Source organism: Anas acuta, chromosome 1 (genome assembly GCF_963932015.1).
Source record: "Anas acuta chromosome 1, bAnaAcu1.1, whole genome shotgun sequence".
Lineage (NCBI taxonomy): Eukaryota > Metazoa > Chordata > Aves > Anseriformes > Anatidae > Anas > Anas acuta.
In genome coordinates this window covers 65,677,969-65,784,465 of record NC_088979.1, presented here as the reverse complement: position 1 = coordinate 65,784,465, position 106,497 = coordinate 65,677,969, and the positions used below count along the sequence as shown (strand labels likewise).

General features: G+C 38.4%; 2 protein-coding genes across 10 annotated transcripts; both read left to right on the top strand.

Annotated features, from left to right (window-relative positions):
* The first annotated feature begins 2,630 nt into the window (after positions 1-2,630).
* Positions 2,631-48,863, top strand: IL18R1 (interleukin 18 receptor 1). 9 transcript variants are annotated; one of them, XM_068679988.1, is made up of 23 exons: positions 2,631-3,607; positions 3,751-4,099; positions 4,712-4,878; positions 6,395-6,521; positions 7,509-7,579; positions 8,625-8,862; positions 15,553-15,730; positions 17,020-17,173; positions 17,739-17,801; positions 20,049-20,205; positions 20,382-20,515; positions 21,973-22,134; positions 23,430-23,588; positions 35,588-35,719; positions 36,912-37,179; positions 37,304-37,478; positions 38,811-38,985; positions 40,556-40,624; positions 40,883-41,003; positions 41,301-41,455; positions 42,313-42,450; positions 47,323-47,493; positions 48,121-48,806. In XM_068679988.1, the coding sequence occupies exons 5-23, from the start codon at positions 7,531-7,533 to the stop codon at positions 48,495-48,497; spliced, it is 3,075 nt and encodes a 1,024-aa protein (XP_068536089.1). In that variant the 5' UTR covers positions 2,631-3,607; positions 3,751-4,099; positions 4,712-4,878; positions 6,395-6,521; positions 7,509-7,530; the 3' UTR covers positions 48,498-48,806. The 9 variants fall into 9 exon arrangements, with proteins under 9 accessions (XP_068536089.1, XP_068536099.1, XP_068536082.1 ...); XM_068679998.1 differs by having other exon boundaries at positions 2,631-4,099; positions 6,395-6,504; positions 48,121-48,807; XM_068679981.1 differs by having other exon boundaries at positions 2,631-4,099.
* Positions 48,864-49,065: 202 nt separating this feature from the next.
* On the top strand, positions 49,066-91,489 carry SLC9A4 (solute carrier family 9 member A4). The gene is given in 13 exon segments (XM_068680060.1): positions 49,066-51,212; positions 54,372-54,835; positions 60,718-60,977; positions 63,598-63,815; positions 67,629-67,831; positions 68,529-68,615; positions 70,182-70,252; positions 73,052-73,213; positions 77,867-77,963; positions 80,119-80,250; positions 80,875-80,962; positions 84,926-85,062; positions 85,065-91,489. Coding segments are annotated over 13 exon segments (2,352 nt in total). The 5' UTR covers positions 49,066-50,947; the 3' UTR covers positions 85,233-91,489.
* Positions 91,490-106,497: the final 15,008 nt, after the last annotated feature.

Below are 106,497 nucleotides of genomic sequence, written 5' to 3'. Positions count from 1 at the left end.
TAAGTCATGTATAAAGGCAGGAAAGCCTGTTGGTTTTCACTATGAAGATTTTTCACAGGAATTTCTGATCAAGACAAAATATGTACTTTCAATACTATTACGAGATGATTTTTAATAGAGATTTTGTAGTAGGCATTTATGAGAAAGAAAGGATAATAACCAGGTATCTATCTTGGAAACAATTTCTGGGGTGAATTTTGAACTTGGAAAAGAGTTGTGGAGGAGAAAGTATGATGAGCAAATGCAAAGGGGACTACAAATATTATTCTGAAATTATTCTGATTATTCTGAAATACGGGGATATCTCATTGACTTCTCTTCAGTTGTTGACTTCAGACCTGTGGTTAGGATGGTGAAAAACAAACCCACTAAATGGATCTTGTGGTGGCAATCTTTTTGCATCAAACCTCATGCCCAACAAAGGACAAAAAAATAAAAAGAAAAAAAATGCCAAGAATGCTTGAGAACTCTTAATGTGATTTATCAATAGTGAACAGTATAGCCTTGACAGAAAGAAAAGGGGTAAATTCTGAGAGTGGCAAAGACCTTTTACCAAGCCTAGGAGTGAATATGTGACTGCAGTAATGATAGAGAAATGCAGAAGTCGTTGATTACCTTTATAGTCTTTGGTGATTAGTACAGAAATTGGAGATACACACTCAACATCTGTTTATAACTATTTTCACATTTGTAATGTGAAAGAGGCAGTACAAAAAGACTGGTGGTATATTTTTACAGCATAAGTAGCTTAATAAAGATTTAAATTTTCGAAAACATGAATGGAAAATTGGCATTTTTTATTTCATATTGTGTTGGATACACACACATTACACCAGGCTACCTGCTTTAATGGAATAGCTAAAGAGAATTCTGCCCTGTGTCAAAATCTCTCATTTCACTGTAAAAATCTTATAAAAGATTCAGTTTAAATGCTTAAAACTTAAACTACACAGAACAAAAATAATTTTTGTAGCATAATTAGAACTTCCACCTAGATATTTAATACTTTTTAACTTCTCTTCTGTGCTCCCCTATTTTTGGTGCCATTGAAAAAATGGATAAGGGTATCATTTTGCTTTCTTGTAGTAGAGAAGAGGCAGCGTGCCATCTAGTGGATGAACACGTATCAAAAGATTGTGGCCAACTAGAAATAAGTCAATTTAAGAATGCCATTAGAAATATTCACAGTGAAAATTTCAGAACCTGCATACTGCTATAATTTCCTGACAACCATACCTGTGAAGAGCATCTCAGAATCTGGCACAAAATCCAGTGCTGAATTTCTTATAATATACTGTGAAGAAACAAAAGTGTCTTTATGGCATATAACTGCTTTCTGGATACTTCATATTTGACAAGTGCATGGTGTATTGCTGGCAACAAGGAAATACTGAAGAGTCAGGAATGAGCAGTGACTTTGTGAACGTCTTGATGAACTTGCTGAAGCTCCTGGTTTGACTTCCATGGTATGAAAACTAGTTCCTGCTAATATGAAGTAAGATGATTGTGTAGTTACCAAGCACTGACACAAGTTACTCAGGGAGGTTGTGGTGTCTCTCTTCTTGGAGATATTCTGTCCTGGGCAACCTGCTCTAGATGCCCATGCCTGAGCAATGTAGTTGGACCAGGTTGTAATCCCAAGGTTCATCAAGTCCAACTCCTGGCTCCACACAGGACCACCACCACCACCCCAAAAAATAGTAATAATGAGGTGTCCGAGAGCATTGTCCAGCCCTGGTGACCTCCAGAGGTCCCTTACAAACTGAATTACTATGTGATGGTATGATATGGAGGAAAGTTTGCAAAATGTGCAACCTGAATATTCCAGTGCTTCTGAAAATCTTATGAGGGTCCTACAGACATGGTATCAGTTGGGAACCTGCTTTTTTGACATCAGGTACAGATAATGCTGAAAAATGATTGAACATAACATCAGCTAAGAATTAATGTGGCTGGTATGCAGATATATCAGAGGTAGATTTAGAAAGACTAGATAGACTCAAAGAACACTCAGACTGTGATGACAAGAGCTGGATGTCGCTGTTTATGATGGAAACTGTTTCTCAGTTCAGGTTTTCGTTTAGCACCTCTGAGTTATGTATGGTGGATGGAAAAGTAAGATATGAAAAATTGTGAGAAGTAACTGGTCTTCCACAGCTGATTGGTCAGGTAGTCCTAGGTTCAGAGAAAAAAATAAAATAAAATCTGTTTTCAGTATTAGTGTGTTTCCATTTTCATCATGGCACTTTCATCATGAGCAGGGTGACACACTGAGCAGCAGTTGTTTTCATTATTGAGTTACATCCCTATTACAAGGCTATTACTTCTCCATTAAAACTTGTATTATTCTGAGCTAAAAATTGTAAACTTGATTCCATCTGTGTACATTCATACATCTCAGAGAGGGCTATGACATTAGTTAAAAGGACTAATTGAACATGGTGCTTTCTGCCATACAGCTGAAAGTTCAGAAACTGAAGAGCATTTTAAAAGGACATAAAAGCAAAAGAATATGAGAACAACTCATGGAAAATATTGCTGTGAAAGAGTGAATAAAACAGAATAGCTGTTTCCAAACTGTCACTATCAAGGCTTAGTTCATCAAAGTAAGTAAGTGATGATATTTGGCTGTACAGTTTATTTGGTGTCTGCTAAGTTGCTTTCGGACTCATGTAAAATCACTGTCATCTTTAAAATATATGCACTATATATCTAAGTTTTAGAATCAACCACATAAGAACAATAAACTCTGTGAAGCACCTTGTACACATTTTAAAAGTAGTTACACTGGTTCAGATTCTCAGCGAACTTTCCTGAAGTTGCACTGATTTACATTAGCAAACAGTCTGATTGTGTTTATATGCATATTGTTTAAATCTGTGGTGAGGGAAACAAATGAGGTGAGGTAGTGAAACTCTCCGGGGTTTATTTGCTTCATCTCAGCAGCAAAATGTGAAAACTGCCGGCTCTGTGGAATCCCTACTTTTTTATTGTAGTTCGCTCGTTTCACCTCCAAAGTGACATCTCCTGCTGTTACTGGGAAATTCTGTCCTGGGTGAAAAAGGAAAAAAAATAGAAAGAAAAAAAAAAGGAAAAAAAAAAAGGGGAAAAAAAAAATGTGGCTGTCACCAGACAAGTTTCTGAAGCCAAACCATTACTACAGAATGGCTTCAGTTGAAAGGAGCCTTAAGAACCATCCAGTTCCAATACCCTTGGAAATAAAAGAAATTCTGAGGGGATGAAAACTTTGCTGCTGCTATCAAAACAACTTAATTTACAAGTGTAATGAGTCATTGCGCAGTAAATATCAAATAAATCTGTGTGAAGTAAGCAGTGTCAAACATTCATTTACAGTGGAAAAGCACTTAAACGGGAAACGCTGCTGTCAGAAATCCTTCATAGAAACATAGTTCCAGCAGACCAACATATGGTTTAAAACTGGCCAGCTGGTGGCACAAGGGTTTCTTTAGAGGTAACTACCCACACCCCTTTCACAATAATGGCATTATAAAATGTTCTGTGTCTTGAAACCTTGCATCACTCTACCCCAAAAGCGGATGCTGGCACAGAAAAGACAGCAGTGAAATCAGGAGAATCAGATCTACGTGTCAGTAAATCTTTTATAGAATTGTGTGTTTTGCATTTTCTCTTTTGCTGCAGGTCATAATTTGTGAGGTTTGCTTTCTTTTTTTTTTTTTTTTTTTTTTCTTCCCCCCCCCCCCCTTTTTTTTTTTTTAATAATCTTTGCAGGGTATCAGCTTTTCAGCATCCATCCTCAATACAGCCAGCGAGAGGGGATGGAATTCGTAGCAGAAACAAAAAGATAAAAGCTGCCTTTTTTAGCTTAATATGTGTTTAGCTTACGTCCCTAAAGCTCCATGCTACTTCCATCACGCTTCTTGGAAAGGCATCCCGCCGCCAGCGTTCAGCAGAAGAGCAGAGGAAGCGGTGTTTCGATTACAAATACCAAAGCCATCACTTTCTTGTGCCCTATCCTCCCACGAAGGTCGTGAGAGGGAAGAACACCCCACTGCTGCCTGCCCCTTCCAACCCCTCCGGCGCGGTGCTGAGCGGTGCTGAGCGGCTCCAGCAGAGCCAGGTAATGTCCGGGGGCGGCGACGGGAGGGCAGGGGAAGGGCGGTGGGGTTTGGGGGGCGAGGGCCGGGAGGGGCAGCCCCTGCTCCCCCCACCCCACGCACCTCGGAGGAGCCTCTGGCCGCATCACTGCGCAGGGATGTGCGCGCTGGTGGGCTCCAGCATCATCCCGCCGTCGTCCCCAGCACTGCTTGTCACCCGTAAGGCCCCCTCGGTTTTCCTCCCCCTTCCCCCCACGGGACCTTGAAGTGCTTCTTCCTTATAATAACTCAGTATAATTTAGCCCTGGAAATGGCTTATTAGGTTATGCAGCCCCTCACTGGTACTACAAGGTCTCCCCCCTCCCCAGGCTGCCCTGGCCCTTTCCTTCACCCCTGGGTAGCTTTGGGGTAGGTGTTAGGAAGAGAAAAAATATATATAAATAAATTAATAAAAAGATTCCCAAACCATTTATATGTCAACCCTCAAATGCCTCATTTAGAAAAGTTAATATTCATCTTTTGCTATACTTTTCCAATCAGTACTTGTAAAAGTAAATTTCTCACTTCTACCTTTTCCATTTTCCTCCGTGCAGTCACCAGTTCAAAGTGATAAATTCTGCTCTTGCTTTTTCAAGAGGTTTTTCAGACTGAGCTGTCTTTGCATTGACTCACTTACTGAGAGTGATCGCTCTCCGTTTCTGTGATGAATGAAGGTTCAGAAGATTCATGAGTACAAGTTGTGACTGTCTGCAGTTTGGAAGATTACCTCTGCATCCACTTTCAACTTGGCAAAACCTGCATGGTAAGTAAACACTTATGTTGTTTGAAATGTAGGCAAATTTTCATTTTAAAAAATAACTAGAAATCCCGGCAGAAAAGTGCTTAGACCTACTAAGGTTAAGACAACTGTTTGCTAGATCTTTTTTGCTTTTCTGCATGAATGTTATTTGACTTGTGGCATATTTGAAGTCATACTTGAAAAAGACTTAAGTTGACAAGAAGCCATCCTTAAAGATGTAAGACTAGTGGCTTCCTCACTTGACCCCAAAATGTTTGTTCAAACAGTCTGAGGTTCAGAAGAATCTGATTTTTTTTTTTTTTTTTTTTTTTTTTTTTTTTTTTTTTAAGGAAGCCACAACCCTTTGGGTAGAAATTAAGGTTTCCAAAAGTGTTGATCAAAATGAGTGATTTTACCAAACTGAAAATCATTTAAGTGTATCAGCACCCTTTCATTCAGAACTCCTCTGATAATTCTAGGAAAATGAGGAATTTCCTAACAAAGTTAATGATCATTAAACACACTCAGTTGTCTACTTTGTGAGATATCATTAATGCAGTTTGTAGAATTTAAAATATTTGGTTTGTTTTAAGATTTTTTTTGGATTCACAATGGCACAATGATTTTTAGAAAACACTTTTAATTATTAAAAATTCAACTGTAGCTTTAAGCATGTACGAAATTTGAAAAACACGCTTAAAGCTATTGTCACTTTAGACAACTAATAGACAACTCTTATTTTATTTCTGTCTTTGAAACTCTCATTCGCTGCTATTGCCTTAGCATTTTGTCCATTGAATATTTTTGTATTCCTTCAGAGACAGAGAATCTTTGCCTTTTAAATTATCTCTCCATTTCTTTTTGAATATAAAAGATCTTATTCAAATCCTTGAAGAATATTTTTATAATAGTTGAATTTCACCAAAAACTATACATTTTTGTTTGTTTGTTTGTTTTTTCCCCTCCTGGTATTTCATTAAAGAATACTGCAAACCATATTACTCAAATGTAAATACTGCTAGCCTGGAGTAGAACAATTTCAAACAAATTGATCGAGTTCAATAGCAGTGTGAGAGTAAGACTAAGGCTGTGTGTTTTGGTTGTTTATTTGTACCCAGCAATCTCAAACATGGCTATCATTAAGTAGCTTGCATAAGACTTTGTTCTTTAATCCCTATTCAAAGAATCAAGGGCTTTGCTCTGCATTCACTGAAATACCCATATTGTGCTGATGTGACGTGCCAACAAGGAATGGGATTTAGAATTAACATCTGATGATATGTGATTTTATCCTTATGTAGCGGATCGTAGTTTCATGGTCTGTAGCAGTTGTACTTCTTCTGGATGTGCTAGGGTGAAAAATGAAAAATAAATTCAAGAAATGAAAACAGAGAATGTGTAGAAGGGAACTGAAACCAGGTCTGAGGAGTTTACTGTATGGTCCCTTAAAGTTGCTTCTTTAGCTGCTTTCTAAACTGGGGTCTGTCTACCAGTCAGTCTGAAAAAGGGGATGTGAAACAGTTCTTTCATCTTCTTACAGTGATTTATGGGATGGTGGCATACTTGTAATGAATTGGAGAGAATAAGAGAGGGAGAGGAGCTACACATCTTGCTGTCATTCTGGAATATAAAATAATAAATAAATCTCAGGCAGGTGTCTTACAACAGTAAGTATGTCTTCTCAAATTGCAAGTTTTATGTAGTAAAACCAAAGAAAGGGAATGCTAAAAGAGATTACTTTGGACAGCTCTCTGTGAAATATCTCTTTTAAGTATGTGTCCTATCTGTATATTCATGTTCAGATGTAAGGTCTTGGCTGAGCTCAGGTTATCATGCATCTAAGCTGTCTGTCTTGTTAGCAAAATTGAGGCACAGTTTTAGGATTGGCTTTGCACTTGGTTGTTAACCTGCTCTTCAGAGGAATCTCAGAAGAGATACTCCACACTGGTTTTATTTAGTAAAGTTTCACGTTTGTCTTTGAAAGAACAATTGAAAATGGGTTTCTTTATCTTCCCCCCTCCCCCCCAGATGGAAACATGAGCACTCTCAACTGGTACTTATCTGTTCTGTAGGTGAAAACGTGTGGCAAAATTGTAGACCTTGTTGTTTTCCAACAGGATAAAATTAGACAACAAGATGTCTGATCCATCCACATTCTGCTGTTCTCATGAAGTGTAAGGGAAGATTCTATTAGCTGTGTTTCTTTAAGGTCCAATCCTGCAAAGGTTATACTGTTTGTGGAGAAGAAAAAGCACTGTCCTGCTCACTGATAGGTGTTCACTGGCTTGTGATCTAGATGCTTCTATATGATTGTCAATTTACTCAGGAGTACAAAGGGCCTCTAGTGAACAAGAAAATGGAGGGAGAAGACCATGCATTGCTTTCTGAATTTGGAATAAAACTTGCCAAAGAAAATATAGATATGTTGCCTGGCACATAAAAACACCTGGTACAATAAAAATGAGTAACTTCCCAGTTGGAAAGCCTTCTTCAGTAACAGGCATTAGTAACACTGCTCTCAGTGCTGAGAGTGGTCTATTTCATTGCACTTGTGATGATCTGTGGATCTGTTTTTCTTAGGCTTTCAGAACCAAGAAGAAATCACCTTTTTTTAAATAATTTTATTTATTTATTTATTTATTTATTTTCTGTAGAAGTGAGAATTAACTCAAGAAAATGACTCTGCTGATATTTTTAGTAATGTTTATCACTGAATCTGCCACGGGTAAGTATAAATCCTCATTTCAACCATAGAACCTTTAAAATATTTGCCAAATATATGACAGCTTCTTGACAGTTGCTCAGAGTGGTGAAACTTTCATACTTCTCTAAGAATAAAATATTTAAGGTTTTCCAATTGCAGACCAATTTCTAGACTTGGAAAATTTGGTCCAAAGTAACAAAATTATTAAATAAATAGAACTGAGTTGCTATGTGGAAACACCTGATTATGTTGTATGGGAGCATGGCAATATGGAGAGCCACAACAAGAAAAATAGTGATCATGATTCTTTTTGTGACATTCAGAAGTGTAGTCAGAATGGTTGATAAAGCAAGAGAATCTCTAGGACAAAGAGACTGAAGGCTTATTTTGTTCTTGAATATTTGCACTAGACCATGTTTCCTTTTCTGTATTTTGTATGACTTCCACGTGTAAAAGTACATTTAGAAAAAATTATTAAAAAAGCAGACTTTGAGGCTAAATTTTTCACATACAACCTTGTTCCAAGGGAAATTTTCTAAAAATATATGAAGTTTTTAAGAAATCTTATCATGTAACAATTTCGTTTTAATTAAGAAGAAAATATACATGTTAATTCATAGGATCTCTGCTTTTATGGCAGTTTATCTTTTCTGAGGATTAGCCACCTTTATCAAGTCAATACATTTTCCTTCCCCCTTCCATTTGTGACAGCTGCTTTTTTATAAAGTTCTACAGACTGTGCTCATTGGATTTGTACACTTATGGACCCACATGAAAGAATCTTAGGGAAATGTCTATTTTTTATATTTCTATGCCTTCTAATTTTGCTTGGGTAAGGTAGAATGAAAACTTGGACAAGTGAGTTCTTAGACTGAAATAGATTTTGCTGGAACAAATAAATACTGACAAACTACTCTGTTAAAAGAAAGTCCTAAAGTGTAAAAGAACTGCTACACAGCAAGTCACTTTAAAGTCAGGATAATAGCATTTTCTGAAAGAGTATTGAGCCTTTTTTTCCTTCTTTTTTTTTTTTTTTTTTTTTTTTCTTCTTCTTTTCTTTCTGAAGAGAAGCTGTGTCCCCTTCGCACCTCCATTGATGTACTAGAAGGGGAATACTTTTTCCTTTGTTTTCCTGAGTCGATGCTACGTCCTGAGACAGAAGGATACACAATAAACTGGTACAAAGAAAATGCTGGAAGGCAGAAGCTGATACAGAAAACACAGAGAATTATTTCCCAAATGAATTTTCTGGAGTTTTGGCCAGCTGAACTCAATGACTCTGGGAATTACTCTGTCACTCACAGGTGGGTACACAGGAAGTGGATGAACAACATCCTGCCCTTAAAGTTGTCTATAAAGATGGTCTTGGTCTTTGTCTTGTTTATGGCATTTATATAAAGGAAGTTCAGCGAACTACATTAATTATGGTGTCACTTTCCACATCGTTTCACAATAACCACCCAGACAGACATATTTCTACAGGCTGATACAGCCTTTTAAAGGTTCTGTAAACTTTTGATAAAACAGGTAGCATTTCTGCTGTTTCATGGCTGATTCTCTAAGCACAATGAGAAATAGGCAACCCTTCTGTCAATGGCCAACTAGAAGGAAGCTTTTGCTTGTCCTCTCAACCAGACCTGTTCTTCCTTACTTCGTTGAGTGGTACTTACTCAGTGAGGCCTGCCAAGTAAATCAAATGTAGTAAGGTAATGATGACATAGCTGAATTTGGTTTCTTTGCACAGCCTGGCATGCTTGGAGCTATTCAAAGAACAAATGAAATCACTGCATCTGAATTCTTACCATCATAGAATTCTTACCATCACGAGGCAGAAGCGGAAATAAGAGTGAGCTTCAACTGATGGTCGTATTCCTCGTTTGATCATGAGGAATGACAGAAGGACTAAATTAAATGTTTGTTGTATTAAGTTTTTATGACTAACTTGCACAACAACTGCAATTCAGGATTTACATTTGAAGTAACAATTCATTTTAAACAAATTATTTTTCATGTATTGTTTTGCGCTGTTCTTGAGGTAATATTTTTAAGGTTCTTGCCTGGTTCGTAAAGGTTATTGGCTCTTATAGGGCTTCATATACTGTAAAATGCTATCCATACTTCTCCAACAACATTGCATACACTATTTTGATAGTATATAGTTTTAAGTTAGGCTTCAATTGCTGATCTGTTAACTAGTTAATGTTCAAGTTAGAAGCTGAAAACCTCATGTTATATTTTTCCATGTATCATTATTGTTGTATTGATTTTACTTTAAAAAGAAATGAGTCACCGTATTTGAAAAGTTGAATGCTATAAAAGAAAAGCCTACAGGTAGAACAAAGACACACATGAATATTTCTTTTGGTTATATGTGATTTCTTATTAATGGCAGGTCAGTCTTTCTCCAATTAGTAAATAATGCTTGAGAAAAAAATTCCTAATGTATGTTGAATGTGATATTAACAGAATTGGCCTTAGGGGTGATGACTGTGGTAGTATGGCCACTTTGTTCTGCAAAGTAGTACAGATTTAGCATATTATTGGGTACAGATATCTGTCTAAATTAGCAGAAGTGAAGCCAGTTGCCTAGCTGTGGTACTTCAGGGTTAGACAATACCTGATATAGGCTTGTGGGTTGTCATGGACCTATACTTTTCATATCAAGTCTGAACTTGACTTTAAAGCTTTATTGCTTTATTGATGGCCTTGAGCAGTCATCCATATAGTGACTTCACTAAATATGGTGATAAAAAGTTATTAAATTTAAAAACTCACTCTACTGCCAGCATCTAAATAACAGGATAAAATGCATGCTCTGGCATGGAGCAAGGAACATATCTGAATCACCTGCAAAAGGAGGTTGCCATAACAAGTCTTAAAAAAGGCACAACAGAGGAAAGTTGTGATAACCCTTAATTCACAATACTTGTGGTTTTGTGATTTTTTTGAGAATTTGGAATAATGGTAGTAAATATACAGTAAATTACAAGGACTATGTAAAACTAATATGATAAAAATATAAACTCAATATTGAGGGAAAAAGTCTTTTATTTAGAAGAAAGAGATGAGGGAAAAAGACCCCAAGTAAAATTATTAGGATAAAGTTTCTTAAAATGATTAGTTGTTAGAAAACACAAAAATGTCTGATCCTTTGTGAAATGTTTTGATTTGTTGATTTGTCAAAGCAAGAAACAGAAGAAAAAGTTTTTGATTTTATCAAAGTATTCATATGCAATTAAGAGTTTTGATTTTCAGTTATGAAACTCTATTTTCATTTTCTTAGATGCTACATTATGATACTATCTTATAAAAATGTGTTTTGAAAAAAGGGACTTTTATTAAGATAAAAGTTTCTGAAATAAAATATTTCAACCAGCATGAAACAATATTTATTTATTTATTTATTTAGAATATCTTTCTGTTAGACATATATGGATATCTTTTTTTTTTTTTTTTTTAATTTTTTCTTAGGATCAGAATGCAGAATGAAGGTCATTGAAATAATACCCATAAGTGTTTTTTTGTTTGTTTTTTGCTTTTCTTGGGATTTTCATGGGATCTTGGGATTATTTTATCTGATGATTCCCACTGTTGGCAAACATATTAAAGGTGTTACATTTCAGAAAATATAGAAGATTATTTTCAAAATCAGTTTACTGCAGTGAAGGAGGACTTTTATTAGTCTCTATGGAGAGGAAAATATTGTGGACTAATGAATTGGTTTAAGACTTACTAAGACTGACAGAATGGAGTTTGTGTTGTCTCAGAGCATTTATAATAGCCTTTTGTTTTAAAGTAGACATTCTAAGATAGTTTTGTTTATATATTTTATTTTAAAGTATTTAATTTATATATGATAATTTGTAAACAATATAGGAAAATATTTTTTTTAGCTGCTTAGGCAGTTTTAGTGAACAAAGTGTCAATCCAATTTACTGCAGATTTTCGGGAAGTGTATGACAACATAGCACTGACAGATTTTGCAAACTATTTTTTCCTGCTGTGTTGCAACTGACAATGTGCAACAAGAAAGAGGTGAAAATGATGTAACAGTGTATAGTGTATTATTCACTTATTTTTATTTTTGACTTAAAGAAGAGTGAGATTTTTTCCAGTTAAAGTGTTTTGCTGAAACATAGCATATATAGCCAAAGATGCATATGTTGATGTGTTTTCACATTTCTTAGTAGAGTAGTGTTCAGCCATTATTTCAGAATTAATAGACTTCACTTGAAAGCCTGAGTGTGCATGTTCATCAAAAAAATCTTTAAAATGAAGGATTTCATATGTATTTGGTGTGGGAGTGGTAAGAAGAAAATCTGTGTCACACATATTTGTATTTCTAATTTATGTGGGTTTTCATAACTTATATCCTGTGGTTGTCCAAAAAAAAAAAAAAAAAAAAAGAACACAAACCAAAACAACCAACCAAAAAAAAAAAAAACACCAAAAAACAGGTCATCTTGCTGCTCTATATTTGTGAGCTTGAAAATCTTGCTGCTCTGTATTTATGAACTTGAAATAGAGAGAACAATAATATTGTGCACTGGAAGGCTGATTGTCACTTTCTTGATGTAGATAGAAATACAGCACTGGGTTTGTGCAGTGAAATAACTAAAGGATTACAGAATTGGATATGTATGCAGTCTTTATGGCAAACTCAGATTATATTCTCTAAGGGCTTTCACTTCCTTGCATTCTCTCTTGGGTCAATCTATTTTTTGTTGTTCCTTCTTGGTGGGTTTTATGAGTGAAGTTGAAAGGCTGTTAAGCCAGCAGCCAGTTTTATAGCCCCAAGAGTATCACTAAAGAATTGCAGCAAGTGAAGACCGAGACAGGAATATAACAGCTCAGACACTAGCAGTTTAAGCAATACATTTTTTTTTTTTTTGGTGGTGTAGAAAATAATGCGTATTGCAGACAAATAGAAATTATATAAGCCAAATTAATCTCAGTTTTGCATAGGTATGTTTTTGTCACCTTCCAGAGTGTTGGTCCTTGCCAGAGTTTGTCTTCTCAGCTAGAATATCATGATCCACTTTGGCTGAAATCCTCATTTTTTTGAAGAGATTTCCCTAAAATAATGATGGAAAAAATCCTCTATGGAGTGATGGTGCTGAAGGGAGCATGTGGTTTTATTGATCATTTTCTTCCATTTGCTGAATCTAGGTACTAAACTTATATTTATTTTATGGCCAGATCCATAATTGCATCTCCAGCATTATTCAGATACAAGTGTAATGTCTAAAAGAGCACACAGACTTGGTGAAATTCATTGGAACTAATATTTATGACTACACCTTAGCTATTTACCTTAGGTGCCTTTATTGTCATGGAGAGAGAGAAGTCTCTCTGGGGCACAGATTATCTTGTCCTAAAAAACACTTGTGAAATAGGTCATGTAAACTGCACTCTGAGAGGTTACTGAGTGTTATCCCACTGCTGACTGTGGTGTGTAAGTCTGGTTTAAATGTGTAAATGTGATGTTGAAGAACAGATGAGAAGGACTCCACCTACTGCAAATACATCTCTGATGGAAATGTTCTGATAAGGTTTTTCCTGTTTATGACACTGCAGTTAACCGATTAAGAAACCAAACCCTGTTTAGATTTAGATAGTCAATTGCAACTATGAATAATGAATACTACGAGTAAGGAGAAAAATCTGCAGGCTGAAAAAGGACTGCAATGTGAAGAGGGTGAGCAAAGCAATTCTGTTTTGGGGAGTTGGTAAGGGAAAAAAAAAAAAAAGAAATCTCAAGCCAAATTCATCATATAAGTGATGTTGTAATGGTTCTTCTGACTCTTTTAACAGTAAAAGGTATATCACACTAGAAGGGTGTGAAAGCTGATACACTTGTCAGACTTGTTTCTCCATTTCAACCTCTTTGTCCCTTAGCCATTTTCAGTGAAATAGTTCTTTGCTTGTTTCAGTTCTCCTGGGAGCAATTCCTTTTTCTTTTCTTGGAGGCAGGAAGATTCAAACGTATTTATGAAGACATGTCTGACACCAGAAGGAAGTGTTCAGTGATTACTACTTTTGCTTTGTCAGATCCTGTTTGTTTAGTAAAAATGAGAGCTGAACTTTAGGCGTTAGTTGTAAAACCTCACCCATTAATTTACAGGCAGAAAAAAAACTTTCTCTTAAGCCCTAACTTTGCCAAAGTGAGTCTAACTTCACCAAATTTAAGCCCAAACTCCTTCAGGTTCTTTTCCCTTTGTAGCCATGTATTTGGACATATCCAGTAATGAAATAACTCACAGCTATAATCTGAGTCATTAGGGAAATTTGTGGATAGAATATATTAGATACCTGAATGATCACATTCAGCTTCTAGATAGTCAGAAGAGGCATTTTTGGAGCATACTCACCTGACTTTTTATAGATACGGGATGTGATGAACTTGCTCTAGAAGAAAGAGTTCATGGCTTTTCCATCAACATGGAGTAGTCATTAAACTGTAGACCTCTGATCAGTAGAGAATGAGAGAAAAAGAGATTAATTCCTTCCAACATGACTTCTTGGGCAGACATAGAATCATGCAACACTTTGGGTTGGAAGGGTTCTTAAAGATCTTCTAGTTCCCATACCCTGCCATAGGGATGCAGCCCACTAGATCAGGTTGCTCAGGGCCTCATCCAACCTGACCTTGAACACCTCAAGGGAAGGAGCATCCAAAGCTTCTCTGGGCAATCTGTCAGTGCCTCACCACCCTCTGAATGAAGAATTTCCTCCTAACATCTAATCTAAATATCCTCTTTTAGTTTAAAGCCATTCCCCCTCATCCTGTCATTGTCTGCCCAAGAAAGAAGTTGCCCTCCATCTTTTTTATAACCCACCTTTAAGCATTGAAAAGCCACAATGAGGTCACTCCTGAACCTTCTCTTCTTCAGGCTGAACATCCCCAGCTCTCTCAGCCTTTCTTCACAGGAGAGGTGCTTCAGCCCTCTGATCAACCTTGTGGCCCTCCTCTGGACCTGTTCCAATAGGTCCACATCCTTCTTGTGCTGGGGGCCCCATACCTGGATGCGGTACTCCAAGTAGAGCCTCACAAGGGCAGAGCAGAGGGGCACAATCACCTCCCTCACTCTGCTGGCCACTTCTCTGGTGATGCATCCCAGGACACAATTGGCCTTCTGGGCTGCAAGTGCACACTGCCAACTCACGTCGAGCTTTCTGTTCATCAGAACCTCCAAGTCTTTCTCTGCAGGGCTGCTCTCAATGCATTCTTCTCCCAGTTTGTACTCATATCTGGGATTGCCCCAAACCAGGTGCAGCACCTTGCACTTCAACTTGTTGAACCTCATTAGGTTCATGTGGGCCCAGTTCTGAGGCTTGTCCAGGTCCCTTTGGATGGCATCCCTTCCTTCTGTTGTATCAACTGCACCACTCATCTTAGTGTCAACTTTGAATCCAGAAGTATCATGCTTGAATCCAGAAGTGATTAACTAATTCATGAGAATTGCATAGTTTGGAAATATTTCCAAAATATTGGTAATTATCTACACAGCATCAAACAATGAAAAATGTGACTTTTTGAACAATAACACAGTAGCCTGTTTTATTTTTTATGTTTAAAATATATATGTGTATTTCTTAGTTACTGCTTTAAACCTTAGCATAAGAGATCAAACCTGCCAGATCACATGCTGATTTAAGCTACTAAAATTCTTTTGTTCTCATTTGTAACTATATCTCATGCCACAGATAGTTAAATTTTTATTCTGGCAGATATGGAATATATTGTCATATTTCATAGGTATAATTTTATTGTCAAGTGTTTTGTGATGATTTAGTTTGGATAACCTATTTCACTGTGAGAAATAATGCATTTGGAATTGGAAAAGCAGTGATGGGGAATGTAAATAATCAGTTCATTACTGATGCATTTTTTTTTACCTAACAGATGTATTAAATAACTTGTTTTTGTTTTGCTATGAGCTATATTCCTTTAAAAAGCTCCTAACACTGATTTCACAAATGTTTTTTCATAGCAATGGAAGACAAAATTTCACAATTCAGAAGTGGACCTTGAATGTGCTTGAAAGGAATAAAAGCAGCTGTTTCAACAAAAATCATTTGACAACCGAAATTCAAAATGCTGGAACAGGTCATTCACTGAAATGCAGTGATTTGTCTGTCAATGAAAATGACAGTGTAACATGGTACAAGGTAATCACTCAAATCATTGGCTGTAGATCAAAAACATCTGCAGGAAAAATTAATTATGAAGATTTTTAGAAACATCTACAAATCTTCTAACACTTTAATTTCTCGTGTTTTTGGTGAAAAAAGCCTTTAGACAGATACAGAGAAGAATTTTTCTATGTGCTTTAAGATTTGTTAGCAAAATGAACCTGAAATCAGAAATTACTGTTAGTTTGGAATGATAATAGATCTGATGTGCACATTTGTTGGCTGATTTAGCTACTTTGTTAATGTATGTAGTATTCTGACATTAAATTAAGTGCCAAGATATTTCTTTTACAGTTGGCATGTGCTTGTAAAGTAATTGAAAAACGTTTACATTTTGCCATTTCTGAACATTTTTTTCCAAAATGTAGCAGATCTAGTTCTGTTCAGTTTAGGCAAATCATTGGTCTTCTCTGGACCAGTCTTTGCCAGGGCATAGACAATAGCTGTATAAGCTTTTGTAACTGTTGAGTGTTGAGTGTTTTGTAACTGTTGCTCAGCCATTGGAACCCTGACTAGGTTTCTTCCACCCTGTCCCTACTCACCACCTTGAGCAGTGCTCCTTATTCCTCTCCATGTGTCCTGCTTGGAGTAACAGACACCATTCCTTCATGTACATGTTGAATCAATTTCAGGAAAGGATTTTGGTGTCTTAAGTGCTGGCATCTGTATTCTGCCTGACACAACCCTCCTTCTTTGTCCTTGAGAGGGCAGGACCATTGATGGATATGTTTTCCTCAGTAAAGGGGTGTGCCTTGGACTGACCTCGCTCATGGCTGACTATATCGATGCCTAATATTTTTATGACTAATGTTGTATGAGACAGGTGAAGCAGCCATCCTTAGAGTTAAATATCCTTGGGTTTTTGATTGGGTGAAATTTTTGAAAGCTTTCATATTACACTTGAAGCTGAGATAAAAGAGGGATGATAACACATCTTTTTGTACAAGAGCCTGGTAACAAACATATGTATCCAGGAAATGTTAATTCCCTGATTCCACCAGTGACCATTTCCGTTCTTAATCTAAGGTAATTCAGACCAGAACCATATTATAGTGCTCTCAACTTTTAATGGGTTGAATATTCAGAGATTGTGTTTAAATGACCCTGACTAAACACTGGGCCTCACCTCCTTTGTGTCAGGTAAATGGCGTTGGGAAAAGAAAAGAGTGATGGTGACGATTTATTTCAAAAATAAAGTTTGTCTTTTTTAAGGTTTTGAATATATCTTTGCTACAGAATAATATTTTCTGCATTTATTGATGTAGGACTGTAAGAACTATGAAAATGAAACAGAACGGGAACTGGATTTTAAAACCTTAACAGTTCAGCACTCTGGTATATATACCTGTAAAATTTTGATCAGTCATAATGGAAGGATATACCACAGCACAAGTACAATTAAGCTGGTAGTAGAAGAGGGTAAGAAAACTTTCTGAAAACTTTGAAGCATGCTTTTGGTTCTCCTTACAATGGAAAAAATTCCCTGCTAAACTTATTTGTTTATGGATATGGTTCATTATCCCCTAATTATAGTTATTTGATAAATAAATAAATATATAAAGGTGATCAGATCTGGAAATCTGATCTATTTTGCAGTAATTTAAAAATAAAAAACAGAAGTTTACGTTACATATTACCAGTTTGGAAAAATGTATTTAGTGCGTCTTCCTTGAAGTTGTAATTTTTTCAAAATTGTTTGCTGTAAGTCAGACAAACTTACTAAGAGTTTTGTGAGAAAGCCTTTCCAACCATTGCAAACTTTATATTGTACATGTATGCAAGTGAAAAAAAAAAATCAACAGGACAGACTGCTTTTTAAACTGCTTGGTAATGACAGGTCCAGATAACAGGTCAAGATATTTCTCCTTGAATCAAATGGAATCTATATGGTTTGTTTTAGAAATAATGCAAATGTCATTTTTACTGTGGTAGAATCTAAGAAAGCTGTTACTTCAATATCAGTAATTATTTTTTTTTTTTTTAGATGCACCAGAGGCTGTCACTTTGGAGATAGTTGGACGCGATGAAGAAATTGAAACAGAAATAGGTATTAGATTCGTTCAAGAACTAATTATTTTAGCTGCATCATATATAAGATTTTGTTCAGATCTCTTTATACTTGATTGTCTGGTTAAGTCTGATTAAACTAACTGTCTGTGCACCATTCTGGATCTGATCTATCTTCACATATGGTTATGTTTTGCTTAGTGGATTTCATGATTGATATACATTAAATTCACCCTTACAGAGGCCGAAGATTAGATTGTTGTTATGACCATCAAGAGAAAGTGACAGTGATGATAAACCACGACTTCCCTTTTTAGACAGCAAACCCCACAGAATGATGTGTGAAATATGCCTGGTTTGTCCAGTGAGCAACAATAAGTAATCTCTTTAATATTTGATGTAGTCAAAGGACAAGACATCATTCTGCAGAGAAATAAAAAACGTGAAGGATGACAGTCCTGGCAATGCAAGCATGCAGATCTGTTACTGTTTCAAAGAATTTGTCGTATTGTCAAAAGCCAAAAAATTGACTGTCCTCTTATCTGGGAAAAGGTTAGATAACATGGTCTGCAGGCTTCACACAGTGTTGGAAACTATCCAAGATCTTGACCACAAAGCATCCAAGAGGCTGTATGTAATTCTTAAGAATATAACTTCACCTGTATTTTTGCTCTCCTGTGTCTGAGGGATTCTCCAATTTGATTACTTAGTCTTCCACTGCACATTTCTGCAAACACATATTCACCACCTCTGTGGCTCATATGTGTATCTCATTTGCTCAGCTAAGACACCAGATGTTGGCTTACTTTCCACCCCACAAAGACCAGCTGGTAGGTCCTTTTTTCTAATGCCAACACCCCAATCCTATATCGCCTTATGTCTCCCAGTCTCCCAGAGCATTGTTCCTACACAGTTCTTATCACTTACTCTGCTCATCCAAACCCTTACATGGAAACGTGGTTCAGCATCAAATGATTATGAACCATAAGTCTTCTACATTTTATATGCTTTGATCAGATTTGTGATAAGATCATTGAACTACCTGATGGTGATCAGACAGATGGGATGGTGGAGAGAGAAGGGAATTTTGGACTTTCAAACCTTTCATGGTTTGGATGGTGCTCTATAGGATCTTCTTGGGGGGAAAAAAAAAAAAAGGTTTTGTAGCTGTTGTGCACAGTGAAAAGGCTAGAGTTGTAAGGTAGATGATAATATTCTTTTAGGTCTATGCTTCAATCTGTGCAAATGTGATTTGGATTTGTAAGGTCTGAATCTAAGGGTGCCACATTTTCATCTCGATCTAGCTTTAAAGATTCTTAAGCAGTTTCACTGGAAGCATCCACTCTGTTAAATCTTGAGAAGTCTGTTTATAATGTATGTTCTCAAAGTATTCCTGGACATGCTGACTTACTGGAAAGCATCTGTGCATAGTGTCCTGAACAAGAACTAGTGTGCGGCTTTTGCGGTTTACTGAAATGTGTTCTGGATGTGTTCCCTGGAAATGGTGCTGGCATAACTTAGAAATGGTGATGCAATGTTGTAGCTAACCTCAGGACAAGCTTTCCATGACAATGTTTAAATTCAAATGCCTTGCAGATCATCAGATTTCACACTCCACAGATCCAGACCTTTCCTTTTATTTTCCCATGTGCACTGTTGTCTTTTTACTCTTGCTCTTTCTTATAATTAACCAGAATCTAAGGCGTGTTTCCTTTACACTTCCAAATAGTGTTTTGGAGTGGTACAGAGTAGCTGACTGGATAAAAATATTATTTATGCATTCAGGACTATGCTGATTTCCAGGTGTGGTGCTGGGAAGAGAATTTCTCTGTGAGAGGTCAGCATGGGTGCTAGCAGGTTTTGTTACTTCTTACGTTGTAGTATACGGTTTAGCTATCATCATCAATCAGTTATAATTCCCCTTACTAGTTACTTATTTTACATGTCCCTGGGGCACTGGTGCCGGTGGTACTCTCCTGTTTTCTGCCTGCAGCACACAGTTTTGTTCTCTGAAGTCTGAAATGCTTTGGCCTATTTAAACTTTTCTGGCTGTCACAGTTAATCTGAGATAAAAGAGTGGATGACTCTCCCTCTACAGTGAAGTGCAACAGAGCCCTGTGCTTCGTTGCCAAAGCCACTGCCATCATGGCACACATATGAAAGGGGCTACTAAGCCCATAAGGAAACCTATCTGCTTGGGTATGAAGCCTGGAAAGCTGACATTTTATTGCACTGTGAACATGAATGTCACTTTTGACTACATCTTCTTATGTTATGCTTTGTGTAGGTAAAGAAGAGATACTCAATTGCACAGGTTTCTTGGGTTATGATATGCAAGAAGATGCCAGCCTCTACTGGTTGATTAATGAAACATTTCCAGAAAAATGCTCAGATATCCCCAAGAATGACCCTTCGATATGTGAAGAAGAACTCAAAAAATTACAGTAGGTTTCCAGAAAATACTGAACTTCTGATGTATGTGATCAATTCCTATATTTTGTGGACTGCAAACTCATTAAAATGTCTGAGGTTCTTCTACATACTTTTCCTCAAAATCTGCCTCTCAATTTATTGTAGATTTCTATACAGATAGTGTTGCTAACACCATTCCTCCTTGCAGTTTGGGAAACAAGTTTTATGTCACAAGGCTACTACGGATTAAAAAAGTAAGAGATGAGGACTTGCATCACAATTTCACCTGTAAGCTTCAAGCTGATGAAGCAACGAAAATAAAAATAGTGAAACTGAAGAAAGGTACAGTATTATCTATGAACCATACTTCTCATTTTTAATTACTAATCATGCCAGCTTCTCAACAGAGGAAGCAGGGTACTGATCCAGACATGGGTGTGTGCTGGTAAAGACCCTGGTTCTTCTGGGGTTTGATTTAACAAGCTCTTTGGGTGATTCCTTATGCTCTGAGATGGGGCAGTGGGGATTGCTTCTCCTTCTGCTATATCAGCCCTAACTGTGCGAGGGCTCCACAGTTAAACCGATGATGGTGTGGATAAAGATGGGGGAGGCTGAGCTAAGCTCTGTCTGACAGATCTCTTTGCAGCAGTTTGTTAGATTCCATGATAAAACATCCCCTGTCATCTCCAGCACATCACATTGATGGGATCATCAGGGTTGACTACGCAAACCTCAGTGCAACCCAGAGTCTGTTATTTGGGCCACTTTGCTTATTAAGCAGCTCTTTTTTTTTTTTTTTTTTTTTTTTTTCCTTTCTTTCATTCATGGAAAAGATAGTCTTTGATATTCCTGTTAATGTCTCACACATTCTGGTTGATAATTTCTCAGAAGGATACAGTCAGGGACTCTATCTTTCTAGCTTACGAAAGCTGAACTCTACTTTGAACTAAAACTTCACATCTGTAGTCCATACAGCTTGCAGATTCATGGCAAATGGGCATACTCTGCTTGTTTTCCATCTCTCTTAGACCTTTTCAAAGTTTATTGAGAAGAAATATTTAATTCTGTAAGTGTGAAAATAGACTAGTCGATCTTAAAAGATGTAGTATATAATAAAACAAATGAAATACAGACTACCATGAGCATGACATGATGTCTTCACAAAGGACTTCACAAAGATTTAATACTTAAAAACCTGTATTTGGAATTGAAAAGAGGAGGATAATAGAACAAACCAATTTAGAATAAAATAAAATAAAATAAAATAAAATAAAATAAAATAAAATAAAATAAAATAAAAAGTAAAATAAATCTTTTAAAAAGCCTGAAAGAGAATAGAGACAGAAGCAAAAGAAGATCTTGGGCAAAGAGATTAAATGTGTCATTAAGGGCTGTTATGAATGTGCTGAGAGAAGGGTAAAGAATAATACAAAATGATAGAGATCCTGAAGATAACTCATCATAAAAGTGGTTGACCCAGTATATTCCTCCGGTCTAGGATGCCGTACATCTTTGAGGACTTGTAGTCTCAGTACTGATTCCACATACATCTCATTTATGTATGTGCAGAATTTGTGCAGACATGCAAGATCTCCACTTTTTAGAGTAATCTGTGTTCTGTAGTTTTTCTCCATCTCAGGATGAATGGGATGCATGTGTACTTGAGATACTGGCAGGAGAAAATTCACACAAACATTTTAGTTTGGGTAATTTTAAGATGCCATGAAAATTTACTAAATTAATCTTGTCCTATAATACTATTTCTTAAGGCCTTAATTTCCTGGGATTCTCTTTTACAGAAAACGCCCGAGATCTGCCAGTGCACCTATTTACAACTGGAATGATTCTTGCTGTACTACTTCCATGTGTTTTAATAGCCATGATAGTTGTCTGTGTGATGTTCAGAGTAGACATAGTTCTACTTTACAGGAACATATGCAGAAGAGATGACACTGCTGGAGGTATGACTTAGCTAATGCTGACATTGAAAGAGAGTGCTGATTAAAAAATAGCTTCTGGTAAGCTCTAAAAAACAATCATCATAGAGGAAGGGGCAAAATAAGTCCAGGAGTTTTGTAAGTTGAAACAGCGAGGAATATGTGAAAGAGAACTTGATTGTCAAATTAGTGTGTTAAGCACCTTGGGGTAATAAAGCAGATGAACACAGTCAGGAAGTTGCCTCTGGAACAGACAGTGGAAGGGACATATTTGGCTGCTGATCCAGCATGCTTTATTGTGCAATGTTCTTCATCACAGAAGCTGAAGAATTGTTGGCAAAGATGTGGAAGTATATAGGTAATCTATCTGCAGGGAGGTTGTTGGCAAAGATGTGGAAGTATATAGGTAATCTATCTGCAGGGAGGATGAACACCCTGGAACTGACAGACTGTTTTTAGTTTCTGTTTTCAAATTTGTTTTCACATCACTGATGCTTTTCTGCTTGAGGTTAAAATGCTTCCTTGTCTGTAGAGGTCATTGCAGTGTTTATAGGTTTGTCACTAAATGCACTTAAAGAGAGTACACTGCCAGTGTTTTACCAAGCAACTTTGCTGGGACCTTGACTTAAGGAGCAAGCCTGACAATTACCTAACTCTGGGTATGATTTTCACTCTGTGACTGTGTTCCTGAGAATTGCATTTTGCTGTCTATATGTACCTAATTTTCTTAGACCTCCTCAGTCTATAAATCTGCTTGAATATACCTTGAATGAGCTGCAGTGGTTGGAGTTTTCTCAGTAATGGGTGAATGTCATTTATGCCTGCCAGGGTTATTTATTTTTCCATTCATGCTAGGGAAGAAGCATAGTTTATGATTCAAAACCATGTGTGCTATTGCATCAATCCAGACAGTTTTATTGCAAGTTTCAATTAAAGACTGTTTAATGTGGTAAGCCTGGTTTTTAAATTGGTCTTACTTGGATTTTATGTTTATAATTTACTGGCCAATATATGACCAGACACAGTATATTCTTATAACTCTAAGTGATTAAAATAATAAACTAGCTTATTTTTTCAGTACCAGTTCTACAGAACTACTTGGTAGCATTAGATAAAAGATAAAATCATCGTGAAAATGGGCAATAGGACTTGTATAACTTTTATCAAGTTGCAGACATGTTGAGCATACTAGTCTGTAATAAGGAAGACGTTTCTGGTGCTTTGATACTGAGACAATAATTTTGTAAGCCAGAATGGTGGATCAGATACTGTATTTCTAACAGTTGCCAACAAGACAAAAATTGGTGATTTCTTTCCAGATGGAAAAGAATATGATGCTTTTGTGTCTTATCTGAAAGACTGTGCTTCTACTAGTGAAGAAGAGAGAGAATTTGCTTTGAAGATATTACCGATGATACTAGAAGAAAATTTTGGGTACAAGTTATGTATATTTGAGAGAGATGTCTCTCCTGGAGGAGGTAAGTGTATCGAACATTCTTGTCATTAAATAGACATATCCTTTTCATGAACATGTAAAAGTCTGCAATGAGAAGGAAATCTGACAGAAGTTCTATGCATTGCAATGGTACATGTTCATTTTATCTAGGCTGTGTTTGCATGCTAAGGCAGCATAAACACATTTTATACTTTTTATATATTTTTATGAATTCATATATACATGTACACATACCTTTAATTACACAATCAAGATAAGGTGAAAAAGCAATCATGGAGAAAGTTAAAGTGAGAACACAGAGAATGTAATGTGCTTTATGGTAATAGCACTCTTGCTCTGCTTTTGCTGAGGGCAGGCATCTGTGTGTGAACTCATGCTTACTGCACTGAGCAGTTGATGGTTCTGTTACTCAGATCCTCAGATAACTTGCATGTTTGTCTGTATCTTCAGTCTGGCAGTTGATAGCATGTTGTGAATGCACTGGGAGCCATAGGGGTAAGAAAATATACATGAGAACATGGCATTTTGTTTCCCTATATTACTAATGGCCTTTTACAGGTGCTTAAAAATAATAATAAAAAAAAATACTAGGGGATTCCATTTAGTTTGAAGGCCTATTTGGAGAATTGGATTTTCTTGTTAAAAACAGAACAATAAGCTTAGTCACCCTCCTTCCTACGGCAGGATCTTCTCTTCATGTGTTCTTTCCTGACACATTCTTCTAACCTGAGAGAGATACCACAACTTTCCCAATCCCTTTTGAGTATTAAAAAAGGCTTTTCTAAGTGTTCAGTCTGATTCTTCCTTGCAGGAGTTCTAGCTTATTTCCTTTTCTCTGGTTTGATCCACTGTGAATATGGAAAACAGATTGTTTCCCTCTATTTACAGGAGCCATTGGTATATTGCAATACCCTTTCCAGCCTTCTTCTCCTCTCTGTTTTCTCTGTATTGTGTTACTGCAGTTTGCTTTCTCTGTCCCTACAAGGCACGTTTTCTAGACCTGTTGTCTCTGTAGATCTCATTGTCCCATGGTTGTGGGACAGAGTTGGAACTCATTCTGTCATCACATGATGGTCTTCTCAGCCTTGGATTACTGGCAATAGATTTGCGGATTCAGTGAAAAAAAGGAAGGAGTACATTGAGATTTACTGAATATTCAGGTGGCTGCTGGTGACTTTGTGTGGAATCTCTCTAACGGTATCCATTATGAAAGAACAAAGAGACATCTGGCTGGAAGAAGAATAAATTTTGCTGTCACCTTCAGTCTATGTGACTACTGACAGACAGCTGTCTCAGGTAGCTGGAGACTGTAGGTTTTTATCTGTCCCAGAGAACAAGCTTTGGTCCTGTGAGAATTCAATTTTCACAGACTCATGATCTGTAATGCATATTAATATCTTAAGGGCAGGATGTTTCCTTGCTGTCACTTTATAAGGGGAACATTTTTGGTACATGTGCAATTTTTAAAGGAAATCAATTCAATGCCTGTCCTTTCAATTTAGTTTAATAACACATTTATCTTTAATTTGCAGCTGTTGTTGATGATATCCACTCATTCATTGATAAAAGTCGAAGATTAATCATTGTACTGAGCCAAAACTACATTTCTGACACAGCCATATATGAACTTGAGAGTGGACTACATAAAGCTCTAGTTGAAAGGAAAACTAAGATCATATTAATTGAATATATGCCTATAAGTGACTACAATTTCTTGCCAGAATCCCTGTCTCTTTTACCATCAAAGAGGGTTGTGAAGTGGAAAAAGGATAAATCTCTTCCCGTGAATTCCAGGTTTTGGAAGAACCTTCGGTACCTGATGCCAGCGAAACCTACCAAGTCAAACACCAAAGGGCACTGTAACAATCTAGGTCTAGGCTCAGACGGGACTCAACCATGGATTGGGGGTTGTGACTGTAATGCAGTCATATAGCAATTATGGAGATGGAAGATGCTGCTGAAAATTGGTAGTTTTGCTAAATCCAAATAGAAAACACAAACTGTGCTTATTTTTGGGAGATAGTGTTCATAAGAGGCCAAGTCTGAGATATAAGAAGAGTATAAGAAACGTCACAGTGGCTAAGATGATGTTAATTCCAGTGCTAAATGATGTTCCAGAGACATTTTCCTCAGTAGTCTACACAAGGAGCTGAAATTTGATTCTGCAAAAGTCAACACCTGGCACCAAGAACAACAGAACACGTAACCTTTTGGTTTCACTTTTTCCTTCTTGTAGAATGATGTTAGTTATACTTGCATACTTCTTGAGACCCCTCAATGAATTTATCAGTATTTACAAAGTATTATGATTTAGATGGTTTCAGTTCTGTGTTTTGATATTTCCTAAGAACCCTGCTTGGGAGCTGACCCAAATGGCTCCTGCCCTAGGGAGCTTTGCATATAGGGTTTAGGCAACATTGAGCAGAAAAGTCAAGTGAAAATGAAGACAAGGAAGGATAAAAGGAATCAGACATTTACTCAGGCTAACTGCATTCACTCCTGAGTAGCATGTGGTGTAGACAAGCTACGTGGCAGTTATTTGGAGGAATGGTAAAGTCTGCCTTCATCCTCTAATTTAACTGAGAATACTGTAAATTGTCATTTTGGCAGAGAGAAGAGAGGAATGGGATAGAGCTAATAATACTTTGTCCATGGACACCAATATCTCCGTCATATCCGGAGGTATCTTCAGCTGATAGCTGCAGAGGATTTATGCAAAAAATGAGATCTTCAGTATACATACATCTGTTCCTAACCCTTTAGAACATTAATATCTAGCAATATTTTCAATAACAAATCTAGCAATGTCATTCAAAATCATGATCATACTCTGTTACTATTAGCTGCCTGGCAGAAGATTACAATCAGACGTATAAGTTTCTGGAAACAATGGAACTCTAGTTCCTCTAATGCCAATACAGAACAAGTATTGGAAAATTATTTTGGAAGAACATCAGTCACTTTGCTAGGAGACCATCAAGGCTCGTCCCACTCTCATAACTGTCTTTTATTCAACTAATGCTAATTCTGAGGAGATATATCTTTGATACTGACACTTAATTCATGCAGCTCTGTTATCTTCTTGGTGCTCTTGAGAATACAGTTGTAGTGATGGATGTTACAACTGTCTCGGGATTTATGAGAATGAAATACCTTTTTTTTTTTTTTTTCCTTTTCAAATATCCCCTAATCACATGAATGAGAAGGAATAGAGGAATAAGACACACATTTTTTGTGTCTTTCATAGCAGCTTCATGAGGTATCCCTATTTCTGTCATGCAACTAAAGAGCTGTCAAACTGTGGTACTTAGGCAAAAGTCTTCCTCCGGCTTAAGCTTTTACCAAAGAGGGTTTCTACTCTGTACATAAATGTGCTTTTATATTTCTAAATCTTTCTCAAAGTTCAGTTCTTTTCCACCAGTGTTTCCTGTTTTAACATTTAACGTTTCCTTTTTAACATTTTTCAGCAGGACTAATGATTGCCCCTACTTCAGAAATGCCATTGGTTTTACCATGCATTTCCATTCCTTGGCCATAAAACTAAAAGAAATGGTGGTAACCTTTCTGGTACTTAACCAATATGTTATAGTTGCTCCTCAGCCACATTGTTTTTCATACGTTGTCATCAACACATTGCCTAACAACCTAAATTGTCAAATGTGAATATGAAGAGTGCACAGAGTTTATTTAAAGCTTTGGACTGAGCCTGCCCTCTACGAGAATCAGCTATTATAAAGCAAGATTGGATTTTATGTGAACTCCCCACCTCAGCTTGGAGAGGTGATATAGCTAATCCTCACTGTCCATGCCTTGGTAAAAGGAGACAAAGGAAATTAAGTCTACGTTAATGCCAGATGTTGTTCTTAGTGCTCTTATACCCAGAATTAGTGACTTTAACCAGGGCTTGGAAATGCTTGCTTTCTGTTTGCCAATCTCTAGAGAAAAGAAGCTGCTAATGTGACTTATAGAATGTAGTTGTGCTGATTTGCTTAATCTTGTATATGTCAATTTACAAGTGACTTCACGTGATAGTTGGTTTGAAGTAACGGGTCATTTCAGTGATTTCTGTAGTATTTCTGTTACATTTTTTGCTCTTAATAAAACTTTATTTCCCCCTCCACACAACAGCGGCTTCTATTTTTGCTGCAGTTAGACAGCAGTAAGTGTCAAAAATTGTACCTCTAGTAAGAAAAATAATGCAAGAATCAAAAATATGATTAGACCTGCTCTCCATGAGCAAAAAATATCTCTTTTGTACAGTAAAAAAAAAAAATAAATTAAACCAAACCTAATCCAACCAAGTTTTTGGAATAATTAATTTCCTAAAGCAGGATGCAGTTGGGATCAGTAATGGGAGAGCTAGTGTAAGACAGCAGTCTTGAAGATTCTTGTCTTTCTTGTGCATACTACAACATGGTATTGACTATGAGAATATGATCTGTCTGTATTTTTTGTTTGACTATCATTCCTGTTTGACTATTGTTTATCAAACACAATTCAGGCAAGAAAAAAAGAAGGGGGGGAGGGGGGGAGTGTCAAGGAGGTTTTCTTGTCCATTGATAGTTTTAACATATATGTAGGGAAAAGTTGAGGCTATCATAATATAGTACCAGTATTATAGTGTAGCACTGTGTTAAGGGCCTAGAAATATAGAAGGTTTATAAATGTTAAGTTGTCCATGAGCCCTATCCTGCGTGGCTACCATCAGTGTCTGCACCAAGTCTGGAGGGACTCAAGTCTGCAGAGAAGGGAGGTCCCTCCAAATGGACACTACATCTAGTTTTATATCTGTAAGTTTTTTTTTTTTTTTTTTTTTTTTTTTTTTTTCTCTACAAACACTTCTGTTCCTCTATTGTCATCTGCATTCTTTACATACATGTGGTGAGAGGTAGAATATGTCACTCTGTATCCAAGCTTCAGGACAAATCCTATCTCTTCCACCTGTAAAGAAAGATTGTAAAGAAAGATTGTAAAGAAAGCAGGAGGTCTGCAGAAGGGCTGGAGTATATAGGGAACTGCAAGAGTCCTGGTAGAAGATTTGCTGGTTATGTTGCAGATATACTGAAGATGAGTGCAGAAGTAATTTGTCAATAGCACGTTTACCAAGCTAGAAACTAAACAGAAATTTTTCAGTCAGCTCAAAAATGAGGTGTCCTACATGGTAACACACTGTGGGCACGTGTCTATTACATGTGCAGGGCAAGGTTACTATATGCTGGACATGTCAGGGCCTAGAGGAAAGACGCAATTGATTTGTGCAGGAAGGTCCAGAATTTTACGTGTCATATCCAGAAGTTGATAGATTGATTCCTGGATTCATTAAAGGCCATAAAAAAAGGCAAGAAAGTAAAGATTGGCAGACATGAGTGTAGCCAGAGTACTCTAAAACTGTGCTTATATATTAAAGTCATACTCCTCAATCATGCTTTCTTGGAAAAAAAAAAAAAAAAAAAAAAATCTTAGAAATTACTTAGAAATGAGCTTGCATGGAAGAGGCAACTTTTAACTCATTAAATCTTATGTTAATTTAATACAATTTTTGAAACATTGCCTTTCTAGTGTTATGTTTGTGACATAGTTAAAACGTATTCATTCAGTGTTTTGAAACAGAAAATGTGATTGCATTTTTGGGAAATACTTTTCTGGTTTAGTAGCTATAATTAAACATGGTGCCTGAGTGAAATGGTATTTTCTAAGCTTTCTGCAACAGCCACAAGTTACATAAGATACAAAATTGAAAAAAGACTAGAATCTGTTCCAGTTTTGATCAACTTGTGACAGCTTCATGTGGTTCGATAATGCAAATTCCTGAACTTCAGTGACAGCAGCTGCAGATAGACCACAATAGTCTCATTTTTGAGTTTCACTAAATATATAATTATCTCATTACAGGGTTTTGTCTCTTAGATTGCATTATTTTATCTTCTGTCTGGCCTCTATTACTGGGATATAGCATGTATATCAGTGAGATACACAACAGTCCAGTGTAATATATTTATTATTACCTATCGAACACAAAAGTAATAAAGTTCAGTGCTTTGATGGCTTAAAGTGTTTATGGAAGACAATCAAATAAATTCACAGTTTATTGTTCTAATTGTTTTGACAACTTCCGTAGTTAAATCAGTTTCAGTCATTTGCTGGAGACCTTATTTCAATATGTGGTTACAAAACTGTTGACTATATGTATTGCAAGAAAATTGTAGCTGGTTGAGTTTTTTTGACTATGGTAAAGGAATGCTTTTCTGTAAGAGAATCCAAAACTGTTTGTAAAACAGTATGAATCTGACTTTTATTTAAACAACAACAAAAAACTACTGTGCAAATTTAAAAGTGACAGTGAGTTTAGAAAAATAATATGGTGGTGGTCATCTGTCTTGGGTTTATATTTCTTGGCTTCCAGTAAGTGGACTAGACTACCAAGAAAGTCAAGAAGGGATTGCTATTGAACTTGAAGTACTAGGCAATCTTTCCAAATTAACAATGATAAAGATTGTAAGAGTGAGAAGGTTTTGAAGGTCTGATTATGAGCAATTTCTTTGTTCTTTTTTCTGTTGGCAAGTGTTCTATTCAGTCATTAGTACCTCCATGTGACACTGGTATTATTACACTCTAATACTCAAGATAGACTGTACTGTAGTGCAGCAGATTTGTGCTAAGTAACAAGACCTTCTCTTATTTCCCAGGGGAGTAATAGGTGAATTACCTCACTGTTCCATAAGCCACACTTGACAACATGCCATTCCACTGACTGTATAAACTAGTACAAACCAGACAGAAGTTTGTGTTTAGATATTGTTTAACACCTCCTGTGATAGCAGAATCAACACCACCGACTCAGTGTAGAAAATAATTGGAGTGGAAATTTTCTTACCTACTCAGTGTTAACCATAGCTGGGGAGGGGAGGATGTATGTGTGAATGTGTTAAGCCAGAATAGTACCAGAAAACTAGAGACTTAATTCCTCCCACTAGTACAAGACTACATACTGAGATGGTACATTTCCCCTTCTGCTTCTTGGTTGACAAAATGCTTAAGCAAAAGTGAGATGGACAAGGTAGGACATGGACCTCCAACTTGAATTTCCACAGGGCTGGGAAGACATTCCTGAGAATGGAGCCTGCAATTTCCTGTAGCTGTAGCATAAAGTATGCTGAATGAGTGAACAAGTGAGTGAGTGAGGGGAAAGGAAGCAGAGAGGGACTTCTGGATCAGTCTTTTACCTTCTCTTTTGTAAATGTGCAAGGGGAAAATAGGAGCCTGGGAAGAACATTGTGTGAGACTGCTTTTTTAGCATATATATTACTTTTACAAGACAGGCTGGGTTAATTGGGGCAGAGGCTCAGTCAAATATTTGATTCTACTTGACAAGATATTCATCTGGTGTGGTTCTGTCAGCATGACTTTCAAAACTTTATGGGACTGGTGTTTCTGTTGTATTCTGCTCTAGTAATTGGACTGACTTATTAATTGTTTTAGAATTTATTTAATAAACCTATTACCTAGAGAGTACTGCAATGAGCACTTGAAAAGAATGAAGTGTGTTTATCTTCGTAAGGTGTGTCTTCGGGAAAAATCCATCTTCTCTTACCAACAGTCTGAAGTCTTGACTTTGTTTATGTTTCAGTCCATAATTGCTTGAAGGAAAAAGATAAGTAAACTTATTATTATTTTTCCACAGTCAGAAAAGACACCTTCAAAAGGCTTAACTCTTTATACTGAAACTTACAAAGATACACTGGAGTGTTCTGTAACTTATAAACCAAATATATACTTTGTATTGGGACAAAATTCTGAAGGTATTTGAGGAGACAGTCAGCAAGTATATTCATCAGTGGGCTCCATTTGGGACGGGGCAAAGGGATAAACACATGGTTGAATCTGAGAATATACATCCTATATCTCCAAATGCTCAGAACCCAACATAGCCATATATTAATATTAACATATGCCAATATATTAATAATAATAATAATTAATATTACTAATAATAGCCAAATATTAATACTGGACATTGCCTAAAGGAATATGTACATGAACATAGTCAATGCTGAGTTCGCTTGTTATACAGCAAAAAGCCTTTCCTAGCTTCTTCCTATGGACCCTGAATGAAATAGAGTAATTGCCTCAGTCCACAGTGAAGAGAGTGATCTCACCAGGGAAGCAGAAACAAGTCCTACTGGTCTTGAAATGTCTGGTGCAATCTGAGGGGCCTGTGTATCCACATGACCTCTATTGAAATGGGGAGAATTGTAATGCATTAATAAGAAAGTGCTGTCAGACGTCTTTTTGTAGTTAGAGTCACTGTGCAACCTGTCATTTAAGGGTTTCATGTCCATACAGGAAGCCTGGAAGAGGGACTGGACTCTCTGGGACTGTATACGCTGAAATGTTTGCCTGCCTTGCCAGTCCAATGGGGAAATCACAGGCAGTTGTGACTATTCTCTCCTACAAAAGCCCCATTAAGGTAGCCAACAAAGCCAAACTGTGAGGGCACAGAAAGAAAGTAATAGCCCTCATATAATGCCTGCTTCCAGTGCATGTGGAAAGAGACTACAGAAAGGGAGAACTTGCTGTTATAGTGAATATTGATCTGTGTTGTGTATTGTGCATTGGCTAGCTTGCAGATTATTGATATTACACACTTTTATGAACCATCCAGTAGCAGCATTTGTAAAAGAAAAAAAATAAAAAAAATCTTTTACCCTTTCTGCTCTTAAATGAAGCAAACTAAAAAGCCCAATGCATTTTTGACACAAAGCAAGTAAAAGATTTTAAAACTCAGAATGCTTAGATCTCTTACTAGAGGCAAACTTTTTTTTTTTTTCCCCTGATCTTTTTACAAGAAAATTACCCGGAAACTTTGAACCTAGTGTACCTAAACTGAAAAAGGAAGGGATGATGACACTGAGGTAGAGGAAATTCCTGTAAAGGAAACAACTCAACAGTGTTCAGCTAAAGCTAACCACAATTTGTATCGTGTAGTGTAGGATGTGCAGGTAAGATTTTCAGATAATTTCTTTTTTTAATTAGCTTTTAGCTTCAAATTTAAATCCTCCCCCTACCTGATTGACAAATGAGTTGTTTTTATTGTCTTTGAATATGCATTTTAAAGTAAATTGGTTTTAATTATTTTGGCAAAGCAGTGGCTACTTAATAAGTAGTTTCATCAGAATATTTTTTGTTTCATAGGCATGGTGAACCTATTTTTCTTCTCCTGTGTGACTATTTGTAATCTTGCTCTTAGAATTAGATTATCTTTGCCCCGCCCCCACCCCCCCTTTTTTTTGTTTTTTTGGATGTAAATCCAAAACAACTCACAGAAATTGGTAGCTCCGAGTCTGAAGTAACTTTCATCAGAATATTAGACATAAGGTAATTGTTTGATGATTTTTAGTACATTTCAGAGATACTGTGAAATTTTGTGCCGCTCTCAGGATTTTTATTTCTTTTCCCTATATTTTATGTAAATGTATACCAAATACTGTCAAATGGAGATTTATCATTTCCTTGTGAGAGTCCTGAAGGAGTTTAAACATAGGCAAAATAAGACAGTTCTTGTTCTCTTACATTGTTTTACCATGTTAAGATCACATTAGACTCATTTGCATATAAGTTACGTTTCAGTGAAATGACATACTAAATTGCTGGACTAAGGATATGATAATAGGGGCGCAGACATGGCAGAAGGCAGAGAGACTCCTTTTAATAAGTTGCCCAGGGAAAGGCTGCTTTCTCTTTTTTTTTTTTTGGCAGATACTGACCAAGATAAAAGCAAGTCACTGAATATTTTAAGTCACTGAATCACCTTGAGTCCACCTGCAGTACAAATACACACGGATGGTCATTTAGTATTTCACGTAACCCCTTCCTTTGGTAATTGTTTTTTGCTTCAGCTGTGTATTTCCTTCTTCTCGTCAAACACTTTTGCAAGACCACAGTTTTGAATTTCACATCTTGTAATGATTTTGCAAGCACTATAAAAATGTGAAGGCTCTGCAGCTCTCTAACTGGAGTGTTGTAAATTAGCCCCAAAATTTGGCAGTGGTGTGTCTTCCCATGGCTAGCAAAATACAACAGAGAATTATACAGATTGTTAACCAAAGCTATTAAATTAAGCTATTAAATTAATTAGTAATCCCTCCCTTTCCCATTTCTTCCCCTTCCTGATGACCCTTTGAACTTGAAGAGCAGGTTGTTAGCATGGCAGTAAACTGGAGACATTATATGTCAGTGGCATTGTTAAATGTTTTGTGAATGGCCACCTAATATAATTTTACTACTTATAGGCTGCTAGTCCCTGAACACAGACAAATGGGTAGTCACGGTCAACAGTCAACAGAGTCAACAGAGTCAACAGTCCCACAGCTTATCTTGTATCAGGTCAGGAACTCCTCAAATAGTTTCTAGTGGCTCAGAAAGTTGAACTGAGTCACTAAAGAGGACCCAAACTGCCACTGGACAGGGGCTGTACCATTTGTTTGGGGTCAAGGGAGATGGAAGTGGGAGGACAGAACAGCAGATGAGACCTTCCCTGTTTGGTGACACTGACACGCTGCATCAGCTCACTTGCTCAAGGGAATCCAGCTTGAATCGCACACAAGGCCTTTGGGTTCTGCTTGCTGCTGGCACCAGTATGCCTTTGCCATATGGACTGGGGGGGGGTGACATAACTGAAAGCATTATCTTTTGTTTTATGCAGTGTGAATATGTCCAGATGCAGCACTAATGGGTACTTTGAGAGAGATCTTTGTGACTGTCTTAAATCCAGATTCAAAAGAGTCAGGATCCATTAATCCTTTTGCAGTGGATGGGACAGTCTTTCTAAAGTTTAGAAGGTTCTTCACCCAGTGAAACTCTCTCTCTTTATTCAGACTTACATATTGGCTTGAAGTTTCAGGATGATTATAAAATGTGTATGGGGTGATGACAGTTGGCAGCAGTCAATGTGTAAGAAAATACCAGTATGGGGCAAGACACTTAATATGAACTCTGAGTGTAAAAATAGATTGTTCCATTCACTTGTAGGGAATAGAGACATGCTGAACAGAACAGTGACTAAAGTGCTCCTCTCTACAAAGAATAACTGCCTGAAAAAAATGTAGAGTGGGAGTTTTCCTCTCCTAGGTTGCCCGCTCAGTGTGCACTGGATGATCTCTTGCTGCCTGCCTGAGTCATGTCTGATTTGCATGAGGTGCCAACAGAGCAGGGACTGGCCCTTGCCTGACCTTTTCCTTTTTGCCCTTGGGCTGACTCAGGGCCTCTCTGGCAGCAGTGCAAATGCAGAGTCACTTTATAGACCAATAAACAAAGAAAAAGTACTTGAGGTCTCATTTGCACAATGTGAACATCAGTAAAGGATATAGCCTTTATTCACTGAGATCCTGAGTCAGGCGGTCCAGACATGTCAGTCACAGACACTGGATATGTTCTTACTAAATACCTAATTTAAGGTTATTGAAGATAAATGCTGGACAGCCTGCCCCATGCCGTTTGCCATTTGCAGCTATAAGCATGCCTTCTGATTTGGTTTGATCTCAGAGGAAACCACTTTACACACTCTGGGGCTGTTGGCCTTAAGTTGCGACAGAACTCCATGGGTCTTGGTACCGCTTACACCTTTCTCACTGACTAACTAAAGGCTGATCTCATTATCTGGTATGTTATGACCCACTTTAGGGGATAGGCTCCTCTTGTAACAACAACAGCTGCTGAAAAAAATGCATTTCCACTCCATTTAGGCAATTCTGCATTTCTGTAGGTATAACCCAGAAATACAGCTGTAAGCAACAGTAAGCAAGGTGTATTTAAAGAGTTTTTTGTGTATTCTTGAATACCATATATCCTAAACTTGCATGTAATAGTTTGAGCAGGAAGAGTGCTGCAAACCCCATTTTTAAAACACACAATATTTTGGAAATATTGTCTGCTAATGTTTGTAGAGCTACATGAGATACATATTTACCTACTTATCTTTTTGGCTTATTATTTGCAATAAATGTCTGTTTTCCTCTTTTACAGAAAGCAAGATGATTCTTAAAGAAAACGTCTCTGAATGTCAACCAAAATTGATAAAGAAAATAATGCTCACTTTTTGTTGGATTCTAGCATTGTTTGTCACTGGAGCAGAAGTTAGAGAGATTAATTTGCCAGGTAAGAGTTTGCTTTGGTGGGGTGTTTGTTTTTGGTGTTTGTGGTGCTTGCTGACAACTTAGAAAAGTGGGTGTACCTTTTGCCATGCCTTTATGAGTTTTTCCTGCACCTGTTAATGCTGTTTCAGGCAAATATTATGCTTTTTAGCCTTTCTGAAGCCTGTTTAAGTGTTGGTGGTACAGATCAGTTGACCCTACATGGAGTGCAAAATTCAGTTCCTCAATGAAAAGGAAAGGGCAAATATAAAGGAGAATTTCTTATAACCGAATGGAGCAAACGAATTGCTTTCATGACTCCTTGAAGTCTCCAGCAGCTGTTCCAAGCTAGTGGGAGGTGAAAGAGAAATGCAGAGTGAGACCGATATTTCAAAGTCTCCTACCCACACAATCTGTCTGGAAAAGCTTGATCAAATTGCAGAGAGAAACCAAAAGTACAATGAAACTCTCAGACGGGCAGGCGAGGAACTGAAGAATTCATGTGCTCCCTTCTGCTGAAGTGAAATTGTGCCTTCATCCTGCTTTCAAGGGTTACCACATCCTGACTAGCAGGAGGGGTTATGCAGCAAGGTCGGTGAGCCTTTAGAGAATTGAGAATTGGGGGTTAGGATGTGTGACCACAGCTTTTGGAATCCAAAATATCATTTAGCTTTAGAGAAGGTAACTAATTTACAAGGAGAAAAATTTGAAAGCAATGATAGGATAATGAAATGTTTGTCAATCTCATCCTCATTAGGGAGTGAGGCAGGCAGGCTCTGGTTTTTCAGGTTTGCATCCATCTCTCCTCCATTAATATGAGGGAAATGAGGAGAGCTTTGGCTTTCCTACAATGTTGAGATTTAACAGGTTAGAACCCAGTGTGAAAATCTTTGTGAAAATCTTTGGTTTGCTATAAATCTTACACTATTTTCATATTAGATGTTTGAAAAAGGCATAATAAACATTTGACAGCCTTTGATTAAATGTTTGAAATCTTTGACCAATTCTGTGTTTAAGAAAATTGAAATTGGTCATTAGCTGAGCATAAGGTCACATAAAAATATTTAGCATGAAGAAAAGCAAAACTATTTTTTTCAGTATTTCAGTATTCCTCTCTCTCTCTCTCTCTTTTTTTTTTTTTTTTTTTTTTTTTTTTTTAACATGAATGCTGTGTGTTTTTTCATGTGGTACTTGTATTTTATTTTCCTGCTTTTCAGGGTGTTTCCATGCAAAGCCTCAATTATGGTATCGCACTATTAGTGATGAGGAGTTTGTTTTACGATGCGCTTTACCAGCTGAAGATGCCACCAACATTTATAAAAATTCACCTGTAAAACAACATGAGGTGAAATGGTTCTGGCGTCAGAAAGACAAAGAGCATCTGGAAGCTATCAGGGAAAGCACTAACCCTGCTCTGCAAGGGGATGCACTTTGGTTTAAACCAGTAAGGGACAATGCTTCTGGAATCTACATCTGTATGATACGGTATGTAATGGGAAAAAGGCTCATATTTCTGTGTAAGAATTAATATATTTTGTTTGGTTGCAGTTTTCTTGTTTGTTTGTTTTGTGTATTAAAAGATTATATATTTTTTTAATGCATCACTCAGGGAAAAAATCCCATGTCTCAAAATTGTTCTGGAGGTTCAAACAAAAAAGGAGGCAAAATGTTCGGGTTACGACACAAATACACTGTATCTTCTTGCTGGCAATGGGAATTCCATATCTTGTCCTGGGACAAAATGCTACAGCCATATAAGAAAGCCAGATGTAAAATGGTACAAGGTAAGAGTCACTCTCTTAAGCATTTGAAAAAGCTCGGTGGATGTACAGGGATAGACCTGGTTGATACTCATGTCCCGTAGGCTCTTGAACGTCTTCTGTGACAGACAACACAGACTGAGGTGTTCAGCCCAAAAGCAAAATCTTGAATTACTGTCTATCAAGTCCATAAGGAAGAATTTTGATGGAACTGGTAACACCTGCAACATTATTCCATGAAACAGAAGTCTAGAAATGCTTTCTTTTCAACTAATTTAAGCAATTGAGAATCAAAATAAGTTATTTACAAAACTGACATGGTTGAAACTTAAAATTTGAAAGTTTTGTTTTGACATTATAAATTATGGAAATGTCAGATATATGAAAGAAAAAGTGGCTTTGTTACAAACAAAATAATTTCAAGATTAATGTTTCAGATTGTTCTTTTTAGGACTGTTGTTTTTAATGAAAGAGTAGTCCACTGGAGTATCATTGACTTAATCTTTTTCAACTAACTTAAAATACTAGCAATCTAAAATTTATTCCTACTCTGTTTATAACTGTAATATATTATCTAAACTTGCACTATATATGCAAATGAATATGACTGAAAATTCAGTTGTGCATTTTAATATCTTGATTTATTTACAGTATTTATTCTATAAAGTAGAATGATCATCTAGTCAAAATTATTCTTCATTTACATTTAAGTTTTAAATGAGGTATGTCTTTACCTTATTTTACATTGGTGGATTTTGTTTCAGAAATTTGATTTAAGAAAAAATTGTAATAGACCTGGAGATTTTGCTTAAACTAAACTGTGAGAAATAGGGATGCTGTTTTTTTTTTTTTTTTTTTTTTTTTTTTTTTTTTTTCTACTTTTTCATTCTTTCTTTTGAATATAGTGACGGTATTATCAACCTCAAACAATCCCAAACCATAATCTTATCATAAAAGAATGTGAAGCTAGTTTCAAAATCATTTATTTACAAAATACAAAGAGTTTGTCAATAAATAAAATATTGATTATTTTCTTGTCTCTTTGGTAACATGAATTTCATTTATACTAGGTTCATGATTTCATATTTCTCTAACGTGCCACAACTATTAAATATTTTTCATTTATTTATTTATTTTACAGGCAATGATATCCACACACTATAGGCCATATTTTTTAATGTAACTTGCAAAAGTCCTCAGACTGCTAATAATTTTTTTTTGAGGTTTCAATGGAAACAGTTTGACTTAGCCACGTTGTCATGGCAATCCCATCCACGTGTCTTAAAATAAAATTTATTTAACAGCAGCAGCAACAAAAGGACATCTAATTCCCTGATACTCTTTTCTTCTTGTTAGGATGGTCATCGAGTAAAACACAGGGAAAACAGAAAAAGCCTAAAGCTAAAGCATAATGAAATCTATTTGAATCCAACCTATGTTGAAGATGCTGGCATATATGTATGTGATTACACTCTATTTGACAATACTACTAAATGGACAATGAGAACAGCAGTTACAGTAGAAGTCATTGGTGAGTAATATAATAACTAAGAATAAAATGCCTCAAATAAAGTGTTTCCTCTATTTTTTACTACCCAACTACTCAACTTATATCTTTTGTTCAGGCTTTTGTTCTGAAAAAAAAAAAAAAAAAGGTTTTAAATCTCTCAATCTGTGAGTAGAATTCATGAAACCACAATTGGTGCCAATGTTCTCCATGTACTTAGCGTATGTGCAATGTTAGAGAGGTATTTGAACACCGGGAGGGTAGAATCCTGCATGCTAATCCTGCATGGCAAATGTAGCAAAAAGCAGTGTATCTCAATCTTAAAGTAGAGGCTTGTGTGAAAGTACAGAAAAGTACAGAAAGTACAGAAAGTTACAGAATCCTCTTCTGAAATTAGGTGACAGAATTTTTCTTGTGACATGAATGAGAACTTCACTTTTTTTCTCTTGACAATGATGAGGAAGGTGATGGTGGTATTACTATCATCTTCCATGTGATATTTTAATGTCAGAAGAAACAGGGGACCTGTCAGCAATCGATGTACATTGCCTAGCAGAGTGCAGTTGAGCAACATCAGCACTGGGCAAGGGAACACATTTTGACTCAGTATCAGGAAATGTTTAGTTTGATAATAGAGATAGCTACCTAAGTTGTGTAATCAAAAAGCTATGCTTTTCTACAGATGTATGTGATTGAGTGCTGCAAGACACTCTTATCAGACACTTCTGTCACTCCAGTCAATCACAGGTCCCAGGCATGGACTAGATCTGCTTTTATTCTGATCTGGCTGAACATGAACTAATAAACTATGTTTCTCAGTTTTTGTTCTTCAGTCCACAGCAGTCAGAAAAACACTTGAAAGCTACTGTGTACATATATACTACACCTGAACTTTGGATACATTTCTCTGCTGCAGCTTAGATTAAAAAAAAATAAAAAATAAAAAAAAGTGCCTCTGGTGTCTCTGTGGCACAATTTCCTGCAGTATGGGACTTTTCTAGAATATCAGAGTATCAGAGGTGTGGATTTTAGCCCCTTCAGGCTGTTTTCCTGTAGCCTGGGTCATTGCCTAGCTGCACAACTGCACAAACTGTGGGTGTCATTGTCTGTGCTCTTTGACAACCTCTGTTTTGAAAATAAACTTATGGTATGAAAAGAAACTCATGGAAGTAACCTGCTGCATGTATGCTTACTGGAATGGGGCTTGGCAGGGGATTGGTGTGGGGGTAAGTTCCCTCAGGGGTCTTGCAAAGGGGCCCCAAATATCTGAATCTTAAATAACCTTAAGTGCGGGACAGATGCTGAGCTCCCCAGCTCAGGTAAGATGGCAGTGTATCAGAGCAACTGAGATAGCAAGTCTTTAAGTAGCTACATAAATTTTGTAGTCAAAACTTTTGTATCTGTGAACTCTCAGACACTTCAGCAACCATAGATCATCCTCTTGGACTGAGGTGTCTAAAGTTGATCCAGTATTTGAAAAAGAAAAATCTGTAAAATATTTTTTCTGGTCATTGGCATTGACAATAGTTTTATTAAAAAGAATATTAATAATTAATATTAAAATGAACATTAATAATATTATTGTTAATTGCAGCAAGAAATACTATCCATCCACCAAATATTTTGTATCCCAGTGGAGTGGTTTTCCTTGAAGCAGAGCTTGGTAAGTTTTACTTTCTTCTCTGAAAGTGAAAGAAAATGTTTAAATGAAGTATTTAGAGAGATAATGGTAGATCTTGATAAAACAAAAGAGCTTTGCTCTCTTTGAGCGTGAGAATTTTCTATACATTTTTTTTTTCTTCATACATATCTTTGTGAATATTAAAGGCAGGACTATATATTATTACAGATCCCAGGCTATTTGAGGGAAGAATATTCCAGTGTCCTCTATACATGGTTTTCCTGTATTAATTTCTTCCAGGAAAGCCCCTTAAGCTGGAATGCCCAGTACAGTTTGGGTTTGAAAGAGGTTCTATAAGGAGTGTAACATGGAAAAGAAACAACAAAGAAAATATAGATGAGAAACTGAACCAGAAAACAAGGTAAGGAGAACAACAACAACAAAACACAGTAGTGTGGTTACACCGTCAGCAACTGTAAAAATTTTACCACAACAGTTTAATACATAGTTTTATGGAAAGAAACTCTTGAGGCTTTGTTCATCAACATGTAATGAAAAAACAAATGGACGTTCTAAATCAGAGTATTGCATCTCTGTTAAAACTTAAAGCTGAATGTCAAGAAGTTGCTAAGCTCGTCTTTCAATGTCTTTAAGGCATTTGGGGATTGTGTGAATAAACAGCAAAGGTGTCATGCAAATATATATTTTTTCTCTTTAGTGTTTATGCAAAAGGTTTAAAAGGACACATACTTCTTCATGTTGCCAAACTGGAGGAAGTTTCTGAGATGGACTTCAGAAGCAACTTCACGTGCTTTGCTCAAAATTCTGTGGGGAATGCTACTGCTGTGATCCAGCTGAAAAGAAAACGGAGAGGTAAAACCAGATGGAGGACTATTTGCCCTTACAGATATATTTTGATTTACTCACTGCTACATATTTCTTTTCCATTGACATGGTCAGTGGCTTTTTAGCTAGCTACAGCACTTTCTTGAAGCTGGATAGAAAAAATTTGTTTTGTCAGAAACACACATTATTCTGATGATTGCTCAAGAGGATGGAGATATATGGGGACTTCCTGCAGTCAGGTGGAAGCTGAAGAGTAAGTGGTAGGGGAAAGAGGAAAGCAGCATCTCTGACTGGTAATAAGCAATCTACTAAACTGAGGCAGTGTGTCTGCTGAAAGCAATAGTATTCTTTGATTTCCATAGGACTTTTCGGTTTGTTTCCCCAGTCTATAGCATGTGTGTTTCTGAGAAGTTACCATAACTGATATGAATGTGTCAGCCTTTCAAGCAAAGGCCAAAACCAGAATCAGTATGGAAATTAAACGGCTCTCTGATTTTAACCATAGTTCACAGTGAAGATTCATCACTGGGGTGGCACAGGAAGTCTCCAACAGGGCACTGTGTGCAGCTATTTGCTTCTTTTCCATCTCAAGAAATGACTACTTTCATCTCTGTTGAGTGTACCATAGACTATTTTCTCTGTGCCTTTCATCACAGATGGGCATTTCACACCATCAAGGAGATGCAATTTAATCATGGTCTCTGGTGGTAGACTGAAATGCTATGCTGAGATTTGCAGATCAATTAATCCCCAACTTTGCAAAGGGTTGCCAGAGGGGCAAGAGTGATGATTGTGAGCTGGGTTATCCCCATTTGTGAACTGATGTTTTCATCTAAGTGTCAACATTATTTTGAAAAGAATGAATTATGATTTTCTTTCTACAGTGTTTCTCTTATATATACTATGCAGTGCCATTTCTATCCTCTTTGCATTCCTTTCGTGCACTGTTTTTATTTACCAGCACTGGATTGAAATAGTGCTGATGTACCGAAGCTATCTGGTCCACAATGAAACTACAGGAGGTAAGAACCGTGGTGTAATATTACTTTTCTCTCATTTACTATTGTCTTTTTCTATGTGGATTAATCCAGTGTGAATTAATCAATTCAATTCTCTTAATAACCCTGTTCTCTTTGAGCTGATACAAGTGCTGTTAAAGCTAGCAAGATGCTCAGTGGATTCAGAATTAAAATAATAATAAATTCAGAATAAAATAATAATAAATTAATAATAATAATAAAAAGCCAAGCAATATGGAGGAAATATCTAAACACCAATTGAAATACCACAGTAAGATTTTTACAAGATCCCTAATTTATCCATAGATGATCAGAATAAGAAGTTGTATTTTACCAGTTCATCTTCAGGAAATAACAAAGCATCACCAAACTTCTAATGTGCAACTGAACCTATGGACAAGAATAAAATGTCCTTGCAGAACTAAGTGAAGGAGTCCAAGGTCTAATGTATTTTTCAGTGTAAACCAAATAATATCTCAGAAGAGAAAACAGAAAAGAAAAATACAGAGACTCAATACTGGGTCCAGTCCTGTTTAACATTTTAATTTATGATCTGGATGATGGAGTAGAGTGCATCCTCAGTAAACTTGCAGACAACACAAAACTGAGGGGAGTGGCAGGTTCACCAGCGGGCCATGTTGGGATCCAGAGGGACTTTGGCAGGCTGAAGTCCTGCACCTGGAGAGGAAAAGACCCAGGCATCAGTAAAGGCTGTGGGCCACCCAGCTGAAAAACAACTCTGCAGAAAAGGACCTAGAGGTCTTGGTGGACACCCTCTTGAACATGAGTCAGCAGTACACTGAAGATGCTAAGAAGTATTGCTAGCAGGTGAAGAGAGGTGATCCTTCTGCTCCACTCAGCATTGGTGAGGCTGCACCTGGATCTTTGTGTCCAGTTCTGGAGCCCCCTGTACAAGAGTCATGGACATACTGGAAGAAGTCCAACATAGGGCAAACTAAAATGATGAAAGGACTGAAATATCCTGTGAGAAGAGGCTGAGAGAGGTGGGACTGTTCAGCCTGGAGAAGAGGAGTCTCTTATTAATGTGTTTAAATATCTGAGTAGAGGATGCACAGAAGACAGAGACAGGCCTTTGTGAGAGGTGTCCAGTGTCAGGGCCAGAGGCGCTGGGCACAAACAGGCCCCCAGGAGGTTCCCTCTGAGCCCCAGGCAACACTTCTGTGCTGTGCGGGTGAGGAGCCCTGGCACAGGCTGCCCAGAGAGGCTGTGGGGTCTCCTCCTTGGAGGCCTTCCAAAGCCGCCTGGAGATGGGCCTGGGCAGCCTGCACTGGGTGGCCCTGCTGGGGCAGGGCTGGGGCCTGGTGGCCTCCAGAGGGCCCTGACAGCTTCAGCCATCCAGTGGTGCTGTGATTCTGTGAAATAAGATGCTGGCAGGACACCGGGAAGTGCACTTTGGGGCAGTATTTCCTTTTCAAAAATTATGTTGACCTTCCTGACGTTTACATCAGTGATTAACTCTTTCACATTTCAAATCTCTGTAGCAGCGTTGCCAAATCATCTCAGCTAAAATGGAGTGCCAACACAGTAGGCAGTGTAGAAATGTATCTGAAATCACAGTGCCTACTTCAAAAAAATTAACATTTAGTTTTCTTGCATGGGTTTAAATAAATCTGATAGTATGTGCACAAGGAAATTTTTCTAAAAATCCTTAGCTCTTGATGCAACTTGAGATATGTAATGTGTCTGCTTTTATATTTTCATATGTGTATGTTAATTATGTGTGAGGTTGAAATAGCTATATCTATTTATCTATAAATACATACACAATGAAACAATTGGAAAATATTTTTGTAAGCCTTATGGCATCTAGCAAAAACTATTTGGGAAATCACTCAAAATTTCCCCTCTGTTTGGTAGAAAATTGATTTAAGAGCCTCTGGAAAGTCCCCTTAGACCTTGCAACATATATCAGTAGGACAGAGACAGACCTGATGAGATTTGTGCATTGAGTTTTAAGACACCTTTGGGTCTCTTGTACCCTCTGTCCTGATACCTGACTCATATACCACAGTGCCGTTTGCAGCACGAGGGCATGAAATCTGCAGACTTGCTGTGCCTATCCAGATAGTTTTATGCCTGAAGATGACTCACTACAAAAGGTGTTCCCAGCTGCAAGAATATGTACTTCTCACTTCATGCGACTACATATCAAGTCACTTGAGATCTGAAATGGCTTGCTCAAAGAGCAAGCAGAACTTATGACTTCATTTTGCTGTTTCTTCCTTTCCATTGTTGCGTCTCTCCTATCCCTCTTAGCACAGAACCAGAGAATTGCAGAATCACACAGGGTGGAAGGGACCCTGGAAGTCATCTCATCCAAGGCTCTGCTCTAATCATAGCAAGCCTAGGCTGGGTTGCTCAGGACCTTGTTCAGATGAGTTTTGTGTACCCCCAAGGACAGAGAATCCACAACATGCTCCAATGTTTGACCACTCACACCGTGACAATTTTTTAACTACCAGCTATTGAGAAATTCCCTTGCTGCAGCCTGTGGCTGTTGCCTTTCCTCTTACCCCTTGTACCTCAGAAATATCTATCACCATCTCCTCTGTACCCTCATACTAGGTCACTGAAGAGAGTAGTGAGGTCATACTCTCATACCTCTAACTCTTGGGCCTCCTCCTTACCTAATTAAGATATATTTTTTAAAAATCTCACCTTCTCCCACAAGGACGAAGAGAGCTATGGTGTTAACATGTGTAGACAAAGGATGCAGCTGCTTTTCTTAACTGAGGTGTTCTTCATTTTCAGCTTTTAGGGCATCTTAAATGTATGTCTCAAAAGTTTCTCAAGATGTAACAGTTCTCCTGTAGAATTCTGGGGAAAAAAAATATAAAAAAAAAATCAGTGGTGTTTAGGTGTTTACTATGGATGTGCTTTTAATTTGATGTTGTAATAGTGATGTTGAAAAGAAAAAAAAAAAAGAAAAAAGTGATGCGTTTAATCAATGGCCATTGTCTACTAAGACTGCAGTGACCTCTGTGGGCGAAATAAGGAATACCTGGCTTGTAGTGCAAAGGATTTTTTGTTATTTAAAAACATTTTCAAAGCAGCTTCAAATTAGGATGTAGCTGGACATTTTGGCTACACTAGCCTAATGACCCACGGTTCTGCCACCAACCTCCACCCCATACATGTATGCCTGTTGTTGGTGATTCGTTCTTGTGGACCTGTGTTGGCTCAGCTTGGCAGTAAAACAGCTCAGCAGAAGATAATTAGCTAGCGAGCTACTTTTGTGGTAATAGCTTCCTCTGATACCGCAAAGGTTTCAACACTCATACAAGGAAGTGGCAGGAGTGTATGCCACTTGGCAAGGAGCAGGGGGAGGAGCAGAGATATAACATTTATTGTCTAATCATATCCTCAGCCTCCAAAACGGATTTGTACACCTACGCTTTCTTTTGATTATGTGTTTTCTGCTACCTGCTGGTTATGAATGTAACCTGCTGGTTATGAATTTTTTGACTCCAACTCACGCATGTCATTAGTTTTCCATTTGTATTGAAACCCTTTTCTGTTTGTGTTCGAGCCTCTTTTCTTCCCAGGGAGAGGGTCTCTTCTGATCCTGTGGGAACGTGATGGGGCTAGCTCAGACTTGTGATCCTAATCTAACATCTAGGAACAGAAATCAGGATGTCAGCACTGAGGCATGGGGTGACATTCAGTACCATTACTTAGGTGTATGTGCCAGAGTTAGGTGTCTCAACTCCCATTCAGTGTAGATGCAGTCAGTGCAGTGAAATCTAGAGAGCTTCTCAGCTCACCCTGCAGAAAGACCCTGGAGTAGGACCCTCTGCTAAACAGCTGAATTGCTGTCTGGTTTCTGCTGTCTGTATTGACACATGAATTGACTCAGGTATTTAAACAGAGGTGTCCAATGTTATTTGAATTGCCTGAGGTTATCCTGCCGTCCCAAAATGTTTGGGTCTCCAATAGTTCCTGTGCAAAATTTGGCAGTCTCAAAAGGGCACCTTAGGGCATCTCAAATGGAGGAACATACATATGGGGAACTGTAATGAGACCAGTGTGCCTTTTGTTTTCATAAGCAATTTCTTACGTTTTCTTTCCTGTTCCCTAAAGTGTAGTTTAAATTTTGTTTAGCAAATAGATAAGGTTTCTTTTATCGTGTGGTTAGGAATAGGTATAATTTGGGACACTGGTACCAGGGTATTTCAGAGCTGAGAGAAGTTCTTTATATATTTGTAATCCGCACCCTGAAAAACAAATTATTTTAATGAAACTGGAATGAAGTTCAGGAACTGGTGGGTATTCAATGTCTGATATTTGGATCAGATTTAAGCACTGCTACATGTACCCATCTCTCTGACTAGAAACGTAAGTAAATGAAAACTGTGTATCTTTCACAAACAGTTGATATTCAAGAATACTAATTCCTTCCCTCTTTTTAAAACAAAATTCACCATATTTAAAGTAGGTTGTACATTGATGACTGTCTTTGGAATTAGCATTTGGGTGAAGGAGAGAAAAAATTGGGAATCATTCCCTACAACAAGGAATTTGCCTCGAAGTGGCCAGATCTTCCACTGGTGAAAGCTGGCACTTACTATTGAAAATACAGAAATGTGTCTGATTTAAACTTCTTTCCAATAGTCATCTGTAGTATCCTCATTCACTTTGGTACTGTATGCCTGCAGAGAAGAGACTGGGGAGGAAGGGTTGGCTCTGGGGGACTGAATGTCTGTACTTCATGAACAGCTGATAATTTTCAGATTGTGTTGGGTCTGCTTAAATAGAAGGTAAATGTATAAAATAAAAATCAAAACTTTGTATTAAGAAACTGGTTGCTTTAGACGCTTGTTAATGTACATACTGTTCCTTGTTTATTTATTTTAGATGGCAAAGAATTTGATGCATTTGTGTCCTATGCAAAATCAGACTCTTCTGAAAGCGACTCTGCTTTTATTAGTGAGGAAAAATTTGCCCTGGAGCTTCTTCCAGATGTGCTTGAAAACAAATATGGGTACAAGTTATGTATTCTTGAAAGAGATATTCTTCCAGGAGGAGGTAAGTTTCCAATGGATGATTGAAAATCTTCTGCTTCTTATAAAATTGTTTTTCACTTTCCAAAAAAACCTTATTTTTTAGTTCAACAAATGATATATTTTGTCTCTGGAGTTTCTGATTAAATCATATCACATTTGATTTTTGTATCTGGTCCCTGCACCTGAGAAATATGTATATTTGAGTGTGGTTTCTGGGGAGATACTAAGATGAGACAAAACTTCTTCTCCAATAATTTTGCAGGCAGACTCCATTCCATGAAAAGAAGTCCCTGAATTTTTCAGTAGTTACTTTCTGACAAACCTTAGACAGTGCTCCACCAGCAGTAATTAGAAAGCCCTCAGTACCTGTCCCTGGGAGAGATGAAGACAAATCCAAGCATCCTTTGAGACCTTGCTTGAATGTGTTGTGGTCTCAGCTGTGCCTTTTGAGCATGAACTTGTGTTCTGCACACTGAGTAAAAATGGCAGTGGTACCCTTTGATGGCAAACACAGTTCTAAGTGTTATGCAATTGCTCGACATCCTTATTTCTGTTTTCCTGCATTTATGGTGATCAGCTGTTGTTAAAGGAACTGATTTTCATAAAAGTCCAATATACAGTGCAGTAACTATTGTAATTTATTCTCCAGCATACACAGATGAAGTTGTCACAGCCATTAGACAAAGCAGAAGAATAATTATTATTTTGAGCCCAGCCTATGTCAGCGGACCAAGCATCTTTGAACTGCAGGCAGCAGTGAACTGTGCATTGGAAGACAAAAAGATCAAACTGGTTTTAATAAAGTTCCAGGCTTTCCAAGAGTCAGAGACTTTGCCTCCAGTAGTTAAGAAAGCCCTCAGGATTTTACCAACCATTACCTGGAAGCCCTCTGCATCTGCTGCTCCGAACAAGAAGTTCTGGAAATATCTGTGTTACCACATGCCTGTGAATACTACTACTAAGGTGCTGGGAGAATGCAGCCTAAAGGGCTTTTTTCAAAGGTTGTTCAGCCTGGTACGTCGATAACAGAAATTTCACAGAGGGATGACTGCAGTCTCAGGAGTGATGGCATGATTGTAAAAGACCTTTTTATACATCAGCTGACTGCTGTGGACTGTCACTTCAACCAGTAATAGCTCACTCCTAATCAGTGAGAAGGACTACAGAGTGAATGTGCTACAGCACACAGTAAAACTACATGGCACTTCACACAACCATAAATGTGAACTATTTTTAGTAATTTATTATTATTATATTTATTATTTTGTTTTACTGTGATGCTGAGACATGAGAATGTTTTGCTCTTTACACTGTATTTCTGCTGAAACATTTTAATATATATATTTATTTATTTATTTATTTTCTACAAAAAGGATTAAAAAAGGGAACTCCAGAGAAATCTTGCAGTTTGCTATTCTTGTGCAGTCCTGTGGAACAAATCCAAACTCCATAAAGGAGTTACCTCCTCCTGTGAGAGTACCAAGGATGAAAGCTCTGGGAGGTTGCCACAACTGGGTATGCTGAAGCAGTTGAGAGAAGAAGGAATGTTGTGTAAGGAATGATCCCAGGCACCTCCATCCTTCCTGGAATGGGAGAAAGTGTTTATACAAGCCATGAAATATTTCACTCTCAGAAATGTCTGCACTGTGTGGCAGTGGTCACTCATGGGCCCCACTGAACCTGTTGGTACTATGGGTGCATCACGGTTGTAAATTGCATGATTGTCACAGCTAGTAGGCTTCCAGGGACTCTGAAGTAGTTACCTCTCCCTAACAGTTGTCTGGCTGCTAGCTCACCAGGGTTCATATCACTTACCTGCAAAACAGCTTGCAGTCTGTGTGTATGGTTCTAAGTGAAATGCAGTTAAGAAAATCTGAGTAGGATCAGGATTTAAAAAAAAAAAAAAGAGAGAGAGAGAGAGAGAAAAAAAAAAAAGACTGCTTTGCAAGCAGGCCTGATGCCCTTACCTAATTTTGTATTGGGTTCAAAGCTTTCAGGAGGACTGTTGGAGGTACTTCGGGGCACAAGCAGAAGATAGTGCCTCTCATAGAGATAAAGCATCAACCAGTGTCACTGGCTGCACTGGAGAAAATTTTGACATTGCATCTGTATCTGCATTGGGGTTTTAGTTCAGTTCATGATAAGCTTTTGAAGCAAATTTCCCAGTTTGCACCACTTGTTGCCTTTTGCTTTTTACTTTGCACTTCAGAGCATTTTAGAGTGCACAAACTGGATCCCTTTTCACAAAAAAATCAAGTGGAGTTGTCCACCCATGAGGGAACCTTTGACCTGTGGAACCAGCTGAGATCTAGTTTAAAGAAATCCCTTCCCAAACACGAGGTGCGAATGCAGAGTCCTCGGCACTGGTTGCTTTAGGGTTCATCTCTGTTCTCACTAGGTTGCAGAGCATGCTAATGTAGAGGTAACCCGACAGCCTGGGAGATTCATCATTGTTTTCCAACACAATCAGATCAGTGGGTGTAAAAGGAGTAATGAAATTTTTACAGTACATGAAATTTTCTCACTTCTAATGTAAGCAGCGCAGGCTTTAGCAGCTTTTACTCGGCACTAGTGTGCTTGTATGCTTTGTTAGCCTAACACTAAACATGATAGCTTTTCTGGAGGAGGTACTGACCTTTTAAAAATGTTCCATAATGACAAGTGTCTTGCTGGAGGAGGATAATGTGGTTGTCCAGTATATGCCTTGCTAGCATGGTTAAAACAAATTTTAAACACAAGAGTAGTCAGCATACAGTTTTAGGCATGTGATCTGACTCACATCTTCCTCTTTTTTTTTTTTTTTTTAGAACAAAATTTGTTATGTGTTAACTTAAATACGTGCATTTAAGAGAGAGAAAAAAATTCTAAATGAGAACGTAATTTGCTCAGTCCTCCACCAGATGTCCCTACTGTAAACCGTGCGGAGTACATTTATTTGCACACCAAATGGTTTTGTTACAAGGTGATACAGGGGCAGTGAGCAGTGCCAAGTGTGGTACCTGAGGTGCCAGCTGCTCTGGGGAGGCAGACGGGAAGTGAAGGCAGGAGAGGAAGGTATGGTCCCTCTCCTACCTACTGATACTATTTACTTGTGCTGTGCTTACTGCCTGAAAGATGCACACTGATGCACTTTTTTTTTTTTTTTTTTAATTGGGGAAAATAAAAAAAAGTCAGAATAGCTGGAAAAATGATGTAGCTGGGAAGGACTTTACAATTTAACATAGTGATGCTGTCTGGGGTTTATTCGGGTCTGAGGAACTGGTATCTTCATAAAAACTCCACGTCCATCTGTAACACAAGGAACAGCGCAGGCACATGAGGGTTTTTTAAATTACCTCTAACAGGAAAATGAAGCAGTCCTGAGGAAGAAGTGGCTGTGTCTATTAGAAGTGTGAATCGACAGGTGTGAGTACTGCATTCCTTCACGAACACAACATACGCTACAACTGTAATAAAGGAGGGTCACAACTCTAGAAATGGGCTCTCCTGCACTCACACACGCAAAGCTTTTGAATTGGCTGCTGTTGCTGCTGTTGACTCTGCTATGCCCTCCTGCTGCTGCTTATTTAGATGAGCCCAAGTCGAGCAGTAGTTTGTTGCCTCACTATGAACCTGGCCATGAGGATGCTGTTGGTTCTCTACAAGAGAAGAGGTTACAAGTTTTCACAGTGGACTATAACTATGTGCAAATTCCCTATGAAGTTACTCTTTGGATACTCCTTGCTTCTCTTGCAAAAATAGGTAAGTAAAAAATGGTATCTTGGGTTCTTTGTTGGCAAAAGTTTAAAAACACACCATGTAACCAAGTACCCTGCATGCATTTTTTTGTGCCTGGGATTGTTTTTATCCATTCTGGAAAGAACAGATCATTACTTTGACAATGACAAAATTTCACCTTCTGAATGCGTCCAACTTATTTAAGTAAATATATGACCTCTAGCCTTCTCTTGGGTTGTCTAAGTTAATGAGTTGCAATAGATGTTCTTCACACAGTGCTGTCTATTCTTTGTTCTGTTCATTAAATATCATAAGATATAAGACTATACAATCCGACACAGCTGTAGAAATCAAAAAAACGATGACTGAAACTTCAGGCGTACATACTTTGGGGAAGAGGAAAGTGGGAAGAACTCTTCTGTCATGTGAATAATAGGAAAAATATCCCTATGTTTCTTTGTTTTAAATGGTTGCTGTTTAAAGTTGCTCAGAAAGTAATATCAGAGGAAAGAGTCAGTCTGAGAGGTGTAGGTCATTGGAGGCATTAAAAGGCCTTTTGAAGATATACCAATACATCTAGCTTCTATGGGGGCTCTGTGTAGGTATTTGAATGAAGAGAGACAACTTATGGAGATGTAGAGATCGCAATTAATACAGCAAAAATGGCTTACCATGTGTCTTCTGCATCTATATGGCTGGGCTTAACTTGGAACCTTTCAGAACTACTGCAGCAATATGAAATAAACGAATAAGATGGCAGTAACACGAATAGCTACATACATGTGATTTCCCTGCCCCTTTGAAGTTCAATGGGATTTTCAAACATTGCCGTAAAATAGGCTGGTAGGTGGTACTGATGATTTTCTGGAGGTGGACAAAAGATGTACCATTTTCATGTCATAGTCACACAATTGTTAAATATCATAGTGACTGACCATGATTCACAAGTTTCACAGTAGATGATGGTTTGAGTCCAAATCCTACAAACAAATATTTTCACTGCTAGAGTAATAATATATATATATATATATTTTTTTTTTTTTCCAAATCAGGTTTGTTGTTATTGCATCAGCAGACTGTGTTAGCGGTGAACATGACTAATTTCTTTATTCACCATCTGCAAAAGCACAGGAATTGCTATAAGGCACATCTACTCTATATTCTTGTTCCAAGCAAGAAATAAGGTAACTTTAGAATTTTATGACACCTCCCAGCCAGACTTGTTTTGCTGGGAATTTTCCAACAAATGTTTTTGTTGTTGAAAATTCTGGAGCTGTTGACTTCAGATTTACTTGGGAGAAATAATTAGTTTGAATAATCTGGCTGCCCATGGAAGAAGACTTTCAAATTTTTATATTTTTTTCAATGTCACCTTCAAGTTTAATCTCCTTTTTGGATTTCAGAATTTCAAGGTAGGAAACATTTCTGTCATCTTGAAAGGAGAAATAATCCCCTTATTCTGCAAAACTGACAGAAGACTTGAACATGATTTTTATTTATTTTCTTTAAATTAAAATAGAAGATAAGTAGTGTTATGATTATAGCATATATATTTTTGTTTGTTTGTAAAAAACACAGTCTCCCAAATAAATAATTTTAAAATTCAAAAGAATGTTTTTCTTTTCCTTTACTTTTGAGCATGGATAAGTCTAACATCACAGAAATGCAGTTATGTCATTAATTGCTAGAGTTATGGGATGAAAGTTGATCTAGCTTCAGCTATGGAAACAGCTATGGAGGCACTGGATTTCACACAGAAGCATGGAATGGCTGAAGTTGGAAGGTACTTCTGGAGGTCATCTGGTCCAAACCCCTGGCTAAGGCAAGGCCATCTAAAGCTGTTTGCCTATTTATGGGTGTATTTGTCTCATTCTCATTCTCGTAAACTCTGAGCAACTCCCTACATTTCTAGATGAGGCATATCTCATTCACAATATGATTATACAGTTCCTGATACAGCAACTAGATGAGCTACTATTAGATGTTATCTCAGTATTGGTATCAATATTCATGTCAACTGTGAAGGATTATATGAACACACAGTAGTAGGACATCAAGGTAGCTAAGAGGAGATTCACATCCATGACTTTTATATGCTAAATGTCACTCTTTCTCTGTAAAACAGCCAGTTGGCCAGCTGTTGTTCCCACAGGCAGTTTAAATATGACTTTTTTTTTTTTTTTTTTTTTTTTTTTTTTTTTTTTCTTGAGTAGAAAAGAGAATTTGGCTGTAAACATGCAAGATAAACTTTTCTGAGTGGAAAAGACTTTAGCTCACTTCATTTGTAGTGTGGCCTGAAGCTTTATTTTTAGTGAGGAAAAAAAAATAGGGATCCTTTATTTTCTGTTATTTGATGGCTGTCAGTAGTTCTTTCAGCTCTGCTGTTACCCGTGGTTTTGTTTCACTAAACTCATCAGGTTCTTTACAGAGTACTGTTTACTTTATGTAGAAAAAACAATTCCCAGAAAAGCTAGGTTAATCAGCTTGTAGAAAGTGCTATGCAGCTGTGGGTTGGTTCCTGTTGATTACTGAGCTACTTTGTATATTGTGGTATTCATGAGTATTCACTTCCTCAGTCTGTGGGTCATCTGGAGTCTGTGAAATGCTTCAGGGAACTTCTGGAATTGAAAAGGGCTGAACAGACCTTGGCATCTGTTTTGCTCTCTTGGGCTTCTTCAGGTTCCTTCAGTCCAAATCCAGCAGTAGCTCTGCAGCCAGGAATCCTCCTCAGCATTGGTGGGAGCAGCCTTTGAACACATGGCCAGGGATGGAGAGGCTCTTTGAGACGGCAGGACATACTGTGCCCCAGAGGCTTGGTGGTAGCAGCTGTTGTTCAGCAAGGATACTTGAAGAAATTTTAAGAATATACTATTTCCAATTTGCGCAGTGTCTTTTTGAAGATGCTTTTACGTTTCTAGTAATGAAGCTTAGACTGAAGCACACTTGTTCAGAAATTGACAGCTAGGAAGGGGGATAAAAAGAGATTTGTGGCCAAACTCTTCCTTTCTTGTAACGACAGAAGTCATGTTTCATTTTGAAGGGAATGGCACTGTCTGTACAATTACAACTGCAATCCTAAGAGCAGAACCTGGCCATCTGCAGACTAAGTATTCAAAAGCAGGCAAAACATGTCTAACACCAGGTTAATTTAAACTTGAGTAATACCCCAATGTTTTGTTTAAGGTTTCCATCTCTACCACCGATTACCAAGACTCATGCCCGAAAGCTGCATCCTGATTGCCATCGGAGCACTGGTTGGAGCGATCATCTTTGGTACCGATCACAAATCCCCACCAGTGATGAACACAAGTATTTACTTCTTGTATCTGCTTCCACCTATTGTCCTGGAAGAGGGCTATTTCATGCCAACTCGTCCATTTTTTGAAAACTTTGGGTCCATTCTGTGGTGGTCTGTGCTGGGATCTCTGCTGAACTCATTTGGGATTGGTCTCTCCCTCTATGGTGTGTGCCAGATTGAAGCCTTTGGCCTGACTGACCTGAACCTGCTGCAGAACCTGCTCTTTGGCAGCATGATTTCGGCTGTGGATCCTGTGGCAGCTCTGGAAGTTTTTGAAGAAGCCTCTGTTAATGAGCAGCTTTATATGATGATTTTTGGAGAGTCATTGCTAAATGATGGCATAACTGTGGTGAGTTTCTTTCCATTCCTTGTCTTTCTCTCTTAGGGCCCTTATAGCTTGTAGGTTTATCGGACACAGGGCAAGAGCAGCCCTGCGGAAGTCTTAGACACATTATTTATCATATATTCCACTGTCAACCCAAAACTAATTTTAATATATGTAAACACTACATTTTATATTAACTCTTACAAAAACGTGCTGGTTTAGAGCTTCTGGAAGAGATACTGCTTCTGAGTAGACATTGGAAACACACCCTATTCTTGCATTCACTGAGGTGAATGGATAAACAAAAGCTTATTTTGCTGATAGAACCAGTGTAAGACCTAGGAACATACTTGATATTGTGCAAGCAAATAAACAGAAAAATGTATTCCCTAAGGACTGAGGACAGCAGGGGTAGCAATACAAGAGACCTTCCAATATTCCATGTCTTAGAGAGCACTCATTAAAAAAAAAAGCCTAGTATGGACAATCTCTGGTGGCCTCAATCCCTCCTCCATCTACTGCTGAGACTTTTTCCCAGAGGCCTTGGACAGGAATTCCAAAACCCATGAATTGCTTCACATAAGTCTAATTCTGTCAGTAAAAAAATGACGTCATGACATCTGACAAGTGTTCATCTCTTTTGGGTATCAAGTGTCATCTCAAGTGTCCAGAAACAATACTTTGGAAAAATAGATTATTTTTTTTTTAATAGGAAAAGAGTTTTGTTGTTGTTGTTGTTGTTTTATTATTTTTATTTATTTAATTATTATTATTTTTAACAAAGGTCCTTTTGCTAATATATTCATCACTTTCTGCATAGTTATACTAAAACTTGGAGCAACATGAAATTCTAGCTGTGGGCCACATTTGACCAAGACACTTAGAACTTGAATGTTTTTCAAGCAAGACATTTCAAACAGGAAATTCATTGCACAGAAATCAAAAGGACTCTTCAGGCACTGAAAGTTAACTGCAGGTTAAGGAGTTTTGCTAGATAGCATCTTTACAGAATTTAAATCACAGGAATCTAAAACACACAAAAACTATTCAGATACTATTATACATGAGGTACAGTACAACCTGCACTTGTTAAATCTGTACAGAGTTCACTGCTGAAAGGCTTCATGGGAGAAGTGAAGTTCATGAGTAATGTGAAAAGGAAAAGGAATAAAGTAATTTCAGTAAATTCACAGCCTATCGATCATAAATCCGTATCTTGGTAAATCAGAAATGTAGGGCTATTGATTAAAGGACAAATGTTACTTAACTTTGCATGCATACTGCTAATGTGTTACAGCGGTAAAGCAAACAAGCAAACAAAATAATGCACAATTTATCTATCTGCTTAAGAACTTAATGCCTGTTCCTCACTCTGGAAGAACTTGTTTGGTCCATTTTCTGACTGGCTCTCTACCCAGTCTTCCTTTTGTTCCCATGTGTTTACAGTGTGGGTCCTAGTCATGATGGCATTTACACGAGCTTTCAGTCAGGATCCTGTTACAGCACAAATCTGCAGTACCAGAAAGTCTTTAAAATGAGTGGTATTTAGGCATTCCTCCACAGTACAAGGTGGTGTTAGCAAAAGAAATAAAAGGGCTTGCTACATCACTGTGAGTGAGTTCCCATTGCCCCACGCACCTCATCATTGGTCTCTTCTCACAGCAGCTATGTTGCGATCAGTTTGTCAGCTGCTGCTGGCACATCCCTGCATCAGCCACCTCTCACAGTTTTTCTGGGCATGCAGGTTTCCAAAGTCTCTACCTGAATTTATGTCAGAGAAGACTGAACTTCTCATGTGGATGGTTGCTTTTTCCTCCCTGATACTCCACTTGCTGTTTTAAAGTCTTTAAAACTGTTTACCTTAGCTGTCTTATCTTACCATTTCCTCACTATTTCTCTCTTAACAGTTTCCTTTGAGTTAACTCAATGTGTTTAAAAGGTAATATCACCAAGATATATTAAATACATATTATTTTCTATTGTTTGAATACAAATATCCCCTGGTTCTTTCCAGCCTGCTGGACATTTTCTCCCAGCAGGACAAACAGGTATGAGTTTTGCTGAACTTGTATGTTATATCTGAGGCAACAATATTTCCCCTTCTCCCATATATTTAGTTTAATATCTTGGTATTAAAAATTCCTAAACTAATTCACTGTAGAATTATAGCAGTTATTTAGGAGCTATTCCTTTGACTGAAGGTACTGGAACAGAAGATGATAATTGTACCCTTTGTACCCATTTGTACCTTTTCTCATTCTCCACAGATGGGCTATATCTGTCAATGGAACAAGAAGGTTCCAGGTCCTGTTGCCTCTTTTCCCAATAGCTTCTCCTGAGCAGACTTTTATCATTAGAATGTCTACATCAGTATTATTGCATAGATAGCAACAGGACTGGTCCTAGTGTGTATCTTAACATTAGTGCAATTTCAAAACCCCATCCAAAACAGTGTTATTGGTAAATTCAGTGCAGATTTCATTCAAATGTTGAACACAAATGGAGAACCCTGATCTTGCTGCTAAGTCTTTCAAGATTCTGAAGCTGTGCCCTTGCTTATGACCAGACCATTTCCATCTTGAAAGGAGCTGAGCACCTGTGTGCATCAGAAAACTAAACATTTCCCCTGACTACTTCATCTCTGGGGCTTGATTTTAGAAACTCTGAGAACACCTATATACCACAACATACTCCAAATGAAGCTGCAGTGACCATTTCCTCCAATGGTGTCAGCTCTTCCTTGTATGCAGCCACAGAACAGTTAAAGAAATCTCCTACATAATGGAGACCAAAGTAAAATTAATTTCTCTATTTGAGGGGGCTTGAATTTATGTCTCTGATGTCTCTGGGGAAGTCTTTGACCACTTGGTGTGTGAGAATTAGGGAGAAGGATGGAGATACTCTCTGCACCTGCCACTGAACTTAAGAATATAAAAAAAATCATGTGGCCAGAGAGGGGAAAAAAAGAAAGTTTTCAAGCTGTCTATGTTGGTGGTTAAGGTAGCCACTTGAAAATCTTTTCTTCCAATGTTTCTGATGTGAACACTGCATGCAATGTGTCACGTAGGCTGACAAAACAGCAGCTCAAGCAAGGAACCCAGCCCAGAGGAGGTGGTACTTTATGGGCAACAGTGTCACACTCTCTCTTCCTCTCCCTGGCTCTATCAGTCACCCAGTGACACACCACTACATGATAATGCCACGTCCAAAAAAAAAAAAGAAAAAGCACTGAAACATAACATTCACAAATTTGTTAAACGAGGCCAACTATCAATCTATAACTTCTTTGTGAGCAAACCAAGGCGTCAAGCTGATTCAGGCTTCCTTTCCATATAAATAACAAAGACTTGTCATAGAACAGATTGAAAGAAGCACTGAAGAGAAGAACTTGGAGGTGTTGGTTAATGGAAAACTCGACATGAGCTAGCAATGTGTGCTTGCAGCCCAGAAAGCCAACAATATCTTAGGGTGCATCAAAAGAATTGTGGCCAGCAGGTTGAGGGAGGTGATTCTCCCCCTCTGCTCTGCTCTCATGAGAACCTACCTGGAGCCCTGCATTCAGCTCTGGGGCCCCCAGCACAAGAAGGACATGGAAGTATTAGAGAGAGTCCAGAGGAAGTCCATGAGGATGATCAGGTGGCTGGAGCACCTCTCCTATGAAGACAGGCTGAGGTAGTTGGGGTCGTTCAACTTGGAGAGAGAAGGCTCCAAGGAGACCATATAGTGGCCTTCCAGTATATAAAGACGGCCTGCAGGAAAGCTGGAAAGGGATTCTTTGTCAGAGAATGTAGGGATAGGACAAATTAAAACTAAAACTAAAAAAAAAAAGAAATTAAACTAAAACGTGGGAGATTTAGATTAGATATAAGGAACAAATCCTTTACTATGAGGGTGGTGAGGCCCTGGTTGCCCAGAGAAGCTGTGGATGCCTCATCCCTGCAAGTGTTCAAGGCCAGGCTGGATGGGGCTTTGACCAACCTGGTCTGGTGGGAGGTGTCCCTGCCCATGGCAGGGGGCTGGAACTAGAAAGGCTTTAATGTCCCTTCCAACCCAAACTATTCTATTATTCTATGATTCTGTAAAGAATTATAGTACCTCATGTGCTGGAAACACTGTAAAGTAACTTAGCTAAGCAACATTTACTTGGGGTCTTACTTGTGTGATGTCCAATGTTGTTGTGAAGAACAGTTCACTTCCACAAATCACATTACAAAAGATGGAAATTGCATCGTATTTCAATAGCTACCATTATTGTGCAAATTCTCTTACGTTGTATAGCTACTTCAGGAGGCAGAAAAAGAGAGAAAAACTTAATAAATCATTTCCTGATGATAAATAGCCTTATTCAAAAGTGAGCATGGATCAATACCTTGATATCATTTATAAAGAATCACGTCTTAGAAAGAGATTGAAGTCAGCAAGAAAGAGGAAAGAGAGAGCAGGCTTTGTAATTAAACACTGCATGGTAAGTACTAGAAATTTTGCTTGCTGTGGGAAGACATGAACCCTCTTTTCCTTATGTGTCATTGAAGAACCCAATTTCATACATATTCACCCAGAAAAAAACATCTATGATGATTTGCTTTGGGATGCTTTCACATGAAATATTTTATTGCACTGTGTCTGTCCCCCAGAAATATTATCAATGAGCCTCCTGGAGAACAGACTTTGGAGCTCAGGATTATATGTTCCCAGCAGCAATTTAATATTGCACAGTAGCATGGGAATAATTATTATTTTAATAAGCTTAAATCCTCTACCTGCAAATATATGCTTTAATCTTCTTAACACTCTTCTGAAATTAACTATATGAAGAAGATAGACAAAAGAAAAACATAAAATAAATTATTTTTCTCTATTTTGTGTTGTGGAACTTATACTTTGGTGCAACAGCTATGGAGAAATGGTGTCTTTAGATGTTCCTAAAAGTCTCTTGAAAACTGAAAGGTGACTTTCATATGTTAGACATTTCCTATAAATAAATCTGTCAGGATTTAATGACAACCAACTGTCAGCAGCTTCTAAGAAATTTTTATCACTACTCCCTTCATTCCCGTGGAGACTTTGGATTAGTTTTTAAATAATGGATGAAAGAGGAACATACTGAAGATTTTTCATCATGAATTTCTGAATGAGAAATTATTAATAATATAAGTCTGGTAAACTTATCTGATCTAAAATAAATGAAATTATCTTTACAGACCAATTTATAATATATAGTGAATTCAATCTGTCATGTAATACAACATTGTTTTCTTTTTATTTTTGACATTTCAGGTTTTATAGTCAGAATGTAAGTATGAAGGGTCTTTAAGCCCTTTATGGTGCCATATCTTTTAGTTCCTACTTTGAAGTTGAGAGTACAGTCACAGAATTCCTGGGAATGAGTTTAAGTGGCATGAAACTGAAAACATACATGTATGAGGTTAGAGAGACTATGAACTTCACACACTGATGCTACATTAACATAGGATTTATAGGGAACAGGGTGGGCAAGGAAATGGAGGGAAACTCCAAAATAGAATGTTAAAAGTAAAGAGGTGTAGAGCCAGATTGGCACCTTTTTCAGCCAGATTGGAAAAGCTTCCTTTGAATATTTGTGTAAATGCAGTTGTGACAGCCATTTACTCTAGATTTTTCAGTGTTAATCATGATAGGATATAATTATTGTATCAAGAAGTCAACTCATTAAAACTTAGATTAAATAAGATTTCTACTTGAACACTAATAACAGAACTCTAATAATTGTGTTTATCTAGCTAGAGGCAACCTGAAACTGCTACTTTGCTGATCTGTCCAAAGCAATATCTGACACAAGTATATGCACATATATGTATGTATAAAATGTGTAAATTTACAAGTTTCAGAAAGAAATATAACTGCTATATCCTCATTTTTGCACATAGGTATTATATAATATATTCATCGCCTTCACCCAGATGCACAGGTATGAAGAGATTGAATCCATCGACATCCTTGCTGGCTTTGCTCGCTTCTTCGTGGTGGGGCTGGGTGGTATGCTGTTTGGCATCGTCTTTGGATTTGTTTCAGCACTCATGACTCGATTCACCCACAACGTTTCTGCTATTGAACCTTTGCTGGTCTTCATGTTCAGCTACCTGTCATACTTGTCTGCTGAAACCCTTTACATCTCGGGAATTTTGGCGTGAGTATTCCTTATGGCTTTTTGGATGTGCTCTTTAGAGAACAGGAAACCTTTCATGGAGGTTGTTTGCTTGAGGCTAGTGTAACACCATCATTTTCAGCATCTGGCCTAGAGACCTGCAGTGAATGGCTTCTAAGGGGTCTGTAAGTGCATCGATAATTAGGAAAAGCAATCCTATACTCAGTGTAGGCATAAATGTAGTACTGAGGAGTGGATATCTGTGCTGGTGTTTTGGGGAGACTTTTGCCTGCCAGAAAAAAGAAAAAAAAAGTTTGCACTTGTGTAATGTGACCAGTGCTGACACCAGCTGGCTGTTTTCTATTCCTTGGGGCATGAAGGAGCAGTCTGCTACCTTTGGTAAGACCAGTTCAGTGAGAGAATGATCTGATGCCACTGGTACTAGACCAGTGTGTCTGCATTTATTGGTAAGCATCATCACCATCAAACTACAATAGGGATAAAAAGTAAGGTGTGGAAACTGTAAAAAAAAAAAAATATATATATATATATATATATATATATATATATATAAATGTCAGAGTTATTGCTTTTGTATATAGTTGTGAACATAAGTTCTAATGTAGTTTACTGGAATTACACTACTCTAGAACAACATCAGTAGAAGAAGAGAAAGGAAGGAATAGGAGACAAAAGTGAGAAACATCAGGAAAAGACTGCTGGTAGAGGAAAAGATCCTGCACCTAACAACCTCTCAGAAGGGTGAAGTATAAAGAAGGTGTACCCAGTGAGGTGGCAAATGCCCCAGCTAGTGCTGTGGGCTGCCCAGCTGGTGGGCGGCAGGAGCTGGTGTGGCTTGCATTGGCTCTGAGCTCACAAGCCGGTGAGGCCTCACAGGCTTTGGTGCTCCCAGAGGAAAGAGATCTCCAGAAAACTCTTACTTACATATTGAGAACAAACCAGTTAAAATTTAATAAATTAAAGTGTGTAGCTGTTGCTTTCCAGACAGGTACATTTGCTCATGTCTACTTGTCAAACCCTGGTTTGGTTAGCTGTACAGCACAACTGGCTTTGTACAAGCAACCTTTTCAGGATTGCCTGGGAAGCTAGTTTGGAATATTTAACCATATTAAATAAGTATTTAGGTAGGAAGTATGTTTCTCTGGGCAATTAGACAACAGAATTGAATCTTAGGCTTTGTTTTGCATCTCCAGCACACTTGCCCTAAGGTGACTGGTGACTTTAGATGAGCAGGGTTAGACCACCTGTATAGTGATCACAGATACTACATGGACCCTTTCCCACCTGTATTGCCCAGAATAATGCTTCCCTGCCTATTTGTTACACACGACTATGTAGCTCTTTATTCCTCTTGCTTTTTATTTTCATTAGAGTATTGAAATTATTAGTAATAAAAAATGTTAATATAATTGGGATTCATTATTCTTACTGCTTCATTGAGGAAATTATTACTTGTTTTAGGGATGGGAACTTATTGTCACCCTTCTGAATTATTGAGGAATTCATTCATTTGTCACTTGGGTCATGAAAGTCTATTATGCATGTGTCTTTGAAAGTCAACAGTATTAAACTTTAATGCTTAATGACATTGTCTTAAAGTGTTCTTGGACCTGCTAAATGTCTCATTTCTACCAGAATACCCTTGAGATTTCTTCAGTGGAAATTAAATGAGCAGAAACTAGATGAAGGTTTATTTAACGAGCAGTCAACATTCTCTGAATTCACAAGTTCAGAAAAATATAATCCCAAGAAGCCCCTAAAGACTAAAAGAATATCAACAGAAACTAGACGGATGATGGAATATATTACTACCATAGCACTGAATCTATCTACATACTACTGTGGAAAATAAAGGGGATAAGAGAAACCATCTTCAGTAGTCCTGTTTGAAGACTACTGCTCAGTATGAATGTGACCAGCATCTGTGCTGGATCGTGGCTGATACCTCTGAAGCAGGCTCTAGTCTTGATTAACAGTAAAGATGTGGAAAAAGATTCTTTTCCTTCCTTAGGAGTATCCCCCACATTGTGAGCAACTAAAAGGGGTGAAGGACACATCTGTAGGGTAATTAATTTTCCCCACAGTGGGTTTCTGTAGGATGGAAATTTCTGAATCTTAATATGGTCCTGCTGATCTGTCACCCAGCTGGAAGGGAGCCAGTGGGGGCTTTGGCCAATGTAGAGGACTACCACCATATTCTCCCACCATCGTCTTGAAGCAGAAGATCACTGACAGGCAGGTTATGTCCCTCTAACTGATCTATCCACAGGCTGGTACGAAATTGACCGCCCTTTGTTTGAGACTCAAATATTTGTTGTGTGGTGGTTGTGTGTTAGACATTCAAAATAAAATGGACTTTGAACAGGAATATGATACCCTCACTTCCTCCCCAGGGAGGCTGACTGATTTGCTTCCTTTTTCCTGTATACAAAATTGGTTCACAGTGCTGCATTAAGATGTTCTCACTGAAATAGCTAGTGTTACTGAAGAAGTAAAATGCTATATGATATTAGAAAGGTTAAAAGTCAGTGATGGAGAGTACAGGTAATGAAGGCAAAAGTTGTTCTTAAATAAAATAAAATTAAAAATAATAATTTAAAAAACTGTTTGTAGCTGATCTGTGATGTTTTGCCTGGTACAGCATGACAGCATGTGCAGTGACCATGAAGAAATATGTGGAGGAGAACGTTTCCCAGAATTCCTATACGACAATAAAATACTTCATGAAGATGCTGGGCAGCGTCAGTGAGACCCTGATTTTTGTATTCATGGGAGTGTCTACAGTGGGAAAAAACCACGAGTGGAACTGGGCCTTCATTTGCTTCACTCTGCTTTTCTGCCTCATTTGGCGAGCACTGAGTAAGTCAGCTTTTGTGGGCAAGCTACATCTCTGAGGGAAAACTTTTTGTGCAAAGGTATGTTAGTAAAGCCTGTGCAGACTGGTATAACCGGTTTAATAACGAATTTCCTAGGCATGCATTACAGTCAACTTAATTTCATAAATCCCCATGTGCAGAAAAAGAGGAAAAAACAAACTCAAACAAATCTTAATGCCAGTCTCCAAGTGCAGGCTTTATGATTAAGCAAGAACGGAAAACTTTAAGCAAAATTAAAATATTACCATGATTACGCCTATATAGAAGCAGATATCTTAGTTAACTATATGCCCTTGGGTAAGTGGACTTAATAATTTAATTGCATTCTATAATTAGCTTTCTAATTGGATAATAAATGTATATAAGCATGCTTCTGGTCCTGGGTCTATAATACTAAAGGTCCTGTGCCAGGAGTGCCTAGAGGACGTCAGACTATATGTGGGACACAATTTCTCATCTTCTCCTAATGTCCAGGATGGGTCAGCAGAAAATGAAAAGTTGGGAGAGAGAGGATAGGAAGGCACAGAGGAGGAATTATGCTCTTTGTGAAGGTGTGTATTGAACGTATGGAGTTCCCTTGGCAAATGTGAGGAATCAGCAGAGAGTTTGTGCTTAAGGATCAGAGGACAGACCAGTACAGCTGATGTTTTGACAGGTGTTTACTGCAGCTCTCCTGATCAACAGAAGGAGGCAGATGAACCATATTTTATGCTCTGTAGAAAGTATCACAGTCACAGGCCCCACTACTCATGAGAGACTTCGACTACCCCGATATCTGTTGGAAGGGCAGTATGGCTATGTACGAGACATCCAGGAGATTTCTGAAAAATGTTGAAGACAATTTCTTGATGCAGGTGATTGAAGAACCAGCTGTGGAATATGCTTTGTCACAAGTCAAAAATGTGCCTTTGTGACAAAATAGGCCAACGGCATCCTGGGCTACACTAGCAAGTGTGTAGCCAGAAGGTCCAAGGAAGTGTTATTTCCCATCTGTTCAGCACTGGTGAGAGTATGTGGTGTGTCCAGTTCTTGGCTCCCTGTTAAAGGAAAGATATGGAGGTTCTGGAGGAAGTGCAAGAGGTCACCAAACTGGTAAGGACCTAGAGCACTGGATATACAAGGAGAGCCTGAGAGAGCTCAGCCTGAAAAAGAGAGAGCTCACAGAAAACCTTATTGCTGTCTACAAGTACTTGATCAGAGGGTAGAGAGAAGATAAAGCCTGATCAGAGAACAGAGAGAAGATGAAGCCAGACTCTTCTCAGAGGTGCACATCAGTAAGATAAGAGGTTACAGACACAAGGTAGAATATGGGAAATTCTAATTAGATAGTAGGAACCCATTTAACATGAGAGTGATCCAATATTACAACAGCAGCACAACTCTACAACCTTGAAGGTACTCAAGACTTGATTAGTGCTCTGAGCAACCTGATTTGATTAGATCTCCTTTGAGTAGGAGTTTGTTCTAGATGACCTCCAACGGTCACTTCCAACATGCAATACTCTGAGTTTGGGACCAACTAAGCATAGGCATCAAAGAGCTGAGGTTAAGGTGCTATTTCTTAAATCTCTCAGGTAGCACTGGCACATTGGAACAGTTCTGTTATATAGTGATGACACAATTACTCAACTGTAAAGGTGATGTGATTGTTGTGGGTTTGAAAGCAAGAAGGCAATGATTAAATATTTCCTTGCTAACCCTGGGCCAACAGTGCCCTGTATGTCTTTAAAAGGCTTCCTTTTGGAGTCCATATAGGAATAACCTTCCAAAAAAGAGATAAAAAATCTTCCGTGTGTAAAACCACTTTGCTGTTACATGCCCCTTTGTCTCTCAAACACCAAAGGGAGTGCAAGAGTTTTCTAGAGGATGGTCAAAATATTTCCCCTGAACTTGTTTGCTAAAATGATTGCATCATTTTCTCTGAAGCTTGAATAAGGTAAAAAGAATTGGTTTGAAGGTGACACATAACACAGTTTCGGTCTGAGTAGTTGATTATCTAGCATAATGTATTGGTTTATGCAGCCAGGGTTTTGTACTGGGAGGTGCTCCAGGGGTGGCCTCTGTGAGCAGAGCCCAGCAGCTGCCCCATGTCAGAACAGGGCCAGCTCCAGATGGCTCCAAAAGGGACCCGCTGCTGGCCAGAGCCAAGACAATATGTGATTCTGGTTGTGACTCTTTGGAATCATATTTAAGAAAGAGAAAAACCTGTTGTGCAACAGCAGACGGGAGACAGGAGTGAGACAATGTGAGAGAAGCCACCCTGCAGGCACCAAAGTCAATTCAGAAGGAGGGCAGGAGGTGCTCCAGGCACAAAGCAGCAGCTCCTGTGCGACTTGTGGAGAGGCCCTGTTGGAGCAGGCTGTCCCCCTGCAGCCAATGAGTCCCACATGGAGGAGATCTCCATGCTGCAGCCTGTGGAGTAGCCCCTGCAGGAGTAGGCCCTGAGCTGGAGCTGCAGCCCGTGGAGCTCACGCAGGAGCAGGAGTTTGGGGGGAGCCGCTGCCCATAGGGGACCCATGCTGGAGCAGTTTGCTCCTGGGGATGGACCCCGTGGTACGGAGCCATGTGGGAGCAGTTGTTGAAGAGCTGCTGCCTGTGGGCAGCCCCCACAGGATCAGTTTGGGAAGGACGGCATCCCGTGGGAGGGACCCCATGTGGAGCAGGGGCAGAGAGTGACTGTGAAGGAGTGGTGGAGACGAAGCTTTAGGGACTGACCACAGCCCCCATTCCCCATACCCCTTTGCTGCTTGGGGGGAGGAGGTAGAAGAGGGTGGATGTGGGAAAGGTGTTTGTAGTTTCCTTTTATCTTTGCACTGCTCAAGTCTGAGGGCAATAAGCAATACATTTCATTAATCTCCCTGTGCTGAGTCTGTTTTGCCCATAACAGTAACTGTGAGTGATCTTCCTGTCCTTATCTCAACCCACAAGTTTGCTTTTGTTTTCATTATATTTTCTCCCCCTGTCCTTCTGCGGAGAGGCAATGAGAGATTTGGTGTTGTGGTGCTTAGCTGCCCATCAATGTTAAACTACCATACATATCTAAAGCTAGTGCTGCTAAACTTACCCAAAATAATTCACTAAATTTATCAGTGAATACAGAGTAAAATAACACCAGTAATTATCATGATTTTTCAATACTTACTTTAGCAATATAAGTTTCCACACAAATCACACACAAATCATAGGATAAAAAACCACCAGTCCTTACATAGCCACAGGCTGTCTGACTAATTTTAACTTTTATTGACGTTTATTGAAAGCAAAATGAAGTCTGAGAAATAAACAGAGAATTACAGAGACAGAAAGCCAGAGGATTAAAAATTAAAATGTTATTACTCTGCCTTTCAGTGAACCTATCCACAGGATTTGTTGGTAAAGAATTGTTCAAACACTTTGGGCAGACACTGTGAAAGCAGGAAACATTGCAAGGGAAGGCACAGGAAAAAACTCTCAATTAGTTTTTTTTTTTTTTTTTTTTTTTTTTTTTTGTGTCCAGAACACTTCAGAGAAGTGCAACATAAAGACAGGAAGTAAATCTTTTCCCCTAATCTCACTTCTAAACCCATATGAGAATTTAAAACTTGAAGCAGTTAATAAACACACACTTTTCTAGGACTTTTTCACACAAAGATTAAATATTTGGTCAAAGAAAAGCTACAAGAACCAAAAATTATAAAGAAAGGTCTGTCAACTGCTGCCTGAGACAAAACATGTTTTGTTTTGCTTTGAATATTTTCTTTTTCTGCTTTCTTAATAACAATTGGGGTTTGTTTGTTTGTTTGTTTTGCCTTCTTAGGCGTATTTGCTCTCTTCTATATCAGTAACAAGTTCCGAACGTATCCCTTCACTGTGAAAGACCAACTCATTATTTCCTACAGTGGTCTTCGAGGAGCCAGCAGCTTCTCTCTTGCGTTCTTGCTCCCAGTGAACCTCTTTCCAAGGAAAAATTTGTTCATTACTGCTACACTTGTAGTTATATACTTTACAGTGTTCATCCAGGTAAGTGGATGTATTGCTTAATGTATAGCTTTCACAAAACCAAGGTGACCAGGTCATTCTACTTGGTTTACACTGCTACACAAGGAGGAACTGGATCTTCTGGATGTCCCATACTCTTTATTTTCCCCTACAAATAACTCAGATACTCTTGGGTGTCCACAGAGCACTATGCACCTCAGCATAATAGTGGTTAGGCATTTAGATCCCATCGGAATGTTTTCATAAAACCAGTTTTGTTTCTATTTCCCTTTTTTTAAATGCTAGATTCTCTAGTAGTGCAATAGAGAATCGGGAACAGCTGAAAATAGTTTCTACACAAAAAACAAAACAAAAAAAAGAACCAAGCCAAATCAAACCAAACCAAAATGCTTAATTCTGAAAATATAGAAGTAAGAGTTTTCAAGACCATAAGGACCTCACAAAGACAATGCCTTCTTCCAACTGAATGCTGTTTTGGTGAAAGTTGGCAATGAGTCAGTTACTTTATGTGGTTAAAACATGTTGATAAACACAGTCTTGATTAAAATATAGGTACACATTTTTTAGTTTTTGTTTTTGAGTTTTAATCTTCTCCTGTTGTAACCGATCATTATCCTAAGACAGCTTTTCTGACTGATTAAAATGAAATCCGCTTTCTTGTTTTCTGCTTTAATTTTTGAGATATTATTAACACTTCAACTTACTGTTCCAAATGCAGGGAATCACAATTGGACCATTGGTCAGATATCTAGATGTTAAAAAGACCAACAAAAAGGAGTCCATCAATGAAGAAATTCACATGAGAGTAAGTTTTTGATACCAGTAAGTAGTAGCCTAAAAAGAAAAGGTAGGGTGTTCAGAAAGAGATGGATTAAAGGAGGCATTTGGTAGCCCTGGTATTTACTGAATTTGGGCTTCTTATGCTTTTTAGAACATTTAGAGGGAAATCTAGGCATAATATTCTAAAATGTGATAGTTCATTTGTATTCATAGTGACTGTCACATTATAATAATACTGTACTGTAACTGACATGGCATAGCAGGACTCTTACATCTGGATACTTGTGACCATGGTGGGACAGATACATAAAAGCAGCATTTACAAAATGCATTTATCATCCTTTCCAGACAGATTTGTTAGATACCTCTGTTGCCATCTTTTGATTGATTATAAACACATTGACACCTTAAAAGTCTTAATCATGTTTTGGTGAAGTGAAAAGGGTTGAATCATTGGTCTGCAAATTTAATTCTGAATAACAGTCTTTTTCCCTTTCAAACATTTGCTTTAGCTCTCAAGTTACCTATGTATAAAATAATAGAAAACTGCTCAAAATAACTTAGCAACACTAGGCAAAATATGCATACACTTTTATTTTTACTCTAGGGAATATATCTGAAATTAACAAAATGATCGTGCCTTAAAATTAAACACATTCAAAAACCATTAGCAAAACCAGAGCATCTCAACTGATTTGAATTTGAATTGAATTTGATTCTTGCTATTCCAACCTTTGCATTTAGCTTTGAATGGTAATTGTTCAAAAGCACCACTTACAGCTATACATATGGAGGAACTGGTCATTTTCTGTCTGTTTCCGTAATGCTAGAAATGGACAGAAGATGACTGAAAATTCTGATACTTAGCAGTGATGAACTTGCCATTCTCATGACAATATACAAAATCCTCAGGGAATTTGCAGGTCATGGCAAGGGCTAAAGTGTGGAGTACCTGGCCCCACACATGCAGAGGGATGTCACACATACAGAAAGAAGACCTAGGTGGCATATCCAATAATTTTGGTTTTGGTCTCAGTAGACAAAAAGGACCATGCAATTTAGATGCTCAGTATTGTTTTCCACTGTGTACAGCCCTTTACTCAGTTTTGTATTTTGTTAGGTGATGGTGAGATGATATCAGACAGAACTGCCACCTCAATCAAAATATTGCCACTGCAGCCAAGCACAGTGGGATGGATATTTGCCTTGATTTTTAGAAAAATGTAGTTATTTTCAGAATTAACTCACCCTTCCCATTTAAAAAATATAAAAAAAAAAAAAAAGAAAGGAAGAAAGGAAGAAAGGAAGGAAGGAAGGAAGGAAGGAAGGAAGGAAGGAAGGAAGGAAGGAAGGAAGGAAGGAAGGAAGGAAGGAAGGAAGGAAGGAAGAAAGAAAGAAAGAAAGAAAGAAAGAAAGAAAGAAAGAAAGAAAGAAAGAAAGAAAGAAAGAAAGAAAGAAAGAAAGAAAGAAAGAAAGAAAAAGGAAAAAGGAAAAAAAAAAAAAGAGAAAATCCTATCAACAGTTGCATATTTGTGGTGACATTATTTTCTCATAATGGCCACTTAAATTTCTTCCGTGTTTGTTTCTCCAGTTGATGGATCACTTCAAGGCTGGTATTGAAGACGTATGTGGACATTGGAGTCATTATCAGCTGAGAGATAAGTAAGCATCTCTTACTGCAGACTATTATAATAAAATAACCTATCATCTGTGATGTAAAATACAAAAGGTAAATAGAATAAGAAATCCATCTTGTGCCCCATGAGGCTAAAATAGCATGAAAATATTGGGGACGTGTGCAATATCTCTTTTTAAAAAGTGAACTCCTGAGTAATCGCTATCTCTTGGGATTGCAGTGCCCATATATTGTCTGCTAAATTGCTTCTGCACAAACAGGGATAAAATGAGCCTTCTGAAAGAAAAAAACGTAGCAGATAAATTCATGCTGCAGGCATCAGACTATGCATATAGCTTTGGCATAAATCTTTGGTCTGTGGCAGTGTTCCTTTAGGTTGAGATTTGGAATGGAAGATGTGTATGGTGTCAGTGCTTCACTGTCTTTCTCTATAAGCCTCCAAGACAAATACAATCCCTTGTAGGTGAGTACAGATTATAGAATTACTAATTTTTCCTTACAAATCTTTGTAATTAGTTATATTCAAAATTAAAAAAAAAATAGTGGAGGAAATGTTGGCATTTAAATATCGAGTAGCACAGGCAGATACTTTCATTCTGGTCTTCACTCAGGAAATCACAGAATCACAGAATCCCCAAATGGCTAAGATTGGAAGGAACCTCTAAGTCCTACCACCCTGATAAGCAGGATCACCTAGAGCACATTACGCAGGATGGCATCCAGGAGGGGTTTGAATATCTCCAGAGAAGGAGAATCCACAACCTCTCTGGGTAACCTCTGCCAGTGCTCTGTCACCCTCACAGTAAAGAAGTGCCCTCTCATATTGAGCCAGAACCTTCTGTGCTTCAGCTTGTGCCTGTTGTCTCTCATCCTGGTGCAGGGCACAACTGAGAAGAGACTGGCTCCATCCTCTTGGCACCCTCCCTTCAGATATTTGTACACATTGATGAGGTGTCTCCTCAGTCTTCTCTTTTCCAGGCTAAACAGGCCCAGCTCTCTCAGCCTGTCATAATATGGCAGGTGCTCCAGTCCTCTAATCATCTTAGTAGCCCTAAAATACAGGACCTGTGCTGTCTTCTATAAGCAGGATGAGGTGATATTGTCAAGTTTTGTGGATCTTTCAGGCATTGCTCAGAAGAAATCAACCTGGGATTCTAAGCTGCCTTCTTCCACAAGGGCACTCTGCAATCATGTTGGCCTCCATCTCAACATGTTAATGTTGTGAAGATAGACTAATCTTTTCCACAGACATCATATTCTGATGCTATGGACTAAGTGTTATCCCTAAGATCATGCCTAGACTTCTGTGTCTGAGACCTCCAGCTCACCACTCAGCACTGGACCCCGGTAATCTAGACTGGGTGTTTGCTGGGACATGTGGAAGTTCTCTTCATGACTAGGTTTCTCCTTATAAAAATCAAAAATTAGGAGTGGGAAGAAGGTTGGTCTGTATCCAGTTCTCATTTATACAGGGTATGCTGATGTATCTAGGGCACTTACCTGGACCTAGAAACTAAATGCCTTCTAATGCCTTCTTGGCTCTCACAGTAGAGATAGATAGCTTTAGAGCAGCCACTGGGGCAACACCACTGCCTGTGCAGTCAATAAGCTAAACAAATCCCTCTTAGAGCAGTAATTTAATTGAAATAACAGCATTTCCAATTTCAGTAAGATAAAATATTATTTCCACTTATCTCACATCTACGCAAATGCTTTGATAAGAGACATTTTTCCATTTTTATTTATTTTTTTCATAAATGTAATGTTTCTGTTCACGGGCAGATTCCAATGGCATATATGTAAAAAAAATAATGTAAGAAGATTGTATTAAAAAGTATTCCCTAGACTTTCCTGTGTAACTTCAAAAATGCTTAGCATATGTGTATCACAATTAATTACCTTAGTGATGACACTTCAGGTTGATTTCTGAAAATAATAATAATATATATATATATATATATATATATATATATATATAAAGAGCTTCAATCCCAACCAAAACATTAATATACCTCTCTCTATTATTTGAGGAAGAATGAAGACCAGTCATGTTAAGAGAAAATGTACAAAATTCTATTGCTTTTCTTAGCATTGTGGAAATCATTATCTTGCTGTGGTAAACTGTTCCTTTGAAAGAAACTTGTAAGAAGATCTGCTGTTCTGCTAAACATCTGCCTGAAAGTAGATACCTGTTCCAAAGCACACACATACATTCACATTCAAATTATGTCATACATCAGAGATACTTTACAATCTGCAGCATGCGTGCACATAGTATTTTGTGGTCCATTCAATTTCTCTGTCATTCAGAATACAAAGAAGTATATTTTATCCAGCCTAATTGTTGGGATTCAAAATTATCAGCAACATAATGCGCCCAAACTACTGTAACTACTGGGCCATTTGAAGCATTATTGGTGGCTGGCTGAATAGGCCAGGATTACTGTAAGAGCAGCTGCTGCTGTTATGCCCTATTAGAATAAAACATTTGTATGAAAGCATGGAGACTGGCCATATTCTTTTCTTACAAATGTGGCAGTGTTATATAAACACATATCCAGTCCTCTTCTTTGCTTTGATTGCAGATTGTTTCTTTCTTTTGTCCAGTGGGCTTTAGAATCTCTGTGGACCACCAGACCATGCCAAATGTCCCCCTAAAGGTTTCTGTTCACTTGTTCTTCAGGAGTCCACAGGTGCCTTTAATTTGGATACAGTTTCCACTGGTGAATTATAGATGTGCACATTTGAATGAAGATCAGCTTGACCCACAGAAATAAAAACACATTTCACTTCTTTACACTTCATTTTTAACTTCTCTTTTGCAGATTTAAGAAGTTTGACAATAAGTATTTGAAGAAAATTTTAATTCGGGAGCATCAACCCAAATCCAGCCTTGTGTCATTATACAAAAAGATGGAGATAAAACTGGCCATAGAGATGGCTGAGAATGCCATGGAAATTTCAAAATCATCCACAGCTTCTTTACAGTGAGTACTGACCTCTTTATCCTTTGTGGAGCTGAGTGGGATAGGAGGGAAGGCAATAAAAATCAGGCAACACCCAAAGGATTTTGTGATTTTAACAAAAAAAGTATGGGGGGGAAAAAAAAAAAGTCATGGGAATGTGTTGTTTTGGGCTGGCACTCATATTTGTACATTGGCTCTTTGCTGACAGATTGAAAATTACTTTTTATTTATTTATTTATTTATTTATTTATTTATTTATTTTTAAGTGATGGGCAATTCAGAAGAAGAAACACAAGTCAGGTGTAAAGGCCACTCTCACTGTTTTGAATCACAGCAGTGGTTTGAGGGGACAGTAGCCTTCAGTGTGCTGACCGATGCGTTTTATTCATCACTGCCAGCTGGTAAGAGAACTGAAGGCGAGGCTAGAGAAAAGGTCTTGACTCCAATATCCCAATGAGAAGAGAACAGTTTTCCTTCTAGCATTTGCAGTTTTTGCTATTTCAGGTTCCTGTCCCTCAAATCATTCTGCTATATTTTGATACTTCCATACCCACTTTGGTCAGAACATGGTTTCAGAGAAGAAAATAAAAAAAGACAGAAAGGATTATAGAGAACACTTTCTAAACCTTACCTTGGATTTTCAGTATGAAAAATGAGGAATTTACACCAATGCAGTTGTCTAGTTTCTCAATAGTGTGCTAAATGAATGCTAGTTCTCCCAAAGTGTATGTCCTTTCTATTTTGCAGCAGCCTCTGGCAAGGCCCAGCATATTTTCTTTACTGACTGTTTCTCTCACCCCACACCAGAAAGTTCAAATAACAACAGGAATTTAGACTAAAATCTCTCTCGAAACTGTTAGGCATAATCACATCAAAATTCATCTGCTTTCTTGAAACTGATGTCAGCTTGCAGCGTAAGACCTAGCTCTTTTCTTTCTAAGTTGTTCTTTGCTGAATGGATGATATTAAAAGAGATTGCATGTCTGTCAGGCTCCTTTCTGTCTGCTGTATTCCCTTAACTGCTCTGAGCCAAGAGTAAATGTGAAAGGCTGGTAGACAGTCTATGGCAAACAAACCACTTTCCTCTTCTTTTCTTGAGAGAAAAAGAAAATAAGACAAATTGCTTTAGAGTGGTTCAAAAATTCTCTCCCGAGATAAGCATTTAGACTGAAAAATATTCTATAATAAATAGAATATGACAGACTAGATTTTGCCATCTTTACTTTAAACTGTAATAAAATTCCACTGTGCATCAGCCTCTGATTTACAGATTTTCCTCTTGAGACAGACTTTTTAAAAATAAAATGTCACCTTTTAAAAAAAAAACAACAAGTGACTCAGAACCTTTCTGATCCTTGGAGGCTGTGAGAGTGTTAGGAAAATACAAGTTTTCACAGCTCTGTTCTTCAGTAGGTGTCCACTGAGGAACCCTGCAGGAGACAGGATAGTGAGATAGTTGTGTCTTTGGTCTGAGACAATGCAGCAGTTCTTATAACTCCATTCTCCTGAGTGATTAAGTAAATCTGCTAAAGACTAAAATGTTTCTTAATGGAAGCATGCATAAATGATTTGATTTTTCTCACTGAGCTTGCTTATAACTAAGCTATCCTCAGTCAGCATACAAAAATCTGGCCATAAGCAATGGAGATTTGAAATTATATTCCAATCTATATCATGTATAGCAATATTTGTGGTGCTATAGTAGTAAAAAAAAACTCATCAGCATTTCTGATCACTTTACAACATTTAGGGACATGAGGGGAAATACTCTATAACAATCAAGGTGGATGTCCATCACCGTGGATAAACTCTGTGCTCAGAAATTGCATTCATGCCGGTGGGAGTCCTGCAGGTGGAGTGGGTGTTCAATATGCACTAAGCATTTCCAGGGCAGATTGTAGAAATTTGTCCACAGGCCATGCAACAAAAAATCCACATGTAAATGAAAATAGAGCATTATGTTATGATGGCTTGGAGAATATTAACCTTAGAAATAAGAATTTTGAAGACAAAAGCACAGCCAAGCAAATATTATCAAAACTGTGTTTTTATGGTTGTATTTTGGAATTATACCCTAGGAATGCCCATTAGAGAGACAGAGATGAATCAACTCTGAGTTTAATTAATGCTGGATTCATATTACTGCAATATGGACTTGTGTAAAAGTAAATCTTACAGAGTATCAATACAGTAGAGAACAGAATAAAATGGCATTTTGTCATTTGTGATGGTGCAGCTGTGCAAGAACTGTGCCTGGTGAATGCTACTTCCTTCATAGGGTAAGTGAAGATTGGTGGAGAGTTCACAATGTTCAAAATTTTGGATAAAATACATAAAAAATAATTTTACAAGCATTGCGGAAGGAATTTTATTTCCTCCCTGTATCAACTATCTCCATGTCTTAAGAAGAGATACTGTCATGGTCTTCATTATGCAGAGAGAGGCAGTTTCTGTGGCATAGTATGAATTCAATATTTCCTTTGCAACTATATTGCCTGTGCCATTCTTTGTCATTAACATTCTAAAGGTTTTAATAAGAACAAATAAATAGTTTCAATAATGGTTGCTTTATGGGTTTGGTAAAATACAATCAAAAAAAAAAAAAAGATTTTTAAATGTATTATATATTGCAAAATTTCAAAGCAACCCATTCTTTATTACCATATATATGTCTTGTTATCAGTTTTGTAGGTTAATATCTAATCCCATGAAAAGAATGCATACTTTTTATTTCTTCTTCAAAACAAGGCACATTGTCTTCCTGCTGTTTGTTCTCTTGCTATTCCAGCTCAGCAAAACCTGGGGAATTTTATTGATTTTATATGTCACTTTAAAAGATATGCAATAAGCCTTTAAATGGCTTAGGAATGGCCTCCTCTTCTGTACTGGCATGTGGACAGGTCAGGTATGCAGCTGGAAAGGTAAAGAGATTATCTGATGTCTTGCTGAAGTCTTACTCACCACTTTTCCTAGTTATTCCCAACAGCAAGGTGTAAAGACCCTATGGAGACATTCGGTGAAGTGAGGATGTGAGGGGCAGTTACTCCCTGTGACATTTACACCACTTGCACTGACTATGGATGTTCAATTTACATTACATAAATGCTGCATTTCATATACCAGTTACTGGTTGACTAGCTGATTGCAATTAGATTGCCATTAGTCCCTAGGGGCTATGCTTGTGTTTGCAAGGGGCTGCTGACAGCAGAGCTGCTGACTTCCTTTCTTGGAAAGTAGCATACATGGGCTGTCCTACAGCCTAGGACATGCCAGACCCAGTATGGAATAAAGGTGCATTGAAAGTGCTCACCTGGGAACTTGGAGGAATCCCTGGATCCTCTCAGTGGTAACCCTGAGAGATGAAAGCAATCAAAAAGCTAACTAACCAACCAACCAAAAACACGAGCTGGACTGAAATTATGTGGTTGTGGTGGTCTTTCTTCCCTGCTGGTAAATATCTAGGTTTGTTATTGTTGCTGGTGCTGAGAACTGATCTGTGTCCATCATACATTTGTTGGGAAGGATTTCTCAAAGCCAGGAGAAGATTTCTAGTCAAAGTCAGGAAGAGTCCATTTCTCTCCCTGTGTCTTCTTAGATTATAGCACAAAATTGTAGTAACATTGTTCAATTAGCTGCAATTGCAAAATTCAAACCTTTTCCCTATGATTACAGTATAATCTTAGTTTTGTTTGAATCTAACTTCCTTTGCCATTAAAAGTTATTTTATTTCAGAAGGAGTAAAAAATAAATATACACAAAACTGTGGCAGTACTGTATGTTGATAATAATCCCTTCCTTAATTGCACAATTTACAGACAGAACTTAAAGGACATCACTGAGCTGAAAATAAAGATTTAGGATAAAATTTTAAACAATAGAAAAGAAAAAAAATGGAGAAATGGAAAAAACAGAAACAAGATGAACTCAGATTGATTCATCCTGGATGATGACTATCTGTTTTCCTTTCTTTTCTTGGGAATTGAGCCGAACACTAACTCTCACACAGATTGACTGACTTAGCAGGTCCAGTTAACATTTCACAGCAGCCTTCATGCATTGTTTTGCTAGTGAAAAGGACAGACAGTTACAAATGACTGTCAGCTTCTTGTCCCAGTTTGCTAAAAATGCAAAGATTGCTATCTCTTAGGTAGTTCTTTTATTTTAAATGGAGAAACAGGTTTAGTACCAAGGAAATCCTATATGTTCTTTTAGCCACAGAGAGGTCTTTTGGACTCTAGTCAGGGTGTGCTTTATTTCTTAAGGATGTGCCACAGTTTCTCAGAGGAGTTAAAACCAGCAGGACAGCAAGGCCCAGGCTGTTACGCCATGATGAAGAACAGATTCAAATGGAGGAAATTGCAATACCTTCCTGTTGGTCGCCCAATCTAATCCTTAATTATGAACTTCCTTCTAAAGCACGTTGAAGGACAAGGAAGCTTGTCTGCTGTCAGCTCCATAAAGGCTGTGGATCTGCTCTGACTGTTTTGATAAAACCTGGGAAGGAGCCAAGCCTGACATTGTTCATTCAGCTTTGGATGATTTTGTGCCGTCACTGGTTACTGAAAGGCTCTTCGCAGCCTTCTGTCCTAATACAAAAAGCAGCTCATGCGTCATTTCATAGCACTAGCATTTTACCAACCTAATGTCATAATTAAACTTCTCCTTTATTTACAGGAGCTGTAGAAATCGGCGTGTGCACAGGCTCTCCCCTGCTGAGGTGGAGTCCATGAGAAATGTCCTGACACATAACCTATACCAAGTGCGACAAAGGGTGTGTGAGTCGCCTTCTATTGCGCAGTGTTTGCGGACCAAAAGCTCTTGTTTGCCCTCCTTACCTCATGGCAAGGGCAGTGTTAGCGGTGGGACCAGCCCATGGCTGTACAAGGAAGGGAAGGAGGCCAGCCTCGGAGCTTGCTACCCAGTGGGAAACAAAAAAAGCAGTTTTTTCCATCAGCTTTTCACACTGAGAGCAGCAGAAAAAACCAGGAAAATCCAGGAGTGAGCTGTAGAGGTCAGGCTTCCCTCACTGTACAGCTACCTGCATCTCATAAATGGCCTTTCCGAGGCTGCTGGATCTCCCTGGCCAAGGCTGGCCTCCCAGGTCCTCTCCCTGCATCACCTGTGACCTGCTTCTGCCGGGGTGCTCCCACAGCCGCACGGGCCACCCACCTCACACTGTAGCTCAGACTGTATTTTCAGCAACAGCCCCAGCACATTTTCCAAGCAACCCACCCGTAGTAGAGCCTTAAGACCCAAAGGTGTGACAAGGCCCCTCAAGGACCCCCTACTTTGCTGATGCCTGGGAAGCTGGGTTGGCAGCAGATGCCTACGTGGCGTGGCAGCAGGATGGGGGCGAGTGGGGCCAGCAACATCCGAGCACCCTCAGCCTGGCAGGGCTTCAATCACTCCCAGGCTGGCAGGGTTTCGTGGGAGGCAGCAGGATGGCGGGTCGCCAGCAGCCACCAAACTCTGCTGCGGAGGTGGTAAACCATGGCCCAAAGTCAGCTGAGAGGCAGGCTGGTGTGCCCTCCCCCTGCGTGGGAGTTACAGTTTCCCCTCGCCAAAAGAGGAAAAAAAAAAAAAAAAAAGTTCCACCATTCCACCTCCTTCGGAGTTTCGTTTTACAAGTTCCCCCCCCACACACACAAAGAAAAAAGAAACTTAGCAGAGATTTGTTTTGCAGAAATTTGTACTGGTTTTGGTGCGGACCAAGTTATCCTATCTGCTTAATCCAGTCTTGGGCCCTGAATATGTAACTGAGTGCCCTCATGCAACAAGGAGTGGGAGAGGATATAGAGGATATAACCTTGAAATTATGCAGATAAACGAAACTAGCTCGTGTAACACACATTTGCTAGAAAAAGCTAGGCCCTGCTCATTTAAATGTGTCAGTATTAATATGATATTCATTCCCAATATTGTTTGATTTGCCACGGCCAATTATCCTTATGATATTAATTTCTTATCTTGCCAGCAACAATTTGCATATATGGCTGCCTCTTAGCTGAAATGACCTCTCTCTCTTCAAAATCAATTAAAGTAATGACCATTAGTGCCAGTCACTTCCTATGTGGCATTGAGGTCTGTGTGCTTTGGAAATAAAAGATTGGAAGTAAAATAATACTACTTCTAATACTTCACTTTAAACTTTGAAGGCCTGATTGTGCTTTGCCTTATCCAAGCCACTTTGCAAGTACCTATTCCAGTCAAGTTAAGATCAGATTACGCATTTGAAGACATTTTTATAGAGTTAAGCGATTCTTTCTCTTTTAGGCAGAGAATTAATCTCTTTCCCTTCATTTAACAAGAAGTAAACAATAAATTAAAAATCTTGTCCTAAAAAATGTTGAGCTTTAGGGTAACATTAAGGTGTAATTTGTCCAAATATGGAAAGGAAACTGAGCTGTGTATCTCCTTCTAGAGACGTACTCTTAGCATTATGTTTACCTCCCAGTCACGTCTGCAACTTGCTCTGGTGCAGTAGTATGAGTACCAAGGCTCAGGGGTGGGCTGATCACCTATTTGTTTCTTTGGACCTGCCTCATACCTGTAGCTCCCAACTGCATGATCAGGGGAGGGCTGAGGGAGAGGTAAAGCTCAGAGGTGTTAACAGGCTAGTGCATGTGGATGTATTATGGTGCACTTCAAGCAGGCATCAAAAAGGGCATCAAAATGCAGCCCTAGAGGTAGTACAGGCAGCTGGGAGGGGGGGCATATTGTCCAGGGCTTACAGCTGTGCTCATACGTCCTCACACCTTGCTGTGCAGTGAGGTTAGTGCGAGGCTGTGTTTTTCCACAAGTTGCCAAAAAGACCCATGGCAAGTCCGTGGCGTGCCCTTGGCCGTGTGACCGACAAGGCTGTGCAGCTTTATCTAATTCACTTTGTGAGTGCAAAGGAAACTAACAGAGTGAACTTTCTGTTACAGGCACCGTCATACAACCGCCACAACCTGCCCACCAACACCAGAGAGAAACAAGCCCAGGAAATCCTCATCCGTCGGCAGCACAGCCTGAGGCAGAGTTGCAGGAAGGGAAACAGCTTACCTTGGGGTAGACCGGTACCTGTTATGCAAACTGCTGTTCATGTAATCAAAACAGAGAAAAAAAATCCTCTGCTTTTCCATAAATAGGGAAAGAGACACACATTTTATATGCTTTTTACAATTAAAATGGATACTCTCCCCAGTGCAGCACCTAAGGAGAAAGGGTTCCACTTAGCATGTAGACAGCCATATTTTTAATGTCCTACCTCTCTATGTCAGTTAAAAATTGCATCCTATGTCTATAAGTAGTAAAATAATGCAACTTTCATTGTTTCGGCATGTGCAAAGCAAGGTATAATCACACCTATGTGAGCTTGTAGCCTCACAAAAAGCCTGATCCAAAGGCCTTGACACCCTGACACCACAGTTTGAGCTTTGGATCAGTAAGGTAAGATTTGTTTGACCATATGTAGGCATTGGATAGCATAGCTGAGATAATCACTGTTTAAGAATAGAAATAAATTCTTGCTGGATACAATTCCATTTTATTCATACTTGTCACCTGAAATAAGAAAAGTGAATCTTAGAAGAGCATATTTCTTTCTACTGACTGTAAAACACCCCTAGGCCTATTAAAACAGACACAGAGATTTTCACTGGAGCCGAAGCTGAGTTCAACCCATGTCTGTCTGTACACAGGTTAGCACCACTGGTGCACGCTACCTCTCCTTGCCGCAGGGCCATGGCCAGCCCACTTGGCGAAAAGCCAGGCACGTTACTTTTACAGGTAATGGAAATGCTTTATGTTCTATCCCGCTCCAGTAGTGAAAGATACTTGAACAATTGTTTGGTGGATTTAACAGTACTCAATGAATACTGCCATGGAAATCCCTGGTCTCTTTAAATGAGTTACACCCTTCTCCTATCTTTTTATCTGTGCCATTTATATGGTCATGACTGCTGCAGTTTCTGTCTTGTTCCAGCACCACCTACTTTTCTCTTTTTTTCTTCTTGCACAAATTCTCCTCTGATCCCTGAAGTTTGACCTGGTCATGAGGGCATGTGCATAAGCCCAAGAAAGCAAATTGTCTGTTTCCTGCAGCCCCACAGACTCAGCTGCATGCAGAACTGTAGGGAGATGCTGATGCTAGTAGCCTGATAGAGGCGAGGCTGACACAGAGCCATGCCTACAGGGCCAGTGGGCAGTGAAGCTGAGCAGAAGTTCCCAACAGCATGCCCACACACTGTAGTTCAGTGTATGCACGCACACACACACACAACCAACCACCCTGAGCAGCACAGTGAGTACAGCACACACACAAACACAAAGCACCAACAGTATCATCCTGTTCTCTTCTCTGACTGATCAGGATGAAGAGCTGGTAGTGGAAAATTGTATGCATGCACGTATGCATACACATGCACTGTAGATCCCTCCATAAGTGGCCTTGGCCACCCAGTCTTCCCCCTTGCTGGTTCCTGGGTCCCCCTTGGCGTGTATGCAGATACATATGTACAAACCAGTCTCTCTGGTACCTTGTCTAGACTGTGGCCCTACTAGTAGCCACCCCATGTTCTCTCCAGTCACTGGTCTGGATCTCCTGGTCCATCCGATAGCTATTTCACAGCCCTGCCATCTTCAGTGTCTGTCCCATAGTCATGGTTGCTCCAACACTTGCTTCCCAAGCCTCTTGTCCTACTCAGTGGCTCCTCTGGCTTGATGATTACTAGTGGTTTTGCACTGATATATACCCACATAATATGAGTGGGCCCCAGTCCCTCTGGTTGCTGGCATTCAGACCTTCATGCACATGTGCACAGAGTACAGGGAGCTGCTCACTCAGGAAAACAGACACATGTGGAGTTTAATGAGAAGACAGGAAAAAACTGTCCTGATCTGGCGCAAGGCATGGCCAGACACATGTCCTGACCAGCCTCTGTTTAAATGCATCCATCCCCTTTCCATCCTCTTTTCTCTCTGTTTTACTGCACTTGTCCCATACTCCCCAAACCACCCTAATTCCTTCCTTTACCCACCTTAGGTTCCTTCCCTGAAGATCTCATCATAAGTCTTGTATTATCCCCAGATACTTTCCCCTGGCATCCTGGCAATTACCTGGTCTCTTCTTCCCTTTTCCAGCTTGATCTCTGTGATCTTTCCATAGTGATTGTATTTATATTGTATTGTGGACATAGAATAATTCAAACGGTACTGAAACGAGATGGTAAGTTTGTCCAGAAATACCAGTATTACTACAGAATACCACCCATCCATAAACCCTTAATTAAGAAGACAGAGATAAAGGATTGAGCAACACTGAATTGCCCAAGGAGACATAGCAGGACAGTGTCAGAGAAAGTATGGAATTTAGGACACTTGAATGTCCAGCATTATCTCCCTATATAATTTTCCTGACTCCTTTATGAGTTTTTTTTTATGTGACCCTGAAATATATTTGGGTACCTCTGAAAATTACTTCTAATTTCTGGAAAAATTAGCTACAGTGATTGAAAGTATATTTTTAATCATCATCTTTGTATCAAAACCTGGACAACGAAGTTCCTTTCCTGCAGGTGCAAAACTATTTTTCTTTCTTCTCTTTCTGTTTTGCTCTGAAAGAGATGAAAGCAAAAGAGATCTGTGTAGGCAAACCATCCCCTTGGTGCTGTGCACCCACACGTGGTAGAGGCAGAACAGAAACCCATAGGATCTATTCAGAGAGGAAGATCAGAGTTACTCACGGGGATTTTTGTTATTATTTCTTTTATTTTTTATTTTAAAGAGCTGGTTATTTTCTGTTCTGTTTGTCAGGATGTGGGGCATACGTGTCTTTGAGTCTTTCTGAAAGACTCAAATTGTTCTACACTGCATCCTCAGACCTGTAAACATTTCAGATGCTTTCAAAGGACCAAGTCCTGGTATCACAAACAGGCATGTTATTTCAGCAGGGTGAGGAATAAATCCTGAAGCAGTGAATATAGGTACATTTTTAGTAATACTCAGACCTACATTTCAGACCTGCCTTGTGGTCTCTTTGAATAATTGTACTTTTTGGCTTGGCTTCTGGCATCCTAAAACTCCATAAAATATTCTGTACTGTTCTTGTGAAAATCAAATATATATCAAATTCAAACCTGAACATGTTCTCTTATAATCTCTGTACAACATATACTTCAAAATGAACTAATTTAAATCTTGTCTTACTGCTTCTTTTTTGTTTCCACTAGAGTACAAGGCTTTCCTACTATTAAGGGGCACTTGCTGAGAATTATCAGATTAAAGGGAAAACAGGGTAGGGAGTAATAAAAGTATATAAATCAAATAAGTCAAATAGTTCAGAGTTGTATTTACTTTGAAAAGAACACTCAATTAACATTCTATGATTCTATGATCATCTCTGGACCCTAGAGTAGCATTCACGCCACTTGAAAAGTCTACTTCAGGAGGAAACCACCATAAATTCCCCTCATATAATCAATATTAGGATGAGATGAATTGCAGTTGGGAACTGAGAAAAGAAATACTCAGTATACACGAAACAGAATGACAACTTCATGTAAATACATATATCTTTAGAGAGAAAAATACCACTTGTCTATGCCTGAAGTCCTCCTGAAACAAGCACCCTCCAGCAAGCTTGTTTTAACTCATACATAGCATACACATGAATTTTAGTAACCAACAGGACAGAAATGACTACAAATAGATCCTCAAACTGACCAACAGCTCTTCCTGCCTTTCATAAAAGTGAATGATTTCTTTGGCAGTATACATCAATCAAAACTTGTAACACTGATGTCCTTCTTGTAGACACTGATGTCCTTCCTGAGTGTCTCATAGCACTAAGTAGAAGTCCTTCAAATCTGAAAATACCTTTAAAAAAAAAAAAAGCTTAAAATAACTTAGTTATTAAGCTGAAATAACCTAATAAGTTTTGACTGTGTGACTGTATTCAATACAAGTGAGCTTTACCTGCAGCAGGGTATGGTCTAAATTTTGTTATTTATGGTCCTTTGTCTTTATCTCACCAAACTTCCCAGCTTGTTAGGAGTTGTTTCGTAAATTAACTGACTAATATGCTACTGTGTAGTCAGAGTAGAAGCAACCCTAAGAAGAGTTACAAAGTATATTTTGTAAACTCAACAGAATAAAAGAGTTAGGACCTATCACAGTCACATTTTAATTGTGTACTTGGAGCACTGCAAGGTGGTAGGAGCAGGTCTGACACACCCAATGTAATCAAAGCGCCCTAGAGTCAAACTCCTGGTTTCGGGTGAAACTGTTTTCTTCCCAGTTGTTAACCACAGGTGACTGGTTATCTTGATTTTCAGTGGTGGTAGAGTCATCTTCTTAGTGAGTTTGACAATGATTTTCAACTATGGCACTAGATATACTTGTGATATTGGTTGAAAGGTACATAAAGGAGTGATCTTGCCCTGTGAAGGCATGAGCTGCTTTACAAGGTGTGGAAAGATACCTGAATTTTTTCTTTCACTGGGGTTTCAGAGTAGAGGCAAAATCAATAACATCTCTGAAACATCAGCTTTGGTATGAAAATAAAGATCTAGGGTTATTTTTAGTTCTTGACTGCTCTCTTATTCTATAGTAATTATTTAAAATGATTCCATTTTAGGCTTTAAAACCATAATGCTGTATAATGTTGAATACCTTTCAATTGTCCTTGCCAATATCATGGTGTTTCTCTTTTTTTCTGCTTCATTGCATGAATTCTTTGTTCTTTTCCCTCAGATCACCCCAGAAGCGACTCTGAGGCTGGCATCCCAGTAAGGTTCAGACCCCAGCCGCTCAGACTACGGCCGCTCGAAGCAAAGCACCACCAGGAGGAGCTGATTCCAATGGCACACTTAGACAGACGTGTGTCTGCCCATCCAATTTTTCAGGTCAAAGAGGAAATTCAACCAGTCAGCATCGTTTAACCAGAGCAGACAATCTAGCTCTAATGCCAAAAACTCGATTCAATGGGGGAGAAGTTGAGGGCTATGAGTCAGAAGAAGAGACAGAAACAATGGCACCAGCCAGGCCATTAGATATATGAGGAGCAGAGAAGAGTGATGCTCACATCTCTAGGGTCCTCTGTGCGCTGCTCCAGAGAAAATAACAGAGCTCTTATATGAACCAAACCACAAATTTCCTTTTGGGACCAGTGCACTCATTCTTGTATCACTTTCAAACACTGTATCAAGGTACTTAGTGGCTCAGAGAAGAATCAAATTATTATATGTTTATGTAAAGTTTACTTTTCAACAAAGCACTGTAGAAAAGAGGGGAATATGGTCTTTGTAGGCATTTGGACATGGATTTAAATGACAATAGTTGGGCACAGGTGGTACTATAGATGGGAGCTGATAATGTCTTCCTCTGTTCTGTATTATGACTTAAATCTGGGTGAAAGAAATACTGAAGGACATGGTTAAGACATGGGTGCCCAAATTGGTAACTTCAATTTGCCTAGAGCTTTGAATGTCAGATTAGTTGAGATATTTCAGATATAGGTGAAAATCAGGCATGTTTAGGGCACCTAAATGTCAATGAAGATGCCTAAAAGGACAGTTAAATCAAAAGGATGTTTTAGTGGATATTTGCAGCACTTGAATAGCATCTCAGGCTTTTCATTTTTCACAACAAAACAAAACAAAACAAAACAACATTTTTGCATGTTTCAAGTCAATTGCTGTGAAGGTTCATGGCTCCTGTGATTCAACCAACTTCAGCATGGAGACACTTGTAACCCATCTCCAGTTGTTTTGGATGAGGAAAGGAGACATCCTGTACTTACAAATCCAGAGAGGATTCTTCAGCCATGGGTGCTATTGGAAGGCCAGCACAAAGCTCAACAGTTTAATTTGCAAACATGGGTCTGCAGGAATGTGAACAGTAGTCCTGTGGTTATAGCTCTAGTCTAGGGAGCAAGAGGCTTCAGTCATGGAGCATCTAACCTCCCTCCCTCTCTCCCACCTTGCTGGGGCTGCCCAAATTGCTAGACCACTCTTCACACTGAAGCTGGACCAGCATCACAGATGGGAAGCAAGAAGCTGGGACAAAAGGTGAAAGAAAGCCTGACTTTGTAGCCTGCTGGCTAGCAGGAAAGAAGGGCTCTGTGTTGTGCTCCCAGGTTTCTAGGGTGTTTGTCTATATGTTGCACAGAGAAGCACTTACTAAAAAAGCAAAAATAACCAGAGGCATATGTACTGGATCCCCTGACTCCTCAGCCTTCCTACCGAGCTCCCTTCCAACTGGCTCTGTGTACCCATGCTCTAGTCTCAGCAGTGGAAATCCGTGGTGGTAAGGGCACAGGAGACAAGCAGCTGTGGAAGCTTAGGTCAGTTTGGATAAAGTCTAAAATGCCTGCCAAAAATGCCAGTCACCTAGTGCCTGCGACAGAGCTTCTTTCTGCAAAATGGAAGAAGCATCATTACCATCATGTCTTAAAACTGTAGGTGAGCAGATTTTATGCAAAGGAACGCTTTGAGTCCAGAAGTCCATAAACCCACTCTTGCAGCTGCACTAAACTGAACTCTGCAGCTGAGAAATGCACGAAGTTCAGTCATGCTTTCTTCATAATTCACTTTCTCTCCTCCACTCAAAGTGCACTGAACTGTGCAATTTGAGGTCTGTAAATGGCACTGCAAGAATCAAAGAGGCAAGAATCAGTGATAAGAGTGCCACCCTTCTGGTTTTGGGGAAGGATGTTACTGTAATGAGCACTTGTATGTCTTAGTCCAGAAGACTTTTGAGGTATAAATTATAATTTCATCACATTTCAAGCAATGTATTTCTGATTAAAGACAGGTAGCATATAAACTAACAGATTAGAAATGTACAACCAAAGGAAAAAAAATAAAATAACTTTCCTCCTTTTTTCTCAGGTTTGAAGTTTTATATTTAGCAGGTCATAACAAATCATCTGTATTGAAATTATACAAAGATTTCTGAATCTGTTCTGTTTGCTTTTCCTCATTGTGCCAGAGAAATTATTCCACTTCCTTTTATGAAAGGACAGGTTTCAGCTTTTGTACTGACATACTGACAGTGAGCAAGCAAGCAAATATAGTTCTGTACCTGAAAATCAACAAATAAATTCAGCTACACCAAAAGAAGTGCTGCACATTGTTTTTTAAACAAAAACCCTGTGCCAACCCTCAATCCTATTGCAAGTTATATCACATACTGTAAATCTCAGTGAAAACACTATTTTAAGAAAGAAGAGTGATCATACAAAATCAGGTCTTGAATTGCACTATGAGCTACCCAGTTGCTATGTGAAATTTAACTGAGGGCAAAATCAGCTCTTGTGTGAGTGGTCCTTAGATCACACAGCTGATGTAGATGCATGGAAAGAGGAAGCAGAGAGTTAGGACCTGCTTCTGCATTGCAAAGTCAGGAGACAGTGGGTTCTCCAAAACTAGCTGGTGGAAAATGTGGACTGGAGGCAATCTTTGGACACAGTGATGAACAGAAAGTTGTACCCTGAGAGGAGGGTGAAGATGGGATAACGTTTTGTCTTCAAAGGGAGGTTTAGGAGAGAGATTAAACAGAGGAATTACTGTGAGCTGCAAATTCAGCAGTTCCTTTTTAAGAAGATTTAATGAACAGGTTGTCTGGGGGAACTGGACAGATACAAACTCTGTGTGAGATGAGGAATGCTAATGGAATGTCTGGAGTGACATGGAAAGGGACTAGACACGCATTGTGAAATCCCAGTTTTGTCAGGGTATTTTTGAAAGGAATGCTCAAAACTGCCTACCATATTCTCTGTTAAACACCATAAAAGTTGTTGAGTATTTATATAGCTACATGTAATAAGTAGGGAGCGAAGGATTCAATTTGCAGTGGCCATTTATATCAGAAGAGGAGAAAAATAAGTCTTTCTAAAATACAAATAAAGCTAGTGCATGGCTGGAATCACAGCTCCCACTTTTGGTTCATTCCTAATCTTTCCTCTTAAGAAACCAGTGAGCCAAAACTTCAGAGAATGTGAAGCCACAGAGCATCCAGCAGTTAATAGAGCTGTCCCAGCTTCTGTAGTCTGTCCCACAAACTTGTAAAGTCTATTTTTGTTTTGCTTTCCTAGCAATTAGAAAGAAGGACTGGAAAAAAATTTCTTTCTGTGCCATTAGTCGCTGTTAATGGGCTTGCTGGCTGTTAGCCAAGAAATCATGCTGAAGATACCTGTATAAAATATGCTCTAATATATAAAGTCGCACTGCTTATTTCTTTTCACAGGCATTTCATACTTGTAAAAAAAAAATATATAGATAGATATATATCTTTAAAGAAGCAGATTACTTAGGTTTTAAATGGCAATAACTACAGTAATATTTCATTACAAGCAGCTTATTCTTTGTCTATAGACCCACAGGCCTGGTCCATAAAGAAAACCAAACTCGTTTAGGGCATGAGTTGAAACCCACTACTGGCTTGTAAGTGCTTGTGTGTGGGCATTCCTAAACTCCAAGCTGGGTTGCATCCAGGAAATTTCTGCTGGTAAATTAACAAAGGTAAGTCAATTCAATCCAAGATCTCCCTTTTCAGACTGGTACAGCTCTATTTACTCAGGAATTTAAATTGTGCTTTGATTTAAGGTGAGCTGACACAAGAAACTCATGCCCAGAAGGTGAAGTATCTGTATTCAAAATCCAGAGAACAGAGACTGAGGGAGTTAAAACTTTTTCCTTGGGGCAGAAGGATAGTACAGAACAAAGGTATAATAGTAATGAAAAAAATGTACCTTGTACAGAAGAGATAAAGTAAAAAGACACACTTGAACAGAACTTGCTAATCAATAAGTAAAATAAGAAAATAAGAACAGTGATAATGGGGAAATAATAGCAAAAACAGCAACAGTTGAAGAAAATATTGGAGAAAGAAGGAGAGAGTTCCAAGGTCAATAGTACATTATAAGCAGTTGACAATACTTCCATATTTATTACATGGCACAATTAGCTGTTGGATCCTGTTATTCCTGCTGCAGCTGTTACTCCTCAACTAATATCCTGGGCAAGTAGGAACTTGTAGTAAAAGGAGAATCTCTTTGGTATAGAGCTTACAATTAAAGAAACAACTGCAAGAGGTGCATGGACAATCCAGGCATGACAGAAGAGGGCAAGGAGTGCCCAGGCTGTGACCTCTCTAAATTTTCAGAAATATTGCTGAACAGAGTGCACTGGAAGAAGACACCATTGTGCTCTTTCTCCCATGGGAAATGGTGCCCACTGGAAATTTCTGCAATTGTGTAATGCCGGCTACCGTTTTTTGTACAGCACCTGTGGAAGCAAAGTGCTGGCTGCATAATGACACCAGCACACCAGCGAACAGTACTGACAAGGATTCTGTGAAAGGATTTACAAGTGGTTCAGGTGTCACACTAAGGGAGGACATCACTGAAGAAATGCTGAAACAAGTGGAATAATTTGCTTCATAGCATAGTTGGGAACTGAAGGACCAGGACTGCTTTCATAAAGGACAGAGAAGAAAAGCTGTAATAGGTGGAAAATAATGAGTGCCCTGATGGGAGCTTTGGATACAGTGATTTACGGTATGGACAGAAAAGTGCTATGCATGTTGATCTAGTGAGATGGCCATCTTAAAAAAGTAAGTTAGGGTGTGTCTAGAGCAATTAAGGATGGTTAGATGAGATTCAGAAAAGTAGACTAGCACAAAAATGTGTTTCAGCACAAATATGATATCTTTATATTATGAGCAAGATAGTCAGAAACAGAGTTTAAATAGCATGAGTGGATCTGCAAATGAAATAAACAAATTGTTGTTGCTAAAATAGTTGACTTTTAACTAACAGAAGATGAAAATAATTGTGAAGTGATTCTTATTTTCTTGCTGGTATGTGGGTTTTGAGACATTTTCAGGGTTTTTCCTCTAGCATTAGACCCTGAAGCTCACTTCTTATTGTCACATATGAATGGAAACTACTATTTAAAAACCCATGTGAGACTCTGGAAAATATATAAAATATTTCTAATCTTCCTTTCTTCATAGCTACCTTTTCTAATTTTCTATCTACGTATATGGATAGAACTCAAACATTAAGAGTGGAAAAACAGATTACCTTATCTTTATATTTTGTTTGCTTTTTAGGTAGGACAATTACGTTATTGTTTTGTCAAACTTACCTTAAAATGAAAGGTGTAAGGTAACATGAGTAATATTCTGAACCAGTTAAGAGGACTGGAAATCTACTGAGCTAAGTTTTATTTACTTCCTTTTGAGAATCTGTCTTAATGTTAACCGCAAGTGAAACCCCTTTTTCTTTTCTGCTCTGGTTTCACAGGTGTGAATTTTCACAAGTTATTAATAGTTCTTGTTTATTCCTGGTCCAGAAAATTACATTTTCTACTACTTTTTGATCACAAGAAATGAGACAATCAAAATGAACGTTATCCCTGAGTTCTTTCCCACCATCCTTCTTGCAGGAGGAAGCTAGGCAAAAAGAAGTGCCTGTCAAGAACAGCCACAGTGAACTGGGACAGAGGTAGCACTCACTCACAACATCACTTTTCACTTGCAAACACAGGTGGGGTTTAGGCCCATTTAGTGTTCAATGCTTTCCCATCAGACACTTGTTCTGCTAAATGCAAAATTGTCATAACAGAAGTTTGAAGTCAAAAAGCTTTTTTTTTTTTTGCTGGCATGTATGTCAGGTACTAATTTAGATTCATTAGTAGGTACTGGGCCTAACACCATTTGCTCCTTGCTTTATTGTTTTATTGCCAGTGATAAGAAGCGAAAATATTGAGTTAGGCACAGATGTCAAAATAATATTTATTTTATTATTATTATTTTTAATATATTGAAATAAAACCTTTAGCCTTCTAGCTAGCTTTATTCATACCTTTCATTAAGGGTAAACTTCCTATCACAGAAGCTTGCACTGTGTGAGTAAAAAAAGAAGCAAAAACAAAAACAAAACACTATAAACACAAGTCAGCTGCCCAAACATATTCAGCTTCAATTTTACACAATGATGAATACTGAGAACACTTTCACTGGAGCATAGTGCACACAAGCCACAGGTAGCTCACAGGCAGGGCATCTGAGAATTATGCTGATGTTAAAAGCCCTTGTGAAAGGTGGAGAAATCTGCACAAAGCCAATCAGCCATGTGTGCATGTCATACAGGAACAGTGCCAGGAACCAAGCATAATATCCTGATACTATGTCTGCCTTTACTTCCCTTAGGCTACCACGTTACTGAAACATACATAAAAGAACAAAAGATCAGGGTGAAACTGTTCCTGAAGCTTTTCCTACTGAAAAATAAATAAATAAATAAATAAAAAGGATCGATCTGAAATGGCATAATTTGAGCACTGTCTGACTATATGACCTGCTGTTTACAAACATTCAGCATCCTAAAAAACATCATACAACTGTGTCATATTCAAGATCTATGGATAAAATATGTAATATAAAGAAGATACAATTCTTCGCTGATTTTCCCCAGTATATTTGCAGTTGTTCCTTTCCAAAAACTACTTATATTCTGTATGTTTTCCATAGTGACAAAAAATTGTTAAGCTGAAGGGGCTTGTAAGGAGTGAATATATGATAGGAAATATACTTTTTCCTTTGAAGCTGAAACAGAAACTCTCGGAAGTTGTTTCTCCTTCACTAGTTTGGACCAGTGAGGAAGGGAGGCTGTAGGTGTTTTGCACAGATGTTAGACCGAAGACACTTTTCTTCAGCTTTCTATGTCTCAGTTGCCTCATATGTAAAAAAAATAGTGGTGAAGACACTCAGGAATAAGTCATACACAGGTACCTCAAGTCATTGGAGCTGCTAGATTTGGCACAGAAGACACAGGAGCCCTCTGCTTTCTGGATCAGCATCTGGAGGCCAGAGAGGCCCCTTGTGGCACCTTTATGGCAGCTGGACTGCATCCCTGGGGATGGAGTCTCTAGGCAGCCAACAGCTCAAATCAGATGAATCAATGTGAATGGCTGCCTTGCAGTGACCTGACAAGTAATTTAGACTCCACCAGCTCCAGTGGGAGCTCAGACACCTACCCTACATGCAAACATTTTCATGGTGAACATCTAAACACAGCTGCCTGAGTCTGAAGTGGAAATCCACTGTCCTGATCCTTTAAGCAATTTTGATGTGAATGAATTTGAATGAAAAGCACCTTTTCAAAGCCAGGCTTTATGACTGCTTTACCTTTGAGATGAATCTTCTTTTCCTGCTCAAACAACTAAGGTATTTCTGCTTGTGCACAAAAAAAAAAAAAAAAAAAAAAAAAAGAAAGTAATATATATTTTTATCAGTGTCTCACTGTGAATAACTCCTGTATTTTGTTCAGTTCCAAAGGAGTCTCTGTCTGCAGACGTATTTGGCTCAATCTGTTCTAATGGGTTTAGCAATAGGAAACTGCAAGGCTCACATTACTGCTAGCTCAAAGGGACCCTTTGGCTTGAATTCCTCTTAATGATAAATAACCCCAAATCTTTCCTCATCATTTTCATAATTATGCAAACATAGATCCAAGTGAAGGTGTTGACTGGTGACAAATTTCTTAATCAAGCCACAGCAACTTGAATTTCAGGAATTTTTCTCTTATTCTTCCCTGGTGCAAAAATGCTTGATACTGATCTAACAAGAGCTGCAGAGCAGATATAACAGCCAGTGCCAAGACGAGATTTGCAGGTCTTGTTCATAGGTAATGAAGAGAAAGATAGATGTAATGACTAAGCTCAAAATATCACTGAAATCAAGTTTGCATTAATTATGTTAAGTTCCAAAGCACAAAAGAAACATTTTTTTTTCCCACTCTTTTCATCATTTTCCTCTTTATTATTATTTTTGATTTGGTTTGTTTTTCAACCTCACACTGTATAAATTTTCCCATGCCTGTCTCTAAAGGGTAAGCTAAAACTCTGCTAAATGAGAGCATTAATTGTCCTACTCTATCTGCTGGAAAAGGCATGCTTTCAACAAAGAGGAAAAGAGCGGCAGTGACCTCTGTTGATGGAATTAAGCAATGTATTTAAAGAGAAAAAAAATAAAAAAAAAGGGAAGGAAAGGGACAGGAAAGGTGACACATTTAAAACTTGTGCTAGGATTAAATAATGCCAAAAGTAAAGGGTGTAAAGAGGTATGTTGGCCAAGTTGCACACGAAAAAGAATATTTCCCAAAACACCCCACAGTCATATTCCTTCTCAGAATGGTCACCTTTTAAAAACAATGTTTACACTATTAGTTCCTTTTCAGTTTGGAATTAAAAACTCTCCTCTCTATTGGCATAAAAGAGAAGACTTAACACACTAGGAGGGGTGATTTTTTATTTTTTTTTAAGGGTTATGTTGCATTCTATTTACATATTACATACCAAAAGGAGAACACCATGACTGTATGTGTTACGTGACCTGAATTTAGTGACTGGCTCACTGTGCCAGCCCAGCTCACCGGATTCTTGAAGTTTTGAGGCAAAGAAGCTTTCCAGTTGGCAGGCAGCCTGTTTCAGAGAGAATTGTCTAGGAACTGTCATGCCCTTATGGCCAAGAATTTGGAACATGTCTTTATCTGCTAGTTCTGATCCAGGAAAATAATTAAACACAAAAATACCCACAAGGATCTGAACCTTAATGCTTAACTTCAAGGTTGGGAGTAGTCTCAGTAAACCAAAGCATATGAGAATTGATCCTGTAAAACTAAAGTTGTTGAAATTGGTAAGAAAACTTCCATTAACAGTTAATTAGCTTATGGAAATCAGGGTATTGCATGCTTATTTTTTAGTCATGGGCTTTGCTAAGAACTACTCAGTGTTAAACAAAGACATAAATGAGGAGGACCGAGTCTTTGTATTGCAAAAGTTATTTTGTGCTTCCATGCTGACTAGTACACAATCGGAAACCATGCTGGTTGGCTTCTCCAAGGGCTACAGCAACACAAATTTTGTATTTTCCTCCTATATCCAGTGTTCTGGCAGTTCTGACAATGATCAGAAAGCTGGGAGTTTTCTCAGTTCAGGTATTTTAATTTCTTAGTGCCTCTACCACAGCCTGAGAAGTTTTATTTTTAGTGTACTTTTCAGAACCAGTGCTGTCTCTCTGATCCTAAAATGTCCTTCTCACAACAGACAAATGCATATTGATAATGACACTTTAATAGTAAGATGATCCATTATGGTATCTTCATTCAGGCCTTGTAAAGAATAATTTCTGCAAATGTAGGGAGGACTTTGTGTTGTCAGGAACCAAGGAAGTATTGATGCATCTTCCATATATAATTAACAACCCTGGCAAAGACCTTTAGGGACTCCTGGGGAATTATGTCTTTATCTTTTGCTCTGCATAAGTCTGACAATTTTTTTGTGGTAAGCAATCAGGATGGGAAACACAACCAGATGGTAGCTTGGATCAATGATTTCTTTGACTCAATATTTTTAGCATCCTACAGACCTCTACATGTAAGAGGTCTCCAGTTACCCACTCGCTCCTATAAATATACCCCAAGACTCTATTCCTGGAAGAGTTTATACATTAAGTAAACTCATTCTATATTGGAATAGCATATTAGAACCATTCTATATAAAGAGCAATTATTTTCTGCTAAGTTTACCTTGAGATAGGATACTTCTTAAATTTTTTTAGGCTGCTTGACATAATTCCAAAATTAACATTTATGATATTTTATATAGCAGTAACTTGCACTGAAGGCTGAAACCACACATACTCTGATTTCTGTGCTAATGCTGAGCCCTAGTACCATATCTTTTAACATAGTTTCCTCAACTATGTTTTAGGTAGCAGATTGTGACTAAAAAGGAATTTAAATATCTCATTGTAATTTTTCTACTGTTCATTCTTATTACCCAGCATTTAGGCTTTATAATTTGTGGTGTTTTTTTTGTTTGCTTTGTTTTTTTTCCTTTGGTTGTGGGTTGTTTGTTTGGTTATTTTTCCCCCAGTTTACTCTTTCAATATGTTTATGTACAAGTTCCTGAGTGGTTTCTTATATACCATTCTTCAGAGGCCAGCTCTTCTCTCTTCTGGCTTATCTTGTAGAAAATAAAGAAAAAGTCAACAGTCATCTTTTTTTTTTTTACATCTGGAAAAGTATCTTTTTTCATACAATTATAACTCAAACTGTTTGACAGGAATTTGCTCAAAGTTAAAGAATATCTTTGGATGAAGATTAAAAATGGAAAATTACATCTTCAGAGATGTACTTTTCTTTAAATTACTAGTATGTGAAAACTGTTTTGGAACTTTAATTGCTGCTACATACTTTCTACAAAATAAACTTTGCAATAAACCCTGGCTGGTCCTTATCTATAACCAAAAATCTCCACACTGGCAATAGAGTAATACAGGGTGAAATCAATCATGCTTGGATTTGGTATATTTGCTACTGGGTTCAACAAGGCAAGATTTCCACTTTCCAACAGCCCCAAACTTCTTCTCCTTTTCGAACGTAGAGATTATCTCTATCCTGCAATAATTGCTAGTTGGGTCAATTGCTTGATTTTTTACAGTGAGGAGACTTGCATGCTTTCTGGTTTTGGCTTCACACAGAAACATTTGGGCATGATTTCTCAGAGTAAACTGGACAGTCCAAACCCAGAGTTTGAGTGACCTCCTGAGTTAGAAGCCAGCTTCTCTGCTTAATGTCAGCTCTGAACCTTAACAATTATGCCTCTTTCCAAAAACGGCATCTGAACCTGCCAATTTTTTGACCATTGTGATTCTGGCTATTTGCTTCTCTCACGCTGTTACAAAAAGTTCCAGGTGGGATGAACCTGAGATTTAAATCCATGAGAGAAGGCTTCCTTAAAAGCTAGAGTACCAACCATGGCAAAGCTGATACATAAAATCTCTTCTAATCACTAAGTCACAGATGGTTAATGTTGGAAGGGACCTCTGGAGGTCATCTGTTCCAACCCCTTAACTGTGGCTCTTGTGACTAGTCTCTGCAAGGTACACAGCTACATCTCCTCTTAGCAAAGGCCCAAACTCATATTTCTTCCCAATGCTGTAGGAAAAAGTTATAAAAAGTGGTACTTGCAGTGATGAATGAAGCATCTTATGATGAATGAGGCATCTTATTCAGCTTGGCCTATGATTGTAATAGCTGCAGCAAGAAAGATAATGATTTGAAGTCCACCACATCTGGCTTCAGACATGTCTACCCTGGTCTCCTTTCAATCTCAGCTGTAAGAGTTAGTATCTAGGGGCAGTGATATAGGGACCTATACTGGGATGCAATAAGCAGACCCTTTTGAAGAGCCTGCTGCTCTCTAGGAGCTCTAAATAGCTCCAGGATGACAAGCTGGAACAAAGATGCTATTGCTAAAGTACAGATGAGACACATGAAAATAAAATTATGACTATGTTTTCCTGATGAGTTGAAGACATTTTAATGGATTTTTGTCTTTCCATGCTCAGCATCTGTACACATTTTCTGTGATGCTAGGGCCGGACTTGTAAGTAGTTGTTAGAAGCATGTAAACACTTGCTATTGTGTCTTGTACCTAGATACACGCACTACCTCTAAAAATGCAAGTTCCAGAGCAGCTGCATCAATGTCTGCATTATGGACCCTGTGCTCATGTTCATCTAAGAAGCCCAGCTATTTTGCCCTAGGAACATATCTGTCAACATGTGAATTGTCCTGAGCTAGTCTGGGAATCCCTCTGCCAGGGCTACAACACATGTAGGATCAAAAATTGTAGTCCCTTGCTGCTGGACTTCATGTAGGTTCAAATTTTAAGTTTTAACTTCTGTTTAAAACTATGTTAAGTTTTAACACAGGTCAGGCTGATTTTTCTTTCCTCCCTGAGGTTTTTCAGATCACTAGCTGCTCTGGTTTATTTCAAACACTGTGGGATGTTTTTTGCTACCATTACGGGACTGGCACCACTGTGCTTGTCTAGCTGAGAAGCAAACTGCTTATGTGACAAATTTCCTTCCCCACAAGGCAAGCCAAGGTTGATTGTACAGGACAGATATGCAGCCTCTGCTCCTCTCTTCGGAACTGATATTTTCACTTTCATGGGATTTTCTAAGCCACCTGAAAATGGAGGGTTAGGTTTATTTATCTTTGTGTATTATCAGTTAATAACCCTTTTGTCAAATTTACCATTAGAAATTTCACTAATTCCATTTTTATTGTTGTTGTTGTTTGTTTGTTTGTTTTTGGCATTACGTTCCTTCCTCAGGAGCTGTAAATGGAATGTCAGTTAGGAGAAGTTAAAAAAAAAAGGCAATAATTAGTGACCATGAACATAATTGCTCCACTTTTTTTTCCATGAGGTAATGTTCCAAGAAAGACTGTTGCACAAGAAAGCAGTCAAAGTCAGGGTCAAATACAAGGAAATGGATATAATCTTCTCCTTAAAGTAACACTATCTTGACATGGCTCCTCTGAACACATTTGTTTGTTGTAAGCATTGTGAAGCACCATTCTTTTGCATGCTCCTGTTTTACTTATTAAAACAATGACTAGGACTGAGATTTCCTTAAAAACACAAGGGATTCCATCACACAAATGCCTTTACCTTTAGGACAGCCAGGAAACTTGATATCCACACAAAATCAGTATTTCCCTTTACACAATTATATATATAAGCGTATTTTAAAAGCTATGTATAAAAACCCCTAATTCTTCCAAAATACATTTGTTCATACTGAAGTCTAATATTATCCTGTCTTAGCTGACAAAGTACTTGTCCTTCTTCTCTAGATGCTCATACTTTTGAGACTACTCTTTGGGAAAGATCATGCTACTATATTTTAGGTTTCGTTCTAAGTTCACTTTCCAACTGACTTTTTACTAGAAGCAGGCCAGGTCTATACTCCAGTCTATGGTTAGATTTTTTTTTTTTTAATATTTTTTTTTTTCCTGTGTGCAGCCTTTTCTCTGATTAAAAGGTATGCTCACATTTTGATCCTTGTATGTAATTGTGGGATTGAATCCTACTGCTTTTATTTTTTATTTTTTTTTTTTATAACTTGCAAATGCAATGACAGATTCCAATTGCAATATCAGCATATCAGCATTCATAAAGAAAGGGAGGAATCCTTTAAAATGTAGGAGTGCCAATCAGAGCTAATTAAATGGAGGATGTATATGATACAATTTTACACACATACTGTAAAGATATATATTTTTATGTAAAATATCTAAATGTAAAATGAAAAAAAAGTCTGGCTGTTAAATCATGCAGAAGCAATGAACTTGTTCTCCAACTAACTATAATTAGCTTCCTGTGAGATCACACCCAGAGTATAGGTAGATCCAGAGGGTATGAGAGCCCAGGTGATACTGATGATGACCAAAAGACCTTGACCACTGAGGACATGATAAAAACTTATTCTAAAAAAAAGGTTCATCATATCTTTCCAGTGTTACGTTACATGTCTTGCATTTCACTGGTTCATTAAAGGTCACTGAAGTTAATTGAAGTCATTTCACTGATAAAAAAGGAAGTTTGACATCTTTCTCATGGTTCCAGTGTGCCCAGTTCATCATAACATTAATATGTTATTTTATTATAAATTTTATTAATATTTTATTTTTTTTATTTGGAAGACTCTGATTATGAAAATATTTTACATTTTTTTAAACTTTTTTTTCTTTTCTTTCTTTCTTTTTTTTTTTAAAGCATGGGTTTCAACCATGTCATCTCTGAGTTCAAGAAAAAGCTCTTTATATATCTAAAAAATAAATTGATGCTTGGCTGCTACTGGCTCTAGCTCTTATCACTGAAACAATGAGTATTTTCAGCTGAGGATCTGTTACACCCAAGAAATGATGCAGTTACACCTGACACAGACAAAAGTACTAAAGTCAGGTCTGCAGGTTGGGGATGGTTTTCTTTGCAGAAACTGGTGGAACAGCTTGCTCCTCCTGAATTTCCTCCTGCCTCTCTCCACTGCGTCTGCAGGACCCTGCCTTCCTCCTAGCTGCTTAGTCCTTTCCCAGAGCTTGCCAGATTGCTTGGTGTTTCTACCGCATAGTGATGTAAAAACAAAGGCTTTATTTTAACTCTCACAGTCCCAGCATCTATGTTCTCACCCAAGCACTACATCCTTATGCAGGAATGTGGAGGGTGGACTTTTCCATGATTTCTTCTTCTTTGTCCTAATGGTATTATCCCTCTACTTTTTCAAGGTATTCAGTCTGTTAAGATGTCATCCTGTTCTTGGGTGATCATCAGCATAAAGCTAATATTCTAATGCAGTTTCCACTTGACCTTGAAACAATGCTAACCTGGACTAATTATTATTATTATTATTTTTTGAAAGCAAGGCATATATAACAATCTGTGTAAAATTTAAAGCCAAGCTTCCACCAAATCATGTGGAAAACCTATACTAACACCAGCTGTCTGATGGTCATAAAACCAATCAGCTGAGATCAACAGTTGAAGGTTCTGCGAGAGTTTATTAACCCTCTGCAATGAAAACACAGTGACATAAGAGTTGCAAGAAATGGCTAATTAACTTCAATGAGTAGAATGGGTAAAAATAAATAAAAATTGAAGAAAATTGGAGAGAGATAAACAGGGCATAAACTTAAACCACTGAAAAAAAAAAAAGAAGAATTCATTAACTCTTGAAATGTGTATATTTCTAAACCCCAACAGAAAATTATGCATATTGAAAACAAAATATAATCTACTATAGATTATATTATATATACTTATCAAGGGCCTAAATCTAACCTCCACAAAACAGCTCATGTCAGTGGGGGGTGGAAACAGACTTCAGGCTGTGCTTATGAGCTGGGTGCCAGCACACAGAAGAAAGCTTCTGGGCCAGAAGAACTGGTCATTAGGGGTGAGTCTGGGAATAAGGAGGCAGCTGGTTTGATTCTGGACAGACCTCACTTTGGACATATTTTTGGTTGCTACAGAACTCTTTAATAAACATGGTAACTTTTTTTTTTTCTAATAATTTTTCTTCAGGTGAAAAAAGAAAACAAACACAAACACCTCTGCATTTTTGAAAGAAGCATTAATTCACATGCTTGGGCCAGCAACCTGGTGACAAAAAGCAAGTAAGAAATGCAGCTTAGCAGATGTCTTCCTCAGAGTCTAGGATAGAGTCAACTTTCACCTTGCCCTATGCAAACAGAGGTTGGCCTCTATGTTTTGAAGGTTTCCAGAGTTATAAACGTAAGCTGTAAGTACTCAAAGAAGAATCTCCTCAGTTACCAAATCCAACGCTTGAACTCACAGGAAAGCATTAAAAATATATATTTAAAAGTCTATCAAATTCTGCTTTCCAAGAAAACTTCTCGCTGTCAGTTATGATGCTATTGGATGACTGAAACTGGAGGCACTTTCATACTCATTTATTTTTTTCCCCAAGAAGTTTAACATTTAAACTAGTAGTTCTGTATTCAGGGCAGTGACAGGTACTAGACTTGAGAAAAGTGCCTGTTTTTGACACTTAGCATGGGGACACAGCCTCAGAAATCATTCAATGACCAAGTGTCCTGTTGCAGAATGAGCTAAAGGGGGAATTTACAGTTTAAACATTAAACCTGTTGTTTAGCTATTAAACAATGAGATTGTTCCAATCCCTTAGGGATGGAGACCAGCCTGTCATCTCTGGTTTTGGGTTTCCAGCAAGTGTGCCCAACAATGTAATTTTCCAGTGATACCAAGGTCACCTAGCACACAAGTAATGAAAGAAAGTAAAAACTGTAAAATCTCTGCACCGGTCATCTCAGTTTTGCTTGTGTTATCAAGAACAGAATGAGTACACTTTTCTTTCAAGGAACTGGAAAAAATTTACTCCACAGGTTATTAGCTCTCTTGGGTGTTAAGAGTCCCTTTGGAGCTAGAAACATCACTATTATTTAGCCCTTCTGCAATAGCTGATGGTGGGTCCCCTGTTTGTTCTTTGGAATGATATTTAATTCTCATGCCCTGCAGCATTGCAAAACTCTCTCTATTTGGTATGAGGCATGAAGTGCTCTCCCAGAGCTTCCTGGCTGAACCTGCTAGAGGTGCTTACTCATGGTGACCAGAAACCATGCATACCTAAAAGCCAGCTGGGGAAGGCCTTAGGAGAAGTCTTTAGGAGGGTGTTGAGAGGGGTGCAAATGCTATGACACCAGATTTGCTGTGGCCCTGGGGAGGTAGTTGCCCATAAACCACAAAGCGTGATGCTCGCTCAGGGCTTCAAACAAGGAGCCCTAGCACTGTGGCTTGCAGTGCAGCCCCAGGCGACCCTGGAGACTCAGCTTGGCTGTGGGCTGCTTTTGAAGATTAAAAAAGATAGCTCTGCTCCTTCCTGCATGCTCCCCGCCTGAAACCACATACGCTGCTAGTGCTTTCACTCCCAGGCCTCTGGCAAATTAGGCAGCTGCTGGCACTCGTGCCCTTTCTCAATCTTTTCCTCTTTAAATTCGAGGTTGTGCAGACACAATTGTTAAAGCCTTAAGGGCATTAAAGTGGCTTACCAAAGTTCAGACCAGCACATCTAACCTGCTGTCATTAAAGTGACTATCTTGGGAAAGCACAGCACCTTGGTGGACCTGGTTTATGGGGATGGTTGCCAAGCAGCCCTGGAAAAGTCTGTGGAAAAACACACCCTCAATGGGCTATTGATTTCATAAAATGAAACACTTGATAGCCGAGATATGCTTTTGCTAATTAATGGATTTAGAGACAGAGTTACATGGTCAAGGCCCTGATGGGGCAGCCATAATAAAAAGAACCTCACCTCTAGAAGAGTGATTTCAAGAAATGTTTGCTGTAATAGCTGTGCAGATGTGTTGCCAATGCCCCTCCTCAAAGCAAACAACTTGCAGTCAAGCGTGTTTGTGTTTTATAATCCTCAATTTTCCATTGAAACTATTTCTAAATAGGTAAAAAAACTCTCACCTCTTCGGTGTTTGTTTTCCCATAACTCTTTGAACATCACAGTTACATGTATCACAGGCACATCTTTTCTGTACATTACTGTAGTTCCCAGGCAGCTGCAGATATCAAAAAAGAAAACCCAAAAATCTCCCTTTTTACGTGAAGTAAACAAAAAAATCTTTCTTTTTTCTCATGCTAATACTGTCAATTTAAAAATTTGTTTTAGTAATGCACTGATGCATTTTAGCAAAATGTTTACATTTCCTGTACTGTATTTTGGGGGAAATTAGAGGAAATCTTTCTATCTCTTTCAGAGAAGTGGCCAAGAAGGATGAAATTTATACCTTTCTTCTGAACCAGGAACACAGATTTATAATATGGTTATGCAGACTGTCAGAGAAATCTTAGTAGTAAGCAACCTCAAAGATCCTCTCTACTCAGTTCATTTTTTTTTCTTTTTTTTTTTTTTTTTTTTTCCAATCAGCTGAAAATGTCTGTAAAATTAAAACAGCAATGAAAATTAATAATATTTATTAATATATTTATGATGTCCCCACAGGCATTTTAACTTTTTCAACACACTTACTGGAGAGCACCTATAATGTAGTTCCTAGGAGAAACACTTGTTGAAATAGTCACAGTAGTATTTTCCAGAAATGTTTCCTTGATACCAAAGAAAGATCAGAAAATAAGTATGGAGATATGATTTCAGACTGTGTGATTTTAGGAAGTCCCTAAAAATGGAGTCAAGTTTATGATACGGTGAAAAATCTCAATTTGACAAATCAGTCTTTATTTCCTTTTCATTGTGAAAGCAGTTTTGACAATGGCAATAAAGATAGGCCTTTTCCTACCATATAGATAAAGCTGGATTAATATTAACAGATGACGTACAACCCTGTAACTCAAAGCCGTACCTACAACGAAAAGGTCCCAACACCAACCGCATGCAGCAAAAGTAAAACCAAACTCTCATAACCCAGAATGGTTCAAAGCACCTGTATGAACTACCTGAACTCTTGCAAACACGTGGGGTGTGATCCCCAAGACCTCTTTTCCAAAATGCACATTGAGTAAGGAGCCCGAGCAGCTCCTTGCTCTGGTGGTAATTTATAGTAGTAATCAATATATGGACCGCAAGGTAAACAGAGTGAATTATGTGAGATACCATCTTGATGTATAAAGTAGCGTGCCCTTTGTCATGTGAAACGCTGTTAGCACCGTATCTGCTGAAACACACAATGCCCGTGAGTAGAATTAGAGATGAAAGTACACACGGGCGCAGATGGCACAGCCGACGCGGGCAATGAAGCATTGGTGGGTGTACTGTGGGATACAACGTGGCTCAGCTGCAGTCAGGCAAGGGCAGCGTTATGTGCTTTCTCTTTGTGCTATCCCTGAAATGGTGCGGAGCGACCCGACACAAAATTGTTCTGGAGCAAGAGTGGATGCATTGAGCTGTCAGGGGCAGAGCCATGACGAGACACCCTGGCGCCGGGGACACACCTTCACATCTCCTCTGCCGCTCTCCTTGGCTGAGGGGACCCACTCCCTCCCTTCCCCGGGCTGCTTTGAGCCTCGGGGACATTGTTTCCCATGCAATGATGTCCCCAGTCATTGCCCTCAGGAGGAGCTGCCTGGCTGGGCACAGCACAAGTGGTGGTGGAGGGGAGTCAAGCTGCACACCCCACACTGACACTGCCATCTCATATGACCAGGGTGAAGCAGAGATAAAAGGGACACTCTATACCCCACTCTGCTCTCTCAGGCAGACTTCTGCCCTGATTTAAAGGTCTTCCAGTGGTGGTAAAGTCCTTCAGCATCTATGGGACCTGTCAGGGAACAGAGCTTCAGTTTCACAGGGCTGGTGGCAAAGAAAAAAGCATGCGCTGCAAATGCTGAGCAAAACTCCAGAAGACCCTCAGCATCTTGCACTATACTGGGCTCCACTGCATCCATTTCAACAAGCCCCAAAGTCAAACATTTCCTGCTGTACCATGTCATGCAGTAGAGGCAATCCTCATCCCAGTGTCAGATATCCTCATCTACACAATCTATTTGCAAAATAGATCACTTATTTTGGTGTAACTGTAAACAGTAACAACTCTAGTAATCGCTTTCCACCCCAGTTTTCTTCACTGTCCTTGTCTTTTGAGGTCTGTGTCAATGTATTTACAATTTCCCTTCTTACTACTGCAATGTAAGTCACCAGTGTCAGGATTAATGATGTCTTTCCTGTGTTTGATGTTTCTTCCCATTTACCAACTTCTCAGTTTCATGATATTTCTATTATTATTAATAATAATATGATAATAATAAAATAGTCTAGTACCCACACCAATGTCAGAGCTAGAAAGATTCCTGTGTTGTGTGCCCTTTTGATTTTGGAGAGGGGACAAGTGGTGGCAAACATGTGGTCGGTGCCCTGGGAAAGTGCCCATATTCCTGAGTCTGGGATAAACTATGACTAAAGGAACCAAAACACTGCTCTGCCTCTGCTGGCATGCAGCAGCCGGGCTCTGTCATCCCTCACCGCCTGTGACAGCAGCAATGAAGAACATTTTCCATGAGAAGGGCTCTTCCATCAGCTCTGTGTGCTTCATCTCTTTCCCACCCAATGGCTCCTTCTTTCCCCTCTTGTGGCAATTTGAAAATGTTCAGCCTGGTGTTCAGAGGGAAAATATGAAGTGATTTTAGAGAAAAGGGTGGATGGGAGAATATTTGAATGATTACACTTACAATTACACTGTCGGCTTGCTCTTGCCAATGCTTTCTCATTGACATTATTGAAGATAACACTCAGTCCAGTGTAATATCCTGAAGACACAGGTCAGATAACTAGAGAGGTCTGTAATGTTCTTAGCAGAGCAGCTATTTTAAAGTCATGATTTACAGTCTGATCTGCGTGTGAGAGAGAATGCCATCTCCTTCACCCAGAGGCTTGACTTCTTATGGCTGGTCTTCTGCCAGGAACCAGGAGATTCAAGAACAATATATATATATATTTTATTATTTTTTTTTCTTCTTCCTTTTTATCGTTTTCCATTTAAAGGAAATGTCCTTAGAATTGGCAATATCCATTTCCCTCATTTCAAGGAATATAGTATAACAAAGAAAAAGGCTTGTGAAGAAATCCCATGCAGCTAGGTGGAGTATACCCTGGTTAGAACTTCAGATGTGTTCTCCTGGCTTCCTTGTACATAAACTAAAGAAAAAAATTAATTGGCATCATGTTTAAGAATTTGTCATTAAAGCCATAGGTGTAGTGCCCTGTTTTCAGATTATGGGGTAAATGACAGCTACAGATACTCAGCTAATTGATTCAGAGCTTTAGCTTTAACTCTACGGAAACAACAATCACTGGCTACTTTTAGCCATTTGGGGAACAAAAAGGAAGCTCTTACTGCTGGCTTTAGGTTTATTTGAGGACAAGAAAGATATGCTTTGCCATAAAGGTGTGCAGAGTGGCATGCCATAAAGATTTTATTAGTTTGAGCTTTGGAATACCATATTACTCACAAGTGCTGAAGTTGTGAGTAAACCACGACCGTGATTCTACTGTTGCAGGAAAAAATGGAAAGCTGCTGCTCAGCATTAGGCGGGGGAACACCAGCCTTGCTGAAACCTGTGACACATTTCCACTGCTTTCTACAGGAGCAGCATTTTGCCAGCGATGTGTTCAGTATTGGCAACACACATGTATATATAAATGTATGCATGTATTTATACATATATATATATATGTGTGTGTGTAAACACAGTTATGCTGTGTGTTGTCATATGTCTGATGGGGGCAACATGCAGATAACATACATTGATATATGTTATGTTATATACTATACAGAATGTGTATGCGTATATATGGACCTCATATATTGCTATATACTACATAACATGGATATAGGTATATATATAGGTATAGGTATATATATATATATATAGGTGTATATATAAATATATTATATATATTAATATATTAAATATATATATATATTATATATATATATATATATATATAATATATATATATTAGAAGTACGAGGAACGGCTGAGGGCACTGGGCCTGTTCAGCCTGGAGAAGAGGAGGCTGAGGGGAGACCTCATCTCAGTCTACAACTTCCTCATAAGGGGGTGTCGAGAGGCAGGAGACATTTTCTCCATTAACACCAGCGACAGGACCCGCGGGAACGGGGTTAAGCTGAGGCAGGGGAAGTTTAGGCTTGACATCAGGAGGAAGTTCTTCACAGAGAGGGTGGTTGCACACTGGAACAGGCTCCCCAGGGAAGTGGTCACTGCACCGAGCCTGACTGAATTTAAGAAGAGATTGGACTGTGCACTTAGTCACATGGTCTGAACTTTTGGGTAGACCTGTGCGGTGTCAAGAGTTGGACTTGATGATCCTTAAGGGTCCCTTCCAACTCAGGATATTCTATATACCTACCCATATACATATTTATACAGAATACGTTG

Coding starts and splice junctions, on each gene's coding strand:
- IL18R1 (XM_068679998.1), top strand. CDS start 7,531: ATGACTCTGCTGATATTTTTAGTAATGTTTATCACTGAATCTGCCACG. Junction 20,206..20,381: donor GAAGAACTCAAAAAATTACA/GTAGGTTTCCAG, acceptor TCCTCCTTGCAG/TTTGGGAAACAAGTTTTATG. Junction 41,004..41,300: donor AAACTGAACCAGAAAACAAG/GTAAGGAGAACA, acceptor TTTTCTCTTTAG/TGTTTATGCAAAAGGTTTAA.